The 144,179-nt window shown below is 40.9% G+C and overlaps 5 protein-coding genes and 1 long non-coding RNA gene across 9 annotated transcripts; 4 read left to right on the top strand and 2 right to left on the bottom strand.

Moving 5' to 3' along the window:
- The first annotated feature begins 31,326 nt into the window (after positions 1-31,326).
- Positions 31,327-36,035, top strand: LOC111080114 (probable dolichyl pyrophosphate Man9GlcNAc2 alpha-1,3-glucosyltransferase). 2 transcript variants are annotated; one of them, XM_022375567.2, is made up of 4 exons: positions 31,333-32,043; positions 35,098-35,295; positions 35,359-35,518; positions 35,579-36,035. In XM_022375567.2, the coding sequence occupies exons 1-4, from the start codon at positions 31,379-31,381 to the stop codon at positions 35,984-35,986; spliced, it is 1,431 nt and encodes a 476-aa protein (XP_022231259.2). In that variant the 5' UTR covers positions 31,333-31,378; the 3' UTR covers positions 35,987-36,035. The 2 variants fall into 2 exon arrangements, with proteins under 2 accessions (XP_022231260.1, XP_022231259.2); XM_022375568.2 differs by lacking the exons at positions 35,359-35,518; positions 35,579-36,035 and having other exon boundaries at positions 31,327-31,618; positions 35,098-35,171.
- Positions 36,036-43,599: 7,564 nt separating this feature from the next.
- LOC111080115 (BLOC-1-related complex subunit 8 homolog) lies at positions 43,600-57,901 on the bottom strand. The gene is made up of 4 exons (XM_041595969.1): positions 57,782-57,901; positions 52,362-52,432; positions 44,046-44,152; positions 43,600-43,982 (listed from the first exon to the last, which is right to left on the bottom strand). The coding sequence occupies exons 1-4, from the start codon at positions 57,819-57,821 to the stop codon at positions 43,658-43,660; spliced, it is 543 nt and encodes a 180-aa protein (XP_041451903.1). The 5' UTR covers positions 57,822-57,901; the 3' UTR covers positions 43,600-43,657.
- Positions 57,902-75,177: 17,276 nt separating this feature from the next.
- On the top strand, positions 75,178-117,667 carry LOC111080116 (procathepsin L). 3 transcript variants are annotated; one of them, XM_022375572.2, is made up of 5 exons: positions 75,179-75,324; positions 75,384-75,536; positions 84,939-85,325; positions 109,782-109,942; positions 111,800-111,886. In XM_022375572.2, exons 1-5 carry the CDS (start codon positions 75,214-75,216, stop codon positions 111,837-111,839), a joined length of 852 nt encoding a protein of 283 aa, XP_022231264.2. In that variant the 5' UTR covers positions 75,179-75,213; the 3' UTR covers positions 111,840-111,886. The 3 variants fall into 3 exon arrangements, with proteins under 3 accessions (XP_022231265.2, XP_022231264.2, XP_022231262.2); XM_022375570.2 differs by lacking the exon at positions 111,800-111,886 and adding an exon at positions 117,325-117,667 and having other exon boundaries at positions 75,182-75,324; XM_022375573.2 differs by lacking the exons at positions 109,782-109,942; positions 111,800-111,886 and adding an exon at positions 117,325-117,409 and having other exon boundaries at positions 75,178-75,324.
- Positions 89,067-90,312, top strand: LOC111080117. The gene is made up of 2 exons (XM_022375575.2): positions 89,067-89,999; positions 90,055-90,312. The coding sequence occupies exons 1-2, from the start codon at positions 89,205-89,207 to the stop codon at positions 90,064-90,066; spliced, it is 807 nt and encodes a 268-aa protein (XP_022231267.1). The 5' UTR covers positions 89,067-89,204; the 3' UTR covers positions 90,067-90,312.
- A 7,152-nt stretch (positions 117,668-124,819) lies between the features above and the next one.
- Positions 124,820-126,361, top strand: LOC111080119. The gene is made up of 3 exons (XM_022375576.2): positions 124,820-125,793; positions 125,861-125,976; positions 126,037-126,361. Exons 1-3 carry the CDS (start codon positions 125,630-125,632, stop codon positions 126,297-126,299), a joined length of 543 nt encoding a protein of 180 aa, XP_022231268.2. The 5' UTR covers positions 124,820-125,629; the 3' UTR covers positions 126,300-126,361.
- On the bottom strand, positions 126,313-127,494 carry LOC111080120. Its single transcript, XR_002608442.2, has 3 exons — positions 127,113-127,494; positions 126,947-127,049; positions 126,313-126,876 (listed from the first exon to the last, which is right to left on the bottom strand). It is a non-coding gene; the product is annotated as an uncharacterized LOC111080120 (long non-coding RNA).
- Between the last annotated feature and the right edge of the window lie 16,685 nt (positions 127,495-144,179).

The following is a 144,179-nucleotide window of genomic DNA, read 5'->3' as shown; positions in this document are numbered from 1 at the left end:
GGGTATCTGAGCACATGATGCCCCAAACTTGCCTGGATGTAAAAACAACCTCATTTATGGGATCCGACGATCCGAAATGGGATCGGGACCAGACTCAACACCTCAACATCTACACCGACGGCTCCAAGATGGAAGGAGGAGTAGGAGCGGGCATATACTGTACAGACCCTGAGATAAGGCTGTCCTATAAGCTACCGGGCCAATGCACCATATTCCAGGCGGAAGTCTACGCCATACGGAAAGCGGCGGAGGCAGCTCAGTCCATCGATCGCTCACACGGCGTGGTAAACCTGTTCGTGGACAGCCAGGCGGCGATAAGATCCATGCAGTCGTCAGCGGTCAGTTCCAGAAACGTCCTGGCGAGCAGGGAAGCATTAGACGGCGCTTAGCCGAACATCCTATTTTAACGTAAATATATAAAATTTTCAACCGTTTAGGTTATTGGCATTTGATATATGATATACATACATAAATACATTTCGTTAAAACAAACGCAAAATGCCTAAAACTCAACAAGTTGTGCGTTGCCTTGTATTTGGCGATAAAAAAAAACTAAGTGAAAATTCTTTGCAACCATATTGCGAGTTGAGTTCGAGTTCTTGAGTTGAGTAATGGAAAAGACCCTGCAGTAAAGGAAATATATGACCTGATTACTACTGACATCAACTACTGACATACCCACAACTATGACGAAAACTATTCAACGTAATCAAATCCGAAAGCGAAAGTACGACGAATTTGCTAAGAAAACGGAAGACAGTTTAAGTACCACATCTTCCGTGCAACAGATGAGTTTTTCATCAGATTCTTCTTCCAGTGATTCTTCGAAATCCGATGAAAATTGGAATTTTAAAAATATAACCGCCAAAGAAACAAACAAAAATTCTCAAACAGACAACAAACAGATGGGACAGAGTCTGCTAAACCTTGCTACCGCATCTGATAAAACAGGAGTTTCTGATCGATCTGCTGCTTTTAAAGTAGACATGAATATAATTAGTTCCAGCAACTCATCAAATGTCATAGACCGAAGCAAGATTCATTGAGAGAGCAAAAAGTTCGCAAAGATTTGCAAAGTGTTCAACGAAAAAAAACCAATGATGACTATTTATTTTGACGGTCGTAAAGACAAAACTTTAATTATGACATGTTCTGAAAATATTTCATCTCAAAAAACGATCACCGAAGAGCATATATCAATAATATCTGAGCCGGGCTCATAATACATCGGTCATCTTTTTATTGATTCGGGAAAAGCAGCCACAATTAGAAACAAATTTGTCGAATTTTTTTGAAAATTCATATGAATATCGTTCTTCTCTTGTGGCAATTGGATGTGATGGAACTGCTTTGAAACACTGGACATAAAAATGGAGTCGTTTCCTTATTGGAAAAACATCTCAATCGACCCTTGCAGTATCTTGTGTGTTTGTGGCATGTGAATGAATTACCACTTCGCCATTTATTTATTACTGTGGACGGTACCACAACAGGCTCTATTAGCTTTACTGGCAGCATTGCCAAAATGCTCCAAAAAAGTCGTGATTTAAAACCAGAATCTTTTGATACCATTTCAATTACATTGCCAATCGTCGATAGTGGTTTATTAAGTAGCGATAAAAAATATCTGTATGACATTTGCTCCGCACTTTCAGCAGGCTCTGTCTCACAAAACTTGGCTAGCAGAGACCCAGGGACCCTGGCACATTCATTTGGCTAACTTGCGCAAACAGGATTATTCGTGTATACAGTCTATAAAAGATTTGGCCACTTTCGTTATGAAAGCATACGCACCAACCTGGTTTGACATCAAAACAAAGCCAACTTTGAAGTATGGCCCCATTTTTAACATGCTTAAATATAAACATATTTGAGAGATGGTCTAAAGAGCATTGATTTGAAAACAAAAAAAAGAAATTCCTTTTCCGCTTATCCAAAAAATATTTCAGTGGCCATTTTACAAGATAATGCGTCTCATAAGGGGACTGGCTATCCGAAAGATACTGAAGGCACGTAAGGAGGCAAAAACAATTAAAATTCGCGATTTTCATCTTCCAGAACTTCAAGTTCATGCGTCAATTTATTATAACTTAATAGATTGGGCGAAAGACCAACCAGACTGGTCTGGACACCATCGTGGAGGCCGCACAGGGTCTTGCGCTGAACTCGGAGGAGGAGGAGGACGGTGACCTGACGGTAGTAGTCAACCCGTCGAGCGGAGCTGAGCCAGACGCACATGCTGAGTGTGCTGCAGCTCAACCTCCACAAGAGTAAAATTGCGTCGGCGGAGTTCCTCTTTGCCAAGGGCCCGCCAATATAGCCTTAGTCCAGGAGCCATGGGTTGCATCAGGCAATGCTGTGGCCGGACTAAAGTCCTCAAATTTTAACGTTTTCTATCCACCATCGGTAAGCAGGAACAGAACCGCCGTACTCGTACGAAAGGGAATCCATGCTCACCTTATGTCTCATTACAGCACTGACGATCTGACCGTGGTGATGCTAGAAAGTAAGGCAAAGCGCCTGATGGTAGCTTCCTGCTACATGGCACACGACAGGCCAGCTCCACCTGAAGAGTTGAGGCATCTAGTGGCGGAAGCCAGCCCGAAAAACCAGCGACTTCTCGTCGGTACGGACGCAAACGCACATCACAACGTGTGGGGAAGCCCCGACATCAACGATAGAGGTGAGTAACTCCTAGACTTCATACTATCAACTAACCTAGAAGTAGCAAACGTAGGAGAGGAATACACCTTTGTAGGTCCCACCTCTTCAAACGTGCTAGATTTAACACTCGTAACGGGAGCGAGTACTTTGGTATCTGGCTGGAGAGTCCTTGAAACACCATTCTTTTCAGACCACAAGTACATTCAGTTTAAGTGCGAATTTGGACACTCTTCGAAGATAACTGTCTACAGAAACCCCCGGAACACAAACTGGGAAAAGTTTAAAAAGACAGTTACCTCGAAGCTCGTGAATCGTCCGGGCACAGTGAAATCCCCGGAAGACATAGAAACGTCCTTGGAGACCCTATCCAAGGAACTACTGGATGCGTACCACGCATCGTGCCAACCCTCGAGAACGAAAAAGAGGACCAAACCACTCTGGTGGAACAGGGACCTATCGCTCCAAAGAAACAACCTCAAAGAATTCTTCAAAATCGCCAAACAGGCGAGCGATCAGATGATCAATGAGGAATACAAAATCCCACTCAGGGAGTACAAGAAAGAAATACGAAGGGCACAAAGAAACTCGTGCAGGAACTTCTGCTCCAATATCGAGAAAGTCATAGAAACGGCTAGACTCCGGAAGCTGCTATCAAAGCAAGCTACCATACAGAGTCAGCTCAAGCAAAACGATGGACAGTGGACTGAGCGCAGTGAAGAAGCCCTAACAGCACTAATGGAAGCTCACTTCCCAGGATGCACCGAGGTTGCTGACGCTACAACGCATCAGGACCTAGCAACTGAGGAGCAGCATCCCCCAACGGGTCTCATATCGTCTAGGAGAATCCACTGGGCTATAGACTCCTTTGTGGGTACAAAAGCACCTGGACTAGACGGTATATTTCCAGCCATGCTACAGGCGACCAAAGACGTGATCACCCTATGGCTCTCTGCAATATACTCAGCTTGCCTGAGCACAGGCTATATCCCTGTTCAATGGAGGACCTCGAGGATTGTCTTCCTTCCAAAGCCAGGAAAGTGCAGCCATATAGCCCCAATGACTACAGACCGATAAGCCTCACCTCTTTTCTACTCAAATCACTAGAAAAGCTGCTGGATCTACACATCAGAAACGATGTACGGGGGCTGATGTCAACGAACCAGCGTGCCTACACCAAAGGGAAATCGGTGGAGACGGCACTGCATTCGCTTGTAGGCACCATCGAAAATGCCCTCCAAAATAAAAAGTATGCTCTAGGAGTGTTCGTAGACATATGCGGAGCATCGCCTAGAAGCGACCAACACGCATCCCGCAATCAATCTCTGGATAAAGAACTTTCTAATTTGTAGACGGGTGTAGAGTGGGGCACCGCTTCCATGGTGAAAGGGGCACACAGAGGCACACCTCAGGGTGGGGTCCTCTCGCCCCTCCTGTGGAACCTGGTGGTCGACGACCTAATAAAGAGATTCGAGCCCCAAAAATAACAGCTTATGCAGATGACATAAGCATAATTATTACGGGAGTATGTCCATCGACTCTAAGCTCCATAATGGAATCAACACTCAGGGAGATAAGTGAGTGGGCGGAAAAAGTGGGACTCAGTATCAACGCGGACAAGACGAACCTCATCCTCTTTACCAAGAGATACAAGGTAACGGCATAGATCCCCCCGAAAATTGATAAAACCAGGCTGACCCTGAAAGCACAAGTCAAATACCTCGGCATAGTACTGGACAGCAAGCTGGCATGGAGGCCCAATGTAGTGGAAAGGGTGAAGAAGGCCACCATTGCGCTATATGCATCCAAGAAGATGCTTAGCAGTACATGGGGACTGTCACCTGCTCTAATGCACTGGATCTACATCTCGGTGGTGCGGCCGACTCTGCTGTATGGAGTCTTAGTGTGGTGGCAGGCTACAGAAAAGAAAACCTACAACAAGCTTATGGATAGAACTCAGCGGCAGGCACTGCTCTGCATCACTGGGGCGCTGAGGTCAACCCCAACAAAAGCACTCGAAACAATACTCGGAATTGACCCCCTGGACATCCACGCTCAACTGACTGCAGGTAAGGCAGCACAACGCCTAGTCGTAGCAGGCAATATGTCGCTGCAAGGATTCGGGCACAGTTCAATTGGCCGAGACATGACCAGTATATCTGACTACATGATCCCCCAAACTTGCCTGGATGTAAAAACAACCTCATTTATGGGATCCGACGATCCGAAATGGGATCGGGACCAGACTCAACACCTCAACATCTACACCGACGGCTCCAAGATGGAAGGAGGAGTAGGAGCGGGCATATACTGTACAGACCCTGAGATAAGGCTATCCTATAAGCTACCGGGCCAATGCAGCATATTCCAGGCGGAAGTCTACGCCATACGGAAAGCGGCGGAGGCAGCTCAGTCCATCGATCGCTCACACGGCGTGGTAGACCTGTTCGTGGACAGCCAGGCGGCGATAAGATCCATGCAGTCGTCAGCGGTCAGTTCCAGAAACGTCCTGGCGAGCAGGGAAGCATTAGACTACCTAGGCACGACAATGTCAGTGCGGATCTATTGGGTTCCCAGCCACCAGGGCATCGAAGGTAACAAGACAGAGGATTTATTGGCTAAGGAAGGCGTCGGGTTGGGCATTGACAGAACCGAGAACGTGCCTGTCTCCCTTAGAACGCTACAAAGCGCTCTGGAGAAATGAGCGGGCAAGAAGGCCAGAAACCGGTGGAAGAATACCACCACCTGCAGAATCTCGAAAACCATGTGCAAGGAGCGCTATGGTAAGCTTAGCCACTACTTACTGCACCTGCCACGGAAGGACTGCAGAATGTTAGTGGGAATACTCACAGGTCACTGTCTGACTGCAGCACACGCAGTTAAACTAGGCTTCACCAACAGTGGTAACTGCAGGAAATGCGATGAAGAAGGGGCTATCGAAACCCTGGAACACCTCATATGCAGCTGTCCGGCGCTATCAAGGGCAAGAAGAAAATACCTGGGTACCCCGGTGATGGCATCACTGGAAGAGGCGTCTATAAGGACACCAGGGAAACTACTTGCCTTCGCGAAAAACACCTCGATCCTCAAGGACCTTGACACCTCACAACAATGAAGAAGGTTCATGCACTCCCCATCCGGACAACTAAGGGCCATTTCGGCATATGCGTGGCCCCATGAGGGCCGTCCGGATCAACCTAACCTAATATATAGAATATTAAGTACTTTAAGCTAATTTAGCTTACATTTCGTTATTTCGCCTTTAATACTATTAACTTTAAGATAAATACACAAAAATAATCATTAAAAATACATAACACATGTTTTTTAGTATGTCTCATACTGGGTTGTTTCGAAAATTAAAGTCGAATGCGGGACCTTAAGATATTTTTTTGTAAGTTGAAACTTTGCACATATACTTTTAAGAGTAGGGATCATCGAATAATACAAGAAAAATGAATTTAAAAAAAAAAAATGAATTGAACTTTTTCTTCCCGCTGTGGACCAAAATGACGTTTTCTGATAGATTTCGGGACTTAAAAATTGTTATAGTATTATGGTTTTTTTTTTATATTTTAGTGTTTTAAGAAAAAAAAATGATGAAATTTGAATTGGAAAGCTCAATATCTTCCAGGCATTAAACTGAAGATACAAAGTGTCTGGGTCGGATTTTAAGCTGCACTTGTCAGCTTTTCAGAACTGCAAAGTTATTTGCAACCAGCTATAAGATACTTAAGTTATGTGAAAAATAGAAGCACTACCTCTGAAAAAAACCATGAAAAAAATAACAGATTTTAAAAATTCTTAAAAAAAAAATTAAGTACTACAAAGATTTTTAAATCCCGAAATCTATCAGAAAAAAGTCATTTCGGTTCACAGCCTAAATAAAAAGTTCAATTTGGTTGAGTAGTGTAATTAGTGGAGCAGCCTAACGTACATCATCCTTATTGTTTATTATTTGCACTGTCCACTGTACAAATCACTGTTAATTAGCCCATGTTTATGCACGGCAGCGTCCACTTTTTCATTTCTATCTCGCCTTCTTCGCTTTGTTGTTGTAAGCTGGTCTCTCACGTTCCATATGACGGTAGTGGTCGGCTTAGCATCTGCCCCGAGCTGCTCTCCTTTCATTTCTCGCTTTCGCTCTCTTTCAAGACTGCATAGGGCGCTGGCAATTCGGCTCATCAGCCCTTGTAGCTTGTTGAGAGATAACCTTGTATCCATCGCATCACTTTATTATATCGGTCATAGACGCATACTTTCCCTTACCAAAACGAAATAAATTGTACAACATTAACCATTGAAACGCTAGACTTTTTCTTAATAATAACTGAGTTTCAACGGCTATTAAAAACTCTTAATAGCCAAACAGCCACTAAAACGCAAAAAAGAGGAGATGTCGTCTTCGTAGCACGGAACAACGGATTCAAGTAATGACCATTCAGGAGAATATAAATTTTGAAAGCCTCTTTCACAGGAACAATTGAAAGATTTGGTGGGGGTTGACAGCAGTAAGGAAAGTTTAAAGGCTGTTTTGTTACACAATGGAAACCAAAAGCTATCTGTTCCCATCGCCCATGTTGTTAATATGAAGGAAACATATCAAACAATGGCTAAATTGTTTGAAAATATAATATACTAGTAGACCCGCGCGCTTCGCTGTTTACTAAATGAATTTAATGTTTAGGAATTCATCGAAATTAAAAAATGATAATTTTGATGTAATGACATATTTTATTTATTGCAATGCTTTGTGATAAGCAATATTCTTTGTTTTGCCGTCGGTACAATGAATAATTAAGGCCGAAGATTTGCCTACTCGTGAGCAAGCTACATAACAGTTGACCATGTGAAAATACCGGATGCTCCAAATTTAATCCACAAATTTGCAACGACTGTCCTTGTGATTTATTAATAGTCATAGCAAAAGCAAGACGAATCGGAAATTGTAGTCGTTTGAAATCAAATGGCATGTCAGTCGGAATCATCGGAATTCTCGGAATTAAAACGTGTTTCCCAGTCTAAATAGTTGCTTCAAGTAAATAAGTCATAACTTTTTTCACAGCAAGTCTTGTACCATTGCAAAGTCGTGGTAGATTAAGATTCCGCAGCATAATTATGGTGGCTCCAACTTTTACTTGTAAATAGAATGGCGGCAATCCAGGTAAGTCCAATGAATTTGGACGGCACTGTATTCGCTAGTAGCCACCATCGAAAATGCCCTCCAAAATAAAAAGTATGCTCTAGGAGTGTTCGTAGACATATTCGGAGCATTCAATAACGTGAATACAAACGCGATAATGAACCGCCTAGAAGCGACCAACACGCATCCCGCAATCAATTTCTGGATAAAGAACTTTCTAATTTGTAGACGGGTGTAGAGTGGGGCACCGCTTCCATGGTGAAAGGGGCACACAGAGGCACACCTCAGGGTGGGGTCCTCTCGCCCCTCCTGTGGAACCTGGTGGTCGACGACCTAATAAAGAGATTCGAGCCCCAAAAATAACAGCTTTTGCAGATGACATAAGCATAATTATTACGGGAGTATGTCCATCGACTCTAAGCTCCATAATGGAATCAACACTCAGGGAGATAAGTGAGTGGGCGGAAAAAGTGGGACTCAGTATCAACGCGGACAAGACGAACCTCATCCTCTTTACCAAGAGATACAAGGTAACGGCATGGATCCCCCGAAAATTGATAAAACCAGGCTGACCCTGAAAGCACAAGTCAAATACCTCGGCATAGTACTGGACAGCAAGCTGGCATGGAGGCCTAATGTAGTGGAAAGGGTGAAGAAGGCCACCATTGCGCTATATGCATCCAAGAAGATGCTTAGCAGTACATGGGGCCTGTCACCTGCTCTAATGCACTGGATCTACATCTCGGTGGTGCGACCGACTCTGCTGTATGGAGTCTTAGTGTGGTGGCAGGCTACAGAAAAGAAAACCTACAACAAGCTTATGGATAGAACTCAGCGGCAGGCACTGCTCTGCATCACTGGGGCGCTGAGGTCAACCCCAACAAAAGCACTCGAAACAATACTCGGAATTGACCCCCTGGACATCCACGCTCAACTGACTGCAGGTAAGGCAGCACAACGCCTAGTCGTAGCAGGCAATATGTCGCTGCAAGGATTCGGGCACAGTTCAATTGGCCGAGACATGACCAGTATATCTGACTACATGATCCCCCAAACTTGCCTGGATGTAAAAACAACCTCATTTATGGGATCCGACGATCCGAAATGGGATCGGGACCAGACTCAACACCTCAACATCTACACCGACGGCTCCAAGATGGAAGGAGGAGTAGGAGCGGGCATATACTGTACAGCTACCGGGCCAATGCAGCATATTCCAGGCGGAAGTCTACGCCATACGGAAAGCGGCGGAGGCAGCTCAGTCCATCGATCGCTCACACGGCGTGGTAAACCTGTTCGTGGACAGCCAGGCGGCGATAAGATCCATGCAGTCGTCAGCGGTCAGTTCCAGAAACGTCCTGGCGAGCAGGGAAGCATTAGACTACCTAGGCACGACAATGTCAGTGCGGATCTATTGGGTTCCCAGCCACCAGGGCATCGAAGGTAACAAGACAGAGGATTTATTGGCTAAGGAAGGCGTCGGGTTGGGCATTGACAGAACCGAGAACGTGCCTGTCTCCCTTAGAACGCTACAAAGCGCTCTGGAGAAATGAGCGGGCAAGAAGGCCAGAAACCGGTGGAAGAATACCACCACCTGCAGAATCTCGAAAACCATGTGCAAGGAGCGCTATGGTAAGCTTAGCCACTACTACTGCACCTGCCACGGAAGGACTGCAGAATGTTAGTGGGAATACTCACAGGTCACTGTCTGACTGCAGCACACGCAGTTAAACTAGGCTTCACCAACAGTGGTAACTGCAGGAAATGCGATGAAGAAGGGGCTATCGAAACCCTGGAACACCTCATATGCAGCTGTCCGGCGCTATCAAGGGCAAGAAGAAAATACCTGGGTACCCCGGTGATGGCATCACTGGAAGAGGCGTCTATAAGGACACCAGGGAAACTACTTGCCTTCGCGAAAAACACCTCGATCCTCAAGGACCTTGACACCTCACAACAATGAAGAAGGTTCATGCACTCCCCATCCGGACAACTAAGGGCCATTTCGGCATATGCGTGGCCCCATGAGGGCCGTCCGGATCAACCTAACCTAATATATAGAATATTAAGTACTTTAAGCTAATTTAGCTTACAATTCGTTATTTCGCCTTTAATACTATTAACTTTAAGATAAATACACAAAAATAATCATTAAAAATACATAACACATGTTTTTTAGTATGTCTCATACTGGGTTGTTTCGAAAATTAAAGTCGAATGCGGGACCTTAAGATATTTTTTTGTAAGTTGAAACTTTGCACATATACTTTTAAGAGTAGGGATCATCGAATAATACAAGAAAAATGAATTTAAAAAAAAGAGATGAATTGAACTTTTTCTTCCCGCTGTGGACCAAAATGACGTTTTCTGATAGATTTCGGGACTTAAAAATTGTTATAGTATTATGGTTTTTTTTTTATATTTTAGTGTTTTAAGAAAAAAAAATGATGAAATTTGAATTGGAAAGCTCAATATCTTCCAGGCATTAAACTGCAGATACAAAGTGTCTGGGTCGGATTTTAAGCTGCACTTGTCAGCTTTTCAGAACTGCAAAGTTATTTGCAACCAGCTATAAGATACTTAAGTTATGTGAAAAATAGAAGCACTACCTCTGAAAAAACCATGAAAAAAATAACAGATTTTAAAAATTCTTAAAAAAAAAATTAAGTACTACAAAGATTTTTAAATCCCGAAATCTATCAGAAAAAAGTCATTTCGGTTCACAGCCTAAATAAAAAGTTCAATTTGGTTGAGTAGTGTAATTAGTGGAGCAGCCTAACGTACATCATCCTTATTGTTTATTATTTGCACTGTCCACTGTACAAATCACTGTTAATTAGCCCATGTTTATGCACGGCAGCGTCCACTTTTTCATTTCTATCTCGCCTTCTTCGCTTTGTTGTTGTAAGCTGGTCTCTCACGTTCCATATGACGGTAGTGGTCGGCTTAGCATCTGCCCCGAGCTGCTCTCCTTTCATTTCTCGCTTTCGCTCTCTTTCAAGACTGCATAGGGCGCTGGCAATTCGGCTCATCAGCCCTTGTAGCTTGTTGAGAGATAACCTTGTATCCATCGCATCACTTTATTATATCGGTCATAGACGCATACTTTCCCTTACCAAAACGAAATAAATTGTACAACATTAACCATTGAAACGCTAGACTTTTTCTTAATAATAACTGAGTTTCAACGGCTATTAAACACTCTTAATAGCCAAACATTTCGTGACTCCGACGTGATTGTGCATCAGTTAATATATTCGTGCAATCACAAACTACAATTTAGCATTCAAATATTGCCATATATTGCCGGTTGTTCTTTATTGTAGTTTGCCCGCTGCTTCAAGTGTCATCGACCACATATATATACACCAGCCGCTCTTGCATATACGTTTTGTTTGCGGTGCTCGTTTCCGTCTCATACGCGCGGTACTCTTTGTTTTTCATCTTCCCGTTAGAAACGTTTTTCTAACGCCGTCGCTGCTATGGAGTTGGATGGTTCAAACGGCAGTGCAACTAACGCTGCGGAAAACAGGGTGATTTTTCTGAAGCGGAAGGCATCGGAATTGTGCGAATGCCTCCACCTCGCCGTAGACAGTCCCTGCCGCCTTTGCAATTGCCAACGTTTGGCGGAGGGTATGCAAACTGGTCAGATATTTATTCTATGTTTGTTACCATTATTGACAATCATCCGGACCTATCCAACATTGAAAAGTTCCAGCATCTGCGATCTTGCTTCGACGTTGGAGACAATTCGATCGTTAGAACTCTCGGATGGCAACTATAACATGGCATTAGAGTTATTGGAAAAGAGACTTAATAATCGACGGTTGGTCTTTCAGGCACACATTACTGAGATCCTGGGGCTCAAGGCTGTGGAAAATGGGTCAGTGGCTATGCTTCGGGAGTTTTCGGAAAAGTTCAACTCTCATATGCGGGCGTTGCAGACTTTGGGTAGTCCTGAGAAGATCGCTGGATGCGTCATCGTGCAGGTGCTTCAACGGAAACTGGATCTAGCGAGTCAAGCAAAGTGGGAGGAAACTTTAGAAGATACAGCCTTTGTCAATCTCCTTCCTTCGTGGGAATCTATGGCCTCGTTCTTGGAACAGCAATGCAGGACATTGGAAACCGTGGATTTCGCTATGGCAACTTATGTGCCGAGCAGTCAGGTGGGCAGAAGTACAAAAACTAACCCTTCTAGATCCGCACTTGTTGCCACATCTCATCAGGCTGCGCTCTTTGCAGTGAAACTGCTCACGAAATCCATTATTGCTCGATGTTCAAGGCCCTGTCCCCTGCGAATCGCCTTAAGGAAGTCAAGAGACTCTCTCTACGCTTAAACTGTATAAAAGCAGGTCATCGGGTGACTACATGTAGCTCGAGCAGCTGTCGTATCTGCGGGAGCAGGCACCACACTCTCTTGCACTTCGGTATTTCTGAAGCTACTGCAGTCCAAACTCAATCAGTGGCACTTGAAACTCTATCTCCGTCTTCTCCGTCTAATCTCATCACTCAAGCATCTACTTCAGCACCTACGTTGTCTCATAATGCCACTGCACCCTCTACTTCATCGTCTACCTCTGCTGCTCTTATTATTATTTCATTATTTCAGTAATGATGTTGTTCTGTTAGCCACGGCAACAGTCTTGGTTAAAAATCGTTCAGGAGTCCTCGTTCCTTGCCAAGCTTTGCTTGATTCCGGCTCTCAGCTGCACCTAATAACCTCTCGTTTTGCAAATCAGCTTCAGCGTCGAAAAATAAAATCATTGACTGCAGTATCTGGAATATGTGATTCAAACTTCGTCACGGATGGATTTTCGGTCAACATTGGGCTGCACTCTCGCTCGACGGACTACTCAACTCTCATCACTGCTGTTGTTGCCTCTAACACAGCACCCACGACTGGAACATTCCAGCAAACAACAAAAAAAATAAGCTTTGCCTGCAACAAACTGGACATGTATCTAGAGTCCAAATGAGGCGATTGGACGAGTCTGCCGTGTGTAATGGAGCTTCTACGACGCTGAAGTCTGCTTGGAATCTCTTATATGTTGCGTTTCTACTTTATTCCTCTTTGTTAATTCTCATTTCAAACATTGAGGTGAATGCTCACGTATATCGCGGTTACGGGCTCAAGGCTTATGGTTCCGGTAGCTCAGTTAGGTCGAGCTGTCAGCGCGTAGCCTATTTTCTGTCGCAAAGGGCTTTTGCCTTCTTCGCTTTGTTGTTGTAAGCTGGTCTCTCGCGTTCCATATGACGTTAGTGGTCGGCTTAGCATCTGCCCCGAGCTGCTCTCCTTTCATTTCTCGCTTTCGCTCTCTTTCAAGACTGCATAGGGCGCTGGCAAGTCGGCCCATCTGCCCTTGTAGCTAGTTGAGAGATAATCTTCGTATCCATCGCATCACTTTATTATATCGGTCATAGACGCATACTTTCCCTTACCAAAACGAAATAAATTGTACAACATTAGCCATTGAAACGCTAGACTTTTTCTTAATAATAACTGAGATTCAACGGCTATTAAAAACTCTTAATAGCCAAACAGCCACTAAAACGCAAAAAAGAGGAGATGTCGTCTTCGTAGCATGGAACAACGGGTTCAAGTAATGACCATTCAGGAGAATATAAATTTTGCAAGCCTCTTTCACAGGAACAATTGAAAGATTTGGTGGGGGTTGACAGCAGTAAGGAAAGTTTAAAGGCTGTTTTGTTACACAATGGAAACCAAAAGCTATCTGTTCCCATCGCCCATGTTGTTAATATGAAGGAAACATATCAAACAATGGCTAAATTGTTTGAAAATATAATATACTAGTAGACCCGCGCGCTTCGCTGTTTACTAAATGAATTTAATGTTTAGGAATTCATCGAAATTAAAAAATGATAATTTTGATGTAATGACATATTTTATTTATTGCAATGCTTTGTGATAAGCAATATTCTTTGTTTTGCCGTCGGTACAATGAATAATTAAGGCCGAAGATTTGCCTACTCGTGAGCAAGCTACATAACAGTTGACCATGTGAAAATACCGGATGCTCCAAATTTAATCCACAAATTTGCAACGACTGTCCTTGTGATTTATTAATAGTCATAGCAAAAGCAAGACGAATCGGAAATTGTAGTCGTTTGAAATCAAATGGCATGTCAGTCGGAATCATCGGAATTCTCGGAATTAAAACGTGTTTCCCAGTCTAAATAGTTGCTTCAAGTAAATTAGTCATAACTTTTTTCACAGCAAGTCTTGTACCATTGCAAAGTCGTGGTAGATTAAGATTCCGCAGCATAATTATGGTGGCTCCAACTTTTACTTGTAAATAGAATGGCGGCAATCCAGGTAAGTCCAATGAATTTGGACGGCACTGTATTCGCTAGTAGCCACCATCGAAAATGCCCTCCAAAATAAAAAGTATGCTCTAGGAGTGTTCGTAGACATATTCGGAGCATTCAATAACGTGAATACAAACGCGATAATGAACCGCCTAGAAGCGACCAACACGCATCCCGCAATCAATCTCTGGATAAAGAACTTTCTAATTTGTAGACGGGTGTAGAGTGGGGCACCGCTTCCATGGTGAAAGGGGCACACAGAGGCACACCTCAGGGTGGGGTCCTCTCGCCCCTCCTGTGGAACCTGGTGGTCGACGACCTAATAAAGAGATTCGAGCCCCAAAAATAACAGCTTTTGCAGATGACATAAGCATAATTATTACGGGAGTATGTCCATCGACTCTAAGCTCCATAATGGAATCAACACTCAGGGAGATAAGTGAGTGGGCGGAAAAAGTGGGACTCAGTATCAACGCGGACAAGACGAACCTCATCCTCTTTACCAAGAGATACAAGGTAACGGCATGGATCCCCCCGAAAATTGATAAAACCAGGCTGACCCTGAAAGCACAAGTCAAATACCTCGGCATAGTACTGGACAGCAAGCTGGCATGGAGGCCTAATGTAGTGGAAAGGGTGAAGAAGGCCACCATTGCGCTATATGCATCCAAGAAGATGCTTAGCAGTACATGGGGCCTGTCACCTGCTCTTATGCACTGGATCTACATCTCGGTGGTGCGACCGACTCTGCTGTATGGAGTCTTAGTGTGGTGGCAGGCTACAGAAAAGAAAACCTACAACAAGCTTATGGATAGAACTCAGCGGCAGGCACTGCTCTGCATCACTGGGGCGCTGAGGTCAACCCCAACAAAAGCACTCGAAACAATACTCGGAATTGACCCCCTGGACATCCACGCTCAACTGACTGCAGGTAAGGCAGCACAACGCCTAGTCGTAGCAGGCAATATGTCGCTGCAAGGATTCGGGCACAGTTCAATTGGCCGAGACATGACCAGTATATCTGACTACATGATCCCCCAAACTTGCCTGGATGTAAAAACAACCTCATTTATGGGATCCGACGATCCGAAATGGGATCGGGACCAGACTCAACACCTCAACATCTACACCGACGGCTCCAAGATGGAAGGAGGAGTAGGAGCGGGCATATACTGTACAGACCCTGAGATAAGGCTATCCTATAAGCTACCGGGCCAATGCAGCATATTCCAGGCGGAAGTCTACGCCATACGGAAAGCGGCGGAGGCAGCTCAGTCCATCGATCGCTCACACGGCGTGGTAAACCTGTTCGTGGACAGCCAGGCGGCGATAAGATCCATGCAGTCGTCAGCGGTCAGTTCCAGAAACGTCCTGGCGAGCAGGGAAGCATTAGACTACCTAGGCACGACAATGTCAGTGCGGATCTATTGGGTTCCCAGCCACCAGGGCATCGAAGGTAACAAGACAGAGGATTTATTGGCTAAGGAAGGCGTCGGGTTGGGCATTGACAGAACCGAGAACGTGCCTGTCTCCCTTAGAACGCTACAAAGCGCTCTGGAGAAATGAGCGGGCAAGAAGGCCAGAAACCGGTGGAAGAATACCACCACCTGCAGAATCTCGAAAACCATGTGCAAGGAGCGCTATGGTAAGCTTAGCCACTACTTACTGCACCTGCCACGGAAGGACTGCAGAATGTTAGTGGGAATACTCACAGGTCACTGTCTGACTGCAGCACACGCAGTTAAACTAGGCTTCACCAACAGTGGTAACTGCAGGAAATGCGATGAAGAAGGGGCTATCGAAACCCTGGAACACCTCATATGCAGCTGTCCGGCGCTATCAAGGGCAAGAAGAAAATACCTGGGTACCCCGGTGATGGCATCACTGGAAGAGCATCTATAAGGACACCAGGGAAACTACTTGCCTTCGCGAAAAACACCTCGATCCTCAAGGACCTTGACACCTCACAACAATGAAGAAGGTTCATGCACTCCCATCCGGACAACTAAGGGCCATTTCGGCATATGCGTGGCCCCATGAGGGCCGTCCGGATCAACCTAACCTAATATATAGAATATTAAGTACTTTAAGCTAATTTAGCTTACAATTTCGTTATTTCGCCTTTAATACTATTAACTTTAAGATAAATACACAAAAATAATCATTAAAAATACATAACACATGTTTTTTAGTATGTCTCATACTGGGTTGTTTCGAAAATTAAAGTCGAATGCGGGACCTTAAGATATTTTTTTGTAAGTTGAAACTTTGCACATATACTTTTAAGAGTAGGGATCATCGAATAATACAAGAAAAATGAATTTTAAAAAAAAAAATGAATTGAACTTTTTCTTCCCGCTGTGGACCAAAATGACGTTTTCTGATAGATTTCGGGACTTAAAAATTGTTATAGTATTATGGTTTTTTTTTTATATTTTAGTGTTTTAAGAAAAAAAATGATGAAATTTGAATTGGAAAGCTCAATATCTTCCAGGCATTAAACTGAAGATACAAAGTGTCTGGGTCGGATTTTAAGCTGCACTTGTCAGCTTTTCAGAACTGCAAAGTTATTTGCAACCAGCTATAAGATACTTAAGTTATGTGAAAAATAGAAGCACTACCTCTGAAAAAACCATGAAAAAAATAACAGATTTTAAAAATTCTTAAAAAAAAAATTAAGTACTACAAAGATTTTTAAATCCCGAAATCTATCAGAAAAAAGTCATTTCGGTTCACAGCCTAAATAAAAAGTTCAATTTGGTTGAGTAGTGTAATTAGTGGAGCAGCCTAACGTACATCATCCTTATTGTTTATTATTTGCACTGTCCACTGTACAAATCACTGTTAATTAGCCCATGTTTATGCACGGCAGCGTCCACTTTTTCATTTCTATCTCGCCTTCTTCGCTTTGTTGTTGTAAGCTGGTCTCTCACGTTCCATATGACGGTAGTGGTCGGCTTAGCATCTGCCCCGAGCTGCTCTCCTTTCATTTCTCGCTTTCGCTCTCTTTCAAGACTGCATAGGGCGCTGGCAATTCGGCTCATCAGCCCTTGTAGCTTGTTGAGAGATAACCTTGTATCCATCGCATCACTTTATTATATCGGTCATAGACGCATACTTTCCCTTACCAAAACGAAATAAATTGTACAACATTAACCATTGAAACGCTAGACTTTTTCTTAATAATAACTGAGTTTCAACGGCTATTAAAAACTCTTAATAGCCAAACAGCCACTAAAACGCAAAAAAGAGGAGATGTCGTCTTCGTAGCACGGAACAACGGATTCAAGTAATGACCATTCAGGAGAATATAAATTTTGCAAGCCTCTTTCACAGGAACAATTGAAAGATTTGGTGGGGGTTGACAGCAGTAAGGAAAGTTTAAAGGCTGTTTTGTTACACAATGGAAACCAAAAGCTATCTGTTCCCATCGCCCATGTTGTTAATATGAAGGAAACATATCAAACAATGGCTAAATTGTTTGAAAATATAATATACTAGTAGACCCCCCCGCTTCGCTGTTTACTAAATGAATTTAATGTTTAGGAATTCATCGAAATTAAAAAATGATAATTTTGATGTAATGACATATTTTATTTATTGCAATGCTTTGTGATAAGCAATATTCTTTGTTTTGCCGTCGGTACAATGAATAATTAAGGCCGAAGATTTGCCTACTCGTGAGCAAGCTACATAACAGTTGACCATGTGAAAATACCGGATGCTCCAAATTTAATCCACAAATTTGCAACGACTGTCCTTGTGATTTATTAATAGTCATAGCAAAAGCAAGACGAATCGGAAATTGTAGTCGTTTGAAATCAAATGGCATGTCAGTCGGAATCATCGGAATTCTCGGAATTAAAACGTGTTTCCCAGTCTAAATAGTTTCTTCAAGTAAATTAGTCATAACTTTTTTCACAGCAAGTCTTGTACCATTGCAAAGTCGTGGTAGATTAAGATTCCGCAGCATAATTATGGTGGCTCCAACTTTTACTTGTAAATAGAATGGCGGCAATCCAGGTAAGTCCAATGAATTTAGAAATTCGACTGGATAATTTACATCATCTTGATTGATAACACTAGTCAACACTAGAATTAGGCTGTGGCCCAAAATATAGATTCTTATAGATTTCGAGGTTTGCAAATTTTTAACAAATTATGGTTTTTTTTATGGTGTAGTTTTTTTTAAAAGAATTTTGTAAAATCAGGTATTTTTTTTTTCAGAGTGCTTTTATTTTTAACATAACTTAAGTATTTTATATCTGGTTGCATAGAACTTTGCAGTTCTGAAAAGCTGACAAACGCAGCTATAAATTCGACCTAGACCTTTTGTATCTGCAGATTAACGACTGGAAGATATTAAGCTTTCAAATTAAAATTTCACCATTTTTTGCGGTTTTTTTTCTCGAAATATTGATTTTAAAAACTCGGGAAAAGTCGAAAAAAAAATAATTCTTGGCCAACATTTTTGGTTTTAGATAGGCGCATTAATTGCGCGTCGTTTAAGGTATTGCTCACAACGGTGAATATGGCACAACCCAACGATTATAGATCTCCAAATCTTGATTTTTAACTCTCAAAGTTACCGAATGGCCATTATCTTCATTTGATCGACGCCGATATTCGAAATATCCATCATTGCCCGTCACTGTATCGGATACCAAATTTTTTGGAAAACGTATGGAGCATTTCCCTTCAACCATACGGGGTGAATTCAAATTCAACGCACCACGTGAATCATATTTTTGGTGACCACTTCAAACAATTCAGGATCCACTGTCGGATCTGGAATTTCTGCCGAAATCACATCGTCAATTTGATTCGGCTTAATTTTTTCAGTCAGCCAAATTAAAATATGCGCATGAGGCAAACCTCGTTTCTGCCATTCAATTGAATACATCCAACATTGAACAGACCCAAATGCACCGTGTTTGACAATTAAATCCATGAGTGATTTCAATTTTTGTCTAAAAACACGTGCTAAAATATCATGGCGATCTTTCGATGTTTGGCCAACAAACAATAATTCCGAGATTTCTTCCCATTGCGGTATACACGTGAAGGTGATCAAGAGGTCTAGTCGACCGTAACGGCGAACGTATGACATCGCATATTGCGCGTACTCAAAACATATGACGTGTAATATGACGATGACGGTAATATTATCATAGTTCAAACGTTTTGTGCATTACCATCGTTGTTAATGGCATCACGCAAATGAACATACTCTTCGGAACGTAATTTGGCTTGGTTGAATCGAAGAAAATTTAGCCTTCCGATTCAATTTTTGCATACATGTCAACAATATACTGGTGGAAAAGTGCTCTACACCTTAATATGTGGTTGTCTTGATTTTGTCGTATCTGCAGCCTGTATGCGTAATAATTCATAGCACTAACTTTCTTTGTTCCTTCTCGACCGTTTACTGGATTTATCATTTTAATGTTGAAATTATAGCCATCTTGTCCGCTCCAAAACAATATGGGATATTGTAGTGCATCATGCACTCATCGCTGTGAGTACTACTACTACTACTACTACTACTACGCTAACGCAACACCCTGTAGATTTTGAATATCACGACGTTCATTTGCAGTTGTTGTTGCATCATTGTTCCGTTGATTTTAACGGGACCTTGCTGTGCGTAGACGATTATTTTCATTGCGATGTGTAATGTCTTGGCTACTTTCACGACTCCTTGAAGCCACAACTTGAAACGAATTTCGCGTTCGCCGACCCAAATTTAATCGTCTCGACATTTAATTTTAAAAACCACGCAGGTTGGTTTAAAACGCACACATTTTCAAAAGCAACATATATACTTACACAAATTGCCATTTTTTCAGAAAACAAATTTTCACACAAAAAGTTATAAAAAACAAAATTATTTATAGAAAAGTGAAAACTTTTTTAAAGAAAGAATGCCGCATTCTCTGTATATCATTTAAAAAAAAACACATGCAATTTGCTGCACGCTTTGCGGAGAAATGAAATGAAATAGGCGTTCAAACACACACTTTTGGACCAAATTTAAGATTTTTTTGATTCATTTTGAATTCTTGAGGAACCTATTAATAGAAAAGTACAAATTTGTTTGTGCAAACCAGGTCACATTCTCTGGCTATCATTTAAAACAGTATGCAATTTGGTGCACGCGTTGCGGAGATAGCCGCTTACACACAGATTTTTTCCTACAAATTTATAGTATAAGAGATAAAGAACATCAGTGGAATGTCGCGTGTGACTAAAAATTCGTAGCCATGTTAACGGGATTGCAAGGTGGTTACACAAAATACTGCTGCTTCCTGTGCCTATGGGATAGTAGAAATAGAACTGGCCAAAATAGGAGGAAAATACATTGGAAAATTACAACATACAAAATACAGCTCTCGTGAAGTTTGATTACGTTATTTTACCACCACTACATTACACCATTAATCTGGGACTAATGAAAATTACAACATACAAAATACAGCTCTCGTGAAGTTTGATTACGTTATTTTACCACCACTACATTACACCATTAAGCTGAGACTAATGAAAAATTTGTTTAAAGGAAGGTGAATCGATGAGCTACCTAAATACTGTTTTCCCACTTCTGTCGCTGGCAAAAGTTCAAGTAGGCGTATTTGTAGCATCATAACACCAAATAAAAAACGAACGAGAAGGAACGTGGGAGTCGCTTTTCGGTACGCGACTCTACTTATACCCGTACTCAGTCAGTATATAAGCAGTGCCGCCAAAAGGTCCACCAGGCCAAAAATCATAAAAAGTCATTAAAAACCGATTTCCATATAATTTTTTCTGGATATTTTTTTCTAAATTTATTGAAAGGTAACTTATTTACTCAATTGACATATAATTTCATTAACTTTCATCCTAAAACCTATGAAATTTAGCAAAAGTTCACGTTTTTGGTATTTTCTGGTATTTTTATAGACATGTTTACTTTTACTATTATCTCCTAGGAAGAAGATGATTCTTAATAAAAGTTTCTCCTTAAAGTCTTTCTAACATATTAAACTACCTAAAATCGCGGAATTCGGTAACGTCACGCCAGTAACGTTCGCCAGATGCCTCCGCGGATTTTTAACAAAAAAAGAGGAAAAGTTTTTACATTTAATAAGTTTGAAAATTAACTCTCAATACTTAATTTATTACCACAAAAAATTTTATACAAATAACTCTATTCAATTCGCAGAGTTTTGCCATTTTGTACCCCAACCTCGAAAACCACTTCTGTTTTATGTAACGCACTTTTAGGTCATACTTTGGCTTTTATCTTTAAAACCGTACGCTCGATTATTTCCACTTTTCTGGTGAATGTAGGTCTAACCAAATTATATTCAACGAGGATAATCTTTTTCCCAAATTTCAGCTTTTTGACTATTTTTTTCAACATTTTGTCGTACGAATGTAACGTAACGCCAGATAGGAACTGCCCATATACATTTTTGAGCTTATGATTTTTTAGAATTTTAAAATTAAAACCGGAACGTGTTCCTGTGGCATTAAATGTTGTTGACAGTTTCTTTTTCGTTGTGTTTTTATACCCGTACTCAAGCACTTGGCAAGTTGAAATCACAAATAACTATCATATGGCCTTTATTTGATAGCGAGGAAGAAACAGTTTTTAAAGCGCAAGGGATGCTCGTCTATTAAGATATCCGAGGAAGGTGGAATATACGAGCAAGTAATGAAAATGGAAAATCCTGGGATAATCAGTTTAACGCACAGGAACTCCAGGTCTTGTCGAACCTGGACTATGAAATATTCCGATGAAAAATTTGAGTCTACTGCAATGAGGACACCTCCTCCACGTCGAGACGAACGGTAGTTTGTAAAGATTGTGTACCGGACTGCCAAAACTTTGGAACTAAGGATGTCCGGCTTTAACCAGGTCTCGGTAAACACAAGCCGACGGTTTTTATTTTTCTTTGTTTAAAAGCAGTTAGATCATTTGATGTGAGGTCAGGGGCTAGCGGCGAGACAAAAAAACTTGCAAGTCCCGCGGAGTTATCTTTTTGCACCTAGTAGACTCATTCAGCAGTTTAAAAGCGAGCACACTGCACAGTGCGGAGTGTTTGCGAGCGAGAGATAAAACGAGAAGCAAGTTATTGTGTCATGAGAATATCTAATTTATGTGCTTAATGACGAGAAAAGCAACAAAAATTTTGGGAATCAACGAAATTTTTCAAGGCCACAGGAAAATGGCCGAAAGAAAACTGATGCTCATATTTATTTATTAATTCCAGCCATATGTTTAGAACTTGTGGGAATTCTTCCTTACCCCATTCAAACCATCGATGTTCTTTTCCTATAAATCCGCCAATGTCTTAATGGACAGGGAACTAGTTTTGAGCTTATGATTTATGTAGTTTTAAAATATTTGACATATTATTTTTTTTGCAACATCTTTTATCTACATCTACAATTTCGATTGCACATATAAAATGTAGATACATACACAATGTAGATTCTTCACATGCAATTTGCTGCACGCTTTGCGGAGAAATGAAATGAAATAGGCGTTCAAACACACACTTTTGGACCAAATTTAAGATTTTTTTGATTCATTTTGAATTCTTGAGGAACCTATTAATAGAAAAGTACAAATTTGTTTGTGCAAACCAGGTCACATTCTCTGGCTATCATTTAAAACAGTATGCAATTTGGTGCACGCGTTGCGGAGATAGCCGCTTACACACAGATTTTTTTCTACAAATTTATAGTATAAGAGATAAAGAACATCAGTGGAATGTCGCGTGTGACTAAAAATTCGTAGCCATGTTAACGGGATTGCAAGGTGGTTACACAAAATACTGCTGCTTCCTGTGCCTATGGGATAGTAGAAATAGAACTGGCCAAAACAGGAGGAAAATACATTGGAAAATTACAACATACAAAATACAGCTCTCGTGAAGTTTGATTACGTTATTTTACCACCACTACATTACACCATTAATCTGGGACTAATGAAAATTACAACATACAAAATACAGCTCTCGTGAAGTTTGATTACGTTATTTTACCACCACTACATTACACCATTAAGCTGAGACTAATGAAAAATTTGTTTAAAGGAAGGTGAATCGATGAGCTACCTAAATACTGTTTTCCCACTTCTGTCGCTGGCAAAAGTTCAAGTAGGCGTATTTGTAGCATCATAACACCAAATAAAAAACGAACGAGAAGGAACGTGGGAGTCGCTTTTCGGTACGCGACTCTACTTATACCCGTACTCAGTCAGTATATAAGCAGTGCCGCCAAAAGGTCCACCAGGCCAAAAATCATAAAAAGTCATTAAAAACCGATTTCCATATAATTTTTTCTGGATATTTTTTTCTAAATTTATTGAAAGGTAACTTATTTACTCAATTGACATATAATTTCATTAACTTTCATCCTAAAACCTATGAAATTTAGCAAAAGTTCACGTTTTTGGTATTTTCTGGTATTTTTATAGACATGTTTACTTTTACTATTATCTCCTAGGAAGAAGATGATTCTTAATAAAAGTTTCTCCTTAAAGTCTTTCTAACATATTAAACTACCTAAAATCGCGGAATTCGGTAACGTCACGCCAGTAACGTTCGCCAGATGCCTCCGCGGATTTTTAACAAAAAAAGAGGAAAAGTTTTTACATTTAATAAGTTTGAAAATTAACTCTCAATACTTAATTTATTACCACAAAAAATTTTATACAAATAACTCTATTCAATTCGCAGAGTTTTGCCATTTTGTACCCCAACCTCGAAAACCACTTCTGTTTTATGTAACGCACTTTTAGGTCATACTTTGGCTTTTATCTTTAAAACCGTACGCTCGATTATTTCCACTTTTCTGGTGAATGTAGGTCTAACCAAATTATATTCAACGAGGATAATCTTTTTCCCAAATTTCAGCTTTTTGACTATTTTTTTCAACATTTTGTCGTACGAATGTAACGTAACGCCAGATAGGAACTGCCCATATACATTTTTGAGCTTATGATTTTTTAGAATTTTAAAATTAAAACCGGAACGTGTTCCTGTGGCATTAAATGTTGTTGACAGTTTCTTTTTCGTTGTGTTTTTATACCCGTACTCAAGCACTTGGCAAGTTGAAATCACAAATAACTATCATATGGCCTTTATTTGATAGCGAGGAAGAAACAGTTTTTAAAGCGCAAGGGGATGCTCGTCTATTAAGATATCCGAGGAAGGTGGAATATACGAGCAAGTAATGAAAATGGAAAATCCTGGGATAATCAGTTTAACGCACAGGAACTCCAGGTCTTGTCGAACCTGGACTATGAAATATTCCGATGAAAAATTTGAGTCTACTGCAATGAGGACACCTCCTCCACGTCGAGACGAACGGTAGTTTGTAAAGATTGTGTACCGGACTGCCAAAACTTTGGAACTAAGGATGTCCGGCTTTAACCAGGTCTCGGTAAACACAAGCCGACGGTTTTTATTTTTCTTTGTTTAAAAGCAGTTAGATCATTTGATGTGAGGTCAGGGGCTAGCGGCGAGACAAAAAAACTTGCAGGTCCCGCGGAGTTATCTTTTTGCACCTAGTAGACTCATTCAGCAGTTTAAAAGCGAGCACACTGCACAGTGCGGAGTGTTTGCGAGCGAGAGATAAAACGAGAAGCAAGTTATTGTGTCATGAGAATATCTAATTTATGTGCTTAATGACGAGAAAAGCAACAAAAATTTTGGGAATCAACGAAATTTTTCAAGGCCACAGGAAAATGGCCGAAAGAAACTGATGCTCATATTTATTTATTAATTCCAGCCATATGTTTAGAACTTGTGGGAATTCTTCCTTACCCCATTCAAACCATCGATGTTCTTTTCCTATAAATCCGCCAATGTCTTAATGGACAGGGAACTAGTTTTGAGCTTATGATTTATGTAGTTTTAAAATATTTGACATATTATTTTTTTTGCAACATCTTTTATCTACATCTACAATTTCGATTGCACATATAAAATGTAGATACATACACAATGTAGATTCTTCACATGCAATTTGCTGCACGCTTTGCGGAGAAATGAAATGAAATAGGCGTTCAAACACACACTTTTGGACCAAATTTAAGATTTTTTTGATTCATTTTGAATTCTTGAGGAACCTATTAATAGAAAAGTACAAATTTGTTTGTGCAAACCAGGTCACATTCTCTGGCTATCATTTAAAACAGTATGCAATTTGGTGCACGCGTTGCGGAGATAGCCGCTTACACACAGATTTTTTTCTACAAATTTATAGTATAAGAGATAAAGAACATCAGTGGAATGTCGCGTGTGACTAAAAATTCATAGCCATGTTAACGGGATTGCAAGGTGGTTACACAAAATACTGCTGCTTCCTGTGCCTATGGGATAGTAGAAATAGAACTGGCCAAAACAGGAGGAAAATACATTGGAAAATTACAACATACAAAATACAGCTCTCGTGAAGTTTGATTACGTTATTTTACCACCACTACATTACACCATTAAGCTGAGACTAATGAAAAATTTGTTTAAAGGAAGGTGAATCGATGAGCTACCTAAATACTGTTTTCCCACTTCTGTCGCTGGCAAAAGTTCAAGTAGGCGTATTTGTAGCATCATAACACCAAATAAAAAACGAACGAGAAGGAACGTGGGAGTCGCTTTTCGGTACGCGACTCTACTTATACCCGTACTCAGTCAGTATATAAGCAGTGCCGCCAAAAGGTCCACCAGGCCAAAAATCATAAAAAGTCATTAAAAACCGATTTCCATATAATTTTTTCTAGATATTTTTTTCTAAATTTATTGAAAGGTAACTTATTTCCTCAATTGACATATAATTTCATTAACTTTCATCCTAAAACCTATGAAATTTAGCAAAAGTTCACGTTTTTGGTATTTTCTGGTATTTTTATAGACATGTTTACTTTTACTATTATCTCCTAGGAAGAAGATGATTCTTAATAAAAGTTTCTCCTTAAAGTCTTTCTAACATATTAAACTACCTAAAATCGCGGAATTCGGTAACGTCACGCCAGTAACGTTCGCCAGATGCCTCCGCGGATTTTTAACAAAAAAAGAGGAAAAGTTTTTACATTTAATAAGTTTGAAAATTAACTCTCAATACTTAATTTATTACCACAAAAAATTTTATACAAATAACTCTATTCAATTCGCAGAGTTTTGCCATTTTGTACCCCAACCTCGAAAACCACTTCTGTTTTATGTAACGCACTTTTAGGTCATACTTTGGCTTTTATCTTTAAAACCGTACGCTCGATTATTTCCACTTTTCTGGTGAATGTAGGTCTAACCAAATTATATTCAACGAGGATAATCTTTTTCCCAAATTTCAGCTTTTTGACTATTTTTTTCAACATTTTGTCGTACGAATGTAACGTAACGCCAGATAGGAACTGCCCATATACATTTTTGAGCTTATGATTTTTTAGAATTTTAAAATTAAAACCGGAACGTGTTCCTGTGGCATTAAATGTTGTTGACAGTTTCTTTTTCGTTGTGTTTTTATACCCGTACTCAAGCACTTGGCAAGTTGAAATCACAAATAACTATCATATGGCCTTTATTTGATAGCGAGGAAGAAACAGTTTTTAAAGCGCAAGGGGATGCTCGTCTATTAAGATATCCGAGGAAGGTGGAATATACGAGCAAGTAATGAAAATGGAAAATCCTGGGATAATCAGTTTAACGCACAGGAACTCCAGGTCTTGTCGAACCTGGACTATGAAATATTCCGATGAAAAATTTGAGTCTACTGCAATGAGGACACCTCCTCCACGTCGAGACGAACGGTAGTTTGTAAAGATTGTGTACCGGACTGCCAAAACTTTGGAACTAAGGATGTCCGGCTTTAACCAGGTCTCGGTAAACACAAGCCGACGGTTTTTATTTTTCTTTGTTTAAAAGCAGTTAGATCATTTGATGTGAGGTCAGGGGCTAGCGGCGAGACAAAAAAACTTGCAAGTCCCGCGGAGTTATCTTTTTGCACCTAGTAGACTCATTCAGCAGTTTAAAAGCGAGCACACTGCACAGTGCGGAGTGTTTGCGAGCGAGAGATAAAACGAGAAGCAAGTTATTGTGTCATGAGAATATCTAATTTATGTGCTTAATGACGAGAAAAGCAACAAAAATTTTGGGAATCAACGAAATTTTTCAAGGCCACAGGAAAATGGCCGAAAGAAAACTGATGCTCATATTTATTTATTAATTCCAGCCATATGTTTAGAACTTGTGGGAATTCTTCCTTACCCCATTCAAACCATCGATGTTCTTTTCCTATAAATCCGCCAATGTCTTAATGGACAGGGAACTAGTTTTGAGCTTATGATTTATGTAGTTTTAAAATATTTGACATATTATTTTTTTTGCAACATCTTTTATCTACATCTACAATTTCGATTGCACATACAAAATGTAGATACATACACAATGTAGATTCTTCACATGCAATTTGCTGCACGCTTTGCGGAGAAATGAAATGAAATAGGCGTTCAAACACACACTTTTGGACCAAATTTAAGATTTTTTTGATTCATTTTGAATTCTTGAGGAACCTATTAATAGAAAAGTACAAATTTGTTTGTGCAAACCAGGTCACATTCTCTGGCTATCATTTAAAACAGTATGCAATTTGGTGCACGCGTTGCGGAGATAGCCGCTTACACACAGATTTTTTTCTACAAATTTATAGTATAAGAGATAAAGAACATCAGTGGAATGTCGCGTGTGACTAAAAATTCGTAGCCATGTTAACGGGATTGCAAGGTGGTTACACAAAATACTGCTGCTTCCTGTGCCTATGGGATAGTAGAAATAGAACTGGCCAAAACAGGAGGAAAATACATTGGAAAATTACAACATACAAAATACAGCTCTCGTGAAGTTTGATTACGTTATTTTACCACCACTACATTACACCATTAATCTGGGACTAATGAAAATTACAACATACAAAATACAGCTCTCGTGAAGTTTGATTACGTTATTTTACCACCACTACATTACACCATTAAGCTGAGACTAATGAAAAATTTGTTTAAAGGAAGGTGAATCGATGAGCTACCTAAATACTGTTTTCCCACTTCTGTCGCTGGCAAAAGTTCAAGAAGGCGTATTTGTAGCATCATAACACCAAATAAAAAACGAACGAGAAGGAACGTGGGAGTCGCTTTTCGGTACGCGACTCTACTTATACCCGTACTCAGTCAGTATATAAGCAGTGCCGCCAAAAGGTCCACCAGGCCAAAAATCATAAAAAGTCATTAAAAACCGATTTCCATATAATTTTTTCTAGATATTTTTTTCTAAATTTATTGAAAGGTAACTTATTTCCTCAATTGACATATAATTTCATTAACTTTCATCCTAAAACCTATGAAATTTAGCAAAAGTTCACGTTTTTGGTATTTTCTGGTATTTTTATAGACATGTTTACTTTTACTATTATCTCCTAGGAAGAAGATGATTCTTAATAAAAGTTTCTCCTTAAAGTCTTTCTAACATATTAAACTACCTAAAATCGCGGAATTCGGTAACGTCACGCCAGTAACGTTCGCCAGATGCCTCCGCGGATTTTTAATAAAAAAAGAGGAAAAGTTTTTACATTTAATAAGTTTGAAAATTAACTCTCAATACTTAATTTATTACCACAAAAAATTTTATACAAATAACTCTATTCAATTCGCAGAGTTTTGCCATTTTGTACCCCAACCTCGAAAACCACTTCTGTTTTATGTAACGCACTTTTAGGTCATACTTTGGCTTTTATCTTTAAAACCGTACGCTCGATTATTTCCACTTTTCTGGTGAATGTAGGTCTAACCAAATTATATTCAACGAGGATAATCTTTTTCCCAAATTTCAGCTTTTTGACTATTTTTTTCAACATTTTGTCGTACGAATGTAACGTAACGCCAGATAGGAACTGCCCATATACATTTTTGAGCTTATGATTTTTTAGAATTTTAAAATTAAAACCGGAACGTGTTCCTGTGGCATTAAATGTTGTTGACAGTTTCTTTTTCGTTGTGTTTTTATACCCGTACTCAAGCACTTGGCAAGTTGAAATCACAAATAACTATCATATGGCCTTTATTTGATAGCGAGGAAGAAACAGTTTTTAAAGCGCAAGGGGATGCTCGTCTATTAAGATATCCGAGGAAGGTGGAATATACGAGCAAGTAATGAAAATGGAAAATCCTGGGATAATCAGTTTAACGCACAGGAACTCCAGGTCTTGTCGAACCTGGACTATGAAATATTCCGATGAAAAATTTGAGTCTACTGCAATGAGGACACCTCCTCCACGTCGAGACGAACGGTAGTTTGTAAAGATTGTGTACCGGACTGCCAAAACTTTGGAACTAAGGATGTCCGGCTTTAACCAGGTCTCGGTAAACACAAGCCGACGGTTTTTATTTTTCTTTGTTTAAAAGCAGTTAGATCATTTGATGTGAGGTCAGGGGCTAGCGGCGAGACAAAAAAACTTGCAAGTCCCGCGGAGTTATCTTTTTGCACCTAGTAGACTCATTCAGCAGTTTAAAAGCGAGCACATTGCACAGTGCGGAGTGTTTGCGAGCGAGAGATAAAACGAGAAGCAAGTTATTGTGTCATGAGAATATCTAATTTATGTGCTTAATGACGAGAAAAGCAACAAAAATTTTGGGAATCAACGAAATTTTTCAAGGCCACAGGAAAATGGCCGAAAGAAAACTGATGCTCATATTTATTTATTAATTCCAGCCATATTTTTAGAACTTGTGGGAATTCTTCCTTACCCCATTCAAACCATCGATGTTCTTTTCCTATAAATCCGCCAATGTCTTAATGGACAGGGAACTAGTTTTGAGCTTATGATTTATGTAGTTTTAAAATATTTGACATATTATTTTTTTTGCAACATCTTTTATCTACATCTACAATTTCGATTGCACATATAAAATGTAGATACATACACAATGTAGATTCTTCATTTTCTCCGCAAAGGTCGCGCATTGTATAGGGCAGAGGGTTTGTCTCGTTCTGGATGAGGGGGGGGGAAGCAAATGAAAATGAATTTCTTTGTTTTGGCTATTTGGAAATAGCAGTGTGATATAACATGAGTTTGGAAACAAAATTTGGTTGCTCTTGCTCTTATAGTCTCTGAGAACTAGGCGCTTATCAAGACAGACGGACGGACGGACATGGCTATATTTTTTATATTTATATTTCTAGAATTTTCGAAACGATAGTGCAAGTTATTGCGGATGCCTTTACTTAGGCTTGTGACGCGGGTTTAGCGGGACGGACCAGTGCTGAGGCGGCGATAGAAGTCGATAAAAAAAAAACCATGCGAAACGAATTCAATTTTACGAGTGCTTTATTCCCACGCATAGCTTTGCCGGCTATGCTGCGGTTGCTTGGCTTCTGATACAGTGGCGGGACTTCATAGCGTAACTATCACTTACTAACTACACTACATTGTATGTAAACTTCATTATTTTCTGCTTATTAACTATTAACTATTATTAATTATTGGCTACCATATGGTGTAGCGACAATATTATTTATTATTTTTGAAGTGCGAAAAATGGATGTAAATACATATTGTCAACGAGAAGGAACGTGTGAGTCGCTTCTGGGGACGCGACTCTACTTATACCAGTACTCAGTCAGTATTTACATTTTTAAGCTTATAATTTTTTAGATTTTTAGAATTAAAAAAAAAATTTTACATTTTGCATTTTTTTGCTACATCTACTATGTATATTATATATATAGAATATATATTCTACATATAGCTAAGTATTATTGCTGGGTTGGGAGGTCTCTTCGCAGGAGTCGTGTATGGCTAGTGTGCCAAGTTAAAGTCTGCGCAAGTCTATTAGGATGGGCCTAAAGCTTGGCCTGATACTTTGCTTTCACTTTGGCAATTTCATCTTTAACTGATCCTACATTTAAGGCTATATGGATATTTTCATTATCACAAAAATCAGCATCCACAGGCGATTTGTTCATCGGTTTTTTGAAGAAGAATCGAAATTTTTGTATCTGATTAGTTTCGAACACTACCGTACTCGAATCCTTTTCGAACACAACAAATAGACAAAGGTTCCTGGGATACCCTGCTTTAATTTTAATATCGACAACAATTAATTATATCGATAACGCTAGTCTCTTAACATTAATCGATAGTTTCATCGAAATTTCCGCAGCACTAATTGCCGAGAACAATAAATTAAATGTAAGCAAAGGAAATATGAAATCTGAAATTTTAGCAATAGCTTGCGTAGCTCTGTCGCTTCGATCCATAGTTTCTTTGTACTCATACTCAGGCTTTGACTCATCTCCTATGTACGGTGACTATGAAGCTCAACGCCACTGGCAAGAAGTGACAATTAACTTGGAGCCTGGTCAATGGTACACGAATAGCTCCAATAATGATTTGCTGTACTGGGGGCTAGACTACCCTCCACTTACCGCCCATCATAGCTATTTGGTAGGTCGAATAGCTAAATCCATCGATCCTCGCTTTATCGAGTTGCAAAAAAGTAGAGGTTTTCAATCTAGACCGCATAAAAGCTTCATGCGACTAACTGTCTTGACAGGGGACATTTTAATCTATTTACCCGCTATCCTTGGAGTATGTATTTGTATAGATAAATGCTTTCAAAGCAAAAGTAAACTCATTTCGTTCATTTTGTTCGCCGCCTATCCTGGCCAAGTGCTTATTGACAATGGACATTTTCAATACAATAACGTGTCGTTGGGCTTAGCAGCTGCGGCTATTGCTGCAGTTCTGCATGGCAAACAATATATTGCTGCATTTGCCTTCACATTATCATTAAACTACAAACAAATGGAGCTTTACCACAGCCTTCCATTTTTTACATATATTTTAGGCGAATGCATGGCACAAAACAGGTATGCTTACGGTAAACTCTTATAATAATACTGTGGTATGTTTAATTAATCCATAAATGATTCCCTACAATTTTATGTATGTATTGTATGTACATAGAATGTACAAAATTCAATCACGCTCATATTTATACATAATGCTCATAGAGTCTAGGGAAACGCTGAATCATAAAAATTATTTATTTATTTATCGGATCATTCGGGCAGGCTCTGGTTTTCACTTTCGCAAAAGCTCGGAATTACTTTTGAAAACGCAGAAATTGGTACTTCCGTTTTCACAATTTGCTAATCCCGTTCCGTTGTGTACCATTTTCTAAACGGTTGAATACGCAACAAAAGCAATCTTAAAGAATCCTTTCAAAAGAAAAAAATATATATGCATACAAATTTAACTTTCACCTTTACCAGAGAAATTATGTCTTTTTATGAATACTTTTTTTTAACACAATCTAATTGCCTTTAATGACAATATGACATTAACCTTGTGGGAAATTCCTCCAGTCAGGACGAGAGAAATATATGCAACCTAGCTTTCCAGTTGAGCTGGGAGCAGCGATTAATCGATTGTTTTACTTTGCTTGCTTGGTGGCTGTATTTAGCTGGAAAACATCATTATACCGGTACTCAAAAAAGAATTAAGGGATATATTATATTTGTGGTATATACCACCATAAAGACCCCATAAAGTATATATATTCTTGATCATAGCATTTCGAGCCGTTACGGTGTAACATATTTGCACAAACACCATGACTGAAAGTTATGAACATTATTACATTGCACCAGCCTTCAACCAATAACCATACAGTATATATACTGTATGGTTAGTGCTTCAACGGAATACCCTTTAACAATGAGTAGGGAAGATCGACAGGGGTTAAAACTTACTGGAAAACTGGAAAAAACTGGAAAAACTACTAAGACAAGATAACTCTACCTGAAGCGGTCCGATTGCAGAAAGCACTATCCAAAGACCACTCAAACATCGCAGACGCCCTAAGGAAGCCAGTTGGAAGCTAAACCGCCACCACATGGGAAACCAAGCTATTGCCGGACCCTCATTTCATAGAGCATCGATAAAAACAAAAAACTGCGCAAGGTTGAGGCACCAAACCTTAATCTTAAGCTTTTTGTACCCGTACTGAAAAAAGAGTTACTGGGTATATTAGATTTGTGGTAAAAGTGGATGTGTGCAATGCAGAGAAGGAAACGTTTCCGACCCCATAAAGTATATATATTCTTGATCAGCATCAATAGCCGAGTCGATATAGCCATGTCCGTCTGTCCGTCCGTCCGTCTTGATGAGCGCCTGGATCTCAGAGACTATAAAAGCTAGAGCAACCAAATTTTGTTTCCAGACTGATGTGATATCACACTGCTACAAGTGTATTTCAAAATTTTGCCCGCCCCCTTCCGCCCCCACAAAGCACGAAAATCTGTGGCAGGCGCATTTTTAAAGTTACGATAAAACTAAAAAGTATCGTAGAGAATGACCATATCTACCAGATTGCCGAATCTGAATCAGATCGGATCATAATTATAGCCAGAATGAAGAAATTAATTTTCTGTTGGTTCCCCCGCCTCCCCCTGCATGAGACATGATCAAGTGAGTGAACAACTGAACAACTGAACAAGTGAACAACTGAGTATACAACTGAACAAGTGAACAACTGAGTAAACAAGTGAGCAACTGAGCAAAGTGAGTGAGTTGTTCACTCACTTAAAAGTCAGCAACTGAACTTGTTCACTAAAGTGAACACTCTTTACCCAACTCTATTTTACATTGAGAGGGTCAGACTCAAAGCCTAATAGGCGGTTTGTATCAAATATAATTATTGATCTTCCAACTTCAAGATTAAACGACGCCTAATTAATGCGTCTATCTTAAACTAAAAATGCATGCCAAGAATTATTTTTTTCGACTTTTCCTGAGTTTTTAAAGTCAAAATTTCGGCGAAAAATACCGCAAAAAAATTATGAAATTTGAATTTGAAAGCTTAATATCTTCCAGGCGTTAAGCTACAGATACAAAGTGTCTGGGTCCTATTTATAGCTGCACTTGTCAGCTTTTCAGAAATCCAGTTATATGCAACCAGATAAAAGATACTTAAGTTATGTAAAAAAAGAAGCACGTCCTCTGAAAAAATATATTAAACGAGAAGGAACGTGTGAGTCGCTTCTAAAGACGCGACTCTACTTATACCCGTACTCAGTCAGTATTTACATTTTTGAACATATGATTTTTAGAATTTTAGCATTAAAAAAAAAAATTTTACATTTTACATTTTTTTTGCTACATCTGTTATCTACATATACATATACAATATATATTATACATCTAACATGTAGATTGTACAATGTACATGTACCATTTAGATTCTACATCTCCTCCGCTAGGGGTTGCTCACGCACTGAACGCGGCAGAGTGTGCGAGCGAGAAGGAAAATGAGTTGCGTGGTCGTGGGCAGGATGGGGCAGGGGTAGCGACTAAATATTAATTTCTTCATTTTGGCTATAATTATGATCCGATCTAATTCAGATTCGGCAATCTGGTAGATATGGGCATTCTCCAAGATACTGCGTTTTTAGTTTTATCGTATCTATAAAATTGTGCCTGCCACCGATTTTCGTTCTTTGTGGGGGCGGGGCAAAATTTTGAAATACACTTGTAACAGTGTGATATCACATGAGTCTGGAAACCAAATTTGGTTGCCCTAGCTCTTATAGTCTCTGAGATCTAGGCGCTCAGCAAGACGGACTGACGGACAGACGGACATGGCTATATCGACTCGGCTATTGATGCTGATCAAGAATATATATACTTTTTGGGGTCGGAAACGTTTCCTTCTCTTCGTTACACACATCCACTTTTACCACAAATCTAATATACCCCTTAACTCATTTTTTAGTACGGGTATAAAAAATACGATTTTTTAAAATTCTTTAAAAAAAACTAAACCACAAACCGCTTACACACAGATTTTTTTTCTACAACTTTATAGTATAGATATAGTTTATTTAATCTTGAATATAATGTTTTAATACAAATATTTTCAGCTTCAAATTATTTGCAATTAAATTAGGAGTAACTGCAACCATTGTACTAGCAACATTTTTTCTACTTTGGTACCCTTGGTCTGGATCGCTTCAAGCGGTGGCGGAAGTGATACATCGCCTTTTTCCTCTCGGACGCACAGTATTTGAAGACAAAGTTTCTAATTTTTGGTGTACATTAAATATAATATGGAAACTTAAGTAAGCCCGAATTGATTAAAAAAAAAAAAGGAAATTGATAAAAAAAAAAATTTTATGTTTCAGACAACATGTGTTAAATCATCACATGGCACTAGTTTGTCTGGGTTTCACCCTAATAAGTGCTCTGCCTACTAATATCACACTTTATAGGAAGCGATGTAAAATGGGTTTTTTATTATCACTTTTCAATACTTCTATTGCTTTTTTTTTATTTTCATTTCAAGTATGTATGAAGAAATATGAAGTAACTTTAAAACAGTTTTATAACACGATACAATTCTAGGTTCACGAGAAGACTATTCTGCTGGCTGTACTACCAGCATTGTGCTTGCTTCCATGGTGGCCGAACGAAATTATTCTCTTTCTCGAAGTTTCAGTGTTCACCATGTTACCACTTTTAGAAAGAGATGATTTGCTAGTACCGTCACTGGCATGTGTTTTAATATATCACTTGATTTGCAAATGTTTTTATTCCGAAACTAAACCAAGTTCTGCACAAAAAGCATATTTATACATATCTAACATCTTAATGATTGTCATTGTGGGTGCTTCAGTAATGATCAAAGCCCCTCCACGGTATCCAGATCTTTGGCCACTAATAACATCTGTTATAGGTTGTGCATACTTAGTTTTATTTTTACTATGGGGAAATTTTAAACATTTTACTTGCAAACGAGGCCTTTTAACATAAAAAATATGTAAACTCAATATTATTAAATCAAAAATTGTACGTCAACTTATGGCCTTACTTGTCATGTTTTCTCTCAAGCAAACTACCGCAGAGGGAGTTAGGAGCGAAGAAACGATTGTTTAGGCAGCAGCGCTAACAGGGCAGCAGCGCTATTGACAAACCAGAGTAACAGCCAGTGTCCACTCTCGGCTAACAGTCTTTAGCCACTCCCGGTTACATTTCTGTAAGCGTTCTCTAACGGCGCTCTAATGCTCAACCCGGCTCCCGAGCGGCCTTAGCTTGTAAGCTGGACGACTTGACGCTCTCTTCTCACGCTCGTGCTCCCGCTTTCTCCGGAACCCCGGCGACCAGCAGCGTTAGCAAAAGCTAGATTGATTTGCATTATTACCCTCTTATAAACGGCTTACATTTTCGCCTCGTGAATAAAGCAACACACATATATTGAGAATAACACTAGAATGTGAACTATTACTTTCTTCGTCCTTATCCTCTGTGGGATCACCACCTGATACGCCCTCCTACACAATCAACGATGACATGATATTAATTTCCATTTCGAGCCGTTACGGTGTAACATATGTGCACAAACAACATGACTAAAAGTTATGAACATTAACAGATGAAGAGGACTAGGAGGAAAGTTGGCTAGAAATCTAAAAGGTCAAGTTTCTGTGGTAGAAGAGAGTGGTTTACAGAGTCGAGGGCTTTGCTGAAATCGGTGTAAATAACATCCGTCTGCACGTTGCCTTGAAAGCCTTTAAGGATAAAAGAGGTGAGTTCTAATAAATTTGTGGTAATTGATCGTCGCTTTATAAATCCATTCCGAGTTGGAGATACTTATATATGTAAGTGATTTGCATACGACAGATGAGTTAGATTGTGAAGCACTCAACCTCATTCTGACATTGAACCAGCCTTTAACGGAACACCCTTTAACATTGAGATCGAGAGGGGTTAAAACATACTGGAAACTGAAAAAAACTGGAAAAACTACTAAGGCAAGAAAACTCTACCTGAAGCGGTCCGATTGCAGAAAGCACTATCCAAAGACCACTCAAACATCGCAAACGCCCTAAGGAAGCCAGATGGAAGCTAAACCGCCACCACATGGGAAACCAAGATATTGCCGGACACTCATTTCATAGAGCATGAGCTCGTGAGTCCAAATCGAGAAAGTGTGAAAGGGCAAGCACACAGCTGTCACTCCCCACTCCAACAGGACTTACACCCACAAGGAAACCATTGCGAGCAGAGAGGATGGCACAAACTATCCATCCTAGATCGGATTTGGGCATGTCCTACCGAATGTTAAATGAAAGCAAAGTGTAATAGGCTATAGAGAACTTTATCTCATAAAAATAACCTGGATAAGGTGTTCCATCAAAACAAAGTGCAATGTCCTTTAGAAAAGATAGCCAAATAACCATTTGATTAATATATCACAAGTCCATTTACACGAAAAGGGATTTTATCCCTTCAAAATCCCACCCTGAATGGAACGACTTTGAGTTTACGAATATGTCATTACCGGTCCGGAACCGTTCTGTAGATTCAAACAAAAACATAGGTCGGAAATTATCGGGAATTGGGAAGAAAAAATAAGCTCCAACACTAGAATGACAGTGAAGGCCAAAGGAAGGTCAAGAAGTTTCTCAACCCGGAGAAGGAGCTCTGATGAATAACGGGATATCTAACCGAGTACTGTCAATTGAGATATGACTTCAATAAATTTAAATTAATAGATATAGACTTCTGTAGATTCTGCTAAATGGCGGACACATCGGAACTCATCCTATGCGATTGTTCTGAAATCTATGTATAGAAGGAGATCTCAACGTTAAAAGAATAAGCATACAAGGATCAGCAGGAAGAAAATAAGGTGGCTCTAATGCAGCTGAAAAAGAAACTGATACAATAAACCAAATCCAACTCGCATGGGTGTTGAGATCCAAAATCGCGCACTCTCCAATAGCTTAGATGCACGTTACCATAATGTCTTTAATGAGATTCATTATTCATGTATTTAGTTGAATGGCAAAAACGAGGATTACCTCATGCACACTCCCTGTGGAAATAGATAGTGTAATCTTCGCGCAAATTTCAGATCCGTCTACTGATCAACTACTGAACATGATTCATGGCCCATGCGGTGATGTAAATCGCATATCGCCTTGCATAAAAGATGAAAAATGTACAAAGCATTTTCCAAAAGATTTCACTAATGACACGACCACAAACGTCGATGGATATTTAATAGCGTTGAAGAAGAAATATTGATAATTCTGGACAATCATTCATGATAAAAATCAACATGGACATTGACAATCGATGAGTTGAGTTCTGCAGTTCAGAGAAATCTATAAAATGCATATGCACTAGCATGTGAATAAAGGCAGTGATATGGCTGTGTTTCAAGTTCAAAATGCTGATGTGAATGACTTTTCAAAAAGTCATACTTTTCATTTCAAGGCGCTCTGGAATCCACAAAAGTGAATTTGTTTACTCCCTGTATTTTTAAGCGCAAATTGTACTGCTGTTATATCCACGCGTTAGTGCCAGCTCATACAAAAAGGTCTCTGTTATGTTTAATAGAGATTTATCGATAACCAAATCGGGCATACCCTGCAAACCACTACCACCTAGGGATACATTCCATTGGAAGTTGCAGCAGGACAGAAGAGGAAAGTGGAATCAAATCAGGAATTCCATCTAATACATACAATACATAGCTCATAACTGCAATCACTGTCGCCCCTTCCCCCCTTTCTCTTTTTCGTTGTTCAAATGTATAGTTGGGTCATTGGCGAAGCGCACACATACATACAAACATAGCAGCTGCAGAGGTCAATTTTCGCTTTCGTTTCTCACCGTTGCTGACCGTCGTTGTAGCTGTGTGTTCTTTTCGTTTGGCGCGTTTTAGTCAACCGTTCGCCAAGTGACGCGCTACCCTGTATCTATTAGGTATATAGAGTTTGATGCCAGTAAGATCAATCTTTAAATTTGACAAAGCGTGCCTCGCCATTCAAATTGGGTGTGTATTTGTCGGTCTGTAGGTCCAGCAAACACAATAGCCAACACCCATACATACGTTCATAATTGCAGCGGTGAATTTTCGTTTTTCGATTGTCACCGCTGCTTTTTGTTGTTGTTCTTGTGTTGTTTTCGTTAGAGCACTTGCGCCAACGATCGTCAAGCGGCTCGATACTCTATAGTTGTCGTTATGTTGTTTTAGAACTCATTTTGATCCCAGCATACAAAAACGCCAACACAGACCTACACACATCCGAACACTCATAGTTGCAGCGGTGAATTTTTGGTTTCGGACTCCGTATTAAACCGATCGTGAAGTGGTGCGATACCCTCTAGTCGTGGGTATACCGTTTTCGGAGCGGAGATTCCGCTGCAGTTCTCTGTGAACTCGAGTGCAGACTCGACGTTCCGAATGCAAGCATTGCCAAGCCAAGCCAAGTTCAAGAAGTAATCGAAGAAATAGATGGGTGACGATGAGTTTTGAGCCGAGTTGGAAGAACTCTCAATTTTAACCAAGGCAAAGACGCCTTGAAGACAGCCAGCGTTACAACGCCTTCAGTAACCGCTTCTGTCGCCCCAACTCGTGCTCGACTTCCGAAATTAGCTCTGCCATAGTTCAGTGGCAAATATTCTGAATTCAAAGCTTCATCAGTTTATTTGAGACTCTTGTTCAAACTGACGAAAGCATTCCAATTATCGAAAAATTTAACCACTTGCTTTCTTGCCTCTCTGGTAAAGCGTTGGGAACGGTAAGGGCGTTTCAAGTAACCGAGAGAAATTATGAGAAAGCCATGGCCAGGGTCTACGATAACGAATGTCTGATCTTTATGAACCATATTGCTGCCCTATTTAGTCTTCCCAAAATGACCCAGCAATCTGCATCGTCCTTAAGGAAACAAATCGATACCACCTCATCGAAATATGGTTCATTGTTGTCGATAGGTGATGACCAAAATATCTCAAATGCAATGCTCTCGTCTTGAACAGAGTGGATTCTGTGACCAAACAAAATCGGGACGAACAGCTCAATAACACTACTCGACAAAATCGAACTTTTTTTTCCTCAAGGAACCAAACTGACTTTTCCTGATAGATTTGGGGCTTTAAAATTGTTTAAAGAATTATATTTTTTTTCTATGCAGAACTTTTCTTTGAAGAATTTTAAAAGTCAGGTATTTTTTTAAAATCTTTTTTCAGATGTTGCGCCTCTTTTCTTCACATAACTTTAGTATCTTACATTTGGTTGTATTTGGCTGCAACGGTAAAACGGTAAAATATGATTTTCGGAGGGTTGATCCAAATCTATAGAGAGACCATAATTATGATCCGATCTGATTCAGGTTCGGCAATCTGGTAGATATGGTCATTCTCTACGATACTGCGTTTTTCTTTTTCTCGTATCTATAAAATTGTGCCTTCCACAGATTTTCGTGCTTTGTGTTGGTGGAAGGGGGCGGGGCGAAATGTTGAAATACACTTGTAGCAGTGTCATATCACATGAGTCTGGAAACCAAATTTGGTTGCTCTAGCTTTTATAGTCTCTGAGATCCAGGCGCTCATCGAGACGGGCGGACGGACATACGTACAGACGGACAGACAGGCATGGCTCTATCGACTCGGCTATTGATACTGATCAAGAATGTATATACTTTATTGGGTCGGAAACGTTTCCTTCTCTGCGCTACACACATCCACTTTTACCACAAATCTAATATACCCCTTAACTCTTTTTTGAGTACGGGTATAAAAATGCATGCCGAGAAATATTTTTTTCGACTTTTCCTGAGTTTTTAAAGTCAAAATTTTGGCGAAAAATACCGCAAAAAAATTATTAAATTTTAATTTGAAAGCTTAATATCTTCTAGGCGTTAAGCTGCAGCTACAAAGTATCGGGATCGGATTTATAGCTGCATTTGTCAGCTTTTCAGAACTGGTTCTATGCAATCAGATATAAGATACTTAAGTTATTCGAAAAGTAAAAGCACTACTTCTGAAAAAAAAAACATGAAAATAAAACCTGATTATAAAAACTTCTGAAATAAAAATAAACCATTAAAAAAAAAATAATTGTTTAAACAAAATTTAGATCTTGAAATCTATCAGAAAACGCCATTTGGGCCACAGCGAAAATGTCGTGTCGACTAGTGTAACAGAGCCGACTTGGCCAGTGTCTGAGTGATGAAACCGAAACATTATAGTTTACGAACGTTTAAAAATATGTGGCAGGCAGGTCACTGTGCCAGACAGCCAAACGTTTTACTACGGTGATGATCGAATTTGAAGTGTCTTCTGCTTTTTCTGATAAGCCTCCCTCACAGCGGCTGACGAACGCCGAGAAAGAGCAAAGCACCAGCAAGAGCACAGGCAAAGGCAAACAAAACGGTTATAAAGAGAGACGTTATATATGCTCAACTGCTCTTTGAGCAGACGGGGACGGGGACTCGAAGTGAAGTAGAGTGTGATGTCTGGCACCACATATTCGGCAGGATCGAGAATGACATGCTCCCTGCGTGTGGCCTGCTCGGAGACAGTTGGTGTACAGTGACAGCTTCTTAGTTTCCTGAAGCCGAAGTTGAGCGGAAAGATTCCCAAATTGTGAACACGCATAAATGGAGTGTCCTGGATCACCGCAGAATGTACAGACCTTGGAGCTGGTTGCGATTAGACAGTGTTTCCGACTGCTCTAGGTGTACATATCATTTGCGTGCTCTTGGGTTTCCAACCTCTGGCATCTCTGCTCCAGAAACGTGGCAAAATGCTGGCTGGAGGGTATGCTCTCCAACGACGAGCATTCCTCCCACTTGGTTTGTGTGGCGCTGTCCACCTTCTGTAGCAGGCTGTGTATTAAGATGCAGTCAGCAATCTGCTCCTTTGTCCCCATACTTTGTAAAGCTCGCAGATTGGCATTAACTGTATCCGAAAGGGACCGTAGTTGGGAAACAGATGAGGCCTCGACACGCTGCAAGCTCAGAATGTCTGTGACATGTGCCTGAAAGATGAGACGCTTGTTATTAAATCGTTTGCTGAGTAAATCTAGAGCAATAGGATAGCTGGCGTGGCTAAATTCCAGCGACGAGATAGTGTCCAGCGCTGGTCCCTTTAGGCATGATCGTAAATGCTGCAGCTTCTCGACATTCGTAAGGTCAGGGTCCTTATCTATAATGGAGGAGAACATGCCCCAAAACGAGGAATACTGAGCGTAGCCCCTACTGAACTCAGGAAGCTTCAACTCCGGCAGGCGTGGCCGACTTTGCGCTACGACCGTAGTTGGGCCTCTCCTACATGGTCCGTCCGCATTGTTGAACATGGTTACATTGTGGGCTGCCGCTTGCTTAACTCTCGCTTCATGAGAATCTCCAGCATGACCACGCACTCGTCAAACTCATCCCTCAAGGGACTACCGATCTCATCGAGATCAATCTTCTCCAGGGCATTATAGTGCTCGTTGAATGAAGCTACAAGATCCGCTAGCAACTTCAGCCTCACGTTCAGCTCCTCCTCACTGAGCTCGCCAATCCTCTCCTTGCCGACGGCCGTTTCGATTTTCCGTGCCGCCCCTAGCATGGATTGCATCTTGCGCTTGTAGAATGCAGCTTCCGAATCGACGAATAATTGTGAGGGGAGAGCGAGGGGGTGCAAGATTGAAGGGGTGCTATTAGAAGCCATCGTGTATGTTCAATAGAAAAGCTGGGCTTAGAGTCACTGAGAGAGTGTAGAGGTTAACAGCCGGTGAATAACCTCGAACAGTTTTACACGAACTGTACAATCGATCGCAGCGTTCAAAACACACAGTCTTGCAGTTTTACAGATCAGCAGCAAGAGCTAACAGTTTGAAACGCACAGAACTTGTGCATCCGACAACAACAAAGGGATGCACACTGAGAGCACGAAACCGAAACGAAACAACAGCAAGCAAGCAGACCGCAAAGCAGATGACGCGAGAACCGTTTCTGTTGCTTGTGCACAAACGATGAACCGAAACACCGTGGTTCAAAGAGAATTTATCCAACGAAAATGTTTTTTGTGATAAAATTTAAAGAGTTTATGTTTATATCACGTCGGGGTCACCAAATGTTGAGCTACTGAGCTTCTTCAGTAGCGTTGTTTTGCAAGATTATTTAAGAGACGATGATTGTTCAGTTAATGTATTCACAATTTATTTTACTTAAGTTAATATATATGTATTATCCAAAACTAGCGAAAGGTGTGCGAATTTGATAACGAGAGTTAACGATGGGTCAATTGAAGACGCGGGGGCCGGTTCAAGACTGTTGAAGTTGATATGTTTATGTTAGGTTTAGTTTAGAACTCTGTGGCAGGCAGGTCACTGTGCCAGACAGCCAAACGTTTTACTACGGTGATGATCGAATTTGAAGTGTCTTCTGCTTTTTCTGATGAGCCTCCCCCACAGCGGCTGACTAACGCCGAGAAAGAGCAACGCACCAGCAAGAGCATAAGTGCAAGCAAACAAACGGTTATAAAGAGAGACATTAGATTAAGAGATGATCAACTTACTCTTTGTGCTGCCATGGGCCGGCGCTTAGCCGAACAATAATAGTAATAGAAAATAGTAATAAAGGATATTTTATTTTAAGTTTTTATTTTAAGTTTTAAATTAGATATTTTATCATCAGTAAAGAATTAGTGTAATGTGGTATAGGACCTTTGGAGTTCTCCTAAGTTAGATTGAAAACTTTGTGCATCACCGCGACCATTAGCAGGACCAATTTTATTTTCAATTCGTTGACTTGTGTCCCGTATTACACCACTAAAGTCAGGCAATTCGGGAAGATCTAGTGCAAGGTGCGCTGAAAATCTCTTGTATACCGAGGATTTAATGCTTTCTTTTATTATTTTCATCCTGTTTTCTTCGGTAGCAAGCTGTTGCTTTAAAAAAATTGAAGTTTTTAATATTGCTTGTACATTGGAAAATAAGGGCTCCGACTTTTCTATTGTTTTTAGTGCTCTGTGAATTATAATCGCAATGTTCAAACGTTAAACTTGTAAAAAGTTAAATAAATTTACATACTCTACTCCATATTCCATGTCATAGCAATGTCCCTGAAGATTTTTTTGCAACTGGAACACTTCTTCACGTTTTTCATATATCGCTGGTAATACTTTCCGCACGTGTTCCTAGAAATACACTAGTGCAGTTATATCGCAAATATATAATCGGGAAGAGTATATAAGAAATATCGATCTCATCGATACGCAAACATAGATGATTTTTCTTTAAAATCTATGATTGTAGTTACATTCAGGCAGGTACCTGTTTTCAGTTCCGTTTTTACGAAAAAAGCATACTTTTCGTTTCTACGTACTCTGCAATTTGCAAAAGTTTGATTTGTTTACTCCTGTACTGTTGAGCGCAAAATTAACTTCTGTTATACCCACGCGTTAGAGCCAGCTCCTATAAAATGCCTCTGCTATGTTTAACAGAGATTTATCGATAGCCAAATCGAGCTGCCACAGCTGTTAAGATGAATTCACATCTTTTTTTTTTTGACCTGACCAATTTTTTAGGGTTTAATATTGGCACAAACTCAATTGCACTGGAATTGGTGTCAAATTCATGTTTTGAAAACGGAAAAATCTTGCTTTTTACGAGAGCTGGAGCGCTTGACTTTTCGTTTTGAAAAGACAATCACATTTTTTTTGTGAAAGTGAAAACCGGAGCCTGTCTGAATAACTATCAACTTGCTAATTTAGGTTATTTTTATTCATAACACAAGGGAACAAAATCGAACTTTTTGTGTGTTGATTGAAAACTGATTAAAGTTTTTTTACTAATTTGAGGTCGCTGATTTCAAATATGATCTCCATTTTTTTTCCATCAGATCGCGGTTTTAAGTTACAGGTATTAATAGAATTATTGATTTTTTTCCATCAACAAATGTTCAAAAAATCATAACTTTACTCCTCATTCAGCGATTTTAAAAAATTAATTGTTTTGCAAATCTAACAGCTACATTAATAAGAAAAAATAACATGCTTTAAAATCGCCCGATGAGGAGTAAAATTATGACTATTTGAACTGGAAACTTTTAACTTAACAACGCGATCTGATGGAAAAAATGCATATTGTATTTGAAATCAGCGACCTCAAATTAGTAAAAAAAAACCTTTAGCAAAGTTTTAGGAAACATGGCTCAGTAATGGTTGTTCAAATTTGTTACAAATTTTTATTTTTGTCAAGTTTATTGGCTGGGAGGCAATTTTGCTTTTATTAGCTTTATGAAAAATCATATTAAAGTAGCTTTCGATGTACATTTAATCTCTAAACAAAATAATTATAATTTAAGAAAATCTTATAAAAGAAAATTTTTTGATTAGTTACAGTACATTATAATACTTATAACTTTCTTTTTGGACTACCGATTGGAATGAAATAAATTTTATCTCATTTAAAATATGTACAACTAAATGTTTTTAGACGAAAACTGATTTTTGTGGCTATTTTTTTTTAAATTTATAAACAAGAAAATATTTGTTTTCGTTAATTTTTTTTTTTTTTTTGCAAAACTGCAACGATATCACTGAATCTGTTGGGCAAATTCAAAACCAATGTAGGCACGGCTTAAAGACAGTGTTGTTCGCGAGTTTTGGAGTTTTTTTTAGCTAAATACTGTTAACCGTTTTCAAGTTAGTCCACTATATGTAAGGGAAGTGCCTTAATTTTGGATATAACGGTATATCGCGAAAATTCGATCTGATAGGAAAAAACCAAGTACAAGGTTGGATTAAGCGTCCCCGATTACCTTAAAAAGAACATTCAGTTCTTCATCAAAAAATAAATCTTGTTCCCTTGTGTAATCATATCATATATTTTCGTGTGTCATAATTATATCATCTCCAATTTATCATAAACTAATCTATATGGATCATCCAGATTCAAATTTTTCCGACATTTTTTTGTATGTGCGCTATCAATCTTAATTTCTAAGAGCAATTGAGTGTACAATATTTTTTGGCATTCCGTCTTTAGCCAAAATAAATAACCTCGATGGTTGGACCATGCGAGAACATGCCACGTATAATTGTCCGTGTGAAAAACATGGTGTTTCTAAATATAACACTACTCGACACGAGTTTTCATTAAGGAACAAACCCAACTTTATCTTAAAGACTTAGGGCTTAGAAATGGTTTGATGATAATTGTTTTTTTCTATGGCAGACCTTTTTTCCGAATAATTTTTTAAATCTGGTATTTTTTTAAAGCTTTTTTCAGAGGTAGCTCTTCTTTTTTTCACGTAACTCTAGTATCTTACATCTGGTTGTAAAGAACTTTGCTATTTTGAAAAGATAATTAAAACAGCTAGAAGATTCTAAACACTTTGTGATTTCAGCTTACCGTCTGGTAAATATAAAGCATTGAATTTTTAACGAAATTTTAACTTTAAAAACTCGGGAAAAGTCGAAAGAAAATATATCCTGTGGCCCAACAGCCAATTGGGAATTGGGATCGCGATCAGGTACCAAATGGACAACACTTTTTCGTTTGCTTTGTTCCCCATTGGAAGTTGGGCCCAAAACCTTCGAAAAAGTATTTTTTATACCCGTACTCAAAAAAGAGTTAAGGGGTATATTAGATTTGTGGTAAAAGTGGATGTGTGTAACGCAGAGAAGGAAACGTTTGCGACCCCATAAAGTATATATATTCTTGATCAGCATCAATAGCCGAGTCGATATAGCCATGTCTGTCTGCCCGTCTGTCTGTCTGTCCGTCTTGTTGAGCGCCTAGATCTCAAGGGCAGGGGCTAGGGCAACCAAATTTGGTTTCCAGACTCATGTGATATCACACAAGTGTATTTCAAAATTTCGCCCGCCCCCTTCCGCCCCCACAAAGGACGAAAATCTGTGGCAGGCACGTTTTTAAGGATACGATAAAACTAAAAACGCATTATCGTAGAGAATGCCCATATCTACCAGACTGCCGAATCTGAATCAGATCGGATCATAATTATAGCCAGAATGAAGAAATTAATTTTCAGTTGTTTCCCCTCGCCACCTCCGACAAACTAAAACGCAACTCATTTTCCTTCAAGCTCGCACACTCTGCAGCGTTCAGTGCGCGAGAGACCCCTAGCGGAGGAGATGTAGAATATGAATGGTACATCTATAATCTACATGTTAGATGGATAATATACATTGTATATGTATATGTAGATAGATGATGTAGCAAAAAAATGTGTAGAATTTTTTTTTCTTAAAATTTTAAAAAATCATAAGCTCAACAATGTATATATTGACTGAGTACGGGTATAAGTAGAGTCGCGTCCCCAGAAGCTACTCACACGTTCCTTCTCGTTGTTCATTTTTTTTAATTTTTAAGGTTTGGTTAACGAATTTTAGCTGCAAAGTTTATCCATAGATTTTAATGAGCAATACCTTAAACGACGTCTAATTTATGCACCTAAACACAAAAAATAGGGGACACCGGATATATATTTTTTCGACATTTCCTGAGCAATTAAAGTCAAAATTTCCTAAAAAATACCACACAAAAATCATCATTTTTGCATTTCAATGCTTTGTATTTCCCAGACGGTAAGCTAAAATCACAAAGTGTTTGGGATTACATTGTAGCTGTGTTAATTATCTTTTCAAAATAGCAAAGTTCTTTACAACCAGACGTAAGATACTAGATTCATGTGAAAAAAAGAAGCGCTACCTCTGAAAAAGCTTTGGAAAAAAATACCAGAATTAAAAAATTATTCAAAAAAAAATTCTGCCATAGAAAAAAACCATAATTCTTTAAAAAAATTTTAAAGTTTCATATCTATCAGAAAAAGTTGGTTTGTAATGTAGTGTAATCAGCAAGTGCTCTATTAACACGATTCATCGATAACCAAATTGGACTGCGACAGCTGTTCTCCGAATTCCCTATTTTTTGTTGCACAGACCAATTATTTCAGATTCAATTTTGAGATTGTTTAAAAAAAAGTATTTACAAATAGGGCACAGTCACAATTGCACTGGTGTCAAATTCGCGTCAATGTATCAGTAAGTCACCTATTTTTCTAATATGCAATTAAGATTCGTTTTGTTGTGTAAAAAGCCGTTTTAATATTTAATATTCAAAATGTAGATTCTACATCCCCTCCGCCACAGCTCGCAAAGGGTTGGCAGAGTGTGTGAGCGAGAGAGAGAATGAGTAGCGTTGCAGCTCTGGGGAGGGTTAGCAACTGAAAATAATGATCCGATCTGATTCAGATTCGGCAATCTGGTAGAAATGGTAATTCACTACGATTTACTGTGGATGCCACAGAACTTCGTCTTTTGTGGGGGCGGATGGAGTCTGGAAAGAAAATTTGGTTGCTGTAGCTCCTTATATCGGTGCGAAAATATAAATCTTTAAAACCTCCAATACATCAAAATGGCCGTCTACAATTTCTGGACATTTCAAATTTATTAGAGGTATAATTTGCGACATTCCACTGTACTCCTATTTGTTTATTCTATGTTAAAATTTTAGCATATTGTAGCATATAGAGGATTACAAAAATTTCAGTTCTTCTGATATTGTGTGGCAAGCTTATAAAAAACTGTCAAACTACACAAAAAAATTCTAAGGTAAAGGTTATAAGAGCTCAGAAGAATAAATTAAAAACAGAGAATTCAAAACTTTTCTAGCGATTATAATAAATAATTATACAATCATATATTTTTGTGTGTTGCTGTTGGGTTGCTGTTGTTCGGTTCGTATCACGTTATAAGACGAACATGACGACAACAGCCAAATGCTCTTCAACCCGAGCCAAAACCCGAAGGCGATATATTAGTTGTATGAACGTCCAGCCAACTGGACGTACATATTTCTCTCACTCTGACCATTTCCCATAAGCCTAACTCTATTTTTGCAGCTGGTCAGTTAGCAAAGTCTAATGTCATATGTATATACTGACTTAGTACGGGTATAAGTAGAGTCGTGGCAACAGAAGCGACTCACGTTTCTCCTCGTTTTTCTATAAAAATAACAACATTACTATTGTTATGTAACACAAGACACACACATTTCACCCTCGCTTGCAATCCGATTCTACTTTTTACTTTTTGCTCTGCGTGGCCTTAACTGGGATGCAGGTGTGAGACTGCCATCTTACCCTCGTAGATTGCTTTTAATAAACCTTCCAACCTTAGTCGTAGAAAAATTCTTGGGGCACAGCCTAATCAAGGGAGACGTAGATAGTAGAGGTCTGCATAATTACATTCATTTCCTACTGGACAGTACTGTACAGTAGTGTACTGTACTCAAAAATACTGCACTCATTTCTTGCTATATGATATTCTATATCCTACAAAAAATGTACAACGCTAAAAGTGAAGTGAGTTAGTTTAGTATCGTTCTAACACTTTGTGTGTAGTAGTGTGCAAAAACTTGACATGGCTTGTAAAGAAAACGACGCAGGTGCAATGAATTTTTTTGTTTTTGTTAGAGTAGATTTATATATGGCTTATTGGTGTTAATTCATTGCTTAATCTATTAAAGAACTGTGTTTATTTATATGTTTGTGGTTGTCCGTTTGTAAGTAAATGCAAATGTATTGGCGAAAAATAGCAGTCGAAATGTAGTGTTTGAATGTGAGTAAATGCGAGTTTTCTTCACGTTGGTATTAAAGCATAATTGTGTTAACTCAGAATTCATCCTTGGAGAGCTTAAATGATGACAAAAATTTTAAGCAATACGCAGCATCTGTCAAATGCAAATTATTAAATGGAGAATTGAAACTCTCTGCAAAACAAGGACGAAGCAAGGTATGGGAGATCTTTTCCAGGAAAGCACATCGAATTTAGTTAAACACAAATGCTATGTAATGGCAAATTGTCGTAAGCGCAGCCATCCTGAGGTAGACGTAGATGCTGAATCGAAGAAGAAGTGCACCATGTTAGCAACTGAATGGACGGTTAAGAATGGGCGACCCTTCAATATAATAGCGGACTCAAGATTACAAAACTTAGCCCAGTTTTTTATATCTGTTGGTGCTAAGTTTGGGGAAAACATAATGTCGAGTCGTTATTGCCACATCCCACAAGCATCTCATGGAACATCGGAGCTCTTTATGAATTTCATTTTAATGAAATAAAAAAAGAAATTGTGGAGTTTAAGAACTTTGGATACGGCATAACTTCGGATATATGGACGGACGATTTTTTTAAAGAATCGTATATATCCCTGACGATTCATTATATAAAAGAAGGAACCCTTAAAAACCTACTGGCAGTGAAATCAATGGATGGAGTCTCCTGTACAGGTAAAATTTTATTGATTGTATCAATAACAATAACAAACCAACATCTCTTAGGTGATCGAAATAAAAAGAAAATCGAAAGTATTTTACGGGACTTTGGTTGTGATTTGCTGATGGATAAACCCGTAATAGTAACTGACCGAGGAGCCAATATGAAAGCTGCATTCAGTGGATTGAGCACTTTAAACTGTGTAAATCACTTAGTTCACAATGTTATTGGTAAAGTTGTGAACGAGGTGCCCGAATTATTGGAAATGGTTTATCGCTGCAGCGAGCTTGTTAAATATTTTAAGCAATCGGGTAAAAACTCTATTTTAAAAAGCACCCTTAAAAGCTACTGCCCTACTCGCTGGAATACAAAATTTCACCTTTTCAAATCAGTTGAAATGAACTGGATGGAAATCTCAAACATTTTATTTGAAAACAATGAAATAAGTAGAAGACAGGATATGAATCTAAGCAAAATTAGCGCAATGGTGAACCCTCTAGCTCCTTTTGAAGCTTGTTCAAAAAAGCTAGAGGGTAGTAGCTATCCAACATTGCACCTGACTATTCATAAATAATTTTAAAAAAATAACAGCACTTCATGATAATGATATTGAAATAGTAAAATTAAGCAAACTTTCACTTAACACATATTTAGATAAAATAGTTCAAGCCAATTTAAAACATTTTCATAACAAAGCCCTTTTTTTGTTCCCACCCACCAATAAACTATCACAATTTACAGACCTTGAGAAGAAACAAACAGTAAAAGACATAGAGGCAATTATGATAGGTATTCAGTTAAATAGCCAAGCCATTGAAAATTAAAAAATTGATTCACCCAAACCCCAAAAAATCAACTCAATATTTTCAGATTATGCAGATTATTGTATATTGTTTTTCCTGCATATGACATATCTGATTTTTTCTTTTATTTCCTGTTTTCACTCACTGTACAGTACATTCACTGTACTGTACACCAATTTAACTGAACTCATTAACTACTGTACAACTAGGGAGTGAGTGAGAACACTAACTGTCAATACAGGCACTATGACAGCATTCACCCACACTCCTTTGACGCTGTACAGTCAAAAACGTGTACCCGTTTTCAGAATGAATGATTCATTTGCCCATTTGGATACTTTCATGCATATGTCTAGTAGATAGCCCTGACTTGTTGAGCCGCATAAACTTTACGATTTCTGTTATATCTACTAGAAACTTTATTCCTTTGTTCCTTCCGCTTTGTAGATCAAATTATTAGTCCTTGCACGAACCATTTAGGGTCCTATGCTCGGACTTCAATTCCCTCCACCATATAATATCCACTACTAATTCCCTTCCTCTTCTTAAATCACTAATACTAACATACCTTCCCGTAATTAGTACTATTTCTTAGCTATTTTTGCATGTTTAGCTCCTTGAGTTGTGTTTGGCTCTCGCATGGTGTCGCATGGGCCACTTGATGGTGCAGTGATTGCATATCAACGTCCACATAAAAAAAAGACAATAAAATTAAAAGGTATTTAAGAGATAAAATTCCTTAATTCAAATACCCGAGACATATACTAGTAGTGGGGAATATTCCATTCTTTTGGCTAAAGCCTAGTATGTACTCAGACGTGCTAAATTTTTAATGTGTGTGTTTTGGACGACGAAAGATATAATAATTCTAAATTTCGCTCGAGATGGGAATTTGTATACAACAAAACGAATCTAAATTGGAAAATGAAATAAATAGATGACTGATTGATGCATTGAAATGGATTTCACACTATTACCAGGGCCCTTTTTATAAATATTTTTTTTAAACCCACCTAAATTGGATCTGAAAAAATTGGCCAGGGCAACAACAAATAGTGAATTCCTCAAAACAGCTGGTTTGGTTATCGATAAATTTTTGTAAAACATAACAGAGTTATTTTAGTATGAGTTGGCACTAACGCGTGAGTAAAACAGCAGTAAATTTTGCGCTTAACAGTACAGGGAGTAAATAAATCGACTTTAGTGGATTCCAGAGCGCCTTTGCTGAAAATTAAAACGCAAAGTGAATGTGAAAGCCGGAGCCTGCCTGATATATTTACAATGATAACGGCTTCACATACCTGAACTCGAAAAAAAGCTAGTGAGGGGTCATTTGCGAATATATGTACATTTTCAGATATTTTTCCGGATGCTAAAATATAAAATGTTTTAATATTTATTAAAATGCTAATTTTTTGTTCATTAATGTGTATGTGTGCACTTAAAACATATATATTAACAGCAAAAGAAGGCTAGATTCGTTGACCGAAGCACTTAATACCCTAGAAGATCAATAGCTTCTACGTCCGTTATTGGCATTAGTTTGATTTCAAATTCGTTTGGATTTGGTTATTAGGTCATCAGTAATAAAATATTCTCCTATAGCTTGTTTTTTTATACCCGTACTCAAAAAAGAGTTAAGGGGTATATTAGATTTGTGGTACAAGTGGATGTGTGTAGCGCAGAGAAGGAAACGTTTCCGACCCAATAAAGTATATATATTCTTGATCAGTATCAATAGCCGAGTCGATAGAGCCATGCCTGTCTGTCCGTCTGTACGTATGTCCGTCCGCCCGTCTCGATGAGCGCCTGGATCTTAGAGACTATAAAAGCTAGAGCAACCAAATTTGGCTTCCAGACTCATGTGATATGACACTGCTACAAGTGTATTTCAACATTTCGCCCCGCCCCCTTCCACCAACACAAAGCACGAAAATCTGTGGAAGGCACAATTTTATAGATACGAGAAAAAGAAAAACGCAGTATCGTAGAGAATGACCATATCTACCAGATTGCCGAACCTGAATCAGATCGGATCATAATTATAGCCAGAATGAAGAAATTAATTTTCAGTTGCTTCCCCTCCCCCGCCCGCCCACGACAACGCAATTCATTTTCCTTCTCGCTCGCACACTCTGCCGCGTTCAGTGCGCGAGCAACCCCTAGCGGAGGAGATGTAGAATCTAATTGGAACATGTACAATCTACATGTTAGATGTATAATATACATTGTATATGTAGATGTAGATAGCATATGTAGCAAAAAAATGTAAAATGTAAAATTTTTTTTTTTTTCTAAAATTCTTAAAAATCATAAGCTCAAAAATGTATATACTGACTGAGTACGGGTATAAGTAGAGTCACGTCCCCAGAAGCGACTCACACGTTCCTTCTCGTTTATTTTTTATTCTATGACATCTATATGCATAAACGAGAAGGAATTTGTGAGTCGCTTCTGTGGACGCGATTCTACTTATACCCGTACTCAGTTAGTATATACATTTTTGAGCATATAATTTTATAGAATTTTTGAATTAAAAACAAAAGTTTTTTTTTCTAAATATGTTATCTACATCTACTATGTATATTCTTCATCTAAATGTACATGTACCATTTAGATTCTACATCTCCTCCGCTAGGTGTTGCTCGCGCACTGAACGCGGAAGAGTGTGCGAGCAAGAAAGAGAATGAGTAGAGGGTCACTGGCTGAAGTAGGCGGGGGAACCAACAGAAAATTAATTTCATTCTGGCTATAATTATGATCCGATCTGATTCAGATTCGGCAGTCTGGTAGATATGGTCATTCTCTACGATAATGCGTTTTTAGTTTTATCGTATCTTTAAAAATGTGCCTGCCACAGATTTTCGTCCTTTGTGGGGCGGAAGGGGGCGGGGCGAAATTTTGGAATACACTTGTAGCAGTGTGATATCACGAGTCTGGAAACCAAATTTGGTTTCTCTAGCTCTTATAGTCTCTGAGATCTAAGCGCTCATCAAGACGGACATCGACTCGGCTATTGATGCTGATCAAGAATTTATATACTTTATGGGGTCGGAAACGTTTCCTTCTCTGCGTTGCACACATCCACTTTTACCACAAATCTAATATACCCCTTAACTCTTTTTTGAGTACGGGTATAAAAATGTGTATTATATATTACTAACTGATCCGGCAAACGTAGTTCTGTCATTTAAATTATCAATACTAACTTTTAATTGAATGCACGAAATTTGTTGTTGGTCATAACAAACATAAATTTGGTCCATGGTCTGCCCACGCGAGAACATGGGACGTATAATTCTCCGTGAGAAATTTGGTGTTCCCCAATCAAAGGCCTTGCTACTTAATTATTGTCAACTCGGCTATTATCGACTCGGCTATTGATGCTAATAAAGAATATAAATACTTTAAGGGTTGGTCGGTAACGTTTCATTCTGGGCGTTACACACATCCACTTCCACTTCCACCCCAAAACTAATAAATCGCTAAACCCGTCAAGTACCTCTCATTCACCTTCAGTCACAGCTGTGCATTTAAAGCAGTGGTCGGCACACAGACTCACACATTTTTTTGGTGCGTTTGTGTGCGATGACAACAGACACGAAGTCAAATACGTTATTTATTTCTCTGCCGCTGCGAAAGACGAGCAATTGTGCATAGGGCACACGATTGCTTCTCTGCCGCTGCGAAAGACGAGAAATTGTACATAGGGCACACGATTGCTTCTCTGCCGCTGAGGTAGGCGAGCAGAATATGAAGCCATTTGTGCATAGCCCGAAGCATGTTTCTCTGCCGCTACGTCATCAGGGCAGAATAACGAAACCACAAGAAGTCTTTACGCTGTACGTGTGCCGACTGCGCTGCCCGACATTTTTTCCTATGCACAGTGCATACGACGCTGCCGGCCTCTGATTTAAAGTCGTTTTGCTAAGGTATAATATCGCAATGACCAGATCGCAGACAATCGAGAAGATAATTTTTAGTTATTGTGTGTTTCACGGCTTTATCGTATCTTACAAATTTAGGATGCCACAATATTTATCGATTTAAGAGGGCGCACAACAACTGGCTTTCTTAAAACACGTCGCAATAATCATTACTTTTTAACTAGGCTTTTATATTCCTTAACCTTTTCCAAAAAAGCATATCTATGAGAATCGAAGGGAAACTCCGATTCCCAATGGCACCAGTGGCGGAAAATTTTTTTACTTTTATAATTAAAATAAATATTAATAATATTGAAATGGTTGTGAATGTGATTCAGCTCCAAAATATACTCTTGCACAAACTAATCATGTTGCTGGACATGGATAATGATGCCAACGTTGACGAGGAGGATATATTAGATTAGATATCTGTTTTAAAAACACTGAAGCGTGGTCATTTGTGAATGTTTCTACTAAATCCAATCAATGTTTTAAATACAAATATAATGCTATGTTTTTTTAGAAGCAGTTCGGGACATTTTGGCGAGATGTACCCGAAAAAAACGAATCGTTTTTTATGGAAAGTTTTGTATCGCCATAGGATTGTTTACTTTGGGCTCTAAATATAGAACAGTCGGAAGGCTGTTGGCTGACAAACAGTGTGCAATATCCTGCACGAGTTTTGCCGAGCATTCATAAACGAATTTTCCGAGGAATAAATGTCCACAAGCTATCTCACCTCTGAGTTTTTGTGTCTGAGACAATTCTGACATATCAGATGTTTTGTTGTTGTTTTTCCCCATTTTCCTGGTTTTCATTGTTTACAGTTTCGTAGTGAATCGCACTTTTTTGTTGTGAATGTCGAATATTAATGGATGGTGATTAACTGGGACATTTTCGGAACGGGAAAACCTTACGGTCCATCCCCGAAATGAATGGTGGATGGACGCCAGTGGAAATAGTCTATAATTTTTTAATGACTAACAGTATAACATGGAAAATTATTATATTTTCACAGTACTTTTGGCGCTTAGAAGAAATTATCTCTAAAAAAACATCTTTTTAATTAATATATAGCTGGAAAAAAAGATGGCATTAAATGTGAAGAAATTTTTGCAAGGCAGAATAGGCACACATACTTTTATACCCGGTACTCAGTCAGATTTTAGAATATTCTAGCTATTTATATTTTTCCCCTATCGTAAAATCATGATATCAAATCAAACGTGGTCGTGATTTCGACTAACGATAAATCAAAAATGTACATGAAAATGTCTGTCATAATTTTCTACCATATTTGAGGTGGATTTTTAGGTGAAGAACGTTTAGATCAGCTTAGTGCAACTTTTATTGATGAAGCCCCATGCATGGCCAATGGAAAAAACTGGTATCGCGAATTCAATCGGGGACTTCCTTCTTTGCAGGACGAATTTCGTTTAAAACTAATTTTTGTGCCACAAAATATCGATGCTGTGCGCGAAATGATTGAGCAAAATACTATGCTTATTCCTGAAGTGAAAAGTGAGAGTTAGAAGAAAAAACTGTGCGCAAAAGGAAAGATTCCTTTTTGTTTTGCAACTATATACAGAGTGAATTTTTTTTTAATTTTTCTTCAATTTCACAATTGGCACTGCTCTCAAAACATAGATGATTCATCAACCCTGTTTTGGTTATGTTCCACACCCTCAAGGAATAAATAGCAAATTCCTGGCCAAGCCTTAGTCTATTTCTTTTTCTTTACGATTTAGTGCGTATTCTAATCGATATCGATACAAGCCAAAACAATCCATCACACACTAGACCAATGGATCGTACTATTTTCACGACCTATTTCTCAAAATCTGACCCACGAATTCTTACATCAAAAAAATAATCATATGCGTTCACCAGAACTATCCTAAGAAATCCATCACTGATAGCTGATCAAACTGTCCTGGACATCCTAGGAGCATAGGCGATGACATTTGTCATCGCTCACTTCAGGTACTGCAGGGATGTTCCTTTTTGCCTGCTGTCGACGCACTGCAAAACATGTGAATGTGTGTGTTAAGCTAGTGAGCTTTTTCACTAGATGTTGATTTAGAGTAAAATAAGAAGTCAGGCGGACTCGATATACCTTATGTGTGTACAAGTTATTTTGTTATAAGTAGGCGAAATAGGGGGTGTATAAGTGTAGCGAAAGAGATAGCGGGATGTGCCGGTTGGTCAAATCAAAGCGATATCGATTGAAGACGCAGGGTCTGTTCAATATGCGAGAGATAAAGACGGTAGAACGTGAGTGCGATATTGATGACGATCAAGCAAAGACTAAATGAAAGCAGGCGGACCGAATTACCGGTGCCCTAATGCAACCGAGAGAGAGAACGAAAGAAGCAATAGAAGCTCGGGCTGCTGCTGAGCCGAGTACGAGCGATAGATAAAGAGATAGAGTGCGAGAGAACAGCATCGATGCTGCAGCTGCAGTAGCAAAATAAAGAAGGAGATATAAAGAGGGAAATTATATGCACTGGGCAAAGCAAATAGCAAACAAAGGTGGAATTACGTTATACAAAAATTTCAGTAATCATATATTTAAGAACCATTCCTGATCTAAATCCAATACTAAAATTTTCCTAAATTCTGAGATGTGCCTGAAGTGGTTCAGTGATATACATATGTACGTATGTACGACCATCTCTGTGAATTTTCAGTGTACCACATACAAACATATTCGTATGTGCATGTGCAATAAGTACGCTAAGATGTGTTCCCTACCACGACCTTTCTTGGCTATGTAAGTTTTTTAAATAACATACTTTTTCTTGTTTTAAATATCAATTCACTTGCTCGAGACATTGTTTCGCGTTTAAAAGGCACAACAAAATTAAGGAAGGAGATGTAATTGAAATGGATATCGATATAAATGTTTATGTTTCGAGCTGTTTTACTAGTGGTATTCACTTAAATCCAGAGTTCTGATGGGCTGCACCAGGTCTGCATCAATACGTTTTAACGAAAACGCAGTTTCTTTTACATATGGTAACACTACTCATAAAAAAAAAACCAATTTTTTGTATAGGATTGGTGCTTAAAAAATACTTGACTGTTAATTTGTTCATCATATAAAATATTTTTTATGAATTAAATATATTTTATAATTTTTAAATTCTTTTTTTGGAGATAGCTTCTTTTTTCACATAACTTAGGTATAGCCTAGTACTCAGACGCGCTAAATTTTCCGTCGACCGAAAGTGATATATATTCCGCTCGGTGCTTAAAAAATGCTTGTTGACTGTTAATTTATTCATCAAATAAAATTTTTTTTATGAATTAAATATATTTTATAATTTTTAAAATCTTTTTTTAGAGATAGCTTCTTTTTTCACATAACTTAGGTATAGCCTAGTACTCAGACGCGCTAAATTTTCCGTCGACCGAAAGTGCTATATATTCCGCTCGGTGCCCAGTGTAACCAAAGTGGTGAATATGCATGCTCTACGGTTACACTGATTTGTGTTTGTTTACAAACAGAAATCTGTTTGAATTTCAAATTTTGTATTAAAGCAGAAATGTCTTATTTGTGGGCGCTGTGGAGCTGGAGGACAGTAATGTACACTGCCATATTGGATAAATACGATCCTGCAGAACAGATATGCAATCAGCACGGTTTTATCACCTTTTAAATAATTAAAATGATTACCGGGTATAGAATTAATAAATAATAATATCCTCTGTAGTCATTCGACTGCCTTTATTAAATTTAATTTGTCTTCGTTATTGCGTTTGTTTCGTTTGATGACGAAAGATAGAATATTACTATGTTCCGCTCGAGATGGGAAAATACCATCGATTGCTTTTCTGTTTTGAATGTAATTTTTTCGAAACTGAGTACCGATCTGCGAAACGCTTGCTCGCATTTGGATCAGGACAGGATAAAAACCTGATGCATGTGTCTTTCAGTTTTTGCCAGTAAGCTTTAAATTAAAAAATTTAAATAAAAATCATTTTACAATTTTTAAAATAAACGAGAAGGCACGTGTGAGTCGATTCTAAAGACGCGAATCTACTTATACTCGTACTCAGTCAGTATTTACATTTTTGAGCATATAATTTTTTAGAATTTTAGAATTAGAAATTTTAATTTTAAATTTTAAATTTTTTTGCTACATCTGTTATCTACATCTACATATATTAAGTATATTCTACATCACATATGTAGATTATACATGTACCATTTAGATTCTACATCTCCTGCGCTAGGGGTTGCTCGCGCACTGAACGCGGCAGAGTGTGCGAGCGAGAAGGAAAATGAGTTGCTTGGTTGTTGGCAGGAGGGGGAAGGGGAAGCAAATGAAAATTAATTTCTTCATTCTGGCTATAATTATGATTCGATCTGATTCAGCAGTCTGGTAGATATGGTCATTCTCTACGATAATGCGTTTTTAGTTTTATCGTATCTTTAAAAATGTGCCTGCCACAGATTTTCGTCCTTTGTGGGAGCGGAAGGGGGCGGGGCGAAATTTTGAAATACACTTGTAGCAGTGTGATATCACATGACTCTGGAAACAAAATTTGATTCCTCTAGCTTTTATAGTCTCTGAGATCCAGGCGTCAAACAAGACGGACGGACGGACAGACAGGCATGGCTCTATCGACTCGGCTATTGATACTGATCAAGAATATATATACTTTATTGGGTCGGAAACGTTTCCTTCTCTGTGCTACACACATCCACTTTTACCACAAATCTAATCTAATACTCTTTTTTGAGTACGGGTAAAAAAAAAACGAGAAGAAACGTTGTGAATCGCTTCTGTGGACACGACTCTACTTTTATACCCGTACGAAGTCAGTATATAAATATATGAACTTATCATATATGTAGAATTTTAAATATTTTATATCTATAGATTTAAAAATGTACAGATACAAATGTATAGTGCTCACCACGTGAGAACGGCTGGGCAGATTTGGTTTTAATTTTTTTTTCGTATTTGTCAGAAGACTGTTTTTACGAAAAATTTTATTTGGTTATTTGTGGAAGTAGGCGAAGAGGCAATTGTCATAGTTGAAGATTAGTTCTAAACTCAAGTTATTATTCATCAACTGAGTTATTTGCTTGACTAATGCCTGCTAAGTACGCGAAGAGGCAATTTTCATAGTCGAAGATTAGTTCTAAACTCGAGATATTATTCATCAATTGAGTTAAAATATGCTTGCTATTAGAAGATCAAACCTTGGACGAGGCAAGGTTCGCCGGGTCCGCTAGTTTTACATTTTTGCTACATCTGTCATCTGTCATCTACATTTAAAATTTATATTATGCAACTGAAATGCAGATTCTACATCTCCTCCGCTAGAGGGCGCTCGCGCACTGAACGAGGCACAGTGTGCGAGCGAAAAAGAGAATGAGAAGCGCTTTCTTGTACTGGAGGAGGAGCGGGAAGCAAAGGAAAATTAATTTCTTCATTCTGGCTATTAAATTGATCCAATATATATCAGTTTCCGATTTCTAATAGGTATGGTCATACGATATTGCGTTTTTAGTTTTCTCGTATCTTCAAAACTGTGGATGCAACAAATATTCGTTCTTTGTGGGGGCGTAAGAGGGCGGAGCCAAATTTTGAAATATACTTGTAACAGTGTGATATCACATGAGTCTGGAAAAAATTTGCTCTGGCTCTTATAGTCTCTGAGATCTAGGCGCTCATCGGACAGACAGATATGGCTATATCGTCTCGGCTATTGATGCTGATTAGCAATTTATATACTTTATGGGGTCGGAAACGTTTCCTTCTCTGAGTTACACACATGCACTTTTACCACAAATTCAATATACCCCTTAACTATTCGAGTACGGGAATAACCAAATTCGACCAGAAAAACCTATAGCACATACACGCACAGATCGTGAGTTATTTTTCATTCAAATCCAGCTAATTACTTGAGCTTATTCGGGCGTTAACTTTGCGTGCTACACTACTCGACAAAACGGAACTTTTTTCCGCTTCGAACCAAACCGACCTTTCCTGATAGACTGGGAGCTTTAAATGTTTTAAAGAATTATGGTCTAAAGGATGAAGGGCTGTCTCGCCATAACTGTACCCTCGGACCTCGGGTGACTATCCCCTTCCCGCCTACTCATGGGACCAACATGTCAAATATTTATATATTAAAAAAAAACGGCAAACGAGCTCGGTACTCCTCCTAAAGTACCGAAGAGACAAGCCAGTCCCTCTATATCAACGCCTGGGAAACCAGGTCCAAAGAAGAGGGGGAAGACGAGTCAGTCTGTCCACCGTCTTTCTGCAGTAACCAGTAATGCATCAACGTCGGGGGGCACCGGGGCCAAACCGGCTATCGGGGTAGCTGCAAAGCAGAGCGGCTGGTGAGCTCCCCGTAGCCGGAGAAACCCCCGTCAACCTCGGCAGGCGGAGGTACTGCACCACAGGGGAAGAAGCCGTCCTACCAAGACAGGAGGCTCGCTGCTTTCATCCTGTCCAACGACGGCGCGGATTTCAAGTCGTCGGAAAAGGGATTGGATCAAAGGCTATGGGATAGCCGGAAAGGGAGCAGCCAAGGCCCCGACCAAGCGGCAACGCTCAGCGGAGGATCCCGCTATACAGCCAGGCCAAGCCCAGCAAGCCAAGCGGGTAAAAACCAACCCGGCGAACAGATCGTTCGCTGAGGTGGCGAGGGGCAAGACCCTCATTGGCGTCCTGGACAGGGGCGCCACGGACGGTAATGTCCCTCGGGACAAATGGCATCTGGTCGATGCAGAGCTCTAGGTCAGATTTCTGGAGGAGCTCGCGGAGAATAGCGGGCCACCGCCTAAATGTGAGGACGCCGGGTGGCAACAAGGCACGGTGAAAGCCATCGCCTGCCAAGATGCAACCCCCACCTTCCTACAGCCGATTGGAAGGTGGACGAGGTTACTGGACAGAGGCGCCAGCTAATCCTCGTCGTTATTGAGGAGTCGCTCGAGCTCCTGAAAAAGTCGGACGGAGTAGAGGACTATGGCTACCGGAAGGTCACCATAGCCCCCTAAATATCCGACTTTAAGGGCAGAGTTACATTTATTTTTTCTCCCAAATTTCAGCAGCGAAGATCACACAGCGGTGAGCCTCGAAGGCCAAGAGAGCTCACTGAGGATGTGCTCCACATACATGGGTCACGACCAACTTGACCCTCCTCCACACGCGCCCCTAAGGGCTCTCATCGCAGACTGCGAGGCCAAGGACATCGGCCTAAATGTGTGATGCGACGCCAACGCACACCACAGTCAGTGGGGAAGCACCGACACCAATGAACGGGTTGAGTCCCTTTTCAGCTATATACTGACCACTCAGATGGTCTTATTAAACCGGGGGAACGATCCCACCATTATTATTAAAAATCGCGAGGAGGTCCTGGACCTCACACTTGGCTCTCACAAGATACAGAATAACATAGTATCCTGGAGGGTCCTTCAAGAACACTCCTTCTCAGACCACAGGTACGTGGAAACTGTTTTCTCATTCTCCTTACCGAGTCCAATCCAATTCCGGAACCTCAGGCGTCCAATCCTCAGTTCTGCAGTAAAATCGAAAGTAATTTCGAAGCTTCACGCTTGCGCAAAGTACTCTCGAAGTCGACCCCAACCTTGGGTTACCTGAAGAAAGCCGATCAGTCATGGACGACGTCCAGCAATGAATCGCTTAACCTTCTTCTCAACACACACTTCCCAGGACCAAACAGACCAAACTACAGCGCACCTCCTTCTGCTGCCTCAAGATCTATTTTAAACCTACTAAGTCAGGAGAACAGGGGCAATTAAAAGCTTTAAGCCGTACGGTCTGCGGGAACACATGGTATCATCCCAGCCCAACTGATCCACTCCGGACAAAGGGCCATAAATTGGCTCAAACGGATTTACTAGGGAATTTTCTCTCACAGAAAAATCACAGACACATGGCTTCAGACCAAAGTCGTTTTTATACCCAAGGCACGTAAGGCCTCGCATACTGCCTCCATAGATTTCAGACATATAAGTCTTTCGTCCTTTCTTTTGAAGACGATGGAACGGCTTTTAGGGCTGCATCTCAGGGCGAGTATTCCGCCCAATCTAATCTCTGATTCTCATCACGCCTATCGGAGAGGACGATCCACCGAGACGGCCTTACACGCGATTACATCGATCATTGAAACGTCCCTTAACTATAAGGATTACACTCTGGTGGCCTTTCTTGACATAGAAGGCGCTTTTAACAACAACATCCCAACCATCACGGGTGCATTGATGGAAGCACTCCTATCGGAAAGGAAGATCCACCGAGACGGCCCTACACGCAATCACATCGATCATTTAAACGTATCTTATCTATAAGGAATACACCATGGTAGCCTTCCTTGACATAGAAGGCGCTTTTAACAACATCATCCCGACCGCCATCACCGGTGCACTGACGGACCTTGGGACTGATTCCCGGACGATGAGTCACATCGATCCGATGCTTCAATGCAGGATCATTGAGGCTTCCCAGGAGACATCACCTTCCACCATGTTTGTCAGCAGAGGTACATCGCAGAGGTGTGGTGACCAGTACTAGACAAGAAAACTCAGCCTTGTCCAACGCATGGCAGAGCTAAGCATAACGGGCGGACTACCCAGGCGAAGACTTCGATACCATGTTGTACCTTCTCCGTGTAGAACTCATGGGGAAAAGGTAGCAACACTCTCAGCTCTCAGAATGAGGGAAAAAAAACTCTGGAAATCATCCTCCTCGGGAATCTTAACGAGGCTCCTGCAACTACCGGAGGGGACAGATTACTGTATACCGAGTGATCACCTCTCGACGCCTTTTCAGGTATAGATCCCACTCAGGGATGACTGGGAGAGGGGCGAACGTGGACCTGCAAATGCGATCCACATATACACTGATGGCTTTGTAATAGCCATATGCCATTAGACTTAGACAGTTTTGCTGCGTAGAGAGGGATAGCACTAAAGACAAAATGCAACATTATTGTTCGTAGCCGTCTCTAGACACGTCTAATGGCTTTTAGTAGAACAACTGAAGCACTACTTGACACACAATGATGTTTTCCAGCATAACACAGACACCAAGCCAGTACAATTGTATCCGCGAAGTAAAATTTTCGATAAGTTCTGCCGCAGCGCTGCTTCCAGCTCAACTGGATCGCCAGCTTGACGCATTCGTTCGTTCGTTCTCTTTCGTAGTGACCAGACGTGTTTTTGTTTTGCGCTCCGCATTTTCCTTTTGTTTAACTTAAACAGCCGGTGTTTTTTATCTATAATTTAACTCTCTAACTAACTTACATTAAAATCATACTTTTACCGCGGGTGCATGCCTTATAATTGTGTAAAAAATTGTGCTTGTGTTGTTGCTTTTGTAAGTACGCCCTCTCATTACATTTAGCCGCTCTTTGTCGTAGTTATTGCCACCTATCACTCTCTCTATCACCTAACTTTCAAAAACTGTTCTTTCGCTTTCGCTCTTGTAACTTTTTGTGCAGTAACGCTCTCACTTATAAGCTATTGCTGCAACCACTCTCCTCTCTCATCTTTTACCGATTTCGCTTTAAGCGTTGCTCTAAGCATTTGCTCTGCACAGTGGTCTGATTGCTATTTGTTTTGAACTTTTTTTTCCCAAAGTAAAAAAAAATAAAAGACATAAATATGGAATTTTCTGTCGTCTGTGCCAAAAAACCTGCAAGAAGCAGATCACCCATGACCAGCCCAATATCCCCTCCTGGCTTTGCGAAAGCGTAGTGCACGCAAAATGTGTAGGGATCTCGGGCCGTGTAGGAGACGCCATTTCCCAAAAAAACGGCCTACATTATAGTTGTGAGGAATGCCGTGCTGTGGAAAACGACATGCGTTCGTTCATGAGGCAGACGCGGAGTGGCTTCAAAGAGCTGATCGTAGGCTTTAAACAGCAATATGATCGGCTCTTGGCCATGAACACTCAATTCAGCAGTTTACAGCTGCTGGCTGAGTCTCCGAGGCGCAAGAAGTCTACTCCGCGGGACTTGCAAGTGCCGACTGCCTCATGTCCGCCGGCATCTGAAAAACTTACTCCGACCACTCCTTTAGTGCAGCAGTTGATTACGTTTGCTACTCCAAGGGCAACGATCGCTGCTGGTGATGCAGATTAGGGAGCCGAATGCGTCACTTCGGAGATTATGCAGTTAGAAATGTCTGTAGAGTCCGTGTCCATCGAGTCCGCACCCCCTTAACTATTCCCTCAGTTTCGCTCCCACTAGCTAATAGATGTCCAGGACCATCGGATACTGCCATCACAGGTACTAGGCCTGTGGTACCAAAACCACTGGTGGGAGTCCCACCAAAGCGACAAGTTTTTGTCTCGCGGCTAGCCCCTGACCTCACATCCAATGATGTGACCGCTTTTATACAAAGCAAAATAAAAGCCGTCGGCTTAAAGGTGGAAAAATTTAACTCTTCTTACGCCAGGGAGATATCTTCCTTCAAGATAAGCGTCTCGCCAACTCAATTTGAAACCATTTGTTCCGCCAAGTTTTGGCCAGAGCATTTGGTGGTTAAAGAGTTTAAGGCTAAGAAAAAGAATAGGCCCCCCATTACTCTTCCGAGCATTCAGACCAGTGCTCCACCTCCATCCTCATCTTCCACCTCTACTTCCACCCATCCAAAAAACTAACTTCTTATCTTGTAGTTACCTACCAGAATGCTAGAGGCTTGCGTAGTAAGCTCAGCTCTCTTTTCCTTGAGAGTCTCGCATTCTCATCCCACGTTATTGTGTTCACCGAGACCTGGTTAAAGCCGGACATCCTTAGTTCCGAAGTTTTGGAAGGTCGGTACACAATTTTTAGAAATGACCGTTCTTCTCGACGTGGAGGTGGGGTCCTTATTGCAGTGGACTCAAACTTCACGTCGGAACATTTCATGGTCCAGGTTCAACAAGACCTGGAATTCCTGTGCGTAAAACTGATTCTCCCAGGCTTTTCCATTTTCATTACTTGCTCGTATATTCCACGTTCCTCGGATATCTTAATATACGAGCATCACCAGTCCGCTTTAAAAACTGTTTCTTCCTCGATATCAGATAAAGACCATATGATAGTTCTTGGTGATTTCAATTTGCCAGGTACTGTTTGGTCTTCGGTAAACGAGTTTAATAACCTTGTGCCCATGTCACGACATGACTTTATCGACGGCTTGCTAGACCTATCCCTGTCTCAAGTCAACCATGTGAAAAATTCCTTGGGTCGATTGCTTTGTCTCGGACCCGACCATAGCGTTGTTAACCCGAGCTCTTCCGCTCAGTATACCTGAAGACTCCTACCATCCTACATTCGAAGTGTCAGTCGATATTGGCCCTACTGTATTGGATCGAATGGGTAGGCTATCTGAACGTGTCCGCTGCTTTCGTAAATTAGGGATTTTGATTGGTCCGCTCTGTACTTGTGCACTGACGTTATGAAAGGCACAAACATTTTTTACAATGTACTTGACACATTTTTTTCTTCTTGTGTCCCACTTTCTTGTCCGGTTAGATCTGGAAAGCCTCCTTGGCTTACCAAAGAGTTATCCAGTCTAAAAAATTTAAAATCAAGACTTTATAAAAAATTTCGAGAAGTTGGTTCTCCCTCTTCTCTTTCTCACTATGTAATAGCTCGGTCAAATTTCTCCGTTCTTAACGATCAATGCTATAAAAACAACCTATCTCGATGCAAGATACGTGAAAATTTAGAATAGTTTTTCTAATTAAACAAAACCGAAATACTTGGGTGGCGTATAGATTTATTAAAGGCGGGGACGAAATAAATTAGGTGCGCTCGATCGAATCCAATTTCAACGATTATATTCTAAAATTCATTCCACTTCATTCTATGCCTAACTAACCTACGGTGGCAAAGCGGGGCGAATTCGCCTTGAGCGAAAGAGCGAGCTTTTATTGCGCTCCCGCCTTGCCCTAACCTCCTTACACTAGACTTCAAACAATTCAAAAATAATCTTGACATACAACATTAACTAAGACGACGACATGACGAAACACCTGCCCCGTTGAAGGCCTGAGCGGCTTCAACCCATTGGTAGCGGCGCCAACTTGTGGATGGCCCGCCGAAAAATGCCCCCATCGCTCCTCCTAAGGTCGACGACCCTGACCATGCCGTCCTCCCCGGCGTGCGTGGCGATCACCCTCCCGAGGAGCCACTCCTGTGGAGGCATGTTGTCTTTTTTAATTTATTCTTTCCGTCCACCCGGGGGCGCCATGAAAATTTAGAATAGTTTTTCTAATTAAACAAAACCGAAATACTTGGGTGGCGTATAGATTTATTAAAGGCGGGGACGAAATAAATTAGGTGCGCTCGATCGAATCCAATTTCAACGATTATATTCTAAAATTCATTCCACTTCATTCTATGCCTAACTAACCTACGGTGGCAAAGCGGGGCGAATTCGCCTTGAGCGAAAGAGCGAGCTTTTATTGCGCTCCCGCCTTGCCCTAACCTCCTTACACTAGACTTCAAACAATTCAAAAATAATCTTAACATACAACATTAACTAAGACGACGACATGACGAAACAATACGATTTTCACAGGACCCGAAACAGTTTTACAGCTTCGTAAATAGTAAGCGTAGAACGTCCGCACATCCATCCTCGTTATCTTTTCTCAATATGTCAACAAAAAATGATCAGGCAATTGCCGATCTTTTTGCCAAATTTTTTCAAACAACCTATTCTCATGAAAGCTACTCTGGTCAGCCGTATCCATACAGTTTACCAAGGTCGAATGGCATCTTCAGCCCCTTGTTAAATGAAAGCTCACTGCTTCATGATCTTCGACTAGTTAAGCCGGTGTTTTCACCAGGTCCCGACGGAGTTCCCGGCTGTGTACTCAGGTACTGTGCCGACGCTCTGTGTGGACCCTTGCTTAAACTATTCACCCTGTCCATTAACTCTTCATGCTTCCCCCCATCTGGAAGGAATCTTTTATTATTTCGCTCCATAAGAAAGGTAGCAAGTCTGTTGAAAATAATTATAGAGGTATATCTAAGTTATCCGCTATTCTTAAAATGTTTGAAAAATTTTTAGCTCACTTATATCTCCGTCCCAGCACGGATTTATAAGGCGACGATCAACAACCACAAATTGATTAGAGTTTACCTCTTTTATCATTAAAGGCTTTCAAGGTAACTTGCAGACGGATGTCATTTACACTGATTTTAGTAAAGCATTCGATTCTGTAAACCATTCCCTTTTAGCACAAAAACTTGACCTTTTAGGGTTTCCGCCTAATCTTTTGAGATGGATTTCTAGCTACCTTCGTTCTAGGTCTCAAAGAGTCCTCTTCAAAAACTCCTTCTCTTCACCTGTTAAGGTTACTTCTGGAGTACCACAGGGCAGCCATCTAGGCCCCCTACTATTCACACTCTTTATTAATGATCTGCCTTCAGTATTAACAAACTCTCGAGTACTCATGTATGCGGATGATGTTAAACTTTGTGTCCAGTATAAGGACATTTCATTTCACTCTCGCTTGCAATCCGATATCAATAACTTTCAATCATGGTGTTGTGCAAATATGTTACACCTAAATGCCTCGAAATGCAAAGTAATGACATTTCATCGCTCCAGACCCCTTTTGGCTCTTTATAGCCTCTGCGGTGGCTCTCTTGAGAGAATTACCGTGGTTGATGATCTTGGTGTTAAATTAGACCCAAAGTTAAAGTTTTCTGAACACATTTCTACCATGGTAAACTTTTTACTTTTTGCTCTGCGTGGCCTTAACTGGGATGCAGGTGTGAGACTGCCATCTTATCCTCGTAGATTGCTTTTAATAAACCTTCCAACCTTAGTTAGTCGTAGAAAAATGCTGTTGAGCCGCATAAACTTTACGATTCCTATTAGATCTACTAGAAACTTCATTCGTTTGTTCCTTCCGCTTTGTAGATCGAATTATTCCTTGCACGAACCATTTAGGGTACTTTGCTCGGACTTCAATTCCCTCTATCACATAATATCAACTACTAATTCCCTTCCTCTTCTTAAATCACTAATACTAACATACCTTTCCCGTAATTAGTTATATTTTTTAGCTATCTTTGCATGTTTAGCTCTTTGAGTTGTGTTTAGCTCTAATTTTCCTCGAATTTTAGTCTAACACCTATCTTTCCTGCATGCTCGCGATCAGTTCGGTAACACGCGTCGCGCGTCATGCGGCAGCGCCCCTCGGTTGTCGGTTGGGCGGGAGGAGGGCTGCGTTTCTGCCTGGGTTCCGCGCGTAACAGGCTTCGGCTTGGTGTCGCATGGGCCACTTGATGGTGCAGTCATTGCTTGTCAACGTCAACAGACAGACACAAAAAAAAAAAAAAAATAAAAAAAATATAGTTCTATCGCTCTGACTGCAGGCATTTCCCATAAGGCCATCTTTATTTTTCCAGCTAGTCAGTAAGCAAAGTCTTATGCCATATGGCGATAAAGGAACTTTTCAAGTTGCAAGTTCTGAAAAGCTAAGAAATCAAGCTATAAATAAAACCCAAAGACTTTGTGATTTCAGCTTGCCGTTTGGGAAATATTAAGCTTTCAAATGAAAAAATTGCGGTATTTTTAAAAACTCAGGAAAAAGTAGAAAATCCTACTTTTTAAAATATTTTTTTGTGTATATTTGCATTAATTCGGCGTCGTTTAAGGTATTGTTCATTAAAATCTATGGAGAAACAGTGGAGCTAAAATTGGTTGACCAACCCCCCGAAAATCACATTTTCCGCTTGCTGCCCCAACGTTTGGGCCCTTTCATACTCAGAAACTGAAGCGCATATATCAACAAAACACATAACGTTGACACCTCTTTTCACATGATTTTTTTATTCATGGTGACGATATGGCCAATCAAAGTTAAAATTTTGTTTATATTTAAAGATTCCGCCACTTTGGCCTTTTAAAAAAATAGTTTTTCGTAGGGTATGGTTTTATTTTCAGACATGAACTTTGTCTGGTTTCCCAGCCTGAAATTCCCCAACAAATTCCTCTAATAATAGCCAGTGGCGCAAAATAACGTAATTTCGTCTTTGTTTGCTATTTGCATTGCCCACTGCATATAAATATTGTAACCGCTTATAACACTACTCGACAAAATCGAACTTTTTTTTTCCTCAAGGATCCAAACCGACTTTTTCTGATAGATATGGGGCTTTAAAATTTTTTAAAGAATTATGGTTTTTTTTCTATGGTATTTTTTACGAAATTTTGACTTTAAAAACCCAGGAAAAGTCGAAAAAAAATTATATCCTGGGTCCTCTATTTTTTTTTTGTATAGGTGCATTAAATTGGCGTCGTTTAAGGTATCGCTCATTAAAATCTATGTACAGACTTTGGAGCTCAAATTCGTTAACCAAACTTAAAAAATGAAAAATTTACCAAAAAATACCTTTTGGAAGGTTTCGGGCCCAACTGCCAATTGGGAACAAAGCAAACGAAAAAGGGTTGTTACATTTGGTACCTGATCGCGATCGCAATTCCCGAAAAAAATAGAGGACACAGGATATAATTTTTTTTCCACGTTTCCTGAGTTTTTAAAGTCAAAATTTCGTAAAAAATACCGCACAAAAATCATCATTTTTGCATTTCAATGCTTTATATTTCCCAGACGGTAAGCTGTAATCACAAAGTGTTTGGAATAATCTTCTAGCTGTTTTAATTATCTTTTCAAAATAGCAAAGTTCTTTACAACCAGACGTAAGATACTAGAGTTATGTGAAAAAAACAAGCGCTACCTCTGAAAAAAGCTTAAAAAAAAATACCAGATTTCAAAAATTCTTTAAAAAAAAGTTCTGCCATAGAAAAAAAAAATATCATCCAACCATTTCTAAGCCCCAAATCTTCAAGAAAAAGTTCGTTTTGTTCCTTGAGGAAAAATCGTGTTGACTAGTGTAATTACTCAATGCAATAGCATATGCAACCGTTCTTTCGTGTCTTCGTCTCGCGCCTTTCTCCTTTACTTTTCTATGCTGCTGTCTCGCATTCTTTTTCTCTATCTATCGCTCGTACTCGGCTCAGCAGCAGCCCGAGTTTCTATCGCTTATTTTGCTGTTTCTCTCGCTTGCATTAAGGCACGGGCAATTCGGCCCGTCTGCCCTTTTTCAGTCTTTAATTGATCGCCATCATTATCGCACTCACGTTCTACCGTCTTGATCTATCACTCACTTCTCTCGCATATTGAACAGACCCTGCGTCTTCAATTTTCTCGCTTTGATTTGATCAACCGGCACATCTCGCTTTTATTTCGCTACACCTACGCACCCCATATTTCGCCTACTTAACAAATAAACTGTACACATAAAGTATATTGAATCGCTCGAATTCAACAGCTAGCTCAACAAACTTGTTAACGGCGTCTATTCTAAACAAAAAATTTGGGACACTTAGGACACTTTTTTTGTTTGTTGCATTTCTTGCTTTAGCGAAAACTCATTAAATTGTAGCTAAAACTATTTGAGAATTATAAGCGCTCAGAATATAGGTCAAAAATAGTTGAAAAATTGAAGCTTTGAGAATTCCAGTATGTTTCATATATCCTTGGGTATACCTTTGTATACCTAACGGAAGGTTTTGAAGTGTAGGTCACAAATATGTTTCACTTTTCTGCATATATTTCACTTGCATCTTTGATCATGCAACATTTTGAACTTCTCAGATTGAAGAACTTTTTGTTGGATTTTGATGGCCATCATCCCATCATCTTGCCCAGCAGATATCCGCTTTCTCTTGCAATCATCTCTAACTTTCATGAACAGACTAATTTCTGCTTGGACTAATTTGATCCCAATATTGGTCTATTGGGGCCGTGAACAAGTGCGTAAGCTTCTTTCGAATGCTTTTCTCTAGCGAGGCCGCTAACAAACTGTATGTGATTCTGTTGCTGTTGAAAGTCAGGCTACCAACGAGGGGTATATCGCGTCAAGTAGACAAAATATCATGTAATAGCCAGTGGTGCAGCCTAAAGTAAATTCGTACAGGTGAACACTCTGTTTGCACTGTCCACTGCACAATATCATTGTTAGTCGACGTATGCTCGCCATTGGCCGTTCTTTCGTGTCTATCCCGCATTCTTCGCTTGTTCCTGCAGTTGAATCATCTAATCTGGTCTCTCGCGCTCTAACTGCTTAGCTCGGCTTAGCATCTGCTCCGAGCTGCTCTCCTTTTATCGCTCACTGTCGCTCTCTTCCAAGACTTTCTGCATTGCTGCACTGGCAATTCGGTCCGTCAGACCTTGGAGTCTGGAACTAATCTTCATAGCAATCGGAATCGCTCTGTTATTCTTCTTTAACATATTCAACACCTATTAAAAAATCTTAAAAGCTTAAAAAGTATTTTTGTATGTAGAATATCTAAAATATTCCATTTACGTTGAAAACATAATCATTTATTTTTTTTAATCTATTTTATAGGCCGTTCACACTGGGGCTGCGTCAAGCTTCATTGCATCTGGCCGGAGAGGCACTTTTCTTTACATATTTAAAGCATAGGGCCCTAGTGGTGGCAAAAAGTTGCATCGCACTCTGATGCATGTGCGTCTTTTCAAAATATTCGATTGATTTTGCGCTTAAAAGCACTTTTTGCCCTTTTCTGCCTATCAGCGTATTATTGACTTTTTTCAATCAACAAAAGTTCAAAGAGTCATAACTTTACTCCTCATCGGGCGATTTTGATTTAAAATTTAATTGTTTTGCAAAACTATCAGTTACATTAATAAGAAAAAAGACTTAGTTTTAAAATCGCCCGATGAGGAGTAAAGTTATGACTCTTTGAACTTGAAATTTTTGGAAAAAAGTCAAATATACTTTAAGTACCTGTAAGAGAGATCAGATTTGAAATCAGCTACCTCAAATTAGTAAAAAACTTCATCAAAGTTCTGGGAAACATGGCTCAGTAATGGTTGATTAAATAAAAAAGAAAGGCAAAAAAACTTACAAATTTTAATTTTCGTCAAGTTTATTGGCTGGGAGGCAATTGGGCTTTTATTAGCTTTATGAAAAATCATATTAAAGTAGCTTTCTATGTACATTTATGTACATTTAATCTCTTAACAAAATAATTCTAATTTAACTAAATGTTTTTAGACCAAAACTTTGACTATGTAACTATATGTAAGGGAAGTGCCTTAATTTTGGATATAACGGTTTATCGCGGAAACTCGACCTGATAGGAAACGAGAAGGAACGTGCGAGTCGCTTCTGGGGACGCGACTCTACTTATACCCGTACTCAGTCAGTAATTACATTTTGAACATATGATTTTTTAGAATTTTAGAATTAGAAAAAAAAATTTTTATTTTGAATTTTACATTTTTTTGCTACATCTGTTATCTACATCTACATATATTATGTATATTATACATCACACATGTAGATTATACATGTACCATTTAGATTCTACATCTCCTGCGCTAGGGGTTGCTCGAGTACTGAACGCGGCAGAGTGTGCGAGCGAGAAGGAAAATGAGATGCGTTGTTGCAGGCGTGAGGGGGCAGGGGAAGCAACTGAAAATTAACTTCTTCATTCTGGCTATAAATATGATCCGATCTGATTCAGATTCGGCAGTCTGGTAGATATGGTCATTCTCTACGATACTGCGTATCGTATCTTTAAAAATGTGCCTGCCACAGATTTTCGTCCTTTGTTGGGGCGGAAGGGGGCGGGGCGAAATTTTGAAATACACTTGTAGCAGTGTGATATCACATGAGTCTGGAAACAAAATTTGGTCCCTCTAGCTTTTATAGTTTCTTAGATCCAGGCGTCAAACAAGACGGACAGACGGACATAGCAATATCGACTCGGACTCGGACTCGAATATATATACTTTATTGGGTCGTAAACGTTTCCTTCTCTGCGTTGCACACATCCACTTTTACCACAAATCTAATATACCCCTTAACTCTTTTTTGAGTACGGGTATAAAAACCAAGTACATGTTTGGATTCAGCGTCCCCAATTACCTTAAAAACAACATTCAGTTTTTAATCAACAAAACCCTTGTTCCCTTGGGCTATGATTAGGTTTGGAAAATTTTTTTGTTTCATATCTTTTTTGTGCAACCTACTTTCGGGACCTGCGGAAATGCCCATAAACAATGTTAATTTTTATTAACTTTCGTTATATGGAAATTGAAAAAGAAGCAAAGACACATTGTGAGATGGCCTTTTGGGAAATGCCTGCAATCAAAGCGAGAGATATACATATGAGCATCAAGCTGGCTTTTCAATTGAGCTGGGAGCAGCTCTGCGGTTTTTTTACTTTGCTCATCATTTAGTATCAAGTAGTGTCTTAGTTGTTCGGCTGAAAGCTACGAACAATAATCATGCAGGCTCCGGTTGTCACTTTCACAAAAAAAATGTGATTTACTTCTCTAAAGGAAAAGTCAGGCGCTCCCGCACTCATAAAACGCAAGACTTTTCCGTTTTCAAAACGACAATAAATTCCTCGCAGAAATGATAAGTAAACGGCTTTTTATACAACCAAACAAATCTTAATTGCAAAAGTAAAAAAATATATGACTTAATGATGCATTGACATGAATTTGATATCATTACCAGTGCAATTGAGCTTGTCCTCTTTTTCCCCTTTTTATAAATAGTTTTTTTTTGAACCAACCTCAAAATTAGATCTGAAAACATTGGTCAGGTCAAAAAAAAAAAAAGTGAATTCATCTTAACAGCTGTGGCAGCCGCCCGATTTGGCTATCGATAAATCTCTGCTAAACATAACAGTATGTATTGTATGAGCTCGCACTAACTAACGCGTGGGTATAAGAGCAGTAAATTTAATAAATATTGGATACACTTTATGAGTTTAAAGGTATTATAGACCACTAGATCAGATAGGACCTCTATATTATAACTGCTATAAAATCGAACGGTTAGAAAAAAAGGTTTCTTATTTTATTATATAATTCTTATAATTATATCCTAAACCTAAAAGGTTAGCTTTATTATTTGTATTGCTTTTGCTTTGTTTAATGTAAAATATATTTGAAAGAATATCAGTATCAGGTATAAAAGAATTCGACGCAATCATGTTTAAATTCTTACTTCATGCAACAGAAATTCGAGTGTTCAAGATTCGAGTAGTTCATGAAATTCAATGCTGACTATGTATTTTATACTTTAATACTCGTCGGTACTTATTCTTGCGTCGTTTCGTTTTTTTATTCTTCAGTTTCAAAAATAATTTTTGTATGATATAGTTGAACATGTTACGAACATGTGGAAAATTATAATTTTATTTAGTTTCTGTGTTTTATCAAATCTTAATGCTACTAACTTGGAAAATGAATCTGTTCTAGACATTAAAAATGAATTTGAACAATTTAAGGTAGGAACAACCTTAACTGAATGTACGAACCGAAATTAATGTTTAAATATTTTTTATAGAAGATAAATAATAAGAAGTACGTTCGTTATTTTGATGAAATGCGTAGTTTCAAGGCATTTCAGGTAAACAGCAAAATAATAAAAGACCATAATAAAAATTATATGGACGGTCAGACTACCTTTAGGTTAGCAACAAATGTTATGGCCGACATGGTAAGTATACATTAACATGTCCACATATTAGTGAACCTCTAAAATTCAAATATGTCGATGTAATAATTTGAATACGTTCACGTTCGTAAAAATACAAATATTTCAAGTTTTAAAAATGTAAGTAACAAAATATACCGAAAACATTGAATAAATAATTTTTAGGCCAGCTTAGGACAGAAACATATGTACTAAGTACATGTTTCTGATTAGATTCAACGACCGGGAATTTGCGTTGTATCTATTTTACTGGTTGTCGAATTTTAAGAGTATATAAACTTTTTTAGTTAGCTTTCTGTGATTTTTATACAGTGTCGCAAAGAGGAAAACATAGACGAGACCTTGATTGTTAAATTTGTTTTAATCTCTAAATCTTTGCTCATATAGCAAACACACATCCAAACAGAAAGACCATTCGGAGTTAAAGACTGGAGAAAACGTGGCCCCCATACATGGGGGGAGCAGAAAAATAGCAGCGGAATAGGGATATCTTAAGATGCCATAGGAAGATTCCGTCAAATAAGGTTCGATCACTTTTCTTCATAAACTATACAATGATATTTTCTTATGTCTTTACCTAATATACCATTACGAATGAGCGGAGTAAACTCCTACTTAAAACTTCGCAAGTTTGCTAGTTACTGCGAGCTATTGCGGTACGAAATGGCAATGTACAAAATCAAATTTTGGAAATCAACTTACACTTTGCAAAAGCATTAAAAACTAAGGAAAAGTAGAAAAAAGACTATATCCTGTGTCTTTGTATTTTTTGTGTATATGTAGATGCAATAATTAGCCGTCGCACAGTGGGCCCCAGCCGAAAAAAGGTGGCAATAGTAATTTTCCTACTAAGCGCTTTGGATAATTTTAATATCGAAGAAGGATATCAAGATAATCGAAGAGTAAAGGGGCATATTATATTTGAAGCAAAAGGGTAACGTAGAGGAGGAAACCCTGCAAAGTATATATATTCTTGATCAGCATCAAAAGTCCGTCCGTCTGACCGACTGTCCGTCTTTTTTGAGGCCTAGTTCTTAGAGACTATACGAAATAGAGCAACCTAAATTTGTTTCCAGACTCATGTGATATCACACTGTTACAAGTGTATTTCAAAATTTCGACCCGCTCCTTTTCGCCTTCACAAAATCTGGTTCAGATTGGATCATTATTATAGCCAAAATAAAGAAATTAATTTTCATTTGTTTCCCCACCTCCTCCTCCGGCGCTGCTCTTTCTCGCTAGCACACACAGGTTGAAATCACCAAGAACTATCAATGGTCTGATAACGAGGAAGATACAGTTTTCAAAGAGGACAGGTGATGCTCGGATATGTTAAACCTGGACTATGAAACGCAAAGCAGTTACATTGCACGTGAATTCAGGGGCTAGCCGCGAGACAAAAACTTGTCGTTTTGGTGGGACTCTCACCAGTGGTGTTGGCACCACAGGCCTGGTACCTATAATGGCAATATCCGATGGTCCTAGAAAAATAAATTGGTGTGGTCACTACGGACACAGACGTTTGTGGCTGCAGGCTCTCCAAGGTGATGAATCCTGAATCTGCATCACCAGCAGCTGTCGTATCCCTTGGATTGGCAAACGATATCAGCTGCTGCACTGTAGGAGTGGTCGGAGTCAGTATTGTAGCGGGCAGCGGCTGAGAGACGGTTGGCATTGCAGATCCTGCGGGGTTATCTTTTTGAACCTTTGAAACTCATTCAGCAGTTTAAAACCGCTAAATTGAGATTCTATGGCTAAGAGTCGATTGTAATGCTGTTCAAAGCCGCGGTCAGCTGCTTAAAGCCCTTTCGCGTCTGTAATGCAGTCCATAACGTTTAGAGATAGCATCACCCACGATGCCTGAAAACCCAGCGCATTTTGCGTGCACAGAACCAGCAAGTGATGCTCGGCTGGTCGTTGTTGATCTGTTTCTTGCAGGTTTAGTGGGAACAGCTGAATAATCTATAAATCAAATAAAATGTAAAAAATAAAATATAATAGAAATCATAAAAAATTTTAAATAGCTATCACACTAAGGTCAGCTAATTAGAGAGCGAGCGCTACTGCACCGAAAGTTTCTTGAGCGAGAGAAGAATAACAGTTAGTTAGGTATAGGCGATAGGGAGAAAGTGATAAAATAGCTACGACAAAAGAGCGGGCTAATTGTAGTTTGAGCATACTAAGGGGAAAAAAACAATAACAAACACACGACTTACCGACGCACAAAATAAATAAATAATTATGTTTATTAAAAAAATTAACAGGCATGCACTCGCGGTTACGGATAGATTTTAGATTCTAAGTTAATTAGAGAGTATTTAATTAGGGTTTATTTCAAAAAATACTGTCTGTTTTTAAAACAAAAGCTAAAATGCGAAGCGAAAAAAAAACACGTCTGGTGAGTACGAAAAAGAACAATCATTTTTTTTTAGACCTGTTGAGGCACGGGTGTTGAATATTTCGAAGCAATAAAGGGTAGACAAATTTATATAGCATTCCAATTTATTATGTGAGTTTAATAATAATAATAAGGGAGAGCTCTAAAAAACGTTGTGTTCTTGCTTCGCTGGTTTATTCTCATTTGACTCTCTATTTTAGAGTTGCCGAATGGTGGTGCTTATGCATGGTGGCGTTGCCGTAAGCGCCTACGTGGCTGTAATGGTTTAAATTTCAGCGCTACTCTTTTAGGTTTGAATTGCGTCGGCAACATTCCTGGTGGGTTGAAGCGCCATTTAATAGCTTCGTAGCGGATGGTGATTTCATCAAAGTCGATTGATAGGACTCCCCAACGCTTTTTCTTGTGTCTTCCAACGTTCACTTATATGGGGTCCGAAATAATCGACACCCGTATATGTAAATGGTCTTTCGAAACAAGCCAGTCTGGCAGCTGGTACAGGTGCCATTTGGGGTACTTTTGGTGTCGAATTGGCGATTTTGCATTTTTGACATTCCTTACGCACAGTTTTGTACAATACTCGTAGACGTGGTATCTAAAATGTGCTTCGAATTAGTTTGATAGTTAACTCGTGGAGCATGAGCTGAGATTTTTCGTGCAGCTAAAAAGGCAACTCTGAACTCTTTTGGCCATACGATGGCGTTATCTTTTCGATTCAGGCGATCTGCTCTTCCTTGTTCTCCTACGTGTGTCTTCTGCGTCTAGGTAAACGTTCAGAGCAATTAATGGGCTTGACTTGTCCACAGCTGAATGGTGTTTAAGGGCGCTGATTTCCATACAAAACGCCTTTGACTGCGACTGTTGAAATAGCCACGACTTTGCTGCATGTATGACTTCAGGAGTTAGGAATTTTGGCAGTGATTTTCTGGAGCATTTTGTTTTCAGCCTTTGGATGTATAGGATGAAGGTAGCTACGGCTCTATATAGACGTCTCCAGTCCACTGCAAAATCAAAATGCTTTAGTTTCGTTATTATGAAAACATGCTTACGTAATTCGGATTGGTCGCTATTTTGATCAAAAACGTCATCTTGGTGTGGCCATTTATCTTCCGATTGTCTAAGGAATTGTGGGCCTTGGATCCACTTGGATGCATCGGGAGCTTTGAAAAATTTGTTTGTAGCTGAGCCTGCAACGTTTTCCTTCGTAGGAATCCATCGCCACTGTTTACGGCTGGTGTTATCTATGATCTCACCAACTCTATGCATACACGAGAAGGAACGTGTGAGTCGCTTCTGGGGACGCGACTCTACTTCTACCCGTACTCAGTCAGTATATACATTTTTGAGCTTATGATTTTTTAGAAATTTAGAAATTAAATAAAATTTTACATTTTACATTTTTTGCTACATCTTTTATCTACATCTAAAATGTATATTCTACATCTAACATGTACATTTACCATTTAGATTCTACATCTTCTCCGCTAGGGGTTGCTCGCGCACTGAACGCGGGAGAGTGTGAGAGCGAGAAAGAGAATGAGTAGCTTTCTGGCTGAAGTAGACGGGGGAAGCAACTGAAAATTAATTTCTTTATTCTGTCTATAGTTATGATCCGATCTGATTCAGATTCGGCAATCTGGTAGATATGATTATTATTTACGATACTGCGTTCTTAGTTTTATCGTATCTTTAAAAATGTGCCTGCTTTTCGTTCTTTGTGGTGGCGGAAGGGGGTGGGGCAAAATTTTGAAATACACTTGGAGCAGTGTAATATCACATAAGTCTGGAAACCAAATTGGGTTGCCCTAGCTCTTATAGTCTCTGAGATCTAGGCGCTCATCAAGACGGACAGACGTGCAGACGGACGGACAGACGGACATGGTTATATCGACTCGGCTATTGATGCTGATCAAGAATATATATACTTTATGGGGTCGGAAACATTTCCTTCTATGCGTGGCACACATCCACTTTTACCACAAATCTAATAAAACCCCTTAACTCTTTTTTGAGTACGGGTTTTAAAAGGATTGAAATTTTCGAGGGTCTATGGTTAACCATTGAAGAAGGGTTTTAGAGTCGGACAGTATGTGCTTGAATTCATTCTAAGTCCTCGAGTTCATGGTTCATGGTTCTTTTTGCTAGTCCCACTCCCATTATGGCTGCCAAAAGCTCCATGCGTGGTATTGAGACGGGTTTCTATGGTGCGATTTTACTGCGGTGACTGCGGCATAGGCGTCTTCCCTTGCGTCTACGAATGTATCTGGTCTTCATTTGACAGCAGGTATGAGTAGTAGCGAGGGAATTCCAGTTATCCAGCTTGAAGAAGTACGCTTTTCCATTGTGTCCAAAAAATAAGGAGTGTATTTGGAAGCTCTTCGTCCCATGTTATACCAGCTCGCCAGAGTTTTTGGAGGAGCATCTTCAGACCAATAGTGTAGCATGATAGCAGGCCCAGTGGGTCGAATACGGACCTCAATTCTTGTAAGGCTTCGCGTTTTGTTGGAGCTGTTTCACCATTCAAAATGTCTCTTTTCAATCTTGCAAATCTGAAAATAATATTTTCAAAATATACTTAAAAACGTCTCTGGAGGGTTCCCAGTACATATCAAGCACCTTTTTTGTCGCGAACATGGTGTGCAATGCAAGGGGCGCAGCTAATTCCAAATTCATTGAGCGCATGACGAATATTTTTGGAGTCTGATTATCCTTGTAGAGCCATAAAAATCGTTGAGCATGCATTTCGCTATCTTGAATGTTAATCTGATGAAACATTTCGGCAATGTCTGCGCACACGGCTATTCTGCCGACTCTGAATGCCATTAGAATATCGGTTAATGGAATAAGATAGTCAGATCCGTTTAAAATAAAATCATTAAGCGATTTTCCATGGCTTTTGGCTGCTGCATCCCCGACACTTTTTTTACTTGGTTTATTTGGATTTAAAGCAATAAAGATCGGTAGATACCATACGCGATCCATCTGGTTAGCTGCGTCTTTGGGCTCAAGTTCAAATGCGTACCCTTTTGTTATCAGATTATCAATTTGGACCTGTGTTTTTTCGAACAGTTCTGGGTCTTTTCTGACGGCGGAGTAGCTTTCCGGCAGAATGGCTTCCTTATCTCGCCAAAGCAGGCCGACTTGATAATGGCCGTTAAACTTTTTACAAGTATCCTCGAGAATACTCATAGCCTTTTTGTCATCTTCAGAGTGGAGCTGCCGTGGTGTGCTTGGATCTACTTTAAAACTCTCCTTAACCGCTTTGTCGATTTCACTCCAATTACAGCTACAATGATGCAAGGAAATATGTCTGTTTACATTAATTGTTCCTTGGATGCTCCATCCTAGTGTACACTTCGATGCGATGAGTGCATTTCGTCGTCCTTTACGAATTTTACGGGGTACTGCCAACCCTTATAGGTGGGAATATTTGTTGCACAGTTTGATGACATCGACGCTTTGTTTTGGTAGCGCGAGACTTTTTACTGAACGTACATTATAGAGCCATAGCATTTTGTGGCTTCCCGGTTCTGATCCTTTAATGTGAGTTCTAGCGGATATATTCTCCATTCGAGTGGTTTCGCTGGTTCATTGCAGGCAAAGTAGATCGGGAGTCGAAGAAACCTGAAAAATTCACATAATGCTGTCATCAATAAGTGTTACGGATGAGCCTTAATCCAAAAAGGAGTAGGTGTCAAACTTAACTCCGTTTCCGTGTAGTGTAACGGGCAAAATTCGGAAGTATTGTTCTTCTATGCTGCTTTCCTTAAGGTGGGCACTGACGATTTCGGCCTTGGGTGCTTCTCTATGAAGAAGTGGGCGATGCTTAGATTGGCAGTTATCGACGCCACAATCTCGTTTAGAGAAACATTTGCGGCGGTTGTTCTTCAGACATCTATAGCACGCGTTGGTGATAATGTGCTGCCTCTCCTCGACGGTCAACATCTGAAATTTGTCGCACTGGGCGGCGTGTTGCTCGGCGGACTTGCACATTACACATATGAGAAACGAAGTAGCTTGTTGTTGCTGATCGTCTTCTGACTGAAAGTTTTCGTTGTTGTTCAATCCATTTCGAACCTGTGAGTGTTAACGGTGCTGGCTCTTGATCTTGGTACAGGTAACTTGTATATCCAATCGCTGAATGATTTGATGACTGGGATGCCGTCACTGCGTGGGTGCATGGCCCAGTTTAATTTTTGTTGAGTGGGCAACTTATCGACGAGTTCGCGAAGCAGTAAGGGGCTGTCCAGGTGTGAGTTTAATTTGCAGGTCTCCATAGTTGCACACGCGTTGCGTACTGCCATTGCAAAATCTATAAGAGATTCCAATTTGTCTTTGTGTACGTTGATTTTTCTAATTTTATCAATCAAACGGTCAAGGATTTGTTCCGGTCGCCCAAAGAAGGTTTTTAGGGTATCGATCACTTCTGGGACTAATGCGGGCAGCAGCAGCTTATCACGCACCAACTCATAAGCTTTGCCCTTAAGACACTTCTGGAGCCGAAGCATGTTTTCTGCATTTGAAAAGCCGGCCACTGCGCAGCTGTTCTCGTACATGCTGATGAAAATCGGCCAGTCCTCCGCATTGCCGTTAAAGGTGGGTAGATCTGGTGGTAGCACTTGTCTTGCGGCTAACTGGGAGGCACTTGGTCCAATTGGTGGGAATGAAATAGCCTGTGTTCCCTGCTCCTGTCTAAGCACCATGTATTTCTTCTCTATGTACCTTTTTTGAGCTTCGCGTGTCTCTTCCAGCATTGCCAACATCAAGGAATTTGAGCTAGTATGTGTGTGTGTTTGCTCGGTCAGCTTGTGCAGATTTATTTCTGGAAGTGGCTTTGATATATTGCAATTGACTTGGTCAACTTGCATGGTGTTCCAGGGATTGATGTTTTCCGGAACTTGTGGCCTTCCGCCACATTTGCTGGTTGAAGCTTGATCACTTGCTGGGATCTTGCATGCGGGGCATGTCCATTCCAACTGAGCAATAGTGCTGTTCACACCAACACAGTCAAAGTGGTGCCAAATCTTGCATTTGTCGCATTGCACCCAGTTTTGGATGCCTTCTGAAATACGGTTCTTTCTTCAGACGCCACATACCGTATCATCTCGTTCTATAGGCATGTTTATATACACATATGTAATTGACTTGTGCACTTTAACTTGGTTTTGCTGTGTGTTCCCACGTTGCTTGTATTCGGCGCGATCTACTACAGCAAGGTTCTTACACATACATGGCTTTTACACTTGTGTATGTGTGTATGTAGGCAATTGTGAATGCGAGCGTCTTGTGTATTTCGAAATTTGTTGAAATTCAAGCGTGGTTCACGATTATGTTTCTTGTTTGTGCGTAATTTAAAGTATTTTAAAGAAATTTTGAGGCACGGGTGTTGAATATTTCGAAACAATAAAGGGTAGATAAATTTATATAGGATTCCAATTTCTTATGTGAGTTTAATAATTATAATAAGAGAGAGCTTTAAAAAACTGTGTGTTTTTGCTTCGCTGGTTTATCTTCAATTGTCTCTCTGTTTTAGAGTTGCCGAATGGTGGTGCTTATGCATGGTGGCGTTGCCGTATGTGCCTACTTGGCTGCTATGGTTTAAATTTCAGCGCTACTCTTTTAGGTTTAAATTTCGTCGGCAACAAGACCTTTCGTCGGCTTATGATGCGAATCGAACTGAACGATAGTAACCCTATGTATTGTATGTGTTCGCTTAACTTACAAAAACATATGATGTAAGGTTCCTATTTCAGGCTGGGATATGCATCAGTCTGTCCAGGGCCCGCTACAAAAAAATTTGTAGATTGTAGGAGAACTTCAGGTTTCGAGCTGGCCTTGAAAAGCAGTAGGCAAGGGAAGAAATTATGATGCAGTGGTTTTTGCTTTTGTGGTTTTTGGTTTATTCTTTACTCTTTCATTCACTTAATTGTTGACATTTGAGACTTGTTGTTCGGTGATTGACTGTGAGGTGCGCTGGTGGACTGCGTGCTGACTTGGCCGTGATTGGCCTTTTTAAGCATCTGCCACCTGCGGACCCGGAAATAATTGCTTATTACTAACTTATGTTTCATTCTGTGACAATAATTTTAGGGCGTGTGCATTGGATTGAAGCTTGATGCTTCGTTGACAGTGGGCTAGTGGGTCAGTGTGTTTTTGATGAGGTTGTATTTCGGTAGGTGCGGGCTGTAATTGAGAATTGGGTTTTTGCTACCTCCGCATCGCGGAAGATGATATCTGAATTTGGGTCGAGCGATTGCGAAATATCGCAAAGTGCGGGATGATCGATATTTTGTGTGTGTTGAGAGGTTTTGAGAATTGGGTTTTTGTTACCTCCGCATTGCGGAAGGTGATATCTAGATTTGGATCGAGGGATTGCGAAATATCGCAAAATGCGGGGTGATCGATAATTTTGTGTGTGTTGAGAGGTTTTGAGAATTGGATTTTTGCTACCTCCGCATCGCGGAAGGTGATATCTAGATTTGGATCGAGGGATTGCGAAATATCGCAAAGTAAGGTGTAAATTCTTAGTTTTAGTTTATTTTATTTGTTTTGAAGTTTGACTCCGCTTGTCAGTTTGATTCTTGTTCTAAATGGTGTAGGTGTGCTGAAACTTCGCCGTTTGTGACGAACCAGAGCCAGAGCCATAGTTCGTTACAATGATTGTATGCTCTTTCGTTTTTAGCGCTTGAAAATTATCAATTGTGTGTTTTCATTTTTGTGTTCGGAGCTCACATAACCTTGACCTTAGAATTTTATTGATTTTTATGAAACTTTTTTACGAAGCTTGACCCACAATATTAGAAGAACTTTTATTTCCTTTATAAATCCGTTATATGCTATTATACTTTTAATAAATGTAAAATAAACAAATGGATAAACGATTATAAATATGTAAATGAACACATTCGAATAATTTCACCTTTTTTGCGAAAGTGAAAGCCGGAAATGAAACCACTTTACCGTTCTAACCGTTACTATTTACTTATTACTTTTCAACATTTTTTACTTAGAGTACAGAGGGTTATTTAAAAAGTTTTCTACGTTTATTAAAAAGTCAATCGAACGTAGCGGACGATAATATCGCTGAAATAGTTGGATCGCCACATAATACTAAAATCCCCGAAAGTTTGGATTGGCGGAGAAAAGGGTTCACAACCCCATCACAGAATCAACAAAGCTGTGGCTCATGCTACGCTTTTAGTATTGCTGAAAGCATTGAAGGACAGATTTTTAAACGCACTGGACAAATATTGAACTTAAGCGAACAGCAAATTGTAGATTGTAGCGTGTCTCATGGAAATCAAGGATGCATTGGAGGATCTTTGCGAAACACTTTAAAATACTTACAGAGCACAGGCGGCATAATGAGATCGGATGATTACAAATACGTTTCGAAGGTAATTTTTTATATTGTAGAATGTATTATTATGCTAATCTGATGTCTACATTTGGTAGAAACACAAGACTTTGTGCCCAAAAGATCGCGTATACCTTATGCCTTATATTTGAACCAAAACCAGTGGCATAGCTAGGTAGCAAAGGGCCCTGGTGCAAAAATTAATTGGCAAAACTAAAGTCAGATATTTTATCATTAAGACGGTTTTGTGTGAACTTTATGGATTAATAATATTGGTATTAGTTCATGAAGTAAATCGAATGCTTTATTTGCAAATGTATAAATTCAAAAAACTTTTCTGTACATTTAACAAAATTACAATATTTTTCTTGCGTTACTTTTCGCAAAATTACACTACTCGACAAAATTAAATTTTTATACCCGTTCTCGATGAATTAAATGGCAGATTAGATTTGTGGTAAAAGTGTATGTGTGCAACGCAGAGAAGAATATGTTTCCGACCCCAAAAAGTATATATATTCTTGATCAGCATCAATAGCCGAGTCGATATAACCATGTCCGTCTGTCCGTCCATCCGTCTGTCTGTCTTGATCAGCGCCTAGTTCTCAGAGACTATAAGAGCTTGAGAAACAAAATCTTGTTTTCAGACTCATGTCCACACTGACTCACACTGTCCTACGTCCGCTTCCGACCCTCAAAGGACGAAAATCTTTGGCATCTACAATTTTGAAGATACGAAAAAACAAAAAGTGCAGTATCGTAGAGAATGACCATATCAACCACATTGCCGAATCTGAAATGTTCGTTTTTCTGGACGCGCGGAGCCCAGGCCGAAAAGCAGCCCTTCCTTCCTCCCCACCTACCGAGGGACGCAGATATAGACGAGATGGCTCCAATTTCTTCAGTATAGATATATTCGTAGGGTTAATCACTTATATATAAATGTACATATGTAATCGCGTGCAAAAAGACCGGCCGTGTTGCTTGGGGTGAAGAAGCGCATTATACTCCCGTCGAAGTCAGCTGCCGACGGCTCGGCTGCGGGTGCGTGAGCGTGGGCGGGAGCGTAAGTGTGGTGAGTCTGAGCGCGCGAGAGCGCGTCCCCGGGGGGAAAAACGCTCATAAGCGTGAGAGCGAGAGCGAGGGCAACAGCTTGCGTAGCTAGATTGCTAACAGTGGTGTGGCTGGAATGCCCACAGAGCTGTTGCCCCGCCAGCGCCGTCCTCACTCTGAACAGAGCTAAACATGCAAAGATAGCTAAGAAATCGTACTAATTACGGGAAAGGTATGTTAGTATTAGTGATTTAAGAAGAGGAAGGGAATTAGTGGTGGATATTGTATGGTAGAGGGAATTGAAGTCCGAGCATAGGACCCTAAACGGTTCATGCTAGGAATAATTGGAACTACAAAGTGGAACGAACAAAGGAATAAAGTTTCTAGTAGATCTAATAGGAATCGTAAAGTTTATGCGGCTCAACAAGTCAGGGATATCTATGTCACCCTTGATCAGGTTGTGCATAAAAATCACCCCAAGCATTTTTCTACGACTAACTAAGGTTGGAAGGTTAAAAGCAGTCTACGAGGGTATGATGTCAGTCTCACCACCTGCATCCCAGCTAAGGAACGTTTGGAACAGTTGGAACGTTTCTCCATAGAATTTTATGAGCGACGCCAGAGCCGAAGACCTGGGACCGTACGCTGAAACCTCAGCTGCGCCACTTTCGTTGTATGAACTGTCACATCTATATACGGTATGGTTAGTGGCAGTACTCAGATCCACAAAAAAAAAAAGATTGTATAAACTAGAAAAGTATCCGAAGATATTTGCTGGTATTACAGGTATGTTTCTACCCCCCTTGATAGTTATGCCCTCTGCACAATGAGCCCTTCCCGGGGGAATGGTGGGAATTTTTAAAAGATTTTCAACACCGATTCACACATCCACCACTCACCATCCATGTAAAACAGCTCATGCATAGAATTTGGTGCGGCGGAAAATTTGTGTACTTTTATAATTTAAATGAATATTAACAATATTTCAATGGTTTTGAATGTGATTCAGCACCAAAATGTATTCTTGCACAATCTAATCATGTTGCACGACATGGATGATGATAATAATGTGTTCAACATTGATGAGGAGAATTTATTGGAATGGATATCTGTTGGATATCTGTTATCAACAAAGAAAAGAAAACACTGAAGCGTGGTCATATGTGACTGCTTCTACTAAATTCAATCAATGTTTTAAATACAATTATATTGTGAGGTCCTATCTCAGGCTGAGGTATGCATCAGTCTGTCCAGGGTCCACTACAAGAAAATTTGTAGATCGCAGCTGACTTCAGGTGTCGGGCTGGCTTGAAATGTAGTCGGCAAGGGAGAAATGATGACGCGAGAGTTTTGTTTTGTTTGTTTCTTGGTTTATTCAACGTAGTTCTTTACGTTGTTACTCTGGCTTGTAGTTGTATGGTGCGCTGGTGGACTGCGTAGGGCAGTGTCTTGGGTGTGTGACTGAGGGACTGCGTAGTGCAGTGTCTTGGGTGTGTGACTGAGGGACTGCCTAGTGCAGTGTCTTGTGTTTGGGCTGATGGACTGCCTAGCGCAGTGTCTTGTGTTCGGGCTGATGGACTGCCTGCTCTTTCGGCCGATCTTGGCCCTTTTATGCAGCTGGCGATCGCAGGTGAGACCCGGAAATAATTGCTTATTGCTATCTTCTGATTATTGGGTGCCAATAATTGTGGGGCGTGGTAAGTGGGTCGAAGCTGAGTGCTTCGTTGACAATTGCTTAGTGGGTTAGTTTGTTTTGATGAGAGTGTTTAGCTGAGGCTGCATCGCAGTAGGTGCGGGCTGCAGTTGGGAATTGGGTTTTTGCTACCTCTGCATCGCGAAGGTGATATCTGAATTTGGGTCGATGTTTCGAGGCCGAGTGGTTGCGAAACATCGCCAAGAAGTGGGTGACCGAGAATTTCGTGCTGTGTTTTTTCGCTGATCGAGAGTTCTTAATTTTAGTAATTTTTCCGGAGTGCTGACACACCGCTATTTGTGGAGAACCGTGGCTAGAGCCATGGTTCGTTAGCTCTGTGTATATCAGTTTGATTATTGTCTCCCGCCAGCGTGGATGCGCTGACCCTCCGCCGTTTGTGACGAGCCATTGCTAGAACCATGGTTCGTTACAATATATTGTGCTAGGATAACCCCTATCAGACCCTATGTAGATTAACCCACTGCCAATACGGCAGCCCTATCACATGTAAATAGCCCCTAGATATAAGGTCACACTGTAGAAATACCGAATGTACGGTCTCATATAGACGCGAGGGCAAGGGAAAAGAGACATTGAAAGAGGAAAGACGTATCGGTCGGAATAAAGTTAAAGAAAAAGTGTATACTCGTGTTTTACTTCCACAATCTCAGAAGTGGGCCTTACTCACAATGTGCGACATCGAACTTAACCAATTCTCGTCAGCGCAAGTAAAGAGATGGCTGGCTGGACTCGCGCTATCAACTCAAGGCTCCAAAGCCGAATTGATCGCACGCGTAAGCACAATCTCACCAAACGCCCGCGGCAATCCACCAGAAGGTTCGATCGACCGAATGGAACAGCAGCAGGCGGCAGGCGAAGCCCCAACCTTGGCATCGTTGGTCGAGGAAGAGGCAGCACCAACAACTCGAGGCATGCAGGGACAGTCGAGTATGGTAGAAGCCGAGTACGACGCTCTGATGAAATTGAGCGCAGAGATTGAAGCAGGAAAAAACATGCTGCGGCAAATCCATGACGAAATAAACAAGATCATTCACGTCGGCCAATCCAATGACGTCATCAACGAAGACAACGACACAGTTAACAGCGACAACGATAACAGTGCTACAGTAAACAGCGCCACAGTCAACAGCACCGCTTGCGTTAACAGCACCAATGTTAATAGCACCCCGGATGGCAGTGATGGAAAAGACGACAACTCAGACGGTGTTGCAAAACGTCGACACAAATGTAAACAACATATGGGGATCACCGACAGCATCCCTTACGTTAACAAAGGAAGTGACTATGGAATACGATGGGACACAGTGCGCCAAAAACTGGGTCATACAGATGGAGAACATTGCCCAAATATACAATCTGGACCACATTACCAAACGAATGCTGCTGATTGCCAAGCTCAAAGGAAACGCTCAACGCTGGCTCCATGCAGATTCCTCGCGCATCTGGGAATCAGCTGATCACCTGTGCGAGCAATTGATCGTGGCATTCGGGGCAACCATCACCAAAGGAGAACTCAGAGACAGTTTCCATAAGCGTCAATGGCTGTATGGAAAAAATTGTTCCACATACTTCGAGGAGAAAATTATGTTGGCTAGGAACATCAACATAGACACAGAAGAATTGAAAGATAAGATAATCGAGGGAATTCCAGCTTCGGGCTTGCGAGATCGGGCTCGCATTCAGTGCTTCTCCGATCCGAAGCAAATTTTGCGTGCTTTCTCGGAGATTCGCCTTCCGGAGCGTATGCAGCATGCCACATCATCACGGGGCCTGGCAAATTCTTCGGCGACCAAGGACTTACGTTTCGCCAACTGCAACTCGCGAGGTCATTTCGCCAAGGACTGCCTTAAGCCAAAAAGGGAGCCTGGATCCTGCTACGCCTGTGGAGCATTTGGACATCTGGTCGGACAGTGCCCGGAGAGAAAGAGCGTAACATATAACAATTATGTAAGATACTTTAAGATTTTCTTCTGCAACAAAGTCGTAACATCATTTATTTCAGCGTGCCTCATAGACTCTGGCAGCCCCATATCGTTCATCAAGAAAAGTTTAATTACTAGAGAAATGAGTTTGGAACCAGTTTTGGAATTATATTTTGGGCTAAGTAAAAGCCAATTGAAAACATTTGGAAAAATTTTATGTTATGTTTTGAAAGGAAGAATAAAATGTTATTTTTATTTGAACGTTGTGTCGAACGAGTCTATGAGTCATGGTGTGGTCCTTGGCAAACATTTTATGAATGCATGCGAGTTAAACTTGGACTTAAGTACTTTGTACTTTAAGTACAAATTCAACAATTCCGATCGAAAATGATAAAATACAAATTAAAACGTTTGGAAAACATATTAGTATAATGAGTAATGCAAATAATAGAGAAAATTTCGATAAAATAGTTAGAGGTGAGGTACTTAAAATAGACAATAATAATGAAATTGTTAGGGATACCGTTAGTGAAGAAGTTAATGAAATTGTTAGTGATACCGTTAGTGATGAAGTTAATGAAATTGTTAGTGATACTGTTAGTGAAGAAGTAAATGAAATTGTAAGTAATACTGTGAGTGAAGAAGATAATGAAATTGTTATTAACACTGTTAGTGAGGAAGCTAGTGAAATTGTTAGTGATAATATTAGTAAAGAGGTAAACAAAATTGTTAATGAAACCATGACTAACGTTGTAGGAGTAACTAATGAAGTAATTGATGAAGATTTAAGCGATTCTACCAGACCAAAAAATTTTAAAAAGAAAACAGTTAGTTCGATAAATAACGATGCGATGGTTATGAATGAAATCCTAAGCAGCAAAGCTGATGACGCAGACAATGAAATTATCGTTCCAGACATTTTTAATATCAATTATATGGAAGATGAAAAAGTTGATTACATCTGCGGGGAGAATATAAGTCATAGGCTTAAGTATCAACTAAGGCAAACAATCGAAGACTATTACGTAAAGACGGTTAAACCAAAAGAACCATTAGTCAAATGCGAGATAAAACTTCACTTAGAGAAATCAAAACCTTTTAGTTGTGCTCCAAGGCGACTGTCATACACCGAGAAAGATAAATTGCAGCAATTACTAGACGAATATTTAAGAAAAGGAATAATACGACCTAGCGATTCTGAATACGCTTCACCTATCGTACTAGTTAAAAAGAAAACGGGGGATTTAAGGTTATGTATAGATTTTAGAAAACTCAACAAGACTTTGATTAAGGACAACTATCCCATACCCCTCATCGATGATCTGCTGGACAAATTATCCAAAAAAAAGGTCTTTACGAAACTCGATCTCAAAAATGGTTATTTTCATGTATTCGTTAATGAGGAATCGATTAGGTATACATCGTTCGTGACACCTTTAGGACAATTTGAATTCCTTAGAATGCCACAGGGCCTCAAAACAGCATCAGAAGTGTTTCAAAGGTTTGTTAATAAAATATTCGATGATTTAATTAGGGATGACAAAGTTATTGTATATATGGATGGCATCATGGTAGCCAGAAAAGATACACAAGAACACTTAGAAACGCTGAAAGAAGTTTTTATTAGATTAGCTCAAAACAAATTAGAATTGCGTAAAGACAAATGTGAGTTCTTACAATCTAATATTAAATATTTGAGGTTTACAATCAACGGACAAGGTATAAAAGCAGACGAGAATTAGAAGCAATCAAAAACTTTCCAATCCCAGATAAGGTACAGGTTGTGCAAAGTTTTCTTGGCTTATGCTCCTATTTCAGGAGATTTATAAAAGATTTCTCAACTGTTGCCAAACCTCTTTACGATCTTCTGAGAAAAGATACAGAGTTCAAATTTAGTGAAAACGAATTAAATTGCTTTTTATCGCTTCAGGAAATGCTAATGCAGGCACCTATTTTAGCACTTTATAATCACAAAGGACAGATAGAACTGCATTGTGATGCAAGTGCTCTTGGTTTCGGGGCAGTGCTACTTCAGAAGAAGGACGACGGAAAACTGCATCCAGTCTTTTATTTCTCTAAGCGTACAACTGCAGCGGAATCAAAATATCACAGCTTTGAGCTGGAGACAATGGCATTTAATTACGCATTACGCAGGTTTCGCATATATTTATATGGAAAACGGTTCAAGATCGTTACTGACTGTAATTCACTAACGCTAACGCTCAACAAAATTGAGCTAAACCCGCGTATTGCTAGATGGGCTTTAGAATTGCAAAGTTATGACTATGAGTTGAGCCATAGAGAAGGCAACAGGATGCAGCACGTAGATGCGCTTAGTAGATGCACAAACATTCTCATTGTAGAAACAAACACGTTTGAAGACAACTTAGTTATTTGCCAAGCCAAGGACCAAATAGTTAGAAATATCAAGCAACAGTTAGAAGAAAATGAACACAAGCTTTTCGAAATGAGAAATGGTGTAGTTTATAGGAAAAGTAATGACGGAAGATTGTTATTCTATGTATCATAACGAAATAGGACACATAGGCAGAGACAAAATGATGAACATAATAGGCAAAAGCTATTGGTTTCCAAACGTAAAAGAAAAATGCTCCAGTCATATTGAAAACTGTTTGAAATGCGTATCGTTTTCGCCTAAAACAGGAAAAGAATGATTTTTGCACTCCATTTTTTTTTATTTTCCCAATGTCTGGACGTTGATATGCAATGACTGCACCATCAAGCGACCCATGCGACACCAAGCCGAAGTCTGTTACGCGCGGAACCCAGGCAGAAACGCAGCCCTCCTCCCGCCCAACCGACAACCGAGGGGCGCTGCCGCATGACGCGCGACGCGTGTTACCGAACCGATCGCGAGCATGCAGGAAAGATAGGTGTTAGACTAAAATTCGAGGAAAATTAGAGCTAAACACAACTCAAAGAGCTAAACATGCAAAGATAGCTAAAAAATATAACTAATTACGGGAAAGGTATGTTAGTATTAGTGATTTAAGAAGAGGAAGGGAATTAGTAGTTGATATTATGTGATAGAGGGAATTGAAGTCCGAGCAAAGTACCCTAAATGGTTCGTGCAAGGAATAATTCGATCTACAAAGCGGAAGGAACAAACGAATGAAGTTTCTAGTAGATCTAATAGGAATCGTAAAGTTTATGCGGCTCAACAAGTCAGGGCTATCTACGTCATCCTTGATCAGGTTGTGCATAAAAATCACACCAAGCATTTTTCTACGACTAACTAATGTTGGAAGGTTTATTAAAAGCAATCTACGAGGATAAGATGGCAGTCTCACACCTGCATCCCAGTTAAGGCCACGCAGAGCAAAAAGTAAAAAGTTTACCATGGTAGAAATGTGTTCAGAAAACCTTAACTTTGGGTATAATTTAACACCAAGATCATCAACTAAGGTAATTCTCTCAAGAGAACCACCGTAGAGGCTATAAGGAGCCAAAAGCGGGCTGGAGCGATGAAATGTCATTACTTTGCATTTCGAGGCATTTAGGTGTAACATATTTGCACAACACCATGATTGAAAGTTATTGATATCGGATTGCAAGCGAGAGTGAAATGAAATGTCCTGAAGGCAGATCATTAATAAAGAGTGTGAATAGTAGGGGGCCTAGATGGCTGCCCTGTGGTACTCCAGAAGTAACCTTAACAGGTGAAGAGAAGGAGTTTTTGAAGAGGACTCTTTGAGACCTAGAACGAAGGTAGCTAGAAATCCATCTCAAAAGATTAGGCGGAAACCCTAAAAGGTCAAGTTTTTGTGCTAAAAGGGAATGGTTTACAGAATCGAATGCTTTACTAAAATCAGTGTAAATGACATCCGTCTGCAAGTTACCTTGAAAGCCTTTAATGATAAAAGAGGTAAACTCTAATCAATTTGTGGTTGTTAATCGTCGCCTTATAAATCCGTGCTGGGACGGAGATATAAGTGAGCTAAACATTTTTCAAACATTTTAAGAATAGCGGATAACTTAGATATACCTCTATAATTATTTGCATCAGACTTGCTACCTTTCTTATGGAGCGAAATAATAAAAGATTCCTTCCAGATGGGGGGGAAGCATGAAGAGTTAATGGATAGGGTGAATAGTTTAAGCAAGGGTCCACACAAAGCGTCGGCACAGTACCTGAGTACACAGCCGGGAACTCCGTCGGGACCTGGTGAAAACACCGGCTTAACTAGTCGAAGATCATGAAGCAGTGAGCTTTCATTTAACAAGGGGCTGAAGATGCCATTCGACCTTGGTAAACTGTATGGATACGGCTGACCAGAGTAGCTTTCATGAGAATAGGTTGTTTGGAAAATTTTCGCAAAAAGATCGGCAATTGCCTGATCATTTTTTGCTGACATATTGAGAAAAGATAACGAGGATGGATGTGCGGACGTTCTACGCTTACTATTTACGAAGCTGTAAAGCTGTTTAGGGTCCTGTGGAAATCGTATCTTGCATCGAGATAGGTTGTTTTTATAGCATTGATCGTTAAGAACGGAGAAATTTGACCGAGCTATTACATAGTGAGAAAGAGAAGAGAGAGAACCAACTTCTCGAAATTTTTTATAAAGTCTTGATTTAAAATTTTGTAGACTGGATAACTCTTTGGTAAACCAAGGAGGCTTTCCAGATCTAACCGGACAAGAAAGTGGGACACAAGAATCAAAAAATGTGTCAAGTACATTGTAAAAAATGTTTGTGCCTTTCATAACGTCAGTGCACAAGTACAGAGCGGACCAATCAAAATCCCTAATTTACGAAAGCAGCGGACACGTTCAGATAGCCTACCCATTCGATCCAATACAGGCCCAATATCGACTGACACTTCGAATGTAGGATGGTAGGAGTCTTCAGGTATACTGAGCGGAAGGGCTCGGGTTAACAACGCTATGGTCGGATCCGAGACAAAGCACAGATCAAGCAATCGACCCAAGGAATTTTTCACATGGTTGACTTGAGACAGGGATAGGTCTTGCAAGCCGTCGATAAAGTCATGTGGTGACATGGGCACAAGGTTATTAGCCTCGTTTACCGAAGACCAAACAGTACCTGGCAAATTGAAATCACCAAGAACTATCATATGGTCTTTATCTGATATCGAGGAAGAAACAGTTTTTAAAGCGGACTGGTGATGCTCGTATATTAAGATATCCGAGGAACGTGGAATATACGAGCAAGTAATGAAAATGGAAAAGCCTGGGAGAATCAGTTTTACGCACAGGAATTCCAGGTCTTGTTGAACCTGGACCATGAAATGTTCCGACGTGAAGTTTGAGTCCACTGCAATAAGGACCCCACCTCCACGTCGAGAAGAACGGTCATTTCTAAAAATTGTGTACCGACCTTCCAAAACTTCGGAACTAAGGATGTCCGGCTTTAACCAGGTCTCGGTGAACACAATAACGTGGGATGAGAATGCGAGACTCTCAAGGAAAAGAGAGCTGAGCTTACTACGCAAGCCTCTAGCATTCTGGTAGGTAACTACAAGATAGGAAGTTAGTTTTTTGGATGGGTGGAAGTAGATGTGGAAGATGAGGATGGAGATGAAGCACTGGTCTGAATGCTAGGAAGAGTAATGGGGGGCCTATTCTTTTTCTTAGCCTTAAACTCTTTAACCACCAAATGCTCTGGCCAAAACTTGGCGGAACAAATGGTTTCAAATTGCGTTGGCGAGACGCTTATCTTGAAGGAAGATATCTCCCTGGCGTAAGAAGAGTTAAATTTTTCCACCTTTAAGCCGACGGCTTTTATTTTGCTTTGTATAAAAGCGGTCACATCATTGGATGTGAGGTCAGGGGCTAGCCGCGAGACAAAAACTTGTCGCTTTGGTGGGACTCCCACCAATGGTTTTGGTACCACAGGCCTAGTACCTGTGATGGCAGTATCCGATGGTCCTGGACATCTATTAGCTGGTGGGAGCGAAACTGAGGGAATAGTTAAGGGGTTGGGTGCGGACTCGATGGACACGGACTCTACAGACATTTCTAACTGCATACTCTCCGAAGTGACGCATTCGGCTCCCTAATCTGCATCACCAGCAGCGATCGTTGCCCTTGGAGTAGCAAACGTAATCAACTGCTGCACTAAAGGAGTGGTCGGAGTAAGTTTTTCAGATGCCGGGGGACATGAGGCAGTCGGCACTTGCAAGTCCCGCGAAGTCGACTTCTTGCGCCTCGGAGACTCAGCCAGCAGCTGCAAGCTGCTGAACTGAGTGTTCATGGCCAAGAGCCGATCATATTGCTGTTTAAAGCCTACGATTAGCTCTTTGAAGCCACTCCGCGCTTGCCTCATGAACGAACGCATGTCGTTTTCCACAGCACGGCATTCCTCACAACTATAATGTAGGCCGTTGTCTTGGGAAATGGCGTCTCCTACACGGCCCGAGATCCCTACACATTTTGCGTGCACTACGCTTTCGCAAAGCCAGCAGGGAATATTGGGCTGGTCATGGGTGATCTGCTTCTTGCAGGTTTTTTTGGCACAGACGACAGAAAATTCCATATTTATGTCTTTTATTTTTTTTTACTTTGGGAAAAAAAAGTTCAAAACAAATAGCAATCAGACCACTGTGCAGAGCAAATGCTTAGAGCAACGCTTAAAGCGAAATCGGTAAAAGATGAGAGAGGAGAGTGGTTGCAGCAACAGCTTATAGGTGAGAGCGTTACTGCACAAAAAGTTCCAAGAGCGAGAGCGAAAGAACAGTTATTGAGAGTTAGGTGATAGAGAGAGTGATAGACGGCAATAACAACGACAAAGAGCAGCTAAATGTAATGAGAGGGCGTACTTACGAAAAGCAACAACACAAACACACGACTACCGACGCACAAAATTTATTAAATAAGTTGTTTTTTTACACAATTATCAGGCATGCACCCGCGGTAAAAGTATGATTTTAATGTAAGTTAGTTTTTGTATTTGTATTTGTATTTCATAAGGTTCAACTATGAGCAGTTAAACTAAGAAAAAAAAATTATAACATAATATGAAAAGGACAAGAACATGGATTATCAGACTATGGTTATTATCCTGACCCAATAGGACTAATTTATTGGCAAAATAGCCGCTATGGTCCGACTCACAGCAAGTCGTGGTCAGGAAACAACGCATAGCCTATTAAGTTAAGATAATTAATTAATTAATTTAAGTTATATGTCAACAACGATTTTACCTTAATAGAACTAGTGTCGAAGGAAAACAGATGGAAGAAAGTATTGTAGTCACGGCAAAGGCTACGGAAAGATTCATGGTCAGAGTAATTAGAAAGACAGAGTTGAAGATGAAGCGGAAAGTAATGCCTAGTCGGGCGGGAAGGGACAGAAATGCTAATAAGGCTACTGAGCGCACTGGAATCAACCTCACCAGCAAGAAGCTTGTGAAGAAAAAGCACTCCATGGCAAATCCTACGGCTTTCAAGAGAGCGGATATCGAGGAGCCGGATCCTACTCTCATAAGAAGGAAGATGTCTAGAGGGGTCCCAATTAAGGCCACGAAGTGCAAAAAGGATAAACTGTTTTTGAACAGACTCAATCATATCCTTATATTTTTGATAATGCGGAGACCAAACGCAGGAACCGTATTCAAGGATAGGTCGGACAAGGGACACATATAAAAGTTTAGTGGTATAGGGGTCGGTGAACTCCTTAGACCATCTTTTGATAAAGCCCAGGACGCCTCTGGCTTTATTCGAAATAGCGGATATGTGTGAGTTATAACACAGATTAGGTACAAAGATTATTCCCAAGTCAGTAATTTTGTAAAGGCGGTTTAAGGAACAGTTATGGATATTATAGTCAAAGAGGTAAGGCTTGCTGCGATGGAATGTCATGACGTTACATTTGGAGATGTTAAGGGGAAGAATGTTTATTAAGCACCAGTTGTTGAGGGCGTCAAGATCAGATTGGAGACATAACGGGGACATGGGGTCGCTATAGGAGAAACATAACTTCACATCGTCCGCATACATAAGTACTCGGGAATGAGTTAAGACTTGGGGAAGATCATTGATGAATAAATTAAACAAGAGAGGGCCAAGATGGCTACCTTGAGGCACCCCCGACGATACAGAGACAGGCCTGGAAAGAGAGCCATTAAAACAGACACACTGAGATCGATTACCAAGATATGCATTAAACCAGAAAAGAAGTTTAGGCGGAAACCCCAGGAGAGATAATTTATGAATAAGCAGATTATGATTCACTGAATCAAATGCTTTTTGCGACTGCTTTGCGAAACCCTCATGCACGAAAGTGGAGAATTCCAGGAGGTTAGACGAAATAGACCGACGTTTTACAAATCCATGCTGCGATTCAGAGAATACTGAACAACAAAAGTGTTGGAGCTGGGAAGTAATTATTTTTTCGAAGAGTTTGGGAATGGCGGATAAATTGGAGATCCCACGGTAATTTGAAACAATCGATTTAGAGCCCTTTTTATGAATGGGAATAATATAAGACTCTTTCCAGACAGTGGGAAAATCGCCGAGCTCGAGAGATAGGTTAAACAGTTTAAGGAGGGGCACGCAGAGAGAATCTGCACAAAGTTTAAGGACAGCACTAGGAACCATATCGGGACCGGTAGAAAAGAAAATTTACATGACTTTAAGTTAATTAAGAGGTCATTATAGTCGATGAATGGGGGATAGATACAGTTAGAACTATTCATGTGGAAAGGATAAGATTGATTGGGACGAAGTATGTCAGAAGAAGTCAGAATAGAGGGATGGTTATTAGAGGGAGCTGAGTAGCAGAGTTGGAAAAATGAAGCGAAAAGATTAGCAACATCACAATCATTATCAGCCTGGCTGCCGTTAAAAGAAAAAGATGACGGAAATTGGGAAGAGTTACGTTTCGAGTTGACAAACCTAAAAAATTGCTTGGGATCACGCTTAAAGCTGAGTCTACATTTGGAGAGGTAGTCATTATAACATGTTTTATTACATAAAAGAAATTTGCTCTTAGCGATTGAATACTTAGTGAAGTCAGATTGCGAACCAGTTCTTTTGAACCTTTTATACAAGCGAGATTTAATATTCTGAAGGTTTGTCAAACGCGGGGTGAACCAAATAGGGCCACTAACATGAGGCGAAGGTGAAATTAAAGGTACATAGGTACTAAAGACATTAAACAAGGAACGATAAAATGCATTTGTAGCCGGCTCAATTTCATGAAAGACTTCGAGAAATGACCAATCAATCTGAGATAGTGCAAGATTCAGGCACTTAAAATCTGCTTTCCTGAAGCAAAAAATAGACGGCGGCTTAACGGGAGTTTTGATGGGGTCCGAGGAGGGCAACTGGACGGAAATTTCAAGTGTGGGATGATAAGGATCTTCTGGGAAAGATAGAGGGGACCTTTTGCAGACCATGGTATTCGATATGTCGGAAGAAAACACGAGATCCAGAAGTCTACCCAAGTTATTGGATATAGCATTGACCTGACCCAGCGATGTATCCGACAATGAATCAACAAAATCATGCTGAATAGATGGGAACATCAGGTTAGATTCAACAGAAGGAGACCATGATATATTAGGTAGGTTAAAGTCTCCAAGGACTATAAGACGATCAGAGTCGTTAAGCTGGGACGCAATAGACTGAAGATGGGAAACGTGATGCATATAAGTGGAGAATTCTGAGGACGGCGGAATATAAGAGCAGGAGATAAAAAGCTTAGTAGAGGGCCAGCAAAGCTTAACAACAATAATTTCAATGTTATTAAGCCCTTCGACATGAACGATTTGGGAAGCTATGGTCGAACGAACAGCAATCAGGACTCCGCCGCCACGAGATGGACGATCATACCTATATATGTTAAATTTGTCAATGAGAATCTCGGAGTCATAAATAGAGGAGTTGAGCCAGGTTTCGGAAAAAGCGATTACATCAGTCTCAAAAGATGCACTGTCAGTATATAGCTTATTAAGCTTACTGCCCAAGCCACGAACATTCTGATATGTTATCTTAAGGGAAAGGGGTGAAATTAGTTTTTTGAGGCCGGGGGTAAAGTTGCCGGAGATGGAGTTGGACGGACGGAAGTTAAAGCAGTCGGAGATGGAGTTGGAAGGACACCCACTCGTCGTTCCGGGCTAGAGGGACGATTGGTAAACACATGACAGATAGTATGTTCCGGCCAGAAAGAGGGGTCGAGCATACTACTGACATGTTTGTCAGGAACGAGTATTTTGAAGGAAGATATGTTGCGTTTAACTTTAAAGTTAAATTTAGTGACAACAAGACCTGAGGAATCATCAATGTCAAGCTTAGAAAAGATAAAGTCCCTGACCAGGACATCCGTTGCCGATGCCATCAGTCGAGAAACGAAAATAGATTTTAGTGGGGCGACAGCAGTTAGGATAGAAGGAGGGATGGTAGAACTATTGTGTAGAACCGGCGGACCAGATTCAACCCGAAGGGCAGAATCGGCAGATGACGGGCCATATTCTGGGTTGACGGTGGATGCCGAGGCAGACGGAGCCCCCACATCCATGCTGACGGCAGCGTCAGCGGGTTCCAGTGAAGGCACCGAAGCTCCAGCGCCAGGGTCATCATTAACTTCCTGCCTGACATCGCAGTCAGACACAGGAACTGAAGGAGCGGCAGTTGAGGAGGCGGCTGTTGAGGAGGCGGCTGTTGAGGAGGCAGAAGCGGAAGCCACAGTCGGTGCCCCATTACATCCAAGATCGACAGCTCCAAAGTCTATTAAAGACGGAGAACGAATTGGAGGTGGAGGAGATCCAGGAACTGCAAGGAAGTTAGAGAGTTAAATTATAGATAAAAACACCGGCTGTTTAAGTTAAACAAAAGGAAAATGCGGAGTGCAAATCAAAAACACGTCTGGTCACTACGAAAGAGAACGAACGAATTTCCAAAAGGAAATTAGCCTTTTGAAATAATCCACATCGATCATTACGGTCCAGTTGATTCAGGAAGATCAAAGAAGCACATATTAGTAGTCATTGACGCCTTTACAAAGTTTGTGCGCTTATATGCAGCAAAAACAACGAATACACGGGAGGTCATCGTTTCTTTAAAAGACTATTTTAGAGCATACAGCAAACCCAAATGCATAATTTCAGATCGAAGAAGCTGTTTCACATCAAACGAGTTCGATGAGTTCATGACAGAGACTGACATTAAGCATATTAAAAACGCAACATTGGACCAATGTTGGCGAAACTAGTAGAACCAGAAAAAGGTATTCACTGGCATGTAGTGATAGACAAAGTAGAACATGCATTAAATAACACGCAGCATCGGAGCACAAAACAAGTTCCGTGTAAACTATTATTTTGCATAGAACAGAGAGGAACAGTAGTAGACGAATTAAAGGAAAAGCTAGAACAGTTAAATGAAGTACAAGAAAGCGAAGATTTAACAGAATTAAGAGAGGAAGCGGCGAAAAAATGGAGACAGCCCAAGCGTACAACAAAAAGCAACACGACAAGGGCTTAAAGAAACCTAAAGAATATAAAGAAGGAGACTATGTGATGGTAAAAAATTTTGATTGCACAGTAGGAGCATCTAAAAAATTAATTCCCAAAAACAAAGGGCCTTACGTAATCGAAAAAGTATTAAGAAATGACAGGTTTTTGTTAAAAGACGTAGAAGGTTTTCAAGTTTCCCGTAATCCTTATCAGGGTGTTTGGAGTATTCAACCATAAAACACTGGGTAGGCAACAAAAATAAATGTTAATATAAAAAAAAAAAAACTCTAATATCTTAAGTAAAAGACAGAACTGTAAACCATTGTAAAACTCCCGTATATCTAAGTGAATCAGGTGATCCAACTGTCAGGATGGCCGAGTTGTGGTAGGATAACCCCTATCAGACCCTATGTAGATTAACCCACTGCCAATACGGCAGCCCTATCACATGTAAATAACCCCTAGATATAAGGTCACACTGTAGAAATACCGAAGGTACGGTCTCATATAGACGCGAGGGCAAGGGAAAAGAGACATTGAAAGAGGAAAGACGTATCGGTCTTAATAAAGTTAAAGAAAAAGTGTATACTCGTGTTTTACTTCCACAATATTCTATGTTTGTTGAGAAGCGGTCTGGGACATTTTGGGAGGAAGATGTACCCGAAAACAACGAGTCGTTTTTTTAAGGAACGTTTTCTTTAGCCATAGCATTGTACACTTTGGGCTCTTTTTCTGTGTACAGAATAGTCGGAAGGCTGTCAGCCTAAAGCGAGTGCAATATCCTGCATGAGTTTTTCAGAGCATTCATAAAAGAATTCGCAGTCCATAAACCGAGTTTTTCTGCCTGAGACATTTCTGACATAGCAGATGTTTTGTTGTTGTTTTTACCATTTTCCTGTTTGTCATTGTTTACATTTTCGTAGTGAATTCTGATTTTTTGAGGTGAATGTCAAATATTTATGTTTGCATTTGACATGGAATGGTCCGTAATAGCCTTTTCACACTGACGACAATCCACCATCCATTTCTGCGATGGTCCGTAAGGTTTTTCCGTTCCGAAAATTTCCCAGTTATTCCACCATCCATCTGGGATATTCCTAATTTGCAAATGAAATATCTAAATAATGAAGACAAATAGAATATAATTAATGCATGACAATTATATGGATATTATAATATATAATATTATATTATATATGATAATATTATATATAAAACAAATATTGTTTTCAAAACATTTTTTCTTCACGAGGGTCGGCACGGGAGGCGTCGCCATCTGCTGCTGCTGATAGTCCGGCACATTACCTTGCGAGTAAAATATTGGGGAAGAGCGACCCCAGCCGAAGAAGTGCATTTTATTAACTTTAAACAAAACCAAGCATCTGTCTGGGCAGTGTGACCGTACGGAATGCAGTGTACACTTCTGGTCACACCACTGGCCGCTAGAAGAATATATGACATTTGTTTGCTCGCAAAAAGTTTTGGATCTGAGAACTAGGCTTAATACCGAAACAAATATCTACTTTGGTTTAGGTACTGGTCAAAAAAACCTAAAAGTGAATTTTATTATTTTTAAAGAAATGCGAAGATGTAAATTTTGTCCAAAAATTTTCATTTTTCGTTTTCCCTGTAGTAGTCATTTTTGTCACGCCAAGATACCTATTGTGGACACCCTGTTTTTTTTGTATTTAATGCGTGTATTTGGTTGAGAAACTTCAGATTATCGTTTTTTATGGTTATGTAATACAAATAAATAACATTAAGACCACTGTGCGTCTTCAACGACCTGACTATTACTTTTGGAAAAAAAATTCACCATTGCTTTTTTAAAGAATAAAGCAGCTAAGAAAGCTTCGAAACTAACAAATGTTCAGGCATCTGTTTCTGCACAGAAACATATCTGCAGCTAAGCGAACAAAGGCTCTTTCAGACGGCTTTTCCCCGTCAACGAGTTCAGACGTATTTTTGTATCGCTCCGCCGTGAAAATCAATTAATCGCGATTAATCATAAATTAATTCGCGAAAAAGAGCTCGGGGTAGGCATGGGTACTAGTGATCGTGCTGCCCATGAATACCATCCAATCGTGTAATAAAGATTAATAGAAATAATAGAAAAGAACAAATGTCAACGTATAAGAGCACCAGCTCGGTAAAGAGCACAACCACTCTAACCAAAGTCAAAATTAGCCCAGCCCGGCAACAACAACAAGACGAGCGTCGGCTCTCGCAAGCAAAAAACAACGCGTACTTCTCTATACGCTCGCCAAAGGCAGCAGTACCAACAAAAACTGCATCACTGCAAGTGAACGAGGAGAGAGCACGCTCTCTCTCCCCTGCATTGCAAAGTGGGTCATGGAGTGCTCAGTGTCCATCCCCAGACTCGTACTGCCTAACCAGCGATTTGCTAATATCGACAACAACTAGTACAATGCCCTCGCTCAAAACCGTGTCTTCGACCACAACAACGACAACAACCACTGCAATTGCTCAGCGCCCGATACTGTAGACCCACTGCGACAAGCCCCACCTCTCCCAACCAATAAGTTCAAAAAACGCTAACGGAGCGTTAATTCAGACTGGGCTCGATCGCTATGTGCAAATCAAAAGAAAATTGAACCCACAAACTGCTAAGAACAAGAATGCAGCTAAAATAAATAAAATAGCCGAGAACACTGTGCCACAGAAGGCACTAGCAAACAATAGATTTGCGATACTAAGTGTCCCAAATGAAGATGAGATCGCCCATACACCCAAAGCCAAAAATTGGAGACCGCCACCTATTTATGTTCGACAGGCAAATTGTGCTGAACTGGTCCAAAAAAAAAAAATAACTGATACAATTGGCGCATACACATTCTATGTCACTTCCATAAAAAGGGGTAACATAAATAAAACAAAAATACAAGTCAATGACGAACAAAACTATCGATCAGTTGCGAACTAACTCAAAAATGAAGAAATGATTTACTACACCTACCAACTTAAAAGGAGCAAAGGATTACAAGTGGTTATCAACGGAATCGAACCAACAGTCCCAATCAATGTGATAATAGATGGACTTAACGATAAGGGCTTCAAAGTCAAAATGGCTATGAACATAATAAATAGAAATAAAATTCCCCAGCCAATGTTCAAAGTAGAACTGAGACCTGAAAGTATACATATAAGTAAAAATGAAGTTCACCCAATATACAAGCTTCAATATCTACTGCACCGTAGGATCACCGTTGAGGAACCACACAAACGAAATGGACCGGTCCAATGCACAAATTGCCAGGAATATGGACACACGAAAACATATTGCACTCTACAGGCAGTCTGCGTTGCCTGTGGTGATGTTCATCTCACTGAGGCCTGCCCCGTAAATAAGGAGGACCCATCTGCCAAAAAAATGTAGCAATTGTAGGGGAAACCATACTGCCAACTATAGAGGTTGTCCTGTCTATAAAGAATTGAAAAATCGCCTAAACCAATAAATAACTGCAGCTCGAAACCCGGTTGTCCGACAAAACTTACCATATATACATCAACTACGACTCCAGGAGTTTCTTTTGCTCAGGAGTTAAGTTAACGCCTGCTAATCCATTCCAATTGCCTAGTGGAATTGAGTTAATGCTGGTAACTATAACAAACACAATAGTAGCAATACCACAAACGATGCAGGAGCCTATGCGCAACCAAAATCTCCTCCTGGAGCTCCTAAACAAACAGAAATCTGTTTAAATGGCCTGTCTAAATATATGTTTCTGGAATGCAAATGGCATTTCGCAGCACAAATGCGAGCTCTTATAGTTCCTAGCTCAACACGACATTGACGCCATGCTCATATCAGAGACTCACCTAAACAAATAAAAACTATTTTCACCTCGATGGCTATAACTTCTATGCGACAAATCATACCGATGGTAAGGCACATGGAGGTACTGGCGTTCTGATCAAGAATCGCATTAGGCATTATCCATTGCCTTCATTTGCTACACCTTATCTACAGGCAACAGCAATTCATATTGAAATTCAGAGCGGCTACCTAAACCTATCCGCAGTATACTGCCCACCACGCTTCTGCATTTCCGAAACAGAATTTGTGACATTCTTCGACCTACTAGGTGACCGATTTATAGCAGCTGGTGACTACAATGCCAATCACACCCATTGGGGATCTAGACTTACCAACCCGAAAGGAAGACAACTATATAACGCTATAATAACGCCACGAAACAAGCTAGACTTTATCTCTCCGCACAAGCCCACATATTGGCCCACAGATCCAAACAAGCAATCCGACTTGATTGATTTTGCAGTTACACGAAGGGTGCTGCAAGCTCAGATTAATGTAGATCACTTAACAGATCTATCATCGGATCACTCGCCCATTCTACTTCACCTTTACGACCATCCACAGCTTTCGGAACGCCCACACTTTCTAACTTCTAGTAAAACAGATTGGCTCAAATACAGGAAGTACATAAGCTCTCATATTGATAACTGCCCAAACATTAATTGTAAAGATGACATTGATAGGTCAGTCGAAGCATTAGTATCCTCAATGTCACTGGCAGTCGTATTTCAAGGCACATTGAAGTGCTGCTACGCGATAAATGATGGCTTCGCCGAGAGTGGCAAGCACACAGATCACCTGCCTCGAAAGCGCGGCTAAAAATAGCCAACCACCTACTACGCAGAGCCCTAGAAGATGAAAAAAACCGAGCTCAAATATCCTATATGGAGCAACTCTCCCCAACTAGCAAACGATTCCCACTGTGGAAAGCTAAATCAGGCGTTTGCGCACCAATCGAGAGTGAATCACTTTTGTGTACACAAACAGGAGAGTGGGCTCGCAGCAACAAAGAGAAGGCAAATACAGTTTATGTCCATCTAGAAAACGTCTTCAAACCACACCCAGCAACAAATAGCTTTGTGCTCCCACCAACCAATAACCCCGAAGCTACTCCGCCTATCATATTCCAATCAGGAGAAAAATCTCCTCAAAGAAAGCTCCGGGCCACGATTTCATCTCTCCTAAAATCATCATAGAATTGCCGAGCTGTGCAGTGTATTTCCTTACTGTGATATTCAACAGCATGATGAAATGGGGCTATTATTCTCAAGAATGGAGGAAATCAGTCATCACAATGATCCATAAAGCCGAAAAAGACAAGTCCAAGCCATCATCATATAGACCTATCAGCCTATCGAAGATATTTGAAAAGCTGCTCCTGGATTTCCCGAAAAACACGGAACCATTGAACAAGTAAACCGTATAACCTCTGAGATACGAAATGCATTTGAAAGACGGGAGTATTGCTCCGCTGTTTTTCTGGATGTCGCCCAGGCTTTCGACCGCATTTGGCGGATATATGCAAATGAGCAAAAGTGCAAGCATGTCACCTTTACGTTAAACAGACAAACTTGCCCTCCATTATGTCTGAACAATATCAACATTCAACAAACCACCGAAGTAACATACCTTGGTGTTCATCTGGATAGAAGAATGCTTACTTGGCGTAAACACATCGAAGCGAAGAGAAATCTACTTAAATTTAAAGCTAGTAATCTACATTGGCTAATAAACACACTTCACCACTAAAACTGGAGTACAAAGTAATTTTGTACAATGCAGTTATCAAACCCATCTGGACATACGGCTCCGAGCTATGGGAAAATGCTTGCGTTAGTAAGAACTATCACTGGGACACCATGGTACATACGGAATGAAAATATCCATAAAGACTTAAATGTAGGATTATTTAAAGATGAAATTGCCAAAGTGAAAGCAAAGTACCAGGCCAAGCTTAAAGCCCATCCTAATAGACTTGCGCAGTCTTTAACTTGGCACACTAGCCATACACGACTCCGGCGAATAGACGTACTCTAAGTAATTAAGTGTAATTAATTAAATAAATATATTAGACTAAGATTTGTATACTTGTCGTAAGTCTCTAATAGAAAGATTCGATAAATAAAATCCCGTAACATTAAAAATAATAAAAAAAAAAAACGATGATCTGGATTTTTCTATAATCTGTCTGCACCTTCTGCCGCAAACTCCATCGAATGCAATAAATGTATTCGTCAGGTGCATTTAAAGTGCGCTAGTATGCGTGCCAGTTTCTTCACTTGCAAGCATTGGGACTCTGATTCCGATGGTTAATGTTAAAAATTGTCATATTTTTTGTCTTTATGGCAGTAGGCTCTTAAAATAAATCAACTTTCAGTTTCTTGTTATTTGGGGTGATTTTCTTATATATTTTTTTAATTTTATATATATTATATTTTTTTCTTGAAAAATGTTTGCTCCCTTCATTTCCCTTCATTTTTTTGAATGAAGGAATAAATTTAGCTCCTTCACTGATAGGACGACACCATTTTTCCACAAGGAATCAAACCATTTTTTTCTGAAAGTTTTGGGGCTCAGACATTTTTTTATGGTATTGTTTTCCTATAGCAGAACATTTTTTTTAAGAAATTTTAAAAACTCGTATTTTTTATGCTCTTTTTAGAGGTAACGCTTCTTTTTTTCACATAACTCAAGATTCTTACATCTGCTTTCAAAGAACTTTGCTATTCTGAAAAGCTAATTGATGCAGTTAGATAATGGACCCAAGCTCTTTGTGGTTATAGTTTACCGACTGGGAAATCTTAAATATTTAATATTAAAAATATAAGAAAACGGTAAAAGTGATTTTCGGAGGATTTGTCAGCCACTTTTAGCTCCACTGTTTCTCCACAGATTTTAATGAACAATAACTCAAACGAAGACGAATGCAGCCGAAGCCACACACAAACAAAAAGATACAAGATTTTTTTTTCTACTTTTCCTCAGTTTTTAAAGTCAAAATTTCATAAAAAATATACCGCAAAAAAATCAACATTTGAAAGGTTTATATTTGCCAAACAGTAAGTTGAAATCTTCTTAGCTTTTCAGAATGGCAAAGTTCATTAAAACCAAATGTCAGACACTTAAGTTATGTTAAAAAAAGAAGCGCTACCTCTGAAAAAAGCTTAAAAAAAATACCAGTTTTCAAAAATTCTTCAATAAAAAAGTTCTGTCATAGAAAAAAAAAACATAGTTCTTAAAAAAAAACGAGAAGGAACGTGTGAGTCGCTTCTGGGGACGCGACTCTACTTATACCCGTACTCAGTCAGTAGATACATTTTTGAGCTTATGATTTTTAAGAATTTTAGAAAAAAAAAAAATTGTACATTTTACCGTTTTTTGCTACATCTGCTATCTACATCTACATATACAATGTATATTCTACATCTAACATGTAGATTGTACATGTTCCATTTCGATTCTACATCTCCTCCGCTAGGGGTTGCTCGCGCACTGAACGCGGTAGAATGTGCGAGCGAGAAGGAAAATGAGATGCGTTGTTGCAGGCGTGAGGGGGAGCGGAAGCAACTGAAAATTAATTTCTTCATTCTGGCTATAATTATGATCCGATCTGATTCAGATTCGGCAATCTGGTAGATATGGGCATTTTCTACGATACTGCGTTTTTAGTTTTATCATATCTTTAAAACTGTGCCTGCCACAGATTTTCGTCCTTTGTGTTGGCGGATGGGGGCGGGGCGAAATTTTGAAATACACTTGTAGCAGTGTGATATCACATGGTTTGGTTTCTCTAGCTCTTATAGTCTTTGAGATACAGGCGCTCATCAAGACGGACAGACGGACAGACGGACGGACAGACGGACATGGCTATATAGACTCGGCTATTGATGCTGATCAAGAATATATATACTTTATGGGGTCGGAAACGTTTCCTTCTCTGCGTTGCACACATCCACTTTTACCACAAATCTAATATACCCCTTAACTCTTTTTTGAGTACGGGTATAATTAAAGTCGCATTCTATCAAAAAAGTTGGTTTGGTTCCTTGAGAAAAAAAAAAGTTCGATTTTTTTCGAGTAGTGTAGTTAACTATTACCTCTAGCTTTAAATTTTGTTATATGTTTGTATAATATGCAATTGGTCAAAAGTTATGAGGCATAAACAAAACTATGTCCAAAACCAGGACCTCTCCCTTCTATATATTGGTAAATACATATATAAATATTGTGGCCAGGATGAGGATTGGTCACACGAAGCATAGCCCGCTAGCCTTGGTAAGCCTAATAAACTGGAGATTACCCGGCTTCCAGATTCCGCATACTTTTGACCGATCAGCCATGTATCTCTCGTCATATTACTTTGTCACATTGGATTTGGGGAATTTCTCTGAGAGTTTTCTTTTCTTCGCCCGATTACCATTTGCCAGTACCCGTGGCAGAGACAACGACCTCACGGGGTCGGCAAGTGATCGAATAGGTGACAGATAGATAAATATAAATTATTTTCATTGCAATATTTTCAATTTACAGAAAGGAAAATGCCAGTTTGTAAGCGACCTTTCCGTCGTTAATGTTTCTTCTTGGGCTATACTACCAGTTAATGATGAACCGGCAATTCAAGCTGCTGTAGCACATATCGGTCCTGTTGCCGTGTCAATAAATGCTACTCCAAGGACATTTCAATTATACAGGTATGATTTACAAATGTATTCGTCTTTTCCTCAGCACAGTACAGTCGCAAATTTTTCAACCTGGAGTGCTCAAATCTCCTAAACTATAATTATCTTGAAAATTCAATTTTTGAAAGCTCTGAAAAATTAGATGCTTATTTTAATTTTCACCTCTTTTTGGCTGAGCCAGTAGCATTTCAGAGCCTAAAATGTAGCACAAGGGAACAAGGTCTTTGTTTTTTTAGAACTGAATGTTGTTTTTAAGGTAATGGGGACTCTGAATCCAAATCTGTACTTGGTTTTTTCCTTTAACGTCGAGTGTTCGCGATACAATGTTATGTCAAAAATTATGGAAATTCCCTTACTTATAGAGGAATATACTTTACAGAAAAATCGAGATTAAAATTATATGGGTGGAAATATGAAGATCAAAAATACTTTACGTATCAGGAAAAGTGCAACTTCCTCAAACTAAGACACCACCATTGAAAAGCTTGCTCATCGGCACGAATCCAGATTTAAACATCTCTCTGAAGTCCAGTCGAAAATTAAATTCATGCTTCCAAATTACATCATTCGGATCAACAGAAATAGTAAACAATATGTACTGAAAAAAATGTTCAACCATAAAATTCTACATATAAAATTAAAGCACAAGCGTAGCACAGAGAAGGCTCATTGCTGCTAATGCCCAACGAAGCACATCAGTTTTTACAAATATACTTCATGGGTGGCGAGGACCGAAATCGCGCACTCGCCAATAGCGTAGATGCACGTTGCGGTTACTATAGCCTCATTTCGGCCATATACAGGCATATAGTTCGAAAACCGGACGAATTACTTAATCAGCACAGTGAATTATTGAAATTAGTCATCAAACAAAAATTGAAGTCATTAATGAGATTCATTATTCATGTATTCAGTTGAATGGCAAAAACTAGGATTACCTCACGCACACATTTTAATTTGGTTAGTCGAAAAAATACTCCCTGAGCAAATAGACAGTGTAATCTCCGCGCAAATTTCAGATCCGTCTACTGATCATGATTCATGGCCCATGCGGTGATGTAAATCGCTTATCGCCTTGCACAAAAGATGGAAAATTTACAAAGCGTTTTACAAAAGATTTCACCAATGAGACGAGCAAAAACCTCGATTGATATCCAATATATTAAAGAAGACATATTGATAATATTGGAAAAATCATTAATGATAAAATAACAACCAGATGAACCACGTAGACGTTGACATTGACAATCGATGGGTATATATTAGGTTGAGCCAAAAATTTTTTTTTGAAAATTAAACGGGACACCCCTTAATTTTGTTATCTTGAGTTTGATAGTAATATTAAAGTTTTATTTTTATTTTTTTTAAAATATATGAGAGCTTGCTACCGAATTTTACAAAAAATTAGTTGGATAGTTTGGTGAAATCTATAGCATATATATTGATACCATTAATATCGTCATTAATCAGTTATTTGGCAGTAAAAACCCTACACAACTTTTTGCGAACTAGTTAACTAAATATATCAACCTCAGCTGAACTTCTTGATTTTCACCAATCATTAATTTTTTAACAGTAACTAAAAAAAATAGAAATACCTTATTATCAATATGAACTTGTTTCCAAGTTTTAATATTATTTGAAAAAACCAAAAAGGTGGTAGCAACCCCCAAACATAAAACTAAAGATTTGAAATAAATTGTATAATTTTATTTACTAACAAAAACCAAAATTAAAGGGTGTTCGCTTGAAAAAAAATTTTTAATCAAATTTTGGCCCAGCCTAGTATATATGTATATTCTCCATATTCTCCTCTCCTGAGCAAAACTATCAATGCTCATGTTAATGTTGAATTCTTTTTTTTTATAGATTTGGGGCTTTAAACATGCTTATACCCTCTGCACACTGAGCCCATCCCGGGGGAATGGTGTAAACACCGATTTACACTGGCACCATCCACCTCCATGAAAAACAGCTGATGCACACAAATCGGTGCGGCGAAAATTTGTTTACTTCTATAATTTAAATGAATATTAATAATATTGCAATAGTAGTGAATGTAATCCAGCATCAAAATATATTTTTGCAAAATCTAATCATGTTGCTGGACATGAATGATGATAGCACTAGTCGACACTAGTTTTCCTCAAGGAACTAAACCAACTTTTTCTTAAAGATTTGGGGCTTAGAAATGGTTTGATGATATTTTTTTTTCTATGGCAGAACTTTTTTAGAAGAATTTTTTGAGTCTGGTATTTTTTTTAATCTTATTTCAGAGGTATCTTACGTCTGGCTGTTTGCTTTGTTCCCAATTGGCAGTTGGACTCGCAACCTTACAAAAGTTATTTTGTTGAGAAGCGGTTTGGGACATTTTGGGAGAGAGATGTACCCGAAAAAACGAGGCTATTTAAAGCTAATTTTTTATAGGCTTTTTTTCTGAGTACAGAATAGTCGGAAGGCTGTCAGCCAAAAGCGAGTGCAATAGTCTGCATGAGTTTTTCAGAGCATTTATAGAAGAATTCCCAGTCCACGAACCGAGTTTTTGTGCCTGAGATAATTCTGACATATCTGATGTTTTCTTGTTGTTTTTTACCATTTTCCTGTCTGTCATTGTTTACATTTTCGTAGTGAATTCCAATTATTTGTTGTGAATGTCAAAAATTTATGGTTCTATTTGACAATTATCGAAAAAATACCGCACAGAAACGTGCGAATTTGGAACATCCCATATGGATGGTGGAATAACTGTGAAATTTTCGGAACGGAAAAACCTTACTGACCATCTCCGAAATGGATGGTGGATTGTCGTCAGTGTGAAAAGGCTATTACGGACCATTCCATGTCAAATGCAAACATAAATATTTGACATTCACCTCAAAAAATCAGAATTCACTACGAAAATGTAAACAATGACAAACAGGAAAATGGTAAAAACAACAACAAAACATCTGCTATGTCAGAAATGTCTCAGGCAGAAAAACTCGGTTTATGGACTGCGAATTCTTTTATGAATGCTCTGAAAAACTCATGCAGGATATTGCACTCGCTTTAGGCTGACAGCCTTCCGACTATTCTGTACTCAGAAAAAGAGACCAAAGTGTACAATGCTATGGCTAAAGAAAACGTTCTTTAAAAAAACGACTCGTTGTTTTCGGGTACATCTTCCTCCCAAAATGTCCCAGACCGCTTCTCAACAAACATAGAATATTGTGGAAGTAAAACACGAGTATACACTTTTTCTTTAACTTTATTAAGACCGATACGTCTTTCCTCTTTCAATGTCTCTTTTCCCTTGCCCTCGCGTCTATATGAGACCGTACCTTCGGTATTTCTACAGTGTGACCTTATATCTAGGGGTTATTTACATGTGATAGGGCTGCCGTATTGGCAGTGGGTTAATCTACATAGGGTCTGATAGGGGTTATCCTACCACAACTCGGCCATCCTGACAGTTGGATCACCTGATTCACTTAGATATACGGGAGTTTTACAATGGTTTACAGTTCTGTCTTTTACTTAAGATATTAGAGTTTTTTTTTTTTTATATTAACATTTATTTTTGTTGCCTACCCAGTGTTTTATGGTTGAATACTCCAAACACCCTGATAAGGATTACGGGAAACTTGAAAACCTTCTACGTCTTTTAACAAAAACCTGTCATTTCTTAATACTTTTTCGATTACGTAAGGCCCTTTGTTTTTGGGAATTAATTTTTTAGATGCTCCTACTGTGCAATCAAAATTTTTTACCATCACATAGTCTCCTTCTTTATATTCTTTAGGTTTCTTTAAGCCCTTGTCGTGTTGCTTTTTGTTGTACGCTTGGGCTGTCTCCATTTTTTCGCCGCTTCCTCTCTTAATTCTGTTAAATCTTCGCTTTCTTGTACTTCATTTAACTGTTCTAGCTTTTCCTTTAATTCGTCTACTACTGTTCCTCTCTGTTCTATGCCAAATAATAGTTTACACGGAACTTGTTTTGTGCTCCGATGCTGCGTGTTATTTAATGCATGTTCTACTTTGTCTATCACTACATCCCAGTGAATACCTTTTTCTGGTTCTACTAGTTTCGCTAACATTGGTCCAATGCTTCTGTTGACTCTTTCCACCTGACCATTTGCTTGGGGCGATCCTGTTGCGATTTTAATATGTTTAATGTCAGTCTCTGTCATGAACTCATCGAACTCGTTTGATGTGAAACAGCTTCCTCGATCTGAAATTATGCATTTGGGTTTGCTGTATGCTCTAAAATAGTCTTTTAAAGAAACGATGACCTCCCGTGTATTCGTTGTTTTTGCTGCATATAAGCGCACAAACTTTGTAAAGGCGTCAATGACTACTAATATGTGCTTCTTTGATCTTCCTGAATCAACTGGACCGTAATGATCGATGTGGATTATTTCAAAAGGCTAATTTCCTTTTGGAAATTCGTTCGTTCTCTTTCGTAGTGACCAGACGTGTTTTTGATTTGCACTCCGCATTTTCCTTTTGTTTAACTTAAACAGCCGGTGTTTTTATCTATAATTTAACTCTCTAACTAACTTACATTAAAATCATACTTTTACCGCGGGTGCATGCCTGATAATTGTGTAAAAAAACAACTTATTTAATAAATTTTGTGCGTCGGTAGTCGTGTGTTTGTGTTGTTGCTTTTCGTAAGTACGCCCTCTCATTACATTTAGCTGCTCTTTGTCGTTGTTATTGCCATCTATCACTCTCTCTATCACCTAACTCTCAATAACTGTTCTTTCGCTCTCGCTCTTGGAACTTTTTGTGCAGTAACGCTCTCACCTATAAGCTGTTGCTGCAACCACTTCTCCTCTCTCATCTTTTACCGATTTCGCTTTAAGCGTTGCTCTAAGCATTTGCTCTGCACAGTGGTCTGATTGCTATTTGTTTTGAACTTTTTTTCCCCAAAGTAAAAAAAAATAAAAGACATAAATATGGAATTTTCTGTCGTCTGTGCCAAAAAAACCTGCAAGAAGCAGATCACCCATGACCAGCCCAATATTCCCTGCTGGCTTTGCGAAAGCGTAGTGCACGCAAAATGTGTAGGGATCTCGGGCCGTGTAGGAGACGCCATTTCCCAAGACAACGGCCTACATTATAGTTGTGAGGAATGCCGTGCTGTGGAAAACGACATGCGTTCGTTCATGAGGCAAGCGCGGAGTGGCTTCAAAGAGCTAATCGTAGGCTTTAAACAGCAATATGATCGGCTCTTGGCCATGAACACTCAGTTCAGCAGCTTGCAGCTGCTGGCTGAGTCTCCGAGGCGCAAGAAGTCGACTTCGCGGGACTTGCAAGTGCCGACTGCCTCATGTCCCCCGGCATCTGAAAAACTTACTCCGACCACTCCTTTAGTGCAGCAGTTGATTACGTTTGCTACTCCAAGGGCAACGATCGCTGCTGGTGATGCAGATTAGGGAGCCGAATGCGTCACTTCGGAGAGTATGCAGTTAGAAATGTCTGTAGAGTCCGTGTCCATCGAGTCCGCACCCAACCCCTTAACTATTCCCTCAGTTTCGCTCCCACCAGCTAATAGATGTCCAGGACCATCGGATACTGCCATCACAGGTACTAGGCCTGTGGTACCAAAACCACTGGTGGGAGTCCCACCAAAGCGACAAGTTTTTGTCTCGCGGCTAGCCCCTGACCTCACATCCAATGATGTGACCGCTTTTATACAAAGCAAAATAAAAGCCGTCGGCTTAAAGGTGGAAAAATTTAACTTTTCTTACGCCAGGGAGATATCTTCCTTCAAGATAAGCGTCTCGCCAACTCAATTTGAAACCATTTGTTCCGCCAAGTTTTGGCCGGAGCATTTGGTGGTTAAAGAGTTTAAGGCTAAGAAAAAGAATAGGCCCCCCATTACTCTTCCTAGCATTCAGACCAGTGCTTCGTTTTTTTATATGGCAGAAGAAATTTTTAATCTGGCGTTGTTAAGCTTTTTTCAGAGTTAACACTTCGTTTCGTCACATAACTTAATTATCTAACATTTGGTGGTAATGGACTTTGCCATTCTGAGAAGCATAGAAATGAAGCTATAAATAAAACCCCGAAACTTTCTGATTTCAGGTTACCTTTTTGGATATATTGTGCTTTCAAGTGCAAAAATTATTATTTTTGTGTTTTTTTTAGCGACCAGTGATGTGACCAGAGGTGTGCACTCATTTCGTACGGTTACACCGCTCAGACAGCTGCTTGCATAGTTCAAAGTAAAAAAAAGTATATGAATATTAATAATTTAGAAATGGTTGTGAATGTGATTCAGCAGCAAAATATATTCTTTCACAAGCTAATCACGCTGCTGGCCATGGGGAGAGGAGTTATTCGATTAATTAATTTGCAAAGCATTCATAAACGATTTCTCATATCTACAAACTAAACTCTTTCACTCCAGATTTTTTTGTGCCTTCATTGTTTTTTTTTTCATTTTCCTGTCAGTTCTGTTTACATTTTCGCAGTGAATTTCACTTTTGTGATGTCGATTACATTAGTCAACACGACATACCTCTGAAAAAACCAAGAAAAAATACCAGATTTTAAATATTCATTAAAAAAAAATTTTACCATAAAAAAAATAGAGTACTACAGAAATTTTTAAATCCCGAAATCTATCAGAAAAAGTCATTTGGTCTACAGCGGAGAGAAAAAATTCAATTTTGTTGAGTAGTGTTATTTATGGTTGGATTTGAAAATTACACTAGTCGATACGACATTTCCGCTGTGGCCTAAAATTACTTTTTCTGATAACTTTCGGGATTTTTAACGAATTATGTTTTTTTTTTTATGGTATAGTTTTTTTTAAAGAATTTTTTCAGAGGTAGTGCTTCTATTTTTCACATAACTTATGTATCTTATATATGTGTGCATAGAACTTTGCAGTTCTGAAAAGCTGATAGCTTTGCAGCTATAAATCCGACCCAGACACTTTTTAGTTGCAGCTGGAAGATATTAAGCTCCACAGCAGGAAGAAAAATGTTTATTTTTTCGAGTAGTGTTATCGAATAATTTTCGCATAGGAACGTGCGAACTAGGAGCATCGCAGATCGATGGTGAAATAACTTTAAAAAGCTTACGGACCATCCCAGAAATGGGTTATATCCTTCTTAAAAGTATAACATAGTGGAACTTCGTAGGCGCTTCGCTTAGCAGTTGACCTTTTAGTGTAGGCCGATCTATCTTCAACCTGTAATCCGTACGGTGCCCAAATTTAAAGCCCAAAGAAAAATTGTTTTTATTCTTTTTATGTTGTAAAAAACGACATCGGCATACATAAGTAGCATAGCAAGGTTCTGATCGAATGTTAATTACATGTACTCACTTCATATATGTTCAATTCATTTCTACAATTCCAAAAATTAAATGCTTTTATGCACTTCATTTCTATTTTTTCAGTGACGGTGTTTATGACGACGATTCATGTTTGTCTACATCTGTAAATCACGCAATGTTGGTAATTGGATTCGGAAAGGATTTTTGGATATTAAAGAATTGGTGGGGTGACCGTTGGGGTGAATCTGGATACATGAGATTGAAGAAAGGTATAAATTTATGCGGAATTGCAAATTACGCTGCATATGCAATTGTGTAAAACTGAAAATTAGAAAACCTATATTATTTTATATTTTATGAAGATCTAGTATTAAGTCAAATTTGAAACTAATGTAAGCATTTTGAGCTATTAAAAAATATGAAAAGTATTTTAATGTATTTGCTACCAATTTTTCTGTTAAGCAATAAAGCGTTTTTAATAGCTGTTGAATTTTTATATACATATAGTTTTCGGTACAGGTATAAAGACAGAGGGTTATGAAGATAAACTCCTGACTAAAGGCAGCGCCGACGGGCTAAATTGCCCGTGACCTATGCATAGGGTCTTCCCGAGAGCTAGAGAGTGTTATAGAACAGCTCGGCGTGGCTTCCGAGGGGGGTTCTCAGAGGGGCCTAGCTGAGGCCACCGGACGGGTCACAGGTTGCGGATAGCAAACGGCGTACCTTGGTAGGTAGGTCACTGGACATTGACTCAAAATCCACTTCCTCCAAACTGGTGTGTGCCACAACAAAATTTGATTTAAGCTACATCAATGAGTCCAACAGCCCTCGCAAGTAGTATTCCTCCATTTGGCGCATTTTTTCACTATCCATCTCTGTGCGTATGGACTCTAGCCGATCGAAAATAGCTCTAGCCTTCAGTCTCATGAAGGAAATACGAGATACAGGAACAGGGACTTGGGTGCTGGCTGCGTTCGCAATAAAACTTTCACCAGACGGAGCAGCGCCAAATGTCACAGAATCACTTTCATTGCCCATAGCAAACGATCCACTCATTCTACTATTCTTTCTCTTGCCCATGTTTTCGGTTATAGAAAACGGTTGACGCGGAGGGTGCTAGTCGATCACAATTAAATATGATTATGCAACGCGCGAGTTTAGACGAGTTCAAACGCCTATGCGTTCACTTTTTTGGCACTTGTTATATGCGATATGCAATCACCGGTAAAAGCAACGAAGCGACGACCGAAAAACCAACAATTATGCAAAAAAGAGAACGTTCGAGATGTACTCTGCATTCGAGTTCGAATTCCAGAGAGATATTACTGCAGCCTCTCACAAGAGCTGTCTGAAGCAAACGACCAAAGAGGAGGCGAAGAAAACTAACGGACCACGCTTAGAACTCTATGCAGCCATTCTCGACAGTGCGTTGTGCAGGCTGAAGCAGACGGTTAAAGAGAAAACGAAAACGAATAGCGGGCCGCTAGAACTGCTACGGTCGGCCACAACGACTTTTGGTTCGCTACGCGAATCCTTCAAAATTGGATTAATTGAAAGGTTTAAACACTTTTAGCGCACTGTAAGTTCACGGCGATCACGTCGGGCTCACCAAAATGTTGGAAGCTGACGAGCTTTTTCGGCAACTCTTACTCTACATTTACAAATAAGTTAATCCATTGGTAAATTTTACAAAGGTTTTTATTTCGCGATGGGTTACAAGGGATGAGGCCGTGGCCGTGAACTACGATTCGATGCGTTCGACAAATATTTTGGATTGCCGCTAGAACAGGGCGAAGCAATGCACTATAAGCAGTAATGATATATGTGTGTGGGTACGGGAACGTACAGAGAGAGCGATTTTCAGAATAAGAGATGATGTGTGACTATGTGATATCAATTTCTTAGGAAGTGATGACACACCGCTATTTGTGGCTAAAGCCATGGTTCGTTGGCTCTGTGTATATCAGTTTGATTATTCTTCCCGACCGGCGTGGATGCGCTGCCACTCCGCACTTTTGTGACGAGCCATGGCTAGAACCATGGTTCGTTACACCCCCCCTTTCTTCCGGGTGTGTGATGGAGAGATTATTGGCGTCGCCGGCGTTGCTTGGCGGGTGATGAGGTTCGTTTTTTTTCGGGTTCTCCTGTCCTTTGGCTTGTGCCGAGTCTTTGTATTCGTCGGTGTTAATCTCGTCACTTTATCGTGGCGTCGGTAACGTTATATTTTCTGCGGCTGCTGTGATCGTAGAACTTTTTCTGCTGTTCTGGGTGCTTTGTAGTTGGGTTCTGCTCGATTATCCCATATGACGATGGTTTTTTCGGCGACATCCCATGGAGATTAGCAAACTTGGGTAGGTCTTTGTCCAGGCTTGCTCGAATCTGCGGTACTATGTCGGGTGGCCAAGAATCCGTGGGCAGTTCTGGGTCGTCTTCGGTGGGATCGGTGGCTTCAGAGTCAAATGGCTGGCTGGGGTCTTCTTATAGGAGGGTTGTGTCGAAGGCGCTGGGCGTTTCGATCCTCCGTTGGTAGTCGCTTATGTGGCTGACGATCGGGGTGGCGTTGGCCGTTGGTAGATATGTTTCATATCTCTGATGCAATACTTGGGTGGTATTGGCGGTTGTTTGGCGCATGAACAGGTGAGTCTCGGTGACACTTCTTGTGTCGGACCAACAGTTCGGGCGACGAAAATCTCGGACCTGGCTCTAGTCATGGCTCGGTGCATGGCGCTAGCAGTCAAGTCGGTACGCAGAAGGTACTCCATTGTGTTGGCGAGGATCGGTGTGGCGTCGGACGTGGGTACGACAGAGCGTCGGTCGGTGTATCGTGGGGTCATCGTCCTGGTTTCCGGGCCCGCGTTCAGGGGCTCTGTGGATGTCAGTTCAAGTTTGGGCCCCGTCCAGCTTTCGGTTAGCGTGGCTGTTTCCCGTATTGCTGGGCTGTCGGATGGTGGGTGCCGTTGTCCTTGTTCGATGCTGGTGGTCGGCTTTGAGGGTGTCGGTGTGTTCAATTCTTCCGTTGCGGATTCTGTTGCTTGTCTTGGACCTGGACTTCCTGTGTCGAGCGCCGGGTTCAAGTGTGTAAGGACGTTCTATGTTAGTCGTAGAAAAAAGCTTGGTGTGATTTTTATGCACAACCTGATCAAGGGTGACGTAGATAGCCCTGACTTGTTGAGCCGCATAAACTTTACGATTCCTATTAGATCTACTAGAAACTTCATTCCTTTGTTCCTTCCGCTTTGTAGATCGAATTATTCCCTTGCACGAACCATTAAGGGTCCTTTGCTCGGACTTCAATTCCCTCTACCACATAATATCCACTACTAATTCCCTTCCTCTTCTTAAATCACTAATACTAACATACTTTTCCCGTAATTAGTTCTATTTCTTAGCTATCTTTGCATGTTTAGCTCTTTGAGTTGTGTTTAGCTCTAATTTTCCTCGAATTTTAGTCTAACCCCTATCTTTCCTGCGTGCTCGCGATCGGTTCGGTAACACGCGTCGCGCGTCATGCGGCAGCGCCCCTTGGTCGGTTGGGCGGGGTTTCTGCCTGGGTTCCGCGCGTAACAGGCTTCGGCTTGGTGTAGCATTGGCCACTTGATGGTGCAGTCATTGCATATCAACGTCCAGAGAGGCTGGGATAGGCGTCAGTCTGTCCAGGGTCCTGAATTACAAGTTATTTATAATTCGCAAGACTATATTTGGAAAAACCAGAAACTCGGCCAGCAACTGAAATAGAATGGTTAGCGGAATCACAACACTTTTTTGTTTCTTTGAAGTTTTAATTGGTTTCTTTATTATTTCGTGTTCTTATGTTACTCGGTGGGGGTTTGACGGATTGTCCGCGACGTGTATGTTCTCCCGATCGACTGCCGATTGACTATGGCTGATGGACTGCCTATCGACTTGAAAACGAACGCGAAAATTAACTGCCGATTGGCGAACTCCAAGTGAACTCCTAGCAAACTGCAAACGAACTCCCTTAGTACAGGGAGAATTCAGATATATATAGCGTTTTCCTATTCTTAATAGCATGGGACGAAGCATGGGTTCCAATTTTGTTTCGTATTCGTTGCGATTTGTTTGGGTGTAAAGTGCTGCGTTGGGTTATTGGGTGCCGTGTGCGTTGTGGTAGGTCGTGGACGTGGGTTCGTTGCGATTTGTTGGGGTTTCTGGAATCGGGATTCGGCGTCTTGTACGTGGATGGTAGTAAGCACGGGTTCAGTGGGCATAGGGCGTTCCCGGCTGATCCCGTGTCAGTTGGGGACGCATGTCGTTTCCCGACGTGTTTTGGCGGCAGCAATTGACGGTCCGTGTGCCGCGTTTATCACATTCCCAGCAGAATAGGATCGAAGGCTTATGGCAGTCGTATGCCGCATGCCCCGCTTCACCACACTGGCGACAGGCTGCGCGTGGGTTTATGATGGGGGTCGTGATCATGCGATGTGCTACATCGGGATTCGCCGCACTGTATGGATCCGGCGCATCCGGCGTGGTGCATGAGTAGCCGTATCTCGATGAGGTAATCCTTGAACAATTCACCTACCGCTTGCTTGCGGGCCCGGATCTGGTCTTCCAATTGTTCAAAATACCGTGGCGGCAAGAAGAACGTCAAGAATTCTTGGCGAAAATAGGCCCATAAGATGCCTTGCAGTTTTCTGGTGCGGTACCAGTGCCTGGCCCGATCGTTGAGAAGTACTGTCATGGCCCGAGGCAGCTGATTTGTGCCTACTCCATACCACAGCGCACGTTCTTCAAGTAGTTCCAGAAATGCGAGTGGGTCGTCCTGTCCGTCGAACCTGATTCCCCATTTCCGAATCTGTGTGGTGTCGTCCACCTATGGAAGGGTCCATGGCTGGCACGATCCTCTGTGTGGGCGAGCGGCTGGTCTCCGTAACTGGAGGTCTGGGCAAATAGGCTGGCGTTACGATGCGTGGTGGGCCAGGTGTGCTGTATGCGGCCACGATGGGGACTTGTAACCCGGCTTTTGGGTCGGTTTTCCGCTGGTCAGATGGCCCAGGAGTGGTGGGCATGCGGTGGTTGGTGGTGGTTGGCGTATTGCCGTTCAAGGTCTCCCAGTGGAACCCAGGCGTACTGCGAGAGTGTTCCGGCGACTAATGCGGCGAATCTCTTTCGTCGTTCCTTCGTTGCCAAATCTGAATTCCTCGGCAAGGACTTCCAGCTCGTCCCGACGGAGTTTGTAGATCCAGCTGGTATGGTGTCCCTTATAGCATATTCCCACAGGCCACCATCCACCATCCATTTCGGGGATGGTCCGTAAAGTTTTGCCGTTCCGAAAATTTCCCAGTTATTCCACCATCCATCTGGGATGGGATCTGGGCTAAGCAACGGATACAAAAGGGACGGCTGTACTTCGCGCAGATGCCGCAGATGAAGGTATCGACGGAAGGATTTGCCAACAAGGTGGAGGAGAGTCTCGCCACCAAAACGCAACGCTCGACCGAGAGTGCCATCAAGGACACTCCGGTGAGCAAGCGGCAACGCGGGCCCAAGGTGGCAGGCCCCACACCCAAACAGGCGAAGAGACCCCAAAAAGCGAAGGTCAGTGAGGTGACCAATCGACACCTAACAAAGGCAAAGGTACTCTTCCCCATCGTAATCCAAGGGGACCGTGCGCTGAGGCTGCTACAGCGGCAGAACCCTGATGTGCCAACGGCGAAATGGAGGATTTTGCATATCGGGAGCCCACTACCCAATGAGGGGGTCAGAGTGCGATCATCCAGATCAGCAAGGAGGCAGAGGACCTGCTGTACGCAAGATTCGGGAAGATGGCGTGGGGGATGGGCAGTGTGTACCTGCGGGTGAAAAAGCGCCACCCCGAGGATAAAGATGCGCACACTCTGCAGGCGGGCGAGGTGGAGGAGGACCTTGGTCTGGACACCATCGTGGAGGCTGCACAGGGTCTTGGGCAGGACTCGGAGGAGGAGGAGGAGGACGGTGACCTGACGGTAGTACTCAACCCGTCCAGTGGAGCTGAGCCAGACGCACATGGTGAGTGTGCTGCAGCTCAACCTTCACAAAAGTAAGATAGCGTCGGCGAAGCTCCTCTTTGCCATGGAGCAAGGGCCAGCCGACATAGCCTTAGTCCAGGAGCCATGGGTTTCATCAGGCACTGCTGGGGCCGGACTAAAGTCCTCAAATTTTAACGTTTTCTATCCACCATCGGTAAGCAGGAACAGAACCGCCGTACTCGTACGAAAGGGAATCCATGCTCGCCTCATGTCTCATTACAGCACTGACGATCTGACCGTGGTGATGCTAGAAAGCAAGGCAAAGCGCCTGATGGTAGCCTCCTGCTACATGGCTCACGACAGGCCAGCTCCACCTGAAGAGTTGAGGCATCTAGTGGCGGAAGCTAGCCCGAAAGACCAGCAACTTCTCGTCGGTACGGACGCAAACGCACATCACAACGTGTGGGGAAACCCCGACATCAACGATAGAGGTGAGTCACTCCTAGACTTCATACTATCAACTAACCTAGAAGTAGCAAACGTTGTAGGTCCCACCTCTTCAAACGTGATAGATTTAACACTCGTAGCAGGAACAAGTACTTTGGTATCTGGCTGGAGAGTCCTTGAAAAAAAATTCTTCTCAGAGGTTATTCAGTTTAAGTGCGAATTTAAACACTCTCCGAAGATAACTGTCTACAACGCTACAACGCATCAGGACCTAGCAACAGAGGTACAGCTCCGCCAACGGGTCTCATATCGTCTATGAGAATCCACTGGGCTATAGACTCCTTTGTGGGTACGAAAACGGAAAAAGTAGGACTCAATATCAACGCGGACAAGACGGACCTCATCCTTTTTACCAAGAGATACAAGGTAACGGCATGGATCCCCCCGAAAATTGAAAAAAACAGGCTGACCCCGAACACACAAGTCAAATACCTCGGCATAGTACTGGTCAGCAAGCTGGCATGGAGGCCCAATGTAGTGGAAAGGGTGAAGAAGGCCACCATTGCGCTATATGCATCCAAGAAGATGCTCAGCAGTACATGGGGCCTGTCACCTGCTCTAATGAACTGGATCTACATCTCGGTGGTGCGACCGACTCTGCTGTATGGGGTCTTAGTGTGGTGGCAGGCTACAAAAAAGAAAACCTACAACAAGCTAATGGATAGAACTCAGCGGCAGGCACTGCTCTGCATCACTGGGGCGCTGAGGTCAACCCCAACAAAATTACTCGAAACCATAATCGGAATTTGACCCCCTGGACATCCACGCTCAACTGACTGCAGGTAAGGCAGCACAACGCCTAGTCGTAGCAGGCAATATGTCGCTGCAAAGATTCGGGCACAGTTCAATTGGCCGAGACATGACCAGTATATCTGACTACATGATCCCCCAAACTTGCCTGGACGCAAACACAACCTCATTTACGGGACACGACGACTGGAGATGGGATCGGGACCAGACTCAACACCTCAACATCTACACCGACGGCTCCAAGATGGAAAGAGGAGTAGGAGCGGGCATATACTGTACAGGCCCTTAGATAAGGCTTTCCTATAAGCTACCGGGCCAATGCAGCATATTCCAGGCGGAAGTCTACGCCTGGAACCCTCGAACCTGTTCGTGGACAGCCAGGCGGCGATAAGATCCATGCAGTCGTCAGCGGTCAGTTCCAGAAACGTCCTGGCGAGCAGGGAAGCATTAGACTACCTAGGCACGACAATGTCAGTGCGGATCTATTGGGTTCCCAGCCACCAGGGCATCGAAGGTAACAAGACAGAGGATTTATTGGCTAAGGAAGGCGTCGGGTTGGGCATTGACAGAACCGAGAACGTGCCTGTCTCCCTTAGAACGCTACAAAGCGCTCTGGAGAAATGAGCGGACAAGAAGGGCAGAAGCCAGTGGAAGAGTACCACCACCTGCAGAATCTCGAGAACCATGTGCAAGGAGCGCAATGGTAAACTTAGCCACTACTTACTGCACCTTCCACGGAAGGACTGCAGAATGCTAGTGGGAATACTCACAGGACACTGTCTAACTGCAGCACACGCAGTTAAACTAGGCATCACCAACAGTGGTAACTGCAGGAAATGCGATGAAGAAGGGGCTATCGAAACCCTGGAACACCTCATATGCAGCTAACCGGCGCTATCAAGGGCAAGAAGAAAATACCTGGGTACCCCGGTGATGGCATCACTGGAAGAGGCCTCTATAAGGACACCAGGGAAACTTCTTGCCTTCGCGAAAAACACCTCGATCCTCAAGGACTTTGACACCTCACAACAATGAAGAAGGTGCATACACTCCCCATCCGGACAACTAAGGGCCATATCGGCCTATGCGTGGCCCCATGAGGGCCGTCCGGGTCAACCTAACCTAACCTAATATCATTAATACTACATAACAATACAGCAAACAAGAGAACAGCTGGTGGCAGGTTGAAGTGGTCTGCCGAGATGGAGAACCTGCTTATAGATGTCTGGCAGGAGAAGATCGACGATATTCGTGGACCACGGAAGAATTCCCACATATATATTGCCCATTCCATGAAGGAGGCTGGGCTCGACATGGAGTGGCCAGAAGATCGAAGCAAGATCGAAAATCTGACGAAAAAATACAAGTATGTAAATATTTATTTATATTGAAAACAAAAAATGGTCAAGAGTACTAATTTTCATACTTTGCAGGACGGAAAAAAATATAATTGGACCAAGCGGGGGTGCTCCATCGGGATGGCAGCTAAACTCGTTCCTTGGATCATTTCGTATAAACAATGTTGACCAAAATACATTAGACAACCACAGTAAGTTAAATAAATTGTGTGTTCTTCCAAAAATATATTAATAAAGACGTTGATTTGCAGACATCGACGAATACTTTTTGGAGTCTGTCGAGGTGGACCCTAACGGCTCAAACTGCGCCAGTGCGCCCCCGACCAAGCGCGCAAAACAGGACGCCCAGACAGAGCTTCTGAGCATTGCACGGGAAAGGCTGGACATACAAAAAGCCCAGCAAAAAACAAACGACACACGGACAGAAATACTCCAGCAAATGGCGAGCAGCAACGATACATTTCAAAGTGAACTGCTGCAATTTCTTCGAGAGTCCAAGGCCAACAATAATTAATTCCTAATATATTTATTGCTACTTATAATGAAAATTTACATAAGAAACAAAAATATAAACATGTAGTTTTAAAAATTTGATTAATTGTTTCGACTTAAGCAATTTGTTGCAATGGCTGATCTTACTCGCTCTGCAGACTGATTAAAATCCGCAGAACTGTTACTTGTATCTGGTTGTTCCTGTAGCTCATTTGTATTCGTAGACCAATTGTCATTAATTGAACTGTTGTGCACATTCAAAATGGTGCTATTATTTTTGGTGTGGCTATCCAAACCTTTGCCAATGAATCGAAATCTGGCCTTCAAGTGGCCAAACGCGTTTTCTACTACTCTCCTAGCTTTGGACAGGTTATAATTAAACGTGCGCTGTTCCTCAGAAGCAGCTAAGGAAAATGGGTATGGCTTCATTAGTTTTTTAGAGAACCCCGATCAACATTACTGGAACCTGCACTCCGCAAATTTCCTTCGATTTTTCATCGAGCAATGCGCAAGCTTCGACCCGTTGTGCAAGGCTCGACTTAGTAGTAGAGTCGTTGCATCTTCCCACAGAGCCGATGTTCACATAAGTTAATCTATATCTGAAGTAAGTTGAAATGAAATACATTTAGAAGACTATAATCCACTTAATAAATACATCTTTATACTTACCTATAATCCACAAGGGCAAATAACACCGTTGAGTACCATCCCTTATAATTATGGTGGTCGACTGCCTCATCTGCTGGTGGCTTTATTTTAATATGACATCCATCTGGAATACATACACATTAAGTGTATATGAAAATGTTTGTAAATTTTTTTATTGATTTCTTACCAATGGCACCTAGGCACTGAGGAAAACCAATTTCTTCAAAGCCCTGGACACACTCATCAATTTTTTCTGATGTTAGTTGGGGGACAAATACTCGTCCGCAAACTGATTAATTAGAGCTCCGCAAAATTCATGAAGAATTTTGCACACCATGTTGGATGAAACTCCGAACAGCCTACCAACTACTCGGTATTCAGAAGAAGATCCCAATGTGTATAAGGCAATTGCAATACGTTTTTCCAACGGAATTGCATTACGCCAGTTGGTGTCTTTTTTCGGAAGAATTTCAAGCCGGCTGACCAATAAACAGAAAGTGGGCTTCTCCATTCTGAAGCTTTCTTTCAAGAACTGTTATCCAGAACATCCTTCTCCCAAAAAGTCCCATACCGCTTCTAAAACACATAAGATATACTTGTACATACAATTTAGGATTGGATTACAATTATTACTTACAACCATCCACACCCTTCTTGACATTTTTGTATTAAACAAATTCAGCATTGCAATGAACTCTTCCTCCTCGAATTCATCTATATTGCTTTGCTTTCTGTCCAACGCCACTAACAATTTTTGCAACAACATTTTCTGTTGTTGAACCACGGCTAAAACAATTGTCAAATAGTCTATATTAAATTATTATAAAGTCACAATCAAGAGCACAGCTGTCAGCTGTTTTCCATTGGATGGTGGATGGTGCCAGTGGGAATCGGAGCTTCACATTTGTCAAAAATTCCCACCGTTCCTCATAGATGTGCTGTGTGGGAAAAGGCTATTAGGGAAAAATTCGTCGGGTTTTCCGTCTTGGTGAGCTTCAATGGTGTACTTCTGCGCTTAGTGGCACTGACTTACGTTTGGTTTGGTGGTACATCTGTTCGCTAGCACTTTCGTTCGACACTCGTAGGTTTGGCACTGCGGCACTACTTGTTCGCGACCAGATTTTGCGGGGGCGCGGGTTTGTGCTTGACGGGTATTTGTCCTCACTAGCCTAGTCTCTTTCGGTGGCCGTGGGTCTTTACACCACAAAGCTCCGTGTTAAGGTGTTCTCAAAGTTTCCATAAATTCGCCTTAAAGTTACCAAAAGTCCCTGCTCGGGCGCCACATGTAAGTTACCTATTTCAGGCTGGGATATGCATCAGCCTGTCCAGGGTCCTCTACAAGAAATTTGTAGATCTGCTGGAACTTAAGGTTTCGGGGCTGGCCTGGAAGTGACCGAAAGAGCAGTAGACAAGGTGGAAAAATTTATGACGCGAAGTCTTCCGTTGCTTTGGTTATTATTAATGCCTTTATTCGTTTTACTTGTTTACAATTCGAGACTTGCTGGTCTTGCTAGTTGTGCTGTGGGTTGGTGTACTGCCTGGTGCAGTGTCTTGCTTTCGGGCTGATGGACTGCCTAGTGCAGTGTCTTGGGTTTGGGCTGATGGACTGCCTGCTTCTTTGGCCGAGCTTGGGCTTTTTAAGCAGGTGGCGATTGCACCTGTCTTTGACCCGGAAATAATTACTTATTGCTAACTTATGATTATTGGGTGACAATAATTGTTGGGCGTGGTAAGTGGGTCGAAGCTTGGTGCTTCGTTAACAATTGGCTAGTGGGTCAGAGGTGTTGAGGAAGTATTTTGCTGCGACTGCAGTTTGGGATTGGGTTTAGGATTGGTTTTTGTTAACTCCGCATCGCGGAAGGTGATAGCTGAATTTGGGTCGATAATTTGAGGCCAAGTGGTTGCGAAATATCGCAAAGAAGTGGGTGACTGAGATTTTAGTGCTGTCTTCGCTGATTGCGAAATAATGCAAGAGGTGGGTTGTTTAAAATTGATGTGTGGACAAGAATGGGTAGAGTTGTTGATCGAGAGTTCTTAATTTTAGTAATTGCGTGCGTTGCTTAAGACTATTTTATTTCCCGGAGGTGCTGACACACCGCTATTTGTGGCTAGAGCCATGGTTCGTTGGCTCTGTGTATATTTGATTGTTAATTCGTCCCGACCGGCGTGGATGCGTATTGTAATGTAGTAAAAATTTCCGTACTGATCCCAAAAAATTCTTTTCGTTCGTCAACTCAAAACGTAAGTCTAACGCGTTTCCCGCTTCTCTTCATTAGCTGCATAAAACAGAAACGTCAGCTCAAGGTATTGCAAATTTATTCGCCGCCTTCGTTTAATTGACGTATACATCTCACACCTACTACTAATCCACCCCTTATCCCTACCATCTTCCTTATATTAACAACGTAGCTCTTCCCTTATTTGAAAAAGGCGCAGTTTTTGAAGGATTGTCATCGATTGACATCTGTTTCTCTGCAGGATCTGATAAAGTTCCGATCTGCATTTAAAGTATTGCGCTCGAGCCCTATGACAACCTTTGACCTTCCTGTTTAATTTGTCTCTTGAACGTTCTTGCCTCCCCGTTATTTGGAACGAATCCTACCTTATTCCTTTTCACAAAAAAGGGTCTAGATCTAACGTTAAAAACTTCTGCGGTATTGCTAAACTTTCTGCTATTCCAAAGCTGCTAGATCACCTTGTTACTCGTTAATTGCAACACGCAACATGGTTTTTTTAGTCATCGATCAACATCGCCTAACCTTATAGAGTTCTCGTCTCTAATCAACCGAGGCTTTCAAAGCTTTGTTGCAAACTGACGTAATTTTTACAGATTTCAGCAAAGCTTTTGATTCTTTTAATCATACTTTGCTGATCCATAAACTCTCTCTGTTAGGTTTTCCTCCAAATCTCGCACACAGCGTGTTGTGTTCTCTAATGTTTTGTCAAATGTCGTGCATGTAACCTCAGGTGTTCCTCAAGGAAGTCATTTAGGTCCGTTGCTGTTCAATCTGTTTGTGAATGACTTACCTCAAGTTATTGGTACTCGCACACTCGCCTTCAACTTGACCTCGATGAATTAAATAACCTCCTGTTTTTGAACCTCTTTAAGTGCAAACTTATGACGTTTCACCGCCGTGCTCCACATTTGGTTTCCTACTCTCTAGGACAACAAGCTCTGGATCGAATTTCCACATCAAATTACCTAGGAGTCATGTTTGAACATAAGCTATGCTTTAACCCCCATTTTTTTTTAACGGTGAACCAAGCTAAGGGAGTTTTAGCGTTCATTAAGCGTTGGTCAAAGGAGTTTGACGACCCGTATATAACAAAATCACTGTACGTCTCATTGGTACGCCCGATATTGGAGTACTGTTTTTGTGTATGGAGCTCCAATACAAAAAGCAACAAATTCAAATGGAATCTGTTCAAAAACAATTTTTAATTTTTGCCCTTAGGAATCTGAACTGGGACTCTAGCTAAAACTACTCGTCCTACCCTCCTTACACCTCGCAGAATTTGCAATGGCGTCTTCTAGACCAACCCGAACTTTCCTGCCTATCCGTTTACCCTTCTGCAGATCTAACTTCGCGCAGCACGAACCTTTCCGTGTTCTTTGCAATAATTACAATTCCTTTTACAATACAATATCTCCCGAACTATCCCTTGATACGATTGTACGTAACGCTTACCATCACCTTAACCTAGAAAATTTGCAAAACCTTTCTTTTCTTCATATAATATATATTGCTGAGGTCAAGGCAATCTCCGAGAAGGTACTGATTGAGGTCAGGGACATATAGGAGTGGACAACGCCATAAGAAGTGCTCGAAGCCATCTTCGCTAAGATAGACGGAGACTTGCCGACCAAGTCAGTCCGTTGGAACGCTGACGGCGAACATCCTTCTACCCAGAAAAACAGCGGACAAGCTGCTTCTCGAGGGCAAAGTATCCGAGTATCTGGTGAGCCTAGTAGCTAGCTACTTTAAAAACAGAGTGCTGCTCTATGACACCGCGACAGGACAAAAACCACCACAAGTTACAGGGTTCTGCAGGGTTCTGTTCTCGGCACGCTACTGCGACTGAACACACCAGCCGACTGCAGTATCGTTGGCTTCGCAGGCGACATAGCGGTGGTAGCGGTAGACAAAACCCTGGCAGATGTGGAGGAGATCACAAATGTCACAATCAGGCGGGTGATGCGATGCGATGGCTCTAGAAGCTCTAGAAAGAAAGGTGAGGCAGTCAGAGTGATTATCGGCTCGGACGAAATCATGTTGTCTCCTGGACCACAGGCTAAGCTTCAAACAGCACCTGGAAACCACAGGCGACAAAGCCGGAAGGGCAGCAAGTGCCCTGTCTGGCATCATGGCCAACGTCGGCGTTCCCAGACAGCGTAACAGACGGCTCATCTGCTCTGTCGGCAGAGCCCTCATCATGTACGCTGCCGCACCTGCAAGGCGGCCTACCGCAGATCCGCACTGAGAGTCTTCAGTGCGTACCGGACCGTTTTTGAAGATGCAGCCCTAGTATTGGCTGGCATGGCACCAATTGACCTGCTCGCCGCTGGAACTAATATCGAGGACCAGACCATCCGCGAGGCGGAAACACACCGTAGGTGGCAAGAGCGATGGCGCGACTCACCCAACGGCATATTGACTACACGCCTAGTCCTGGACATAGGGCCCTGGGTAAGTAGAACTTTTGGAGAGCCTAACTTTTACCTCACGCAACTTTTAACAGGACATGGGTGCTTTAAATTCTACCTACAAAGATTTAAATGCGAGCCGGATCAGTTTTTGCACACACTGTGCACGGACCATAGAAGACCCTGAACATATATTTTTTGTCTGTCCAAGATGCTCTGGTGATCGGGAAGAGCTAAGACTAGCCATTGGGAGGCCATTGACAGTCATTGACTTTTATGGATATGGATATACTACTTACCTCGCAAAACAATTGGGATGCCGTGAGCACCTACACTGCAGATATCATCCAATCCTTGCGTCGCGCTGAAAGACAGCGCAACCGAAATTCAAATCCTAGATAGGATCTAGTGACTTTCATGCCATTTCCCCCTCGTGAAGTAATACCGGTCGTACCGCGAGAGGGATACGGAGAGTAGGGGCGTTTTTAGTGGGGGAGGTAACTCCAAGTCCCACACTTAAATGGTTTTCCCCCCTATAAATACAAATAAAAAGTCTCTCAAAGGGTTTGAGAAACAAAGAAGATAGACTGATTGATCTGAAATCTTTTGAGGTTGAGTGTAAGGCTTTCCCTGCTTTGAGGATGAAAACTATTTTAGCCTCAAGCCAAGTGCTTGGTATTTTTCCCACTATCATATCTTCCTGAAGATACACTGCACTTCGGCTTCAGCTGGTGACCGAGGTGTACAAGTTGGACGCAGCGGCCGGGGCACGTCCTGTCGAGAACCCAGTCGAGCAGGACGTTGAGGCACCTGACGTCGAGGTGGGGCCCGAAAAAGACGGCTACATATCGGACTTGACGCTGATGCGGGATTTCGAGGCTATGTATCGAGAGGACGAGGCTATCGTCGATGACTCCGACGTGGATGTTAGAGTGGTGGAGAAACATGATGATGGCACTAAAGCTGCTCAAAACTGCTGTCTTATAGGCTGCGATGCCAACGCTCACCACAGCCAATGAGGGAGCACGGACACAAATGTAAGGGGTAGTACCTTTTCAGTTTCATCCTTAACTTAAACCTGTTATTATGTAATGGGGGTAGTATAGGCCCGGCAACATCGATGGCGCACATCCTCACAAAACTGAACATTAGCTGGTCAGTAAACAATTTAAAATCCTTCAAATCGCAAGGTAGCGACCAGACCATTCCGGCCCAACTACAAAAAGCCGGTGATATGGCTATCAACTGGCTGCAGTGTATCTTCAGGAAGATATGATAGTGGGAAATATATGTTCAGGGTCTTCTATGGTCCGTGCACAGCACCCATTTCCTGTTAAAAGCTGCGTGAGGTAAAAGTTAGTCTCCCCAAAAGATCTACTCACCCAGGGCCCTATGTCCAGGACTATGCGTGTAGTCAATATGCCGTTGGGTGAGTCGCGCCATCGCTCTTGCCACCTACGGTGTGTTTCCGCCTCGCGGATGGTCTGGTCCTCGATATTAGTTCCAGCGGCGAGCAGGTCAATTGGTGCCATGCCAGCCAATACTAGGGCTGCATCTTCAAAAACGGTCCGGTACGCACTGAAGACTCTCAGTGCGGATCTGCGGTAGGCCGCCTTGCAGGTGCGGCAGCGTACATGATGACCAGCTCTCGAGCTCTGTCGGGCTCTGCCGACAGAGCAGATGAGCCGTCTGTTACGCTGTCTGGGAACGCCGACGTTGGCCATGATGCCAGACAGGGCACTTGCTGCCCTTCCGGCTTTGTCGCCTGTGGTTTCCAGGTGCTGTTTGAAGCTTAGCCTGTGGTCCAGGAGACAACATGATTTCGTCCGAGCCGATAATCACTCTAACTGCCTCACCTTTCTTTCTAGAGCTTCTAGAGCCATCGCATCGCATCACCCGCCTGATTGTGACATTTGTGATCTCCTCCACATCTGCCAGGGTTTTGTCTACCGCTACCACCGCTATGTCGCCTGCGAAGCCAACGATACTACAGTCGGCTGGTGTGTTCAGTCGCAGTAGCGTGCCGAGAACAGAACCCTGCAGAACCCTGTAACTTGTGGTCGTTTTTTTCCTGTCGCGGTGTCGTACAGCAGCACTCTGTTTTTAAAGTAGCTAGCTACTAGGCTCACCAGATACTCGGATACTTTGCCCTCGAGAAGCAGCTTGTCCGCTGTTTGTCCCTGACCTCAATCAGTACCTTCTCGGAGATTGCCTTGACCTCAGCAATATCGCCCACCTTCGTCTCGACTGCCTTGAGGAGTTTTGCAGTGGCATCGTCCCAGTGCTTACTTATCTGCAGTAGGAGGATCTCCCCTGCCGCGGTCCGTCAAATTGCGGATACGGAGTCTCTGAGGATCGCCAGTGTTTCGGCCAGCCTTGGTCTGATTTTCGCCATGCGTTTTTCTGCGGGACAATGCTGAGAGCGCTTTATTTATTTATTTATTTCGATTAATTAACAATTATCTGCTAACTATGAACTATAATAGGAATATACATACTTAAAGAAAAAATATATTATATGAAGAAAAGAAAGGTTTTGCAAATTTTCTAGATTAAGGTGATGGTAATCGTTACGTACAATCGTATCAAGGGATAGTTCGGGAGATATTGTATTGTAAAAGGAATTGTAATTATTGCAAAGAACACGGAAAGGTTCGTGCTGCGCGAAGTTAGATCTGCAGAAGGGTAAACGGATAGGCAGGAAATTTCGGGTTGGTCTAGAAGACGCCATTGCAAATTCTGCGATGGTGTAAGGAGGGTAGGTCGAGTAGTTTTAGCTAGAGTCCCAGCTCAGATTCCTAAGGGCAAAAATTAAAAATTGTTTTTGAACAGATTCAATTTGAATTTGTTGCTTTTTGTATTGAGGGCTCCATACACAAAAACAGTACTCCAATATCGGGCGTACCAATGAGACATACAGTGATTTTGTTATATACGGGTCGTCAAACTCCTTTGACCAACGCTTAATGAACGCTAAAACTCCCTTAGCTTTTTTCACCGTTAAAAAAAATGGGGGTTAAAGCATAGCTTATGTTCAAACATGACTCCTAGGTAATTTGATGTGGAAATTCGATCCAGAGCTTGTTGTCCTAGAGAGTAGGAAACCAAATGTGGAGCACGGCGGTGAAACGTCATAAGTTTGCACTTAAAGAGGTTCAAAAACAGGAGGTTATTTAATTCATCGAGGTCAAGTTGAAGGCGAGTGTGCGAGTACCAAAAACTTGAGGTAAGTCATTCACAAACAGATTGAACAGCAACGGACCTAAATGACTTCCTTGAGGAACACCTGAGGTTACATGCACGACATTTGACAAAACATTAGAGAACACAACACGCTGTGTGCGAGATTTGGAGGAAAACCTAACAGAGAGAGTTTATGGATCAGCAAAGTATGATTAAAAGAATCAAAAGCTTTGCTGAAATCTGTAAAAATTACGTCAGTTTGCAACAAAGCTTTGAAAGCCTCGGTTGATTAGAGACGAGAACTCTATAAGGTTAGGCGATGTTGATCGATGACTAAAAAAACCATGTTGCGTGTTGCAATTAACGAGTAACAAGGTGATCTAGCAGCTTTGGAATAGCAGAAAGTTTAGCAATACCGCAGAAGTTTTTAACGTTAGATCTAGACCCTTTTTTGTGAAAAGGAATAAGGTAGGATTCGTTCCAAATAACGGGGAGGCAAGAACGTTCAAGAGACAAATTAAACAGGAAGGTCAAAGGTTGTCATAGGGCTCGAGCGCAATACTTTAAATGCAGATCGGAACTTTATCAGATCCTGCAGAGAAACAGATGTCAATCGATGACAATCCTTCAAAAACTGCGCCTTTTTCAAATAAGGGAAGAGCTACGTTGTTAATATAAGGAAGATGGTAGGGATAAGGGGTGGATTAGTAGTAGGTGTGAGATGAATACGTCAATTGAACGAAGGCGGCGAATAAATTTGCAATACCTTGAGCTGACGTTTCTGTTTTATGCAGCTAATGAAGAGAAGCGGGAAACGCGTTAGACTTACGTTTTGAGTTGACGAACGAAAAGAATTTTTTGGGATCAGTACGGAAATTTTTACTACATTACAATACGCATCCACGCCGGTCGGGACGAATTAACAATCAAATATACACAGAGCCAACGAACCATGGCTCTAGCCACAAATAGCGGTGTGTCAGCACCTCCGGGAAATAAAATAGTCTTAAGCAACGCACGCAATTACTAAAATTAAGAACTCTCGATCAACAACTCTACCCATTCTTGTCCACACATCAATTTTAAACAACCCACCTCTTGCATTATTTCGCAATCAGCGAAGACAGCACTAAAATCTCAGTCACCCACTTCTTTGCGATATTTCGCAACCACTTGGCCTCAAATTATCGACCCAAATTCAGCTATCACCTTCCGCGATGCGGAGTTAACAAAAACCAATCCTAAACCCAATCCCAAACTGCAGTCGCAGCAAAATACTTCCTCAACACCTCTGACCCACTAGCCAATTGTTAACGAAGCACCAAGCTTCGACCCACTTACCACGCCCAACAATTATTGTCACCCAATAATCATAAGTTAGCAATAAGTAATTATTTCCGGGTCAAAGACAGGTGCAATCGCCACCTGCTTAAAAAGCCCAAGCTCGGCCAAAGAAGCAGGCAGTCCATCAGCCCAAACCCAAGACACTGCACTAGGCAGTCCATCAGCCCGAAAGCAAGACACTGCACCAGGCAGTACACCAACCCACAGCACAACTAGCAAGACCAGCAAGTCTCGAATTGTAAACAAGTAAAACGAATAAAGGCATTAATAATAACCCAGCTTCGCCATCACTCCAGGCCGCCCCGAAACCTTAAGTTCCAGCAGATCTACAAATTTCTTGTAGAGGACCCTGGACAGGCTGATGCATATCCCAGCCTGAAATAGGTAACTTACATGTGGCGCCCGAGCAGGGACTTTTGGTAACTTTAAGGCAACTTTAAGGAAACTTTGAGAACACCTTAACACGGAGCTTTGTGGTGTAAAGACCCACGGCCACCGTAAGAGACTAGCGAGGACAAATACCCGTCAAACACAAACCCGCGCCCCCGCAAAATCTGGTCGCGAACAAGTAGTGCCGCAGTGCAAAACCTACGAGTGTCGAACGAAAGTGCTACCGTACAGAAGTACCACCAAATCAAACGTAAGTCAGTGCCACTAAGCGCAGAAGTACACCATTGAAGCAAGCCGAAGAGCTGAATTGTTCAAGGATTACCTCATCGAGATACGGCTACTCATGCACCATGCCGGATACGCCAGCTCATCCAAACAGTGCGGCGAATCCCGATGTAGCACATCGCATGATCACGACCCCCATCACCAACCCACGCGCAGCCTGTCGCCGGTGTGGTGAAGCGGGGCATGCGGCATACGACTGCCATAACCCTTCGATCCTATTCTGCTGGGAATGTGATAAACGCGGCACACGGACCGTCAATTTCTGCCGCCAAAACACGTCGGGAAACGACATGCGTCCCCAACTGACACGGGATCAGCCGGGAACGCCCTATGCCCACTGAACCTGTGCTTACTACCATCCACGTACAAGACGCCGAATCCCGATACCAGAAACCCCAACAAATCGCAACGAACCCAGGTGTAACATAAGAACATGAGTAACATAAGAACATGAAATAATAAAGAAACCAATTAAAACTTCAAAGAAACCAAAAAGTGTTGTGATTCCGCTAACCATTCTATTTCAGTTGCTGGCCGAGTTCCTGGTTTTTCCAAATATAGTCTTGCGAATTATAAATAACTTGTAATTCAGGACCCTGGACAGACTGACGCCTATCCCAGCCTCTCTGGACGTTGATATGCAATGACTGCACCATCAAGTGGCCAATGCTACACCAAGCCGAAGCCTGTTACGCGCGGAACCCAGGCAGAAACCCCGCCCAACCGACCGAGGGGCGCTGCCGCATGACGCGCGACGCGTGTTACCGAACCGATCGCGAGCACGCAAGAAAGATAGGGGTTAGACTAAAATTCGAGGAAAATTAGAGCTAAACACAACTCAAAGAGCTAAACATGCAAAGATAGCTAAGAAATAGAACTAATTACGGGAAAAGTATGTTAGTATTAGTGATTTAAGAAGAGGAAGGGAATTAGTAGTGGATATTATGTGGTAGAGGGAATTGAAGTCCGAGCAAAGGACCCTTAATGGTTCGTGCAAGGAATAATTCGATCTACAAAGCGGAAGGAACAAAGGAATGAAGTTTCTAGTAGATCTAATAGGAATCGTAAAGTTTATGCGGCTCAACAAGTCAGGGCTATCTACGTCACCCTTGATCAGGTTGTGCATAAAAATCACACCAAGCTTTTTTCTACGACTAACATAGAACGTCCTTACACACTTGAACCCGGCGCTCGACACAGGAAGTCCAGGTCCAAGACAAGCAACAGAATCCGCAACGGAAGAATTGAACACACCGACACCCTCAAAGCCGACCACCAGCATCGAACAAGGACAACGGCACCCACCATCCGACAGCCCAGAAATACGGGAAACAGCCACGCTAACCGAAAGCTGGACGGGGCCCAAACTTGAACTGACATCCACAGAGCCCCTGAACGCGGGCCCGGAAACCAGGACGATGACCCCACGATACACCGACCGACGCTCTGTCGTACCCACGTCCGACGCCACACCGATCCTCGCCAACACAATGGAGTACCTTCTGCGTACCGACTTGACTGCTAGCGCCATGCACCGAGCCATGACTAGAGCCAGGTCCGAGATTTTCGTCGCCCGAACCAGCTGTTGGTCCGACACAAGAAGTGTCACCGAGACTCACCTGTTCATGCGCCAAACAACCGCCAATACCACCCAAGTATTGCATCAGAGATATGAAACATATCTACCAACGGCCAACGCCACCCCGATCGTCAGCCACATAAGCGACTACCAACGGAGGATCGAAACGCCCAGCGCCTTCGACACAACCCTCCTATAAGAAGACCCCAGACAGCCATTTGACTCCGAAGCCACCGATCCCACCGAAGACGACCCAGAACTGCCCACGGATTCTTGGCCACCCGACATAGTACCGCAGATTCGAGCAAGCCTGGACAAAGATCTACCCAAGTTTGCTAATCTCCATGGGATGTCAGACATCGCCGAAAAAACCATCGTCATATGGGATAATCGAGCAGAACCCAACTACAAAGCACCCAGAACAGCAGAAAAAGTTCTACGATCACAGCAGCCGCAGAAAATATAACGTTACCGACGCCACGATAAAGTGACGAGATTAACACCGACGAATACAAAGACTCGGCACAAGCCAAAGGACAGGAGAACCCGAAAAAAAACGAACCTCATCACCCGCCAAGCAACGCCGGCGACGCCAATAATCTCTCCATCACACACCCGGAAGAAAGGGGGGGTGTAACGAACCATGGTTCTAGCCATGGCTCGTCACAAAAGTGCGGAGTGGCAGCGCATCCACGCCGGTCGGGAAGAATAATCAAACTGATATACACAGAGCCAACGAACCATGGCTCTAGCCACAAATAGCGGTGTGTCAGCACCTCCGGGAAATAAAATAGCCTTAAGCAACGCACGCAATTACTAAAATTAAGAACTCTCGATCAACAACTCTACCCATTCTTGTCCACACATCAATTTAAAACAACCCACCTCTTGCATTATTTCGCAATCAGCGAAGACAGCACTAAAATCTCAGTCACCCACTTCTTTGCGATATTTCGCAACCACTTGGCCTCAAATTATCGACCCAAATTCAGCTATTACCTTCCGCGATGCGGAGTTAACAAAAACCAATCCTAATCCTGCAGTCGGAACAAAACACTTCCTCAACACCACGGACCCACTAACCAATTGTCAACGAAGCACCAAGCTTCGACCCACTTACCACGCCCAACCATTATTGTCACCCAAGTAAGCAATAAGTAATTGTTCGGAGCAGCAGCCGTTAATAGTTCCTAGGAAATTGATATCACATAGTCACACATCATCTCTTATACTGAAAATCGCTCTCTCTGTACGTTCCCGTACCCACACACATATATCGTTACTGCTTATAGTGCATTGCTTCGGCAGTCCAAAATAGTTCACGGCCTCATCCCTTGTAACCCATCGAGAAATAAAAACCTTTGTAAAGTTTACGAACGGATTAACTTATTTGTAAATGTGTAGTCAGAGTTGCCGAAAAATCTCGGCAGCTTCCAACAGTAATTATTTCCGGGTCAAAGACAGGTGCGATCGCCACCTGCTTAAAAAGCCCAAGCTCGGCCAAAGAAGCAGGCAGTCCATCAGCCCAAACCCAAGACACTGCACTAGGCAGTCCATCAGCCCGAAAGCAAGACACTGCACCAGGCAGTATACCAACCCACAGCACAACTAGCAAGACCAGCAAGTCTCGAATTGTAAACAAGTAAAACGAATAAAGGCATTTATAACCGAAACCTTAAGTTCCAGCAGATCTACAAATTTCTTGTAGAGGACCCTGGACAGGCTGATGCATATCCCAGCCTGAAATAGGTATCTTACATGTGGCGCCCGAGCAGGGACTTTTGGTAACTTTAAGGCGACTTTAAGGAAATTTCGAGAACACCTTAACCCGGAGCTTTGTGGAGTAAAGACCCACGGCCACCGTAAGAGACTAGCGAGGACAAATACCCGTCAAACACAAACCCGCGCCCCCGCAAAATCTGGTCGCGAAAAAGTAGTGCCGCAGTGCCAAACCTACGAGTGTACAGTACCTACGAGTACCGTACAGAATTACCACCAAATCAAACGTAAGTCAGTGCCACTAAGCGCAGAAGTAGACCATTGAAGCCCGAAGCAGCTGAAATGCGAGTGGGTCGTCCTGTCCTGGTATGGTGTCCCTTAGGGAAAAATTCGTCGGGTTGTCCACCGAGACGGACCGGCACCAGGACAGGACGACCCACTCGCATTTCAGCTGCTTCGGGCCATGACAGTACTTCTCAACGATCGGGCTAGGCACTGGTACCGCACCAGCCAACTGCAAGGCATCTCAGGGGCATATTTCCGCCAAGAATTCTTGTATGTCTGGACGTTGATATGCAATGACTGCACCATCAAGTGGCCCATGCGACACCAAGCCGAAGCCTGTTACGCGCGGAACCCAGGCAGAAACGCAGCCCTCCTCCCGCCCAACCGACCGAGGGGCGCTGCCGCATGACGCGCGACGCGTGTTACCGAACCGATCGCGAGCATGCAGGAAAGATAGGTGTTAGACTAAAATTCGAGGAAAATTAGAGCTAAACACAACTCAAAGAGCTAAGCATGCAAAGATAGCTAAAAAATATAACTAATTACGGGAAATTTATGTTAGTATTAGTGATTTAAGAAGAGGAAGGGAATTAGTAGTTGATATTATGTGGTAGAGGGAATTGAAGTCCGAGCAAAGTACCCTAAATGGTTCGTGCAAGGAATAATTCGATCTACAAAGCGGAAGGAAAAGAGGAATGAAGTTTCTAGTAGATCTAATAGGAATCGTAAAGTTTATGCGGCTCAACAAGTCAGGGCTATCTACATCACCCTTGATCAGGTTGTGCATAAAAATCACACCAAGCATTTTTCTACGACTAACTAAGGTTGGAAGGTTTATTAAAAGCAATCTACGAGGATAAGATGGCAGTCTCACACCTGCATCCCAGTTAAGGCCACGCAGAGCAAAAAGTAAAAAGTTTTTCTGGACTGATTCTATACGGTCCTGGTGTACTTTGTACTGGGGGCACCATACACAAGAGCCGTATTCTAAAATCGGACGAACAAGCGAGATATAGAGAGTCTTCGTTATATAGGGATCGTCAAATTCCTTTGACCACCTCTTTATAAACCCAAGCACACCCATGGCCTTATTTACCATGGTAGAAATGTGTTCAGAAAACTTCAACTTTGGGTCTAATTTAACACCAAGATCATCAACCAAGGTAATTCTCTCAAGAGAACCACCGCATACTGAAGGCAGATCATAAATAAAGAGTGTGAATAGTAGGGGGCCTAGATGGCTGCCCTGTGGTACTCCAGAAGTAACCTTAACAGGTGAAGAGAAGGAGTTTTTGAAGAGGACTCTTTGAGACCTAGAACAAAGGTAGCTAGAAATCCATCTCAAAAGATTAGGCGGAAACCCTAAAAGGTCAAGTTTTTGTGCTAAAAGGGAATGGTTTACAGAATCAAATGCTTTACTAAAATCAGTGTAAATGACATCCGTCTGCAAGTTACCTTGAAAGCCTTTAATGATAAAAGAGGTAAACTCTAATAAATTTGTGGTTGTTGATCGTCGCCTTATAAATCCGTGCTGAGACGGAGATATAAGTGATTTGCAGAGATGTTGCAAGTGCGGAGTTAAAATTTTTTCAAACATTTTAGGAATAGCGGATAACTTAGATAGACCCCTATAATTATTTGCATCAGACTTGCTACCTTTCTTATGGAGCGGAAAAATAAAAGATTCCTTCCAGATGGGGGGGAAGCATGAAGAGTTAATGGATAGGGTGAATAGTTTAAGCAAGGGTCCACACAGAGCGTCGGAACAGTACCTGAGTACACAGCCGGGAACTCCGTCGGGACCTGGTGAAAACACCGGCTTAACTAGTCGAAGATCATGAAGCAGTGAGCTTTCATTTAACAAGGGGCTGAAGATGCCATTCGACCTTGGTAAACTGTATGGATACGGCTGACCAGAGTAGCTTTCATGAGAATAGGTTGTTTGGAAAAATTTGGCAAAAAGATCGGCAATTGCCTGATCATTGTTTGCTGAGGATGGATGTGCGGACGTTATACACTTACTATTTACGAAGCTGTAAAACTGTTTAGGGTCCTGTGAAAATCGTATCCTGCATCGAGATAGGTAGTTCTTATAGCATTGAGCGTTAAGAACGGAGAAATTTGACCGAGCTATTACATAGTGAGAAAGAGAAGAGGGAGAACCAACTTCTCGAAATTTTTTATAAAGTCTTGATTTTAAATATTTTAGACTGGATAACTCCTTGGTAAACCAAGGAGGCTTTCCAGATCTAACCGGACAAGAAAGTGGGACACAAGAATCAAAAAATGTGCCAAGTACATTGTAAAAAATGTGTGTGCCTTTCATAACGTCAGTGCACAAGTACAGAGCGGACCAATAAAAATCCCTAATAAGGTTATTAAGCTTCGTAAACTCGGCTTTACGAAAGCAGCGGACACGTTCAGATAGCCTACTCATTCGATCCAATACAGTAGGGCCAATATCGACTGACACTTCGAATGTAGGATGGTAGGAGTCTTCAGGTATACTGAGCGGAAGGGCTCGGGTTAACAACGCTATGGTCGGATCCGAGACAAAGCACAGATCAAGCAATCGACCCAAGGAATTTTGCACATGGTTGCCTTGAGACAGGGATAGGTCTAGCAAGCCGTCGATAAAGTCATGTCATAACATGGGAACTTGGGTATTAGACTCGTTTACCGAAGACCAAACAGCACCTGTCAAGTTTAAATCACCAATAACTATCATATAGTCTTTATCTGATAGCGAGGAAGAAACAGTTTTTTAAGCGGACAGGTGATGCTCATATATTAAGATAGCCGAGGAAGGTGGAATATACGAGCAAGTAATGAAAATGGAAAAGCCTGGGAGAATCAGTTTTATGCACAGGAATTCCAGGTCTTGTTGAACCTGGACTATGAAATGTTCCGACGTGAAGTTTGAGCCCACTGCAATGAGGACACCACCTCCACGTCGAGACGAACGGTCATTTCTAAAAATTGTGTACCGACCTGCCAAAACTTCGGAACTAAGGATGTCCGGCTTTAAACAGGTCTAGGTTAACACAATAACTTGGGACGAGAATGCGACGCTCTCAAGAAAAAGTGGGCTATGCTTACTACGCAAGCCTCTAGCATTCTGGAAGGTAGCTAAAAGAGAGGAGGCTCTTTTTTTTGAATGGGTAGAAGTTGAGGTGGAAGATGAGGGTAAAGATGGAGCTCTGGTCTGACTACTAGGAAGAGTTATGTGGGGCATATTCTTTTTCTTAGCCTTAAACTCTTTGACTACCAAATACTCCGGCCAAAACTTGGCGGACAAATGGTGTCAAATTTAGTCGGGGAGACTCAAGATATCTCACTGGCGTAAGAAAAGTTAAATTTTTCCACCTTTAGGCCGACGGCTTTTATTTTGCTTTGTATAAAAGCGGTTACATCATTGGATGTGAGGTCAGGGGCTAGCCGCGAGACAAAAACTTGTCGCTTTGGTGGGACTCCCACCAGTGGTTTTGGCACCACAGACCTAGTACCTGTGATGCCAGTAGCCGGTGGTCCTGGACATCTATTAGCTGGTGGGAGCGAAACTGATGGGATAGTTAAGGAGTTGGGTGCGGACTCGACGGACACGGAGGCTACAGACATGTCTACCTGTATACTCTCCGAAGTGACGCATTCGGCTAACACGGCCCGAGATTCCTACGCATTTTGCGTGCACTACGCTTTCGCAAAGCCAGCAAGGGATATTGGTCTGGTCATGGGTGATCTGTTTCTTGCAGTTTTTTTTGGCGCAGACGACAGCAAATTCCATAATTGTTCGGAGCAGCCGCTGGCAGCAATCTCTTTGCGCT

Source organism: Drosophila obscura, unplaced genomic scaffold (assembly GCF_018151105.1).
Source record: "Drosophila obscura isolate BZ-5 IFL unplaced genomic scaffold, ASM1815110v1 contig_9, whole genome shotgun sequence".
NCBI classification, from domain to species: domain Eukaryota; kingdom Metazoa; phylum Arthropoda; class Insecta; order Diptera; family Drosophilidae; genus Drosophila; species Drosophila obscura.
The sequence above is the reverse complement of the archived record's forward strand: the minus strand, read 5'-3'. Positions and strand labels throughout refer to the sequence as shown.

Coding starts and splice junctions, on each gene's coding strand:
- LOC111080119 (XM_022375576.2), top strand. CDS start 125,630: ATGGAGAACCTGCTTATAGATGTCTGGCAGGAGAAGATCGACGATATT. Junction 125,794..125,860: donor AATCTGACGAAAAAATACAA/GTATGTAAATAT, acceptor CATACTTTGCAG/GACGGAAAAAAATATAATTG. Junction 125,977..126,036: donor AAATACATTAGACAACCACA/GTAAGTTAAATA, acceptor GTTGATTTGCAG/ACATCGACGAATACTTTTTG.
- LOC111080116 (XM_022375570.2), top strand. CDS start 75,214: ATGTGGAAAATTATAATTTTATTTAGTTTCTGTGTTTTATCAAATCTT. Junction 75,537..84,938: donor CAAATGTTATGGCCGACATG/GTAAGTATACAT, acceptor TTTTTTACTTAG/AGTACAGAGGGTTATTTAAA. Junction 109,943..117,324: donor AGGACATTTCAATTATACAG/GTATGATTTACA, acceptor CTATTTTTTCAG/TGACGGTGTTTATGACGACG.
- LOC111080117 (XM_022375575.2), top strand. CDS start 89,205: ATGTTAATAGCACCCCGGATGGCAGTGATGGAAAAGACGACAACTCAG.
- LOC111080115 (XM_041595969.1), bottom strand. CDS start 57,821: ATGTCTCGAGCAAGTGAATTGATATTTAAAACAAGAAAAA. Junction 52,433..57,781: donor GATATTTAAAACAAGAAAAA/GTATGTTATTTA, acceptor TTTATATTTTAG/CATCCGGAAAAATATCTGAA. Junction 43,983..44,045: donor GACATGGAATATGGAGTAGA/GTATGTAAATTT, acceptor TATAATTCACAG/AGCACTAAAAACAATAGAAA.
- LOC111080114 (XM_022375567.2), top strand. CDS start 31,379: ATGAAATCTGAAATTTTAGCAATAGCTTGCGTAGCTCTGTCGCTTCGA. Junction 32,044..35,097: donor GAATGCATGGCACAAAACAG/GTATGCTTACGG, acceptor AAATATTTTCAG/CTTCAAATTATTTGCAATTA. Junction 35,519..35,578: donor TTTTTTTATTTTCATTTCAA/GTATGTATGAAG, acceptor ATACAATTCTAG/GTTCACGAGAAGACTATTCT.